The sequence below is a fragment of the Vanacampus margaritifer genome, chromosome 14 (assembly GCF_051991255.1).
Source record: "Vanacampus margaritifer isolate UIUO_Vmar chromosome 14, RoL_Vmar_1.0, whole genome shotgun sequence".
In the NCBI taxonomy this organism is placed as follows: Eukaryota; Metazoa; Chordata; class Actinopteri; order Syngnathiformes; family Syngnathidae; genus Vanacampus; species Vanacampus margaritifer.
This window is the reverse complement of record NC_135445.1, coordinates 19,130,592-19,265,987: the sequence shown is the minus strand read 5'-3', so window position 1 is coordinate 19,265,987 and position 135,396 is coordinate 19,130,592. Positions and strand designations below refer to the sequence as shown.

Sequence of the window (135,396 nt, the reverse complement as noted above, 5' to 3'; positions counted from 1 at the left end):
ATTAAGCAGTAATTGCCCACAAGTCTGACTAAAAATAGAGAGTCTAAAATAAATAATTTCATTTTTTCAACAAAATGTCAAGAAAAGACTACTAAAACATCTGAAGTTTATTTGGGGTTAATCAGAGGCACTTTTTTAAATGGTGGCAAGTGTGTGCTGACTGTTTTAACATTAGTTTGAATGTGATTGGTTCATTCTGAATACAGCCACATGCCCACTTATAAAAGTGAATGCACACTTGTGCCACCACAGCTGTTTATTTCTGCTTGCCCCTTTGAAAAGATTTATTTTAATTGAGCTCTTTTAGGTAACATTAACAGTAGGTAGGATGTTTTTTTTTTCCTTATCGTCTACTTTTCATTCCTAGAAAAAAAATAACATTGCATATACAGTGATTATAAAAAAAGTCTACACACCCCTGTTGAAATGCTAGGGTTTTATGATATAAAAAAATGAGACCAAACCAAACTTTTCCCACTGTTAAGCACGATGGAGGATCCATAATGTGGTGCTACTTTGAAAAATTGAGGTAATGATGAAGTCAGAGAATTAAAGTTAAAAGTGAAAGTACCACTTGATTGTCACACCCATCTAAGTAGCAGTAAAGTGTGAGAATTTGAGAACACTAAATTCACTAAATTATCTGGCAGATGCAAGATTCCAGATAGATCAGTTATGCATATGATATATTAAACAGAATCTTGTTTTTTCACTCCCTCAATCAGATTATCCAGAAGCCCTCGCATGATATGAAGCAGCAGTTGGCCAACTACTCCAAAAGGGTTGCAGGCTCTGTCACTGAGTTGATCCAGGCTGCAGAGGCCATGAAAGGTATTGTTCACACCACATTATTTGATTCCTTGATATGTTTGTTCGTGCTTTTAAGTATGACCTTTTTTGTGCTTTTGTGTGAAGGAGTTTGATATACTCTTGACTAAACTATATAATCTTTTAGTGGCTATGTAATGTATTCTAAACAAACAAAGCAGCTGTTGTAGAAGATTGTCTCAAGAGAAGTAGCCCGGTTACCTTTGATTAGCAGCTAATGCTAATAAGCCTCGCAGTGCAACTGCTGACTCCGTAGCAAGAGGGGACGATATAGCTGGTGATTCTCCGGAAAAGAAGAACAATGGCAACTGAGTCTTCCTGGAATGTCTGACTTCCTGTTGGTCTTGCTGCACGGTGGGGGTCGGGCAGTAAGTCCTGTCTCTTTCAGAACGGCTCCGTGTTCGAAGGGGGAAAAGCACTTGGACCTTTAGTGTCACGTTTTGAGTTAAAACTGGCTCAATCTAATTGGCGCTATTCTGGCTCGACTCAGCATACGAAGACGTACCAGCTTACATTACACCGCTGATTCTCCAGGAATCATTCAGGTGTTAAAATGTTGATGATAAATTTTGATGCCTAGTTCACCGTGCAGAAGAAGCCACCGAAAACAAATGCAACAAATAATTCAACAAACAAAAAGGAGGGATACACCCTGAACTGGTCACCAAATAATATATCAAAGGAGGTTGCACTTCAAATAAAATGGTAAAACACCTCCACATACACAGAATCCAGTTGATAAAGTGTATAGTATATGTTTAGTTAGACTGCTCAGATTAGATATTCAGTGCATTTTCCTTGCGTGCCCCTCAAATGCTACGTTTGTGTGTGTCTATTGAAAAACAACACTGTTAGCCCATTAATCAGTGTTCAGTACCTGCTGCTTTATTGTTTATTTTATTCATTTTCTTGAAGTTCTCAGAAATAAAACTCTCCTGAGAAAAAGTAAAATTCATAGTTTATCCTGGTTAAAAACTGACCTTTGACAAATTCAATACAAAGTTCATGAAATTAAAAACAAAGAGAAGTTCATCCAAAAAATAACTGGTTAGCTACTTCATTTTTGGTTTTCCGAAAAGAACTGAGAGTCATTAGGAACTGGAACCGAATCCGAATTGGAACCGGAATCGTCCAAATTTGAACGATGCCCAACCCTAGTCATTAGATAGATACAGTCAAATGGATGTTTAAAGGGCCTGGAAATGTCTGTTTGGATGACGTACATGCTGTTGATGAAGCCTCAGGGCAAACATTTTGAGTCCCTCTATTTTTGTGGTGGACTTATTCGACTTAGTCCCCCACACTCCCCAGGAATCCTCTTTGTTTTGTGTGTGTGTTTGTTTTGTTATATATATATGACTAAGTCCGTGCTATATATTACAATGTGTAATAAAATGTGTCTCGGGGAGGTGGTGGAAGCTAGTACCATGTCTTCCAAAGTGCTGGAAACATTCTTAGTGTGTTGTAGGCACCGAATGGGTGGATCCTGAGGATCCTACTGTCATCGCTGAGAATGAGCTGCTTGGAGCAGCAGCAGCCATTGAAGCAGCTGCAAAGAAACTGGAGCAGCTGAGACCCAGGACCAAACCCAAGGTTCTTTTTAAATACAGTATTTTTTTTTTTTATATACAGCATTTTATTATACAGTATATAAACCCCATCTCTCCATGGCATGAGAGATTGTATATCTCTCATCTTGTTATTCTTGACCCCTGTCCTTGGATGTTAACTTCCCCAAATGAGGGCACCTTTTTGTTTGAACAAGTGCTTCACAGCTCATCACAGCCGTCGCACATTATGTGTTTATTGACTGTCGCTTTCCCTCTCCTTAAACAGGAAGCAGATGAGAGCTTGAACTTTGAGGAGCAAATTCTAGAGGCTGCCAAGTCTATTGCCGCTGCCACCAGTGCTCTGGTCAAAGCTGCTTCAGCAGCACAGAGGGAGCTGGTGGCCCAAGGAAAGGTATGGCTCACCCAACATCTGTACCTTTACACAAACCACAATGACAATATTCTAATATTCCCTAAAATAAATATGCATATATTCATTTAAATATGTTTTATCTTGATAATAACTTTGATGAGTTAATTATCCATTGCCCAGCAAAATATATGTAAACCTAACAGAATGAGCCATTTCCATATTTCCAGGTGGGCACCATTCCAGCCAATGCAGTGGATGACGGACAGTGGTCTCAGGGTCTGATTTCTGCTGTGAGTCCTCTGCGTCCAGCTTTTAATTCCGTATCAGAAAATCTGATAGCCAACTATAACATGTCAATGCCTTTGACTCCTTAGGCTCGAATGGTAGCCGCAGCTACCAACAACCTTTGTGAGGCTGCCAACTCGGCAGTTCAGGGACACGCAAGTGAGGAGAAGCTCATATCTTCCGCCAAGCAGGTGGCAGCATCCACTGCTCAGCTTCTGGTGGCCTGCAAGGTCAAGGCTGACCAAGACTCCCAGACCATGAAGAGGCTTCAGGTTAGCCCTGCATGCCACTGTCTACTATTGTAGGGGTAGGGAACAGTGTCAGGTTCAGTCAACCTAGAACATTAAATAAACAACAGACAAGGAAGGAAGACAAGAGACTTAGATTATTTTTGCTCGCGAGGAGAACGGACAGAGATGTGCACAGTTACAATCTCCTACCGCTCTGAAGCACCAGCCCAGCCCTCTCTTTTTATTTCATTTAGGGCAGTCCCTGGTTACACAATCGTTGTTGCTTTAAAGCAGGGTTCACCAATTCCGGTCCTCAAGGTCTGGAGTCCTGGATGTTTTAGATGTTTCCGCCCACTAGCACACCTGATTCATATAATCAGCCCATCAGCATGCCTGATAACGATCCTGATCTTTAGTATCAGGTGTGTTGGTAGGCGGAAACATCTAAAACCTGCAGGACTCCGGACCTCGAGGACCGGAATTGGTGAACCCTGCTCTAAAGGTTGGGGGAATACACAGCAGTAACCATCACGGATATGAGTCATTGTGCCGATAATAATACAAACGTATCTTTCTTCGGCGCTGAAGGTTTCAACAGTCAAAGTTCAACAGTTCATCCGCAAAGTGTTTCAGCCGCTATCTTGTGATAAGGGCACAGTTCCTGAGTCATGCTTTGCAATACTATAAGAGTAAATATGGGATAACTTATGTACATTTATTCTAACAAACAGCACAACAAAATGGAGCTGGTGGAGAGAGTAAAAGTTGGCCGGATCTTGAACGTCCATTTTAGGGACCGTCTACAAATGACATATTCCAGGGTGATTTATGTAAATGTAAAATCGAGTCCCACATACGTTACCCTGGAATATGTCATTTGTAAATGGTCCTTAACTTTTACTCACTATGGGGTATCTGAATGCGTCCTCATCATCAGCCACAGTTTCATCTTCACTTTCGGCTGGACACAAATCTTTGACGAGTCCCCCGTAGCTGCACTGCTTTTAAAGAAGTGGTTCATTGCTGTAGGGCATAATTCCTCATTTTCTGTCCGCTGTGGGATCCAATAATTCCTTGTGAATATCTTTTGTAGTCATTCAAAGCCCTGCGATTTTATTTGTGTTCACAGTGTGCGTTGCGTCACGATAACCACGTGACTGTACCTAATGCAAAAACATCTCTAAAAAGTACTATAAAATCATAATCGCTCAACATAAATTGACAATTTTTTTTCAGGAAAAAGTTGAAATTAACCATGTCACAGAATAGCTGGTTAGATTTCATAGGGGTGTCAGGCGATTACAATTTTTTATCGGAATTTAATCGCATGACTTCAATAGTTAACTCACGATTAATCACAATTTTATATCTGTTTTAATTGTACAATAAAATCTACATTCTCTTGTTAACATAAAAGTGGAAAAAATGTTAAACTAAAAGAAATATGGTTGCATCTTTTAGTCATTGATACAGTAATTTAGTTAATAATTCATAAAATTGAGTTAAAAAATAATTTAGATTTACTGTACTGTAAAAAAACGAGTGTGATATTGATTTGTGTTGAGGTCATTTTTTCTACCACTAGGTGGCATAATTGCATTTGTAAGATGTTGGTGACATCTCAGCGCATTTTTCTCTTCATATTAAGAGCTATCTAATCTTTAACATGAAGTAACTTGCGAAATTCTGCACAGTTTTAAAATTGTAAAATACAACTTGACCCCAGTCTCCACAAATATATGCATTATTAAATTTACTACTGCTAAATTTTGACGTGGACGTGTCTGCTGCGTTGCAACTGGAATTCCCTCAGGCTTTCAAAGTAAGGGGTGGCCATTAATCGCGCATTTAAAAAAAAATGAGTGGTATTAAAGGAACTTTAAATTAACTCAAAATTCACACTGATTTTGACACCCCTAGATTTTAAAGAACAGTGTATTGCTTGAAGGCAAATAAAATCTGACATTGAGAAAGTCCTCCTTGGCACTGGTTGGCGCTATACAGTGGCAGTATATCATCTGAAGCAGAAACAAAGTTCTTTGTTCACATTTTTTTGTCCTTGTGTAAAATTTAATTTTATATATCCAAAGTATTAGATGTATTGGTGAGTGTGGTTCTCGGTTTGAAAAAAAAACCTGGTATCGAATGTCCCGAGTTTAAAGCATACACTGACACACATCCCCCAAATTTTCAACCCCTACAGTATACCCTTTTTTCTGATGGTGTAGTAAATAAACAGCGCCATACACATAACTTGAATCGCACAGACACACACACACACAAAGTACTACAGACTCCAACAGTGTATTTGTGTGCCTTTAAATAGCATGACAATAAATGCTAGCTCCCTCTCTTTGTAGCTCCCGTTCCTCTTTGGTTCACAGAGTCCCCGCTGTGCAGAGCAGCTGCTGGCCGCTGCAGCAAGTGGTCGTCTATCCCTCTGTAGAGGAGGTTACTAAAATAATAATAATAATAAAGCACAATGACATGCACATTCCCTTTTTTGGGAGCTACATGTTTGAATTCACACACACACACACACACACACACACACACACACACACACACACAAAAAGATACAGAACATTAAATATGTGAAGCACCGAGCAAATGAGGTTTACGCTTAATGTTGCACGTGAATTTCAGGAAGCACAGTTCAAAGCACTATTTGTTGGAAAATGTTGTTTGTGAGTCAATCATAGTTCCATTTAAGTGGTTCCAGCTTAATTAGTATCATTGTTTTCCTTTTCACCTAACTGGAATCAAAGCACTTGTAAATCAAGGTCCCAATGAATTGTCAAACTGAAAGTGTTTGCTATCTCCCGTCATAGCAAACTCCTGTATTTATTTCTGACTGTATCTTAGCTGAGAGCACATCAGCTCGTGTTCTGTGATCCAATCAGCAATGGCTTATCCCCTCCTCTTCTGGGCCTGCAGCTGCCACCACAGTAATTCCCATACATTTATGTCCAGAGAGCGCTTGGAAACAATCCACCAGTCAACCAATGGCATGCCGAGCTGGAAACATTAGCCCTGACCTGTGGTTACACTGTTAGCATCTTGTCCCTCCTTTCTGCAATGATGCTTTTTAAAGCTCATCTCCCCATCTTTTAAAGAAAGACTGTCATGTGAAATGTTTGACATAAAACTACTATTTTTTTTCTTTGTATATATTAGGGATGCTAGGCGGTTACATTTTTTTAATCGTAATTGATCCCATGACTTCAATAGTTAACTCACCAGTACAACTGCTTACAGTTCATGTCAGGGTTTGATCAACAGAAACATTCTAACCCAAAATAAACTAGTCGAATGATTGTGGAATATGTCTTCTACTGCTAGCTTTGCGTCTGCTCCCGACCACAGAGCTGCAAAAAGAGAAAACTCCCCTTCCTTCCTCAACCAATGAGAGAAACGTTTGGCTTTGAATGGAGTACACCAGTCCACACTTTTTCCTTTTACAGTAATTTCCAAGGACCCAAAAAAGCACACCATTGTTATGATTTTGGGGTTTAAGGTTTGGTTGCTCCCTTTTCCCTTTAAGGAGTTGCTGCACATAAGAGACCAAGTTGTGTTTCTGTTGCTCCTAATATGTTCACTAATTTCCCTGAAAATATGTCATCAGCAAAACACATTCATGGCCTTGCATCAAAGTTTGCAACTAGAAATAGGATTTGATACCTGAATGCGCATTTTCTCAAGTGCTGCATGTGTTTCTGTAGGCTGCTGGGAATGCTGTGAAGCGAGCTTCGGATAACCTGGTGAAGGCAGCACAGAAAGCCGCGTTTGATGCTCAGGACGACCAAGCAGTGGTGGTCAAGAGCAAAATGGTGGGAGGTATCGCTCAGGTGAGTCCAAATGGAGACCTCAAGCTGATAATCTCATAATGAATGTATGAACAAATGATGGTCTGCCACAGGAATGTTAGGTTAAGAGAGAGAGGAACATTTGACCAGATACATCAAATAGGCACACATTTAGTAACTTCTCATGCACTTCAAACGAACTGTCAACGGTTCTTGTGATGATAAAAAAAAAAAAAGGCTGTTTGTGTACTTTTAAGATTCATGTTCTAGTGTCGACTTAGGTAAAAAAATTTTCAGGGCTAATAGTGTCTCTAAGAAAACTACGTGGATAGAATTCTGTTTCTTTCTTGTTATGTTTTGGACCAAAATAAACGACTTTCAAGTTACAGAACAAATGTTAGCTTTTCACTATCAAACTTGGCACCAACAGAAAATAAAAAGTGGCTCATTTTGACATCTCTGCAATGAAAACAGTTAATATGCTTATACTGGGTCAAATTTACCCAACAAAGATTTCTTTTTATTTATTTATATATATATATATATATATATATATATATATATATATATATATATATATATATATATATATATATATATATAAAACTTCACATCAACAGACTACGTTTGATGTGTGTGAGATGAAATTGGTTAATAATAATAATGATAATAAGCTATAAACAATGTTTATTGGGTTGGTTTAGGTATACAACATTACAAGTCAAATTGACTAATTTTAAGAGTGAAAAAGTATAAATAGTATGAAATGTCTCATTGACAGACAATTAAAATGTTTCACTTTGACTTATTTTCAATTTGATGTTAATTATTGGAATGCTTTCGGAACAACAAACATAGCCCAGGTCAAATTGACCCAAATTGACCCATTTAAAGTTGAAGATACAAATGAGTACTTTTTTGCTATGAAAGTTCTCATCAATTAAAATGGTTCACTTTGACATATCTTGAGTAAAAATGATTGCTAATTGTTTATTGGAATGTTTTTGGAACAACAAACATAGCCCAGGTCAAATGGACCCATTTAAAAGTTGAAGATAAAAATTAGTACTTTTTTGACATATCTTCAGTCAAGATGGTTATTAATGTTTATCCGAATGTTTTTGGAACATTAAACATAGTTTAAACATGGGTTAAATTGACCCATTTTAAAGTTAATGGACTACAAATAGTAACATTTCATGATGAAACCTGTTTAAAATGGTTCATTTAAAACATTTGCAATGAAAGCGGTAAATAGTTTTTATTGGGATGTGCTTTTATCATTAAATGCCTGGGTCATATTGACCCGGGAGCATTATTGTTGTTCCTGAGAAAACCCAACAGGAGGGTTACATTTGGTGAACATCTAACGTGCGCCATATTTGTCCTGAAATACACAATTTTATTGCCCAAGTAGGATTAAGTGCTGGCCAGTCCATCACTTCTTTCGCAAGGCTTTGATCATGATCACGTTGGAATGTTCATCTTGAGTAAGTCACACAACCTATTGCCGTTGATAGCATCCAACATTTGCTTTGCAGATCATCGCCGCGCAAGAGGAAATGCTTCGCAAAGAAAGGGAGCTGGATGAGGCCAGGAAGAGGCTGGCCATGATCAGGCAGCAGCAGTACAAGTTTCTACCCTCAGAGCTGCGGGAAGATGGTCAGGAACAGTGAGTCAGTGGTGCAATGCTCAAGATCCTTCACCCAGCTACACGCAGAGGAGGAAACATCCACTCTCATTCTACAGCAATTACGGTAGTCGAAATTTGTCCCTGTAATTAAGTCATTGTCAAAGTGAAATGTGCTATAATACCAGTGTTTAACTTTGATACAAAAAAAGATGTATATGCCTTAAATCCTTACAAGGTATCTGTGCTTTTTTGATATGTACTGTTTGATTATTTACTTTTCAAAATATTGGGCTCACTTTATCTTTCTTTTTATTATTATTATTATTATTATAATTGTATGGTCTGCGTTTTGGACATGCAATGTGCCTTCATATAAAGTCCTGCCAAGAGTCTACCTTCATAACCAAGTTTAGAATTTATCCAGTTGAAGGTAAGCAACAATCTACGCTTTATACAAAAATCTCTATGCAAATGTTATGTGAAAAAAGCATTGTGGAAATGTCATGAGCACATGACAATATTTGCAATATTAGTTAATAGTTTTGAAATAGAAACAGTGACATTGCAATGGAAGAGTGGAAAAAATATATTTTTTACAGATTTATTAGTTATTTGACTTTCATTTGTATTTTACAACATAGTTTTTTAAATGAAACAATGACAGTGTTTAGTCTTGGATTGTAGTAGAAACAGTTGAAAAATCAGGAGGCCTTATATTTAACATTGTATTAACTGTATTTGGATGTGAAATGATTAATTGAACCTTTGCCAAAGTATTGTGTCTGCTGCATGACTAATAACAGTCCACTGTCACAATATAGTTTACGGATGTCTGTCTATGCATTATTTTGAAGTTACCTACAGTAATTCTTCCCCCTTAACTAAGATCCTAATGTTAAATTACTGTATCATTATTTTTTAAAGTGCCTTTCTATTGAACGTGTCAAGTAATTCAACACGGTGCCTGTCATTTATCCTACAATGCACTTATTCACTTCTGTGACTTAACAGAGCATCATTTAAACTCACCATTTAAATATTTTGCCACAGCTACAGTAGAATTTCTACTGAAAAATCCGTCATTTTAAAAAGACATTATTTCACTTATGGTATGAATATGATGCTGGTGTAAAACAGCACCATGCGGCAGTGTACTGTAAGAGCTATCTATGTATATGCAATAAAGCCAGTTTTCATTGGAACTCTCCATTTACTTATCACACAGATTCTTTACTGCTACATCCTTTATGTACATTCTCTGGTATGCACTCGATATAGTCAGTGAATATCAAAAGTACACACACGTCTGTTTGAATCAGATTTTTGTCCCCCAAAAATGACACCAATTTTTTCCACACAGTAATGTTTACTCTGAAAAATTGTATATTTGGTCGCAGTCTAAACAGAATAAACTTAATACTCAGAAAATAATAAAATATTCACACACAAAAAAACACTCAAAAGTTGAAGCACAATCACAGAACTTTGAGGTTGGGAGACAGACAATCTAACCACTGAGCCATGCCACTCCTGCTCTGTGTTAATATATCGCAGGTGTCAGCTGGAATCCTCGTACCTCGATTTTTGGATTCCTTTTGGACACACCAGTAATATGTTAACCATTTAACTACTATTGTAACTATTAATATGTTAATATGGACATTGTTATGAGCAGGGCTGGACTGGCACAAAAAAATCGGCCCTGACATTTGACTTCTGCATACCGGCCCGGTCTGGCCCGGCCCAGCCCAGCCCGACTCCTGCCTAACATGTTCTGCCACTGATGTTTATTGATGATGTTTCAGTTTGCGATCTATTTTCGAACTACATTACCGGACTAGTTGCTCTAAATTGTGGCTCAATCTCTTGGGGTAAAATGTAGGAAAATAACAATTAAAAAGCACTGCATCACCCCCAAAAAAAGGCCGGCCCACCGGGCATGTGAACTGTATGCCAGATGGTCAGTCCAGCCCTGGTTATGGGTCAGTATTCAGTCTATTCCAAAGTTTCACTCCACATACAGATGTGCAAAAACTTCATTGTTATCCGTGAATACTTTGTCTTTGAATTATGTATTCCCCAGAATATAGCCACACTCTCTTTCTGAAAACATATTTTGAATATTACCCGGTAGTAGATTGTGTTTTGCTTTATAAATTAGTTGCATGGTTTTATAGTCTACAAGATCAAATGATTTTAACCTTTGTATGGTAAAGATATCCGACATAACAAATAGAGGCTGTAATGAATTCTGTGTTTTTAAATACAGTAACACAAGCGACTAATAAATAATGTTCGGTAAAAAAATTAAGAAAGTCATCATAAGCTTTATCAACATCTATGTACTATATTCCAATCCTGATTCAGCAAATTATTGCCTCCACTTTTCAAAATATTGGGCTCATTTTATCTTTCTTTTCTTTTTTTTAAATTATTATTCTAATTGTATGGTCTGCGTTTTGGACATGCAATGTGCCTTCATATAAAGTCCTGCCAAGAGTTTACCTTCATAACCAAATTTAGAATTTATCCAGTTGAAGGTAAGCAACAATCTACGCTTTATACAAAAATCTCTATGCAAATGTTACGTGAAAAAAGCATTGTGGAAATGCCATGAGCACATGACAATATTTGCAATATTAGTTAATAGTTTTGAAATAGAAACAGTGACATTGCAATGGAAGAGTGGAAAAATATATTTTTTTTACAGATTTATTAGTTATTTGACTTTCATTTGTATTTTACAACATAGTTTTTGAAAAAATTAAATTGATGCTAGCTAGCTAGCTCCCTAGCAGGTAAACGACCACCATGGGCGCTAGCTAGCTAGCACCTGGGGCTAAAGCCAAACTGGCAGGGTTTTTACTTTCTGGACCTGGATTTGCCTCTTCTGATAATGATTATAGTCACCACAGATGAACACAGTTTTGTTATTTGTTTGTTTACTTATTGCTTTATAGGAAATCCCCTTGAGATGCCTCGTCTGATTTTTGAGGGGGGTCCTTCCAACTCATACAGACATACACATAACAGTAATATAAAAAATAAGGAAAATATTATTGGTCCGCAACATAAGACAACATTTTTGCAAATACATTTATTCCAAACACATTCACACCCAATCACTTTCACTTACTGCCTCACTAAACCTAGCCTCCCAGCCTCCACCATACATCTGTACATACTGTATAAAAGTATATAATTTAACAATTGCAGGTACAAGAAGCACTGTGAATACATTATGTCGGCCGTGGCTCAGGGTGTAGAGACGGTCGTTCAGTAACCAGAAGGTCGGCTGTTCGATCCCTGCTCTCCCCAAGTCATGTGTCGTTGTTTCCTTGGGCAAGGCACTACACGCACATTGCCTCCAGTGCTGATCACACTGGTGTATGGAAGGTGAGAATGTTTGGTGGTGTCGGAGGGGCCGTAGGCGCACACTGGCAGCTACGCTTCCGTCAGCCTGCCCCTAGGCAACTGTGGGTACTTAAAGTAGCTTTCCGCCACCACATTGTGAATGTGTGAGCGCACGAATAATGTATCCATTCCATTGTAAAGCGTCTTTGAGTGTCTAGAAAAGAGCTATATGAATCCGCTGCAAAAAAATATTAAAAAATTATGACATCAATAAATAGGGATTATGTCTAAGTCAAATGAGTCCAATAGAATATATAAATAAATAAAACGAGAACACGATGTTTGACAATAAATAAATAGAGATGAATTCAAATTATGTAAAATGGTTAGTGATCTAAGGTTATTCCAGTCTGTTGGAACTTTATACCATAAGGAACGCCGACCAATTTCTTTCTTAAGTCTTGGTGTAAAGAAAAATAAATGATCAGTATGCCTTAAATTATATTGTGAACTTAAAGGAATTAAGAATTGCTTCAAATATGGAAGAAAATTTAAATAAGTACATTTTAAAGTAAATAAATAAAATTTCCGTCTGGCCTCGTGAGCTCATTTTTGACGGTCTTAACATGAACGAAAACCCATAAAACTTTTCACACATATCAGGCCTGGCAAAATCATCAATATTTTAATTGTCAGATTTGTCAAAAATGGCTCACTGATGCCCCCTACAAATATTCAACAAAGCAGCCCCGGTTGTAGGTTTCACTTAGATCTATGAATAGTTGGAGGCATATGGACCAGCCCAAGACCTACAAAAAAGTATATTGGAGCCATGTGTTAAACTCAAGAGAAAGTCTGCCATTTTGGATTTACTTTCAAATTTGGCCCCTGTTTTGGTCTTAAAAATTATAGAGGTCACATCTTAAAGAACACCTCTCACAGATTGTATCCGATTGAGTTGGATCTGTGGGTGTTTCAGATGTTCTGGATAAAAAATAAAAGCAAAACTTTTTATTTCGCTGCATGCTGTTGCTTTGGCTACGCACTGTTTGCCAAGAAAAACTACACTGATATGGGTGATCTTAAACATGCGTGAAAACTCGTGAAATTATGAATACACATCAAGATTGGTACGAAGCAAAAAAAGACGTAACTTTATTGTGCCATTTAAAAAAATACTAATCATATTCCAATGTGTCATTATCCCTGCCAGGGCCACTTTGATGATTCATAGTTGCTCGCAGCTCTAGTTATGAATGAAACACAATGACATCCACGCACATGTCCGCAAGGCTCAGAGTCTGACTGCCTGTGCCCAATCAAACTAAATTTGCGTTTTATAGACCACGTGGTCCAAGCAGGTGTAACATTAGCCCGATTAGGTGTCCAATGTGCCCAAGCATGGTATAGATTATTTTCTCCTCTGAAAATGGACGCCAAAGAGAGCAGCACAAAAATGTTTGTTGAAATATTCACAGTGTTCAGTCTTTCACTTTAAGGGCACCTAAGCAGTTGAGCGGGCAAACTTGCCAATCCAAACCACACCTCTACCGAATTGTGAAGGAGACTTATGACCAATATTTTTAACTGCAGCTGTCCTAGAGCCCGTCGCATTCTGGTCTGCAGGCCAAGTCCTTTCACACTGAGCTGTATTGCCATTTTAAGGTTCGCTTTCACCCGTGTACTGTTTCATTCAGATGTATCCCAGAGCTGAGCTATTACTATGACCCAAAGTATATATGTATTTAAGGTATTATATATAGTGTATATAAGGTAAGTATATTTAAATATAAGAATAAAATGCCATAAATGGGGCAACTTGAACTTGCCTTGATATTTGCTAGCTAGCTCTGTCTGACTAGCATATGCAAATTCATTCAGTCTCTTTACTGTCTGTAAGATAATGATTTTTTTTTTTATGTTGGTGCTTACGCGTGAAATGAAATGATAATAATTTAAAAATATATATATACCGTGACCCCAGGCAGACCAGACAGGATCCAGCGTCACGCGCATAGAATGGACATCTGTCACTGCCTAAATATGGGCAAGGTCCACAGGCGGCCCTACAGTGGAAAAAGTGTGGGGGGCTCAGTCAGTTGCTTTTCCATCTTCAAGATTTCCACCTCGCGGACTCTCACGTCCTCCCTTGTTCCCATCACACCGCTCTGAGTCTGTTTCTATTTGACTAACCGTACAAGACAACCGGAGGAAACATGGAGGCCATCAAGAAGAAAATGCAGATGCTGAAGCTGGACAAGGAGAATGCCATCGACCGAGCAGAACAGGCGGAGGGGGACAAGAAAGGAGCAGAGGACAAATGCAAACAGGTGATGCTGCTCGCTGAAGACCTTTTATGAAAGTCACATACATTTCACATCTTTTTTTTTGCCTTTCCAGCTGAGTACTGTTTTCATTTCTGTTTTTAATGGCAGAGGTGTCAAATTCAGGTCCAGAAAATAAAAACCCTTCCACTGTTTGGCTTTAGTCACAGGTTAGGGTTAGGGTTAGGCTTCTACTCTCTTCGACTCAGGCGCTCCCGTTGAGTTAATTTACCTTCCAGTTGATTAGAAGCACCTGTGGCTAAAGCTGAACTGTGGCTGGGGTTTTACTTCCTGGACCTGGATTTGACACCTCTGTTCAACGGGCAATTTTAGAAACAATACATTTTGTGCAGTCAAAGATAGGAAACAAAGTCACCAGGTGATGAGTGAAGTTGATGTTCACGGAGACTAGCATCCGCCATAGGATGTGATATAAAACAAGCGATAGGCTGTATATAGGTATGTATTGTTTGGATACTGAAATCAAGCTTATCGAGGTCTTTAAATGTATTAATTGTTTCCACTTAAATCCCTTGATACTCAGTAAATGTGTTTCTTCTCAAATCACATAATGTCAATGTATAGCTAAACAATTAAGTTCATTGTTGTTTTGAATGCCAATGCTGCCAGCCTGTATTGGTGTGCTTATGGTGATAATAATCAGTATTAAGCTGTTATGTTACACAGCCAGCAGCTTTCATTACGTATATTAAATTGACTGGAATTTTCACACAGCACATTTGTCCACTTCGGTTGTGGATGATGTGAATGAGCTCTTTGGCTGCCATGTGTAGCTCCACAAGACAGAGTGCATAGTGAGCCACAAATAGACATCAACAATTCATCTGTGCAACATTTCACATAGCAATTGTCCTCAGAGGATCCCAGCTCTTAGCAATCACAATAGCCATACAATCCTTTCTCGATGAGGGCATGCCTATTTATGTCCGTCCATCCATTTCATGGCTTATCCCGCCCGACCGCGGTCATCAGTTGGCTGGAGCCGATCCTGTTTTACTTTGGGCGAGAGACAGGGTACAATCTGGACTGGTTGCCTTTCAGTCAGATAGCACTTTTTTAGTGTCTTCAAAATACTGTAATGAACTAATGCATGTTTTCGGAAGCCCGGGGAAAACATGCTAACTTTGCATACAAAGGCCTGAGTCAAACCGAAATGTTTGCTGCCTTCTATTTATGTCTCCATTTTATGGAAGAGGATTAGGGCCAGTGAAAAGGGGAAAAATAGGTTTCTGACTTTACTCTCAGAATTCTGACTTTCCCCCACAATTCATAGCTCTACGTTACAAAGTCAGATTTCTCACTTTAAACTCTGACTGTAAAGTGAGAACTCTGTGATTAAAGTCAAAATTCTGACTTTAAAGTTTAAAGTCATAATTCTGAGGGAGAAGTGAGAATCCTGCCAAGTGCTGATTTTTTCCTCTTCCGAACCATCTGAAGACTCTAAGCTTGTTTGAATTGTTGCTCTATGGCAATTGGGTATTTGTGATTGTGACTGAGAAGCCTTACATGGCTACAGTCTGGAAGAGACTAATGGAAAGCACATTTGTCCAGTGGACATGCCAGTGGGGCCATCTCACCCATTTACCATTGACTTCCAAGCTCTTGTTAATTGGTCTATGCTTAAGGCTTGTTGAAAAAAATTCATCAGAACTTTATAGTACTTAAAGCACAAGTGAAGTAAAAAATGTTCTTTGTCTAATGTCCCCTCTAGTCTCAACACAATATTGTGATTAATAGTGTTTGTGGAATAAGAATTAAGAAGACTAATCCACGGCTCACCTGTTTTGGTCACATGACGTTCACAAGACTTTGACATCAAATTCAGTTGACAGCAGGTGGCAGTGTTGCATAAAATGTCAAAACAGTTGCATTAGTCTTCTAAATTCTTACTTCACAAACACAATATTAAACGGGATACCATGTTAAAACTAGTGGGGGCACATCTTATTGCAGATAACATTTTTAACCTGACTTACGCTTTTAACCAATACAAAAATAAGATAACCACTGCTAATTTTAGGATATAAAGGTAATAATGCACTCAACATAGGGAATAAAAGTAAAAAGTTTTCTGAAAAATGAGTTAAGCAGAGGCAAGTAAAATGCAAGAAAAACAGTGTTACGTTCCAGACATGATATTGAAATAGCCCATTTAAATACTCGCTAGCCAGGTTTTTATAGCTTTTATAGCATTTCATTTAAAAAAATCTTTAAACATGCTTCTGAATTACAACTACATTTAAACACATGATATATTGAGAGAGCACGAGCAATGGATAACAAAAATATTGTACAAATCGACAATTTTGAACATCCGGGCACTTCTAATGCAACACAATGCAAATGCTTCCTTTATACAGTAAAAACAAATGGATTTTATTGCTGTTGTCTGTGACAAACAAAAAACAGGCAGATTGTTAGTCGTCAAATGACATTTCATCACATTTTGAAATCAAAATAATCCTCACAAATCCAATTACAATGTTTTTCAATGAGCGGAGAGCTTCCTTTCACCGAGTTGACCGCTATTTTGACTGTGACGTAAGCTCGGAATTGTCAATAGTATCAGTGTAGTGATTCGTAGATGTGTTTACAGTAAAGAAGACAAAGCATTTTCTCCAAACTAACAAATTTATCACAATGTATATCAATAATCATGCCTTAAGATGTATAATATGAAAATTAAACTACAGCTGTCGCTTGCTGTAGACTTAAAAAGCATGTTTGAAGCGGATGTGACCTTTCAATAAACTTCAGCAAAAGTAGACCGAACTGAAAGGAAAGCAATTTCTAATTTTGTTCTTGGCCAAACTAAATAGTGTGCTGCCATCTAGCGGTTGACATTAGAATTACAGGAGACAGAAAAATAAAGGTAGAAACTTAACTAAAGAAATTCCGAAAAATAGCTAACTGCAAATCTGGAACCTGCGATTGAGGATTGTTTTGTACTACAGATAACTGAAAAATCGACTTCTGTAGAGTATGTGTACTTTGTTACTTCCCCTCCATTGGTGACCAATATATAAATAATAACTTAGTCAAATCATGCATCAAGTCATACAGTCAGTCCATCTAGACTGCTGAAGCATTAAAACAGTTGAAAATATCTTGAAGTACTTTATTACTATCCCAGAATATACATTGTTCTCATACTCCACGACTTGTGTGTTGTGTTTTGTAGCTGGAGGAGGAGCTGCTAGGTCTGCAGAAGAAGCTGAAAGGAGTGGAAGATGAACTCGACAAATACTCAGAATCATTGAAGGACGCCCAGGAGAAGTTAGAACAGGCCGAGAAAAAGGCAGCAGATGTAAGTAGTGATGGAGAGGAAAACCCACTTGATGCACCCAACTACCCATAATTTAATACCAGACCTCATCATGCATTGCTAATAATCATAGCTGTTCGATTTGACCTTCAAGAGTACTCTATTAAAAAGCTTGTGCCAAATCACCATCATCAGTTTCAGTGTAAAGTTGTTAACCCATACCAGTCCCTCAGATAACAGCTGCAGCTCAACTGTTATTAAAACTGTCAGTATCAGGTTCTGCTGACATATCGAAATTTGCCACCAACTTTATCGATTCTAGCATAAGTTAATTTGGTGCCACAATGCCTTGCTGAATACTTCTGATAACCGTACATTGTCATACACGAAGGGTATAAGCTACACAGCAGTACAAGTAAAAAAAAAACATCCACATAGGGGACTCTATTATAAAATCCTAAAAGTTTGACTGTTAATTTGTGCAGAACCTAACATCCGTAAGGAGAATGCCAAAGGGTCAAATCCAGTAAAAAAATTAATAAAAATAAACCAACAGATACTGACTAATACTAATACTAATAATTTGCTGACTTGGTAGCTAATTCTATTTTGTATGTGCATAATTGTGGTGTGAATTCTGGCAGTGAAACATGTCCTCAAACAAGAAATCTCTCCTACTTAACTAAATTGCCCAATAATGTGATTGCTGTTAGTTGACAACTAACGAATTGTCACTAGTTATTCAAAGTTGACTTCACAGGACAACAGCTCCACTAACTTTCTCCTAATTGGTACTTTTCTACTCTTTCTTCTAGGGCTGGGTTATTATAAAAATGTAATCGTGATTTCGATTTTGACTTCTCATGATCATAAAATCAGCATAACTATTAATGTGCCAAACGGTGCGGTAGGTTTGAAAGTTCCTGTGTTGTGAGAGCACCCTGAATGCATCGTGTTACTTGTGCAGCAAGCATGAGACACTCCAGTGGGAGTTTACTTTGAAACTAAACACACAACAAAAACAATTGCGCACATTGTATACTTAAATACAAGACATACTTCATTTGAGAGACATCAACGCAAGATCTAATGTTAGATGTGAGTGAATGTAAAATACCATTAAATTGCTAACAGAAAATAAGCATTGAGTTGCAGCAGTAATATTTCCTCTGTATTCCTTCAAATAACAAATATTCACACACAAACGCTGTAGTAACATAATACAGACAGTTAACATAAAAATACTCAAAGGTACATATTCTTCAGAATCTGTGAAAAACAAGTTACATTAAGAAAACGCGATCACATCTTTCTTCTTTTACCCTTTTTTCTGATCTTAATGTAAGCCTACCTAAGTGTATTCTACATGTTTGCACTGCTCCACGCTGCCTGTTAGAGGCCAAGGCCAAGGTACACAGTGCACACAGCACTGTCATGATCTATTTTTATTGCTATTATTTTTATATATTATTATTTTACTTTGGTACTAATTTATTTTGTGATTGTGCTTTCAAGTTGTAGTTAAAGTGGAGTTTTGGTATTCCAATAAATACTAAGTTTTGAAATCGATGGATAATCTTGTTTATTGGTAACCTGATTTTAATCATTAATCAAAAACAATTGTGATTATTATTATTTCCATAGTTGCACTGTTTTTATTTTATAAAGTAATTTAATGTTTTTTTGCATCATCCAACCCCCTTTTTGCATGTGTGTTGTTAATCTGTTTTGTTTAGTACTGTTTTTAGCTTTTTGGCGGACTGTATCAAGGCTTGTTGTTGAGTGCGTGGGCAGAATTGACACGTCAAATATGGCGGACGCGCAGACATATCGCGGCCTCTGGCCAACTCAAGGCCTTTATTCTAGAGTCCCAACGTGACGCCGTTGCCACGGTAACAAACAACACCCTGACAACGCCAAATCGACTCCAAGTGCTATGGCGACTTTCATGTCGATAGACGCGGTGAGAAGAAAAATTCAAATGCTGCAACAAGTCGCTTTTGAGGCGGAGGACCGAGCCGAACTTCTGCTCCGAGAGGCGGACCTTGAGAGACAGGCGAGAGAGGCGGTAATCACCGAAAACGGATACATGTGGTATTTTTGTGAATTGTTCTCACATCTCATGAAATATAACCTATAAAGTAGATACATCATGCTAATCAAAAATATAAGCATCGTTACGTTAAAATCGCACGTAACTAAAGTTTGGCTAAATTATACCGGAAGGGAACAAGATATCTTTTACAATAGACAATAGATAACGTACAGTATACATAGATCCCGCCCGCAGCTGTTTCAACCGATTCTTCGATACGTGAACACGTTTTCCATATCTGATGTAGGAGACCTGCCTGTAAAGTTGTGTAAACTCATGGAAGACATTGGCGTAAACTTCATTAATTGCCGTTTTACAAAGTTAATGCCTCTTTTTTTTATCCACACACAAATGCTGAACTGCATTATATTTTTCAAAAAGATATGCACCAAAAACAACACATGTCACTTTTAATTTGATTATTATACATTTTAATATCATAGGCCTATATTTTTTCAATATTTATCACTACACTACTAGCATCACGTCTATTGGTAGCTGTAAACACTCATGCAAGCATTGGAAAAATGCATAAATAGTTTCCAAAATAGACTAATATATTTGTGAAATGACATACAATGTATATCATTATTCATGTGATGAGAATAAATATAGGACATAGGTAAGCACCAAATCAACATATGCAAATTCCTGTTTTCATGAGTGTTTCAACAAAACAATGTATGCGAAACTGTTACTGTAATGAACATATTGAAACATAATTTTTTATTATTACATTTTTATGCACATACAGTGCAGGACTTCATCGCATTGGCTATAAAGTCAGCAAATTATAATTCTGATGATTCTGGTGATCTCCGAAAACAATCTAAAGTAAGTGTTGGGCCTCGTTCCCATGGGAACTGGATTTGAGTACATTTCCATATGCATGTAGTAAAATTAAGGCATTTTCACAGATCACTCCACTTTCCCATATCCAATATGGTGATAACGTTGAGCACTGATTTGTACAAATAACATTGCAATATGTCTAGTAAATTAATTAATTTGAAAATATTTTTTCCAAGTAAAATATTGTTAAATATTTCTATTTGTGTGGTGTGTCTTGACAGGCTGAAGCTGAGGTGGCATCTCTAAACAGGCGTATCCAGCTGGTGGAAGAGGAGTTGGACCGAGCGCAGGAAAGACTGGCTACTGCTCTGCAGAAGCTAGAGGAAGCTGAAAAAGCAGCTGACGAGAGTGAAAGGTGAAATGCGCTCATCCACCAACATTTCTAACACTTCTTGACCCCCCCCCCCCCCCCCAAAAAAAACCTAAATACATTACAACAAATAAATTGTCTTTATCTGCTGCACATCAAGTTTCTTGCTTAGAAATTTTGTGTTAACTGAACACACTATGGGAAATAAATCCTCCACAAAGAGTGGATGGAAACTAATGGTAATCATCTCATGATTGCAAATTTAAATAGGAAAGATCAACCTACTTGTAAAGCAATTAGTCTAGTAAACACTTTTGTAAGGTAATCTTTCTCTCTCCCTCTCTATCACTATCTCATTTTAATTAAATCAATGATTGATTTTGAATGAATTTTCTGATATTACACAGTTACACAAAAAATCCATATTGTTGTTGTCATTGACATTTAGAGGAATGAAGGTCATAGAGAACCGGGCAAGTAAGGACGAGGAGAAAATGGAGATCCAGGAGATGCAGCTAAAAGAGGCCAAACACATCGCTGAAGAAGCTGATCGCAAATATGAAGAGGTGAGAGATTCACCACATCTTCTCCCCACTGGCATACTTGCAAATTTTTCATAAGCACTATTTCTACATTCAGAGTTGTGTGCTCACTTAAGAAAATGGCATACAAATTAATGATGTGAAGTTAGTCACTGCAGGACTTAAATTTTTAAACCGGCAACCGTGATGATTTTAATATTTGTTTTTAGTTTGGAATGATGTTGTGATTCACCATGTGTACTGTACATGTCTGCAGGTTGCTCGTAAACTTGTGATTCTTGAGGGCGATCTGGAGCGTTCCGAAGAGCGTGCTGAAGTAGCCGAGGCGTAAGTCAATACTTTACAAGGAAAATTCAACACTGACATGCCAACCACCATTCATGTTGTTATAGTGAATATCGTGATTACTACAATGAGTACACACCGGGACTATTGAACGCGAGTGACAATTTTAAGCTCCAACTAAATATTCTTGCTATGTTAGAACATATGGAAAAGTAGTAAACTGAAAGGGCTCTATTTTCGTAGGCAGTGGGCGCAAATGGCGGCTGATGCTGTTTTTTGCAGAAGCGCGAGGCTCGCTGAATTTCTTGCCCAATTTGGCGGACTGGTCTGCACCTAGCTGGGTGTGAGGGAGTGTCCTTGGAGATGCAATGTTATTAGCCACAATGATTGGAGACGACTTGAGCCGTGCCGGATTTATGGTGTTCACGAAAATAGGGCCCTAAGTGTGTAAAACCTATAATTTTTAGTTATTCATGAAAAGTATTAAATTGCATGGTCATTTGTATCATTACCTAAACTGATTATTCACACAATCATTTCATCAGTATCACTGCATGCGCCTTCCTAGTGCTGCAGCCTTTTATAGATATGAATTGACATATTGCAGGGAATAACACACACATTAATGACGTGGAGACATAAATGTTGATTTGTGCTTCCTTATGTATTTCTATGTAATGCATGCCTCAATACACCACCACCCCCTGTATGGGATGTTGTGCTCCCCCTCACTTTCCACTAAATCACTCGGCTATGGACTAACCCCTGCAGGCGAGTGAGGGAGCTGGAGGAAAAGTTTGGGTTAATGGACCAGAATTTGAAATCCATGATGTGCGGAGAGGAAGAGGTATTTATTGTGCTACACCTCTGCCATTGGTTCATTCTGACTTGTTGCCCTCTGCTACTAAAAGCTGCCATCTCAACACTTGGCTTTCATTTCTCCATCTAACCCGCATACATGATCACATCTGAAATTTTTCTTAATCTTTGAAACCTCATTGTTTTATAGTAAATTTCCTTCTCAAGTAGGTCAGACAAAATTATAAGCATGTTATTGAGCGGTCTTTGTTCTCCTTTACTGTCCTACTTTTCCAATTACTCTTTTTCTCTCCTCTTGTTTTCCTCTTATCAACATTGCTCAGTAAATCAGGTGACCTTGAGGAAGAATTGAAAAATGTCACCAACAACTTGAAGTCATTGGAGGCTCAGTCTGAAAAGGTACAGAAGATTCTTAGGGTGCATTCATTTATGAAATACTACTACAGTATTGGGATTGAAGATTTTGAAAAATAACCTAATTGTAATTTTTTTCCTCAATACTGAGATTGCAATTTAATATTTTTAGAGATTATTTTTTCAGGGTCCTCTTCCCATGCATTTTTTTTAAATCAAACACAAACAAAAAATAATTGATGTTACAATAAATAATATTGGAATTCTAAACAGCAAATTTCCACCTATGTGTGACAATACATGTGTAGGGTTTGGGGGTCGGGTTGCTCATGTTAAGAATTAAATAGCTGTTACATACGGTCTTCTCCACAAGTATTGGAACAGTGAGGTGAGGTTGGTTCTTTTATTTTAGTTGTATACTGAAAACATCTGCATTTGACAAGATATTAGCCAAGGTCATAAATGTACATAAAGTTCAAATAGTAATGGTAACATTAACCTCAATGTACATTAATGTCCTACAATTACTAACCCTTAATATTGAGGCACTTACTTACCAATACTATATTTTGTGAATCGGGTCAATTTGTGTCTGAATTCAAACGTGTTACGTTCCCCTTCATCTAGCCATTAGCATGGGTCTTAAACGTAGGTGGCCAAAACATGCCTATCGGTAATTAATTAATGTGTTAATTATAAAATTAATTTGCACTAATAAACTAACCACCAGAAGGTAATGGAACTGTGCAAATGGAATACAACCTAGCCTTTTAATATCATGACAAGACGACAATATTGTGGTGGCTTTGATATTGTGACATTGCCATTATTGTTACAACTAGGGATGTCAGGCGATTATTTTTATTTTTTTATTGTAATTAATCACATGACTTCAATAGTTAACTCACGATTAATCACACATTTTATGTCTGTTCTAAATGTACAATAAAATGTGTAATAAAATGTTTTTAATACTCTTGTTAACATAAAAGTGGAAAATATGTTAAACTAATTGAAATATGGCTGCATCTTTTAGTCATTGATGCAGTAATTTCATAATAATTCATAATATTTAGTTAAAATTAAAAAGATTTATCATACTGTAAAAAACGAGTGTGATATTGATTTGTGTTGAGGTTATATTTCTGCCACTAGATGGCATAATTGCATTTGTAAGATGCTGGTGACAGCTCAGTCCATTTTTCTTTTCATATTCAGAGCCATCTAATCTTTAACATGAAGGAACTTCTGCACATTTTTAAAAATGGTAAAATAAAACTTGACCCCAGTTTCCACAAACATATGAATTATTATTAAATTTATTACTGCTAAATTTGGATGTGTCTTGACGTGCGACTGGAATTCCCCCAGTACAGGCTTTCCAAGTAAGGGGCGGTCATTAATCGCACGTTAAAAAGATTAGTGACGTTAAAATAACTTTAAATTAACGCACAATTTTTGACACCCTAAGTTACAAACCCTACTGGATTCAAACAAAAGGTGCAATCTTCTACGTTGTTTGTCAGATCCATATATAACCTGGAAATAAAAACTGTATTGACCTCTTGTCTCATAGTCATCTTTTGATATATAAAATCCAAAGGTCTAGGAGCAACAATCAAGGAATTGACCTCATTGTTTCAATACTTTTGGAGTGTAAGTCAACATTCAAATTTAGAAAAAAGGAGATAAAGTAGGCTTGTCAGAGAATTGATGAACTACTTTTGTCAAGGTCTCATACATTCTTTTGATTGCAATCCTTAATAATGAGAATTATTTTTTTGTGTTTTTAGTACTCACAGAAGGAGGACAAATATGAAGAAGAAATAAAACTTCTTACTGACAAACTTAAAGAGGTAAGATTGTTGTTTAATGCTTGTGTGATTCTGTTTCTGCTAACTACTATTCATTTGAATAAATGAAAAGTGTAAATGTATATCAGACATGAGAAACATAAGTATTGGTGTGTGTTTCAGGCTGAGACCCGAGCAGAGTTTGCCGAGCGATCTGTGGCCAAGCTGGAGAAGACCATTGATGATCTGGAAGGTATTCAGTCATTAATTGTCCCATTAATGCAGCCACTAGTAACAACTATCCTACACAGAATAACTTGACACCAACAAAAAAAAAGCAGAAAAAATCCCCTACAGCCTGATATTCATGTGGAGGATTGAACATTTAACAGCGCTGTATAGGCTATTTGTAATTTAATAAGCAGAGGGTGGCAAATCCAAGTCCAGAAAGGAAAAACCCTGCCACAGTTTGGCTTTAGCCCCAGGTGCTAGCTGGCTAGCTCCCATGGTGTTCATTTACCTGCTATGAAGCTATAGCTATAGCTAGAAAATAATCTTTTTCTTCACGTGTTCGTTTTCTTTCAGGTAGTGAGAATGTTGATTATCTGAAAACAGGCTGGAGATCGGTGAACAGTTCCTTCAAAGGTTTTATTTTTACAGAATATTCCGGACATAAGCAAGTTTACAGACAAATGTCTGCCTTCTTCTCGCAAGTGTCTCGATTACAGACACTTACAACGTTTTTCTACTATCTTGAAGGGTGGTTCCAAACAGCCCACTTGGAGTTTACCGGACATGAGATAAGACTTTAAACACATCATTGATTACATTGTTGTGGAAATAGATGAGGTCTCAGTCATGACGATAAGACTTTAAAAACATCATTGATTACATTGTTGTGGAACTAGATGAGATCCCAGTCACGACGATAAGACTTTAAAAACATCATTGATTACAGACACTTCAACCACAGACAATGGCCCATTGTTGTGGAAATAGATTAGGTCCCAGTCATGATGATAAGACTTTAAAAACATCATTGATTACAGACACTTGGCAGAAATTGCGACATCACTCACAAAGACACATTCACAGATAAAAGTTCTACTGAGGAAATAAAAAATTAAAACAGTTATGACTAAATCTGGGCAGAAGACCCTCTTCAGTAGCATCAAGGGTTAAAGCCAAATGTGGCAGGGTTTTTACTTTCAGGTGCTAGCTCCCTAGCTAGCTCCCATTGTGCTTGTTTGCCTGCGAGGGAGCTAGGTAGCTAGCATCAGGGGCTAAAGCCAAACTGTGGGAGGGTTTTTTACTTTCTGGACCTGGATTTGCCACCTCTGCTAATAAGACTTATCTAGTCTGGCAACAGGTTTGATAAACGTCGAGAAACACAACAATTTGCACTAACTCCACAGTTTTATATTCTGCAATGGCAGATTGTCCATCCATATTAACACTGCATGATGCGCTCAGTGCATATGAATGCATTCTAAAAAGATTTTGTATTATATCTCCCGAAAACTCCTTTGGTTATGAATCCAATTTTGCTAAACTTCTCTGTATCCTGTCTGGCATTGTGTGTGTTTCTGCGTGTGTCCTCCTGCAGATGAAGTGTATGCTCAGAAGCTGAAGGGCAAGGCTCTCAGTGAGGAGCTGGACCTAGCCCTCAATGATATGACTACACTGTAGACGCTGTCAATTCTTCTCCTTCTGTTTCAACTCTTCTCTGCCTGCTTGCTGCTGTTTTACTGCATTCTTTTGTGGTATTATAAGCTGGAAATAAACCAATCTTGAAATGTAATGTTCACCCATCGTTGCACTGCTGGGTCAGGCCCTACAGAGCACCGGTCTTTTGAAAGTAGGTTACAGTTCACCCAGTCAGTGCAAAGTTGTTGTTTTTTGCTGACGTCACACTACTCCCACTCATTTCCTCTGTTGAAATTGCAAAGCACTGGCAATCCTGCATTGTAATAAATGTATTTAAACTATCTTCATTCTCTGTGTCCCTCCCATCTTTTTTCTTTTCCTTTCCTTGCTATATTACAAAGCTCCCTGTCTGCATTTCTTTCATCAAATATCTTGAAAATGACTATGAAGTTTCGTAAACTAAACAGTAAATGCTTTTTCAAAAAGTTTCCTCTTTTCTGTTTTTCTTCCTATAAAACTTTGTTTCACATCTCGCAATACACTTTCCTTCTATATACAGTGGGGTAAAAAAGTATTTAGTCAGGCATTAATTGCGCAAGTTCTCCAACTTAAAAAGGTGACAGAGGCCTGTCATTTCCATCATAGGTATACCTAAACTATGAGACAAAATGAAATTGATTTATTTGCAAATCGTGTTGGAAAATAAGTATTTGGTTAATAACAAAATTTCATCTCAATACTTTGTTATATACAGGACCCTTTTTAAAAATTTGAATATCATGGAAAAGTTCATTTTTTTCTTCCATAATTCCATTAAAAAAGTCAAACTCATAGATTATAGATTCAGGGCCCACAATTCAAGTGATTTCAAGTATTCATTTGTTTATTTTTTACACAATTTGAGCTTCCAGATAATAAAACCCACAAAAACAAGATTTCAAAAAATTTGAATACTCTTAAGAAATCAGCCTAAATTTTGCAGGGCATGATTTTTTTTTTTTAAAACTGTGTGTCACCTACTAAACTCAAAGCATCTACTGTACACAGGCTACCCCATGTGTCATTACATGGATTCAGTTTGGTTCAATTATCTTCGTTGGCTTAAATATGGGGAAGACTGCAGCCTTGACAACTGGCCAGAAGAACATCATTGATACCATCCACAGGCTGGGTAAGCCACAAAAGTTCATAGCCATGGAGGCTGGTTGTTCACAGACTGCTGTGTCCAAGCATATAAATGAAAAGTCTAGTTGAAGGGCAAGGAGAAGATGCACCACCAAAAGTGATGACCGTGGGCTTCAGCGGATTATCAAACAGCAGATACAAGAATCTGGCAGTGATACAGAAAGTGGAAGGAGGCAGGAGTCACGGCACAACTGTCTGGTTCCTTGGGTCAAGCCACTTCTTAGCCTGAGCCATTGTCGGAAGTGTCTCAACTGGGCCAAGGAGAAGAAGGACTGGACTGTTGAGCAGTGGTCCAAGGCCTCTTTTGCGATGCCTTTCATTTGGGAATCAAGGCAGTTTGGAGGAAGATGGGTGAAGAACCGGGTGAGATCTTGCGTGGAGCCCAAGATCGAGGGAGATTATCAGTGGTCTTTGTATGGCTTCCATTTTCTGATGATTGTTCCATTAATTGATTTCTTCACACCAAGATGTTTAACTATTGCAGATTCAGTCTTCCCTACCTGGTGCAGGTCTATCATTTTGTTTCTGGTGTCCTTTGACAGCTCTCTGGATTTGCCCATAGTGTTGTTCAGAGTGTGACTGTTTGAGGTTGTGGATGGTTGTCTTTTATACTGATAATGAGTTCAAATAAGTGTCATCAATATAGGTAAAGAGTTAAGGACAGGGGAGCCTCTTACAGAAGAAGTTACAGGTCCGAGAGCCAGACATCTTGCTTGTTAATAGGTGACCAAATACTTATTATCCGCCATGATTTGCAAATAAATTCCTTAAAAATCAGACAATGTGATTTTCTGGATTTTTTCCCCCTCATTTTGTCTCTCATAGTTGAGGTATACCTATGATGAATATTACAGGCCTCTCTCATCTTTCTAAGTAGGAGAACTTGCACAATTGGGGCCTGACTAAATACTTTTTTAGCCCAATGTAACATGATTTTTGTTGATGTGCATGCATGACAAAACTTTTTTTTTCCAAAGAGCAGCTTTAATATGTTGTGAAGACTGATTATAAAATTATTGTTTGTAACAAAACAATCCGTGTCAAAAATCGGTAAAAAATTTGACAAGTTATGAATAATTTATTAGAGCCAAACACAGTTACCTCAATATAATGTAAGTGAATGGAAGTGGTCACCTCCGCCTCAAGATGTTAGCTACTGGCTATGTCTGCACATCCTCAACCAGTCAAGGCTTCCTCTAGTGCAGTGGTTCTCAACCCCGGCCCTCAAGTACCCCTATGTAGCCTGTTTTCCATTTCTCCCTCACGTGAGTATCGTTATCAGACTTCATGTGGAGCTTGTTGATCAGCTGATACCTGTGTTGACTGAGGGAGACAAGGAAAACAGGCTGGATAGGGGTACTCAAGGACTAGGGTTGAGAACCACTGTATTAGACTGTTGAACGTCAGCATGTGTGTGTGATACTGATAAAACATGAATTTTGGCGAAATAAAAATGAATAACTAAGTCTATTGTGTGAGGACATGTGCCATTACCTGCCTGCACCAATTCATGTGTGTTGCATTGCTTGAGACACACACAGAGCTATGTCTAAAAGTGACATAAACCTAAGGTGGTTAAACAGAAGGCAGCCGCAAGACGTGCACTGCTGGAACGAAAGCCTGGAGCGGAACCTGTGCAGGTTTAGAAGGTGACCACAGAATGTGTGCTGCCTCTCAAAAAAAAGAAAGAAAGAATGTGTGCTGCAGAACAGGGTCAGAATGTGGGCGCAGGACTTGTGCCATAGAGAGTGACACATGCCATTCCACTACCACAGAAAAAATCCTATTCCGTCCCAATCCCGGACCATAGTAAAAAAACTTAACGTGTTAATACGTTTTTTAATTATTTGTTCTTCACTCCCAAAAATGTACATTTTTAATTTTTTTTTATTTTTATGCAAGGGCAAACAGAAGGCTTTGATGCAGCTTCTGACATGAAGAGGTGGCTTAAAGCAATGGTAGTTACTACAAAAAAACTGCTGGCAGCAAAGTATAAGAGATCAGGGCCATGTTGCAACAAGCTGTTTTTGACAGTGTTTTCAACAGGAATGTGAATAATGATGAAATTTAGCTATATTTGAATGCTAATTGCTGCAAAACGGAAATAGATACAAATATACTTTTTTTCCGATGAAAGAATAGACTAATCTTTCTTTTGGTAGTTCCCATGTTTTTATAGCAATCCAACACAACAATCGGCCTTGCAAAATCAGTCAAAATCCAGTAAAACAGCCGGGAGCGAAGGGGATTGCTTCAGTGAAAATGGCAGCGAGTGAATGAGTTCAATAAAAATCACATGGGTCCGAGGTTATAACTGAGCCACTGCATTTAACAAACAGGTTGCAGTCTGTTTCATGTTTAAACAGCAATGAAATAAAATATTAAGGCTTAATATTCCATTAATATAACATTCTTCCATGCTTAATGTGTGAATCCTAACCCTTAGTAAGTTGTTTTGTTGAATATTCCCATGAAAAATTTATGTTTAAAAATCGATTCGGCCGCATATCGAATCGATTCGAGAATTGCGTGCTGTAATATCGCGATATATTGCCGAATTGATTTTTTCTAACACCCCTTTTATATGGTAACTTGACGATTTAGCTCTAGAATTAATGTGTGTTTTGAAACTCGTGTCTTTTTAACTTGCAGAAAAACTGGCCCATGCCAAAGAGGAAAATCTGGACATGCATCAGGTGTTGGACCAAACCCTTCTGGAGCTCAACAATCTATAACATTTTCCCGGCCACATCTCCCAGTACATACTCTTGACAATGGAATCTCACTAACATCAATGTGCATCCAAAGATTGTCAAGATGCAGATCGAAAACAATTTAAGAGGTCATGAAATGTTGATCCCCAAAAAAGGATGTATTGTGTGTTCAAGAAAATGTAACATTTCCTCACTATTAAATGTTGATTTTAAAGAAATTTACATTTTACCTGTACTTTGACTTGTGCATATTATTACTCACAGGTACGACCTCGACAATCATATCTGTGGGACACAACAATAGCATTATTTTATTTAAAAAAAAATTATGAAAGACTTTTATTGACAGAACAAAACAATGTCTAACACTATATTCAAAGCAACTATCCAAAATAACAATTTTAATTATTATTTTTTTGTGTGTGTTTAAAAAAAAATAAAAATAAAATCTTCATTAGTTTTTAATTTTCGTCATCCTCCCAGAGTTCCCAAAGGCTTTTGATGTGGGCTGTCCTGGTCCTCAGCAACATCACATGGACATTGGGGACATTGCTTCTGGATTGGCAAACCGGTGTGGTAGTTCCCCTTTTTAAAGAAGGGGGACTGGAGGGTGTTTCTGTCACGAGTGGGTAGTGTTTATTGGACCCCAAAAGAAAAGAGCAGACCCAGCCAGGGCGAAAGTCACTCAATTTTAATGATCCGACTAAAAACGGACCCAGCAGAGCGAGAGGCAGGTACCAGTTCCCGTTCCGGCGGCGCACGTCCTGCCGCTGCAGCCCATGGCCTCTTCGCCTGTGCCCTCTTCAAGCCCCCGACCTCTTCGTCTGTGCCCTCTTCTAGGCCCCACTGCCATGTTTGACTTTTGTTTGGGACGTCTGGGATCCGTCCCTTGAGGGAGGGGTACTGTCATGTTTGGGTTCTGTTTTTGGTTGTGTGTCTCCCTTGGTCTTGTTGAGTGTAATCCTGTCATTCCTCGTGTCAACCAATCAGTGCCCTCAGCCACTTGTCTTGCCCAGGTGTGTCTTGTTGTGTCGGGTTATTCTGTCATGATTGGGTTGTGTTTGTTGGACCCCAAAAGAAAAGAGCAGACCCAGCCAGGGCGAAAGTCACTCAATTTTAATGAACCAACAAAAAAACGCACAGCACGTGGACAAAAGGTTGCTCAACAAAAGGCGACGACGACGACAAAAAGGTGTACGTCGTGGGCAAAAACAAGAAAACACAAAATCACGCTGGAGGGCGGATAAAACAGAGAAGTGTAGCATACAAAGTTGATTAAAGAAAAAAAAATCAGATTCTTTATTCTTATTTTTCCTCTCCTCACTTTTTTGTGCTCATTCAACTCCCGCACACTACATCCAGTTTACACCGTTCCATTCAACAATATTAACAATCTCCCATTCATTTTCAATGGGACAGACGTTCAACTCTCAGTAGAACGACGCACTTCCATATCACTCGTCATTCACATTGATACTGCTGTGGTGGGCACAGTTGGTAAAGTGCATTGTTAAGTAACCCGTAACCAAGGGGTTGTGGGTTTGAATACCAACAACAACTACACAGCAAAATCAAAAGTGTTAAATTGTCAGTGTTATAGGTGATAATACAAATTTAGAGTCAATTCAACTCTTGTTAAGTTTAATTTAACTCCAACATGACATTTCCTCAGTGTTGATTCAGAGAGTCAATTGTCAGATGTTCCAATACCTTCTAGAATGTTCATTTCACTCAAAAAAAAGTGTTAGCGGCCAGTGCTTTTCCCAGAAGTCCACTGGTGCATGTTTGAGGCGGGAACTCAGCATCTTTCTGGCGGCATTTCACATTACTGAATTGTTTGCCAGTTGCCATCGGAAGAATATCATTTTCTCATTCTCCTGTGCTTCAACTTGAGGTGAGCAGCAGACATCGATAGAACTGTGATTACATCCCCCACAAGTAACTAATGAAGACATTTAACATTTTCAATTTGATGTTTTACTGTTTTTGAATTTACTTATAGGCATATCAATGTGATATAATCATGAGTGTTTAAAAGAATACAGTGGGATGGTGATTTTGTGAACTTTATTTGATCTTCGTACCCTCAAATGCTGTTGGAGGGGCAATGTGCATGATGTTGTCAGAGTCTCTTGTCACTTAGGGACTGAAGGTCTGGGGTCAGATTTTGATTACTTCTGTTCCCCCAATCAAGAAGGGGAACTGTATAAAGATGTCTGTTTACCATCAACCTTACACCTTTGTTCAATCTAGGAGATGACATGTCTGCCCTTTGTTCAATCAAGAGCCGGGAGGAGGAACCTTTTATCTTTTTTGTATAAATGTGTCGATGTTCTGTAAATTGTCACTCACTTGGGATCATCACGTTGCATTCTGATGTGATGTCCTGACTGTGTCTTTAGAGGCCTCTAAATAAATTCTTGCAAGAAAACTTCTTCATCAGATCCTGAATACAATTATTTGGACACGCAAAGATTACACTTAATATAGTAATCAAAATATTCCTTCACTAACTCTTAATTTATACGTGTATTTAATGCAAAACTACTAACGTTTGCACCCAGCATTATTTATTACTGTTGGCAGTTGATGTTAATGACGATTAGCAAGTGTTAGCTTAGCAGCGCTCTCCTGTCTCCAAGTCGGGACTTTTGTTTTGGGAAGTTACAGCCGGTTCGTTCTGCCTCGTTTTTTTGTAAATGTAAAATTAAGCTACTCGTTGTCTCGTTAAGTTTTTTTGACGTTATTACATATGGAAAATGTGTTTCGGTCGTGAATTGAACGAACCATTGCATGTTTGTGGTGTTTTGGTTGATATTCAGAGCAGCTGTAGTGTGCAGTTTATGTAGCCTAAAAGTTTGCTAGCGTGACAACAAGCAAATGTATTGCTGGTCGTCAACTGCTGTTTTTGAGGCTTCATCTTTTCACAAAAGCGGCAAAGGTTCGTGTTCGCGCACGGCCCGAATGTTGGTTTTTCATCGGTCGGGGTTTGGTTGAATAATGTTGGAAGATGTTCGGCAGGTGGGGCGGGAGGTGGTCAACGTTTGACAATATACGCAGCCGCTCAGTCAAATACGGGTTTTTTAGTGTATTTCTTTCTTTTGCAGTACATCATGCTGGTGAAGGTGAAGTTTGGTGAAAGCCAGAAATATGTTAAAGTCGCCCAGGCAGAAAATGGATACGAGGACTTCAGTATATTTCTACTAAAAGGTGAGGATAACGTTTTGAACACAGTTCTGTTTTAGAAAACTGATCAATTCTATAAGCAAACTGAGTTTTAGTTACAGTTTACAATGTTGGCCCATCCACCAAGTTCTATTTATCTTGGCTTTAGTGAAGTAATGTTGATTTATCCAAATAAAAATGTTCTTTATACAAAAAAACATTTATTTGGCAAAAACACTGCTGGCAGACACTGCTGTGTTCCGAATGATTTTGTTAAAATAACGTTTTTTAATATATTAAGAGATACAGAATTATTATTTTTTCCAAAATCTCTTATTCTCTCAGTCATAGAAAAGTTAGGGCTTCCCCTGCACTCAGAGCTACACTTGACAGATGATTCAGGGACAGAAGTGGATGCAGATGTGTTTGAGGAGCTTTTGCAAGCAGGGAACCTAACAATCAATGTGTGCAAAGAAAAATCTAAAGGTAAGGTTTGGTCTTGCCTGGGAAAATGTTGATGATAGAATACTGCATATACTGGAGAGGACTAAAAGAAGGGTTAATTTTTTTTTTTAGGCCAGCCTTCTCTCATTATATGTTTTGTTTTCAAGCCCGCAAAAAAGTTTAATATAATTGCTCTTAAATCATATTTATTTTTTAACTTTTTATTTATGTTTTCTTTATTATCCCGAAGCTGTCCTTCATCAGGATCTTTCTCATCATCCATGGTGTCTGATTCACCGGATGTAATGGTGACGGAAACGAGCGACACAGGACCAAAAAGAGCCCACTGTGTTCAGGATTCAGCTAAAGAGGTTGATGACTTTCTTTGTGTTTCAATTCATTGAGTTTGACTGGTTTCAATATTCACAAATACACACAAAAGAGATCACTTTTTTTTAAACAGTGACTTGTCTGTGTAGCTAACTATCAAATGTATGTATGTATGTATGTATGTATTCCAAATCAGTCAAGCACATACTTAAGGGCCAACCATTGTGTTATCAGATTTGTTACTCATCTGTCTAATTTAATTTCAGACTTGACTATGATTCTGATTTTATTGTATCTTCTAGATGGTTAGAGATGTTCTACATACCAAGGCTGGGGGAGGAAAGATCTTGCAGGAATATGAGAGACGGAAAACATTGGTAGATGGTACACGGCGACAGATGGTGAACTTACTAGTGGCCAGCATGATTGAGGTTAAGGTAAGCATTCAAGTTCTCCTTTCTGCTTTTTGGGGTAATACACAGACTCTGAAGGGATGTACTAAATGTCCTTTCTATAAACAGTTAATGAGTGTGTGCCTATACAGTAAACTAGTCAAACAGTTTTTTGGAAGGGCAAATTTGTTAAACAAAACACACAAGTAAATCTCTTAATTACTTAAAAAAACAAAACGTTATCTGACTCATTTTCTTTCTCAAACGATTAATTGGTCTTTATCTTTATTTTAAGTATCCTAAAATATTGATTATAAAAATCACCTTTAGAAATTTACTGAAGTGATAATAACTCCTATTTTTTCTACAGTAAAAGGTAAAAATATCTTACATTTTTCCCTCACTTTTCTTAGTTTTAATTTCAAACAAAAACAGAAGGTGCAGAGAGTTCCCAGGATCAGCAGCATCTCTTAGAAATATTTCCCTGAAGTAACACAGTTTTAAATTGATCTATTATCAGTCCTCTGATTTAATAAAAAAAAAAAGTTGAATGAAAATATTCTTCAAAATGCTGAATTATTGGCACTGGTAATTGGCCCGGCCTATATCGTTCTCTAACCAACATAAGCTGATGGGTTTGAAAAATGTACCAAATTAAAAAAAAATTAAGCAAATTATTTAACAGCTCATAAAATATATTTTCTGTTTTTTTTTAAGGAGGATCCCACCAGCCTATGTACGAACAAAGTATGTACTTGGCATCATCACTTTATTTCCCAACCTCAAAGATCCATTCTCAAAAAATGGATATGTAAGTTTTCTAATTACAATTATGTAATTTTTTTGGTTAATCATCTCCTTATCATCAGTTTGTCTTCTGTGCGGCTATTTCATGTTTCTCATGTTGGATTTTCACAGGAACACTACTATGATGCGCAGAGTGGATCTGGCTATTTGGCCTGGAGAATAAAGACTGTCCAGCGCAATACTGCCCAGTCCCAGAGATGCTCAACCAGCACTTTCGGTCCAAGTGGTTCAAGTGCCAAGAGGGAATTGGTCCTGATTGATGAGCAACTGAATGGAGATGAATGTTCTGAAGCAATCTCTTTACTGAAGCATTCAACTGATGTATCTGTCATCAAAGAGAAGATGAGGGCAACATTTCAATACCGCCAGACACTGGTTCATGACCAGCAAGACTCTTCAACACTTTTGGCTGTTTTTCCCCGATTCCTGGACATACCTGGCCTGGTGAGGATGAAATGTTTGGTTGAAGAATTTTGAAGTGAACAAGATATATTCAGTGGAACATGCATTAACTATTATAATTACTGTAGTAGTAACTTTTCTCTGGGTTGGCTCAAATTGGGTGTTTGTAGATTGACCAGGACTTCACCATGATGTTTGGAGCAGAGATTTCTGGCAGTTTGCTGGCAAAATGGTCCACATACTTCAAGCCTAGGGTCCTGGCAAATTGCAAGAACCTGGTTTCCAATGAGCATGTTGATGAACTCTTGGCTGCACAGGATAGACCGGATGAATCTAGTAAGTGTGGCTCATTCTGTCTTTTGAAACATGTATTTTCTTTATACAATTAGTATTTATTTAATGAAATTTTAAGATGAAAGTATTTGAAACTGTCTTATTTGTCAACTTTGACACTAGGTTGGGACAGTGATCTGTCAAGCATTCTGCTGTTGGTTCACCTCCTTCCCCCAACTTCAAAAGGTCACAAGAAGAGCGCTAAAATCAGTTCCTTCCAAGCGATCAGCCATGTAGTGAGATATCTGAGGGTAAGCAGTCATTCGATGGACTTTAATTTTAGCTGTATTAAAATGTGGGTAAATTTACTTTTAGTACTTCAACTGACTACTTAAAACAGATACATCAAACCATGTATTCCACCATTTTAAACCACAAGGAAGAAACCTTGTTCTTTAAAAAAAAAAAAATTGATATACACTTACAAAATGAAACTTTTTTTTTCTTTTTTTCTTTTTCCAGGAGAGCTCAGTATTGTTCATTTGATTTGACATCATTGCTCTCCTTTTTTAAAAAAAAACAAATAAATTAAAAAAATTTAATAAATGTTTTTTTTTTGTTTTTGTTTTTTAATATATATACATATACACACACATATATATATATATTTTTTTTTTTTTATTTTTTTTTTGCATGTGGGTCAGTATGTGCGTGTGTGTGTGCATGCGTGCGAGTGTGTGTGTGTGTATTCATCAGTTCACCTAAAGCCCATTAAAAAAAATCCCATACTAATAATATAATATAATAATAAATTGCCAAATGCAGAAACACTAATGTAAGTTATCACGATGTAGTGGCTCTCGCTAACAGACAGAATTAAGTAACCAGAATTAGGTTAAAAAATTCTATATACGTAGACCATGTTTCTATAAATTTTGATATTTGGTTTTTATTTGAGGCAGATTTTTTTTCCATTAAAATGTGATTTATGAGGAGGTTAGACCATTGGTCGATATTCAGAGTTTGTTTATTTTTCCAGTTAACAAGAATTGTTTTTTTAGCGATAGTAAGGGCTACAAGTGTAGATTGAAATTGTTTATGTGGTAAGTCAGTTGTTGTTAGGTCACCTAGCAAACACAAGTTTGGAGATAAAGGTATCCTACAGTCCAAAATAGCGGAAAGTTTTTCTAAGACTTTAGTCTAGAAATACATAACCGGAGTACATAACCATAAAGCATGAACATAAGTGTCTGTAGTGTTTTGTAAGCATTGGAGACAAATGTCGGAGTCTGAGAGTCCCATTTTCTTCATCATATATTGAGTAATGTATGTTCTGTGAATAATTTTATATTGGATAAGTTGTAAATTTGTGTGTTTTGTCATTTTAAATGCGTTTTCACAAACTTGAATCCAAAAGTCAGGTTCCGGTGCTATAGACAAGTCTGTCTCCCATTTCGAGATGGGTAAAGACATTTTATCAGTATATGAAAGTAACTTATATATTTTTGAAAGTTTTTTTGTTGTTGTCGGAGAAAGCTTGTTAATATCTTTAGCTAAAACAGGCGGTTGGAGCGTACCCTGAAGTGTTGGAATTTTTTTCTTTATCATATTTTTAACTTGTAGATAATGTAAAAAATTTCCGTTTTTTATATTGTATTTTTGGAGCAAGGATGTATATGATATAAACATATTATCTGAGAAGAGATGGTGGAGATTTGTAATTCCTTTCTGCTCCCACGCAGCTAAATGAAACGGTTGGTTGTTAAGTTGAAAGTCGGGGTTATGCCATAGGGGAGAGAGTCCACGGGGCTCCACTTGGGCTTTTGTCAATTCTAGTGCCTTCCACCAGGCAGTCACGGTGGCGGAAATCATTGGGTTTTTAAAACAATTATGACGCTTAATCGATGTTGTAATAAAGAGTAAATCTCGAAGTCTGAGGTTATTACAATCCTTCTGTTCTAGTTCCAACCAACAGTTAGTGTCTCTGTTGGGTTGTGCCCATAGAACGATATATTGTAGCTGGTTAGCTATATAGTAGTACATAAAATTTGGTGCCTCTAGACCACCTTTGGATTTACTTTTCTGAAGAGTAGATAGACTAATCTTTGCTTTTTTTTTTATTCCAGTAAAATTTTGTTACGGCTGAGTCCAACAACTGGAACCATTTAGCCGTAGGTTTAAATGTAATCATTGAGAAAAAATAGTTTATTTTGGGTAAAACATTCATTTTAATGGTGGCTATTCGTCCTATTAGAGAAATAGGAAGATTATTCCAGCGCTCCAAGTCACTATAAATGTTATCCAGAAGTGGAGAAAAGTTTAAATGAATTAAATCAGTTAATTTAGGTGAGATTTTTATGACTAAGTATTTTAAATTACCTATAGGAAATGAGTAGTGTGGGTCCTGGCTTGCAGGGTTCCATGAATTTTCTGTAATAGGTAGAAGTGTTGATTTTGTCCAGTTAATAGAATAATCTGATAACTGTGAGAATTTAGTTATTAAATTAAATACTTCCCCTAGCGAAGTAGCCGGCTTTTCTAAATAAAGTAAGATGTCATCGGCATATAGATTAATTTTATGTTCTGTTACCCCAGAGTGAATTCCTTGAATCCTTCTTTCCTGGCGTATGGCTAATGCAAGTGGCTCAATAAATATTGCAAATAATAAAGGGGATAGTGGGCATCCCTGTCTTGTGCCTCTCTGTAAAGTAAAGCTCTGAGATATAATCCCATTAGTAGTAACTGTAGCTTTTGGAGAATCATATAATACTGATACCCAGTGGATAAATGATTTCCCAAAGCCAAATTTATTTAAAACAGCAAAGAGGAAGGACCAGTTAACTTTGTCGAAAGCTTTTTCTGCATCCAATGATATAATAACTGCCTTTTTATCATGCTGCTGTGACATGCTAATAAGGTTAAAGAGTCTCCTAATATTATTAGTAGAGTGCCGATCTTTAATAAAGCCTGTTTGGTCGCTATGAATAATTGTCGAGATTACTGTTTCTAGTCTAGATGTGAAAGCCTTAGTGATAATTTTAATATCAGTGTTAATTAGTGAAATCGGACGGTAACTTGATGGAAGGGTGGGGTCTTTTTCTGGCTTTAATAAAAGTTTAATTGCTGCTGTATTCATGTGTGGGCGTATGTAACCCTTAGTTTTAATTTCTGTTACTACTCTTAAGAATAGTGGAGCAAGCATTAACCAGAAGTGCTTAAAAAATATAGCCGGATAACCATCCGGGCCAGGTGCTTTGCCATTAGGCATACTATCTAGAGCACTGTACAACTCGTTTATAGTAAGTGGCGCATCTAACATGTCTTTATATTCAGTAGTTAACTGAGGTATATTTAAGCTACTGAGGAATGCCTCAATATGCTCAGGGTTAGGCTTGTTAGTTTCTAAGTATAGGTTAAGATAATAGTTATAAAAAATGTAATTAATTTCTTCTGGTGATTGTGTGCATTCACCAGTTGTCCCTTTAATAGCCGTTATAAGAGACTTTTCCCGATTGCGTTGAAGTTGGTTTGCAAGAAATTTACCTGATTTGTTATTATATTCAAAGTTGTTATATCTCAATTGTTGTAATATAAATTCTGTCTTTTTAGTTAGCATATCGTCTAACTGTATTTTTGTATTTTGTAAGTCAGTCCATATTTGGTTATTTGGGTTTATTGCATACTCATCCGTCAGTTGTTTAATTTTATCTTCCAAGTCTTTTTCTGATTTTTGATCCTGTTTCTTTTTATAAGATGAATATGATATAATTTTACCTCTAATTACTGCTTTCCCAGAGAAGAGATGGCGATAGGTCTGGAGAGTCATTTATTTCCAAAAAGTCTGCCCATTCTTTTCTTATAATTTTGTCAAACTCTGCGTCGTTTAGCAGTGAGATGTTAAACCGCCATGTCGGTGGTGGTTTAAAGGTATAATCAACTTGTAGGGAAAGGGAGACTGGTGCATGGTCGCTAATAATAATAGGATGTATTTTTGTAACAGTTTTATCAGCAATAGAGTTATTTGTAAGAAAATAATCAATTCTTGAAAAAGACCGGTGCACAGCGGAAAAGAAGGTAAATTCCTTCTTATTTGGGTTTTTAAGTCTCCAGCTGTCGACGAGGCCAAAGTCATCCATCTATTCCCCTATTACTTTAGTAGATTGTAATCGTCTACATGTTGTATTATTAGAACGGTCAATTAATGGATTTAAGACTGTGTTAAAGTCTCCTCCAATAATAATAGTAGAGTTCGCTGCTAAATCAAACAGCTGAGAGAAAAATTCATGGAAAAAGGCCGGATCATCATTATTAGGGGCATATAAATTACCAAGTGTATATATTTTATTAAATATAGTCACCTGAATAATAATGTATCGGCCCTCTGGGTCTGTTATTGTATTATTTAAAGTAAAGAGTAAATTCTTATGTATGAGTATACAGACTCCTCTTTGTCTACTGTTATAAGGGGCAGAGTACGCTTGGCTAAAATTCTTATCAATAAGTAATTTTTCTTCAGATTTTTGTAGGTGGGTTTCTTGTAGGAGGCAAATATCTGCTTTTAATTTTAAGAGATGGTCTAAAGTTTTTCTTCTTTTTGCTTCTGAGCGAGCGCCACAAACATTCCAGGAAACCAGAACTAATTTATGCATACAAACAATATAGACTCAGTCCTGTGTATATATCTGCATAGGCCATTTGTCAATATTAGTATGTTATAGGATAGAATCAAAGTGGTTAGGTGGTTTATGTAATTTGTGTAAAATATGAGGTAACGAGTAAGTAAATATAACAGTAAAAAAACAGGTAGGGAGGTAAAAGTAAAGGAAGTTAACGGGGGATTAAACATAAAAATACACTAATAACTGGTAACCTAAGCGAGATTTTTTGTTTAAATATACTTTAGATATAGTTATGTATTTAATAATATATTTATAATATCGCCTAAACATAATGAGTATTCATATTTAAGGTTTTATAACCACATATACAGTATATGTATACATCTAATGATCAAACAAAGTTTAGTTCCACCAATGCCATTTAGAACAGCCAGGGAGTGGAGTTGGGGTTCCGGAATAGTTGGCCATCGATGTATAGTTTATCGACGACCATCGCAGTCCGTTTACCCTCCTGCCTATTTTGTTTCATTATAGGAAACAGTACCTTTTTCGCCGCTCATTAATCTCTCTCTGGAATTGGTCGTTCATTCCAAATGAGGTCCCTTTAAGCTCCCGTCCTTTACTTTTAACAAATTCTTTCTGTTTAAAATGCTCAAACTTGGCGATAATAGGACGGGGTCTGTTGCCCCTAGGGGCTCCAAGCCGATGTACCCGGTGAAAAGAGATGTTATTTACCGACTCCTGAGGAATTTTTAACGACGTCGTCATAAATTTTTTTATCTCAACCTCTGGATTGTCAGAGGTATTCTCGGATATTCCTGATAATATTAAATTCTCCCGCATGCTACGGGATTGAATATCCAGAACAGTTTATTTTAGCGTTTTATTTTCCTTTTTAACGGTTTCTAACTCGGCTGAAACAGTCACGAGTGTAGAGTGTAACTCGGCATTGTCTCGTTGGAGATCACTTACTTGTTGGCTGAAGAATTCCATACTTACTTTTAATTCTTTGACGTCCTCGCTGATTAGGGAGAGGACCTCAAATTTTTTATTTATGGACTCCAGCATACTGACCGAAACCTCCGTAGTGGCTAGGTTCTCCGTGTCCGTCGCTGAATCATTTTTCCTCTTTTTCGAAGGTTTTCTCGACAGTTTCTCGACGGAAGGATTCTCCATCGCGCAGCTGTAAAAATATGCGTTGATGAAGCGTTCGAGGTCCTCCACGTTGGGTGGTATTCCAAATCTGTCGGATGAAAAAGAGAGGGGAAAAAAAAGAAAGGCAAGATATATGATGGTTAAATTTGGATTAGTTTAGTATAATAGAGCTAATTCTATCTTAGCAGCAGGGCGCCGCCATGTTGGGGTTTCCCGGTCTCGCTGTAGGTCTCGCGATAGTCACAGCATCTCGCGCATGCGTCCAAGCTTCCCGCATGCGTCCAAGCTTCCTTGGAAACTAGAAACTAAAATATATATAAAAATGAAACTAAAATATTTTCTCATCTGTGTTGCAGATTGGAGCCAGTGTGCAGACATTCCTTGAGAGATCTGAACCAGGACAGCCCTTCCTTCTGTGTGTTGGGGAGCAGAAGAACAACATCCAACAGTTCTGTGTCATTGTTGACCACAAGGCCATCCCCTGCAAGGCTCAGACGTCCCTGGCAGCGTTCGATGAGCTCTTCAAGGCTCACTTTATCTTCAGTATCAACTACCATTAATCCCTCAAAAGCTTTTACACGTTCATCCAGACAACAGTTTTCAGCATTGACCTGGGAGCTGCAAAGGAAAATCCTAGAGTCAAAGACCTGAGAGCGAGACTTTTTCACACCGATATTTAAGGTGATACACTTCCTATGTTCACTTGTTTCATCTGTAAAGTACACCACAAAAGTTCTGCATTGCTTTGTCAGCATTTGAGATTCCACCATGGTCTATACACAGGAAAAAATCGACGTTTGAAATGTGGAGAGCAAGGATGTTGTTCATCGTTTTGCACTTATTCAGGATTCAAGAAACATCTGGCTAATTTTCACAAAGACAATGTTTCAATAGAGCTCAATGACAAAGTGGACACATGGAAAGAAAATGGGCCTTCACCATCTCAGACAGTTTGTCCAGACAATCCACTTTAACGCATATTGTGTCAAGGAAAGGGCAGGTTCCTTTTTTTGTGCTGCATTGATAAGCTGATTTATTACAAACCCCATGACAAACTGTGTTCTAATGATATGGATGAAAAATCATATATTGTACCACATTGTCATATTATAACCTGTGCTTGAGGATTGGTTGGCCAATGGGATGTGTTAATGTTAAGTCAATGCATTGTTATGTGGTGGAGTTGTTATTAAATATTGTATTTAAATACAAATGTGTGTGTGTTTTTAATAGAATGTATGAGAGCATGTGGGAAACAATTGGGAGTTTAAAATGACACTGCAGTAATTTTTTGACTCTCTACATGAGTTAAATATTTAGCAACTCGTTTTGGTGTTAAAAAATACACTAAATAGTGTAATACTTTAACACTATACACTAGTGTAGTGTAAAATCAACACTGATCAGTTGTTGACCCGTGTTAAATTTTAACTACCATCAGAGTTGTTTTAACTCGCACTTAACACTTTTGAAAGTGATGTTTTAACCATGTGTAGAGTGGACCAATATAAGCACTTTTGAAGTGTTAAATTTAACTCTATAGGAGTTGAATTAGCACTTCTGATTTTGCTGTGTATATATTGCTATATGTGTCCATTTACAACAAGACACTAAATGATATGTATATACTACTAAATATCATAACACGAAATGCAATGCTTACTCACATAAATGTGGACTAAACTCACTAAATCTGCATTCATCTTCCGCAACAGCTTTGTATTATTCCACTTTATTTTTTATTTTTTTTTAAAGAAAAGCAAATTAGTTAGCTTTTAAAGGACATGCTTACAGCATGGGAGACCAAGGTTTGATTCCCAGTCGGAGCAAGTTCAGTTTCATATAATAATCATTGTGCAATTATTTAAAGGGTAACTCAACAGGAAATCAGACTCTTGCTCCACCCCTCATTAAGATTTGAAATCACCACTCCAAGGTGGTGTTGCCAGGAGGACCGTTAGGTCGGAAATGGGAAAAGGGTTGGGCGTGGTCTGGCTGTGATTGACAACAGCAACTAATCACCAAAAAGGCATTTAAGGAGGTGTGTACGAGACTGAGCAGGTGGCTGGCGGGGGCGACTACGGGTAATGAGAGGACAAACAGCCAAATTGTGTTTATCCCAGTGTTAAACCTTAACATGGCACCAAACACTCAGTTTTTGCCTCAAATTCAAGCTTTCAACAAACATGCACTTAAGATGTCACAAATAATGACCAGGACATGTAGACAGCATTAGACGACACCAATTTATACAGTTCATTAGCAAAAAAAAAAAAAATTGATTTCCTGTCGAGTTACCCTTTAACTTCCATTCAGGAAGGCATAGGCAAACTAGGCGGTCGCCTAGGGCGCCATCTAGTGGAGGGGTGCCAAATTGCAGGGCAAAAAAAAAAGATAACAATATTTTCCCCCCTCAGGTTTTCTCAAATAAAATATGTAATATGACTCTGCTATTATTTTTGTTTTTGCATTTTTGTATTGCAGAATTGCGTTGTTTTATTGTGCTATTATAATATAGTTGATACTTTTATTTTGAAGGATAAAGGAAAAGGTCTTATAAACCGACGTCTTCGCCCTACAACTCCCCTCCAATTTTAATGCACCACACAACTGTGGGGGGCGCCATCGGTTGGGGTAGACCGCAGTATAGAGCAGTGCTGCGGTCCCATGTCCGTGTCACCCCTCCCTATTTATTTTTTTAATGCATCACATACACTCACTGACATGCCTGGGAGGCAGGTGGATCGGAGCGGGCCTGCAGTGCCCCGTCCTGCTGCGTTGGGGTGGGGGGCGCTCCTGCTCTTGGGTTTGCTCTCCGGCCGGTGGCCCCTGTGGGGCCCGGGGGTCGTCCTTTGGCGCTGCCGCGGCCTGGGGGGCCCTGAGGTGTTGTGCTTGCTCTGTCCTGGCAGGGGTCGACTGCTCCCCTTTTTGGTGGAGATTTTCATGCATGCCAGATCCACCACACCAGCATCTATCGAAACTCAGGCACAATCTGCTTCTTCCTCAGGTCATTGAATCGGTAGAGGCTGGTGTCTGTGGATCTCACTCTGCTTCGTCTGTCCTTCCTTCCTTTCCTCAGTCTCTCCTTTGGTCTCTTGAGGTCTCCCTGATTTGTTGGAATTTAGATGTCTCTGGGGTTGGTGAAGGACTCTGGTTGGTGGCCTGGTGAGTGGTGTCTGGTCGGTGCTGGATTTCACTTTCCTTTCTTTTCTTTGGTCCTTCCTCGGGTCTCCTGACGGCCTCACGACTCTGGCTGGAAGTGTTCGGTTTAGGTGAACGGTATGGGATTTTTTAATAGGTTTTAGGTGAACTAATGAATACACACACGCTCGTACGCACGCACGCACGCACACACGCACATAGTCACCCACATACAAAAAAAAAAGAGAGAGAACAATGATGATGACATGTCAAATCGGTAAAATTACCGAATGAACAATACTGAGCTCTCCAGAAAGAAAGAAAAAAAAAAAGTAGCGCCGTCTTCCAAGTGCAGAGAAGACGTGTGCGCGCCACAGGAAATCAGAGAAAACTTAAATTTAAACGAATTCAGTGAACGATTCTTTAGCACCTGGCTGAGAAGGGAACGAGGTTTGTATTGGAGCAATGTTTCATTGTTTAACTAATGTTGCTATATTTTATGTTTATTGTGTAATTTACTGCATAGTAAAACGTTACCGTTTTCGTCCACTGGAATGTGCTAATGCTCCTTGGTAAATATTTAGCGATGCTATTGCTCAAGATTCTGTTTTATTGACTAAGAATCTGAATTTCTGTATGGTTTATTTTTGTTTTAAGGTACTTATAAAGGCAATAGACAAGGTTAAAATGTTTATTTATAATATAAATTGTACTCAAGAGATTGTCAAGGCTATAAAAGGTAATAATTTAAACCAATTCATTTATAGTATATGGGAAGCTGACCAAATGTGTCCTCTTTTGGGACGACAGACCATTTTCTTACGTCTTGTTGGGGCATTCGGCATTGTGTCTAATAGGAGGTGAAGTACACTGTGTAACTGCGACTGGTACCACAATTTCAAGGCCGGGGCAAGTGTCCTCTTTTTTGGAAAATGTGAATATGGTCAACCAACTATATGACTTCAATACGATAAAAGGATACACAAAAAATACCGTTTGAGTTATTAATGGCAATTTTTGTTTATTTGGATTGTAGCTCTGACAGTGTGCTCGCACAAAGGAAGGTTTAATAAAAGTTGTGAACCATCAGTTGGAGAGACCACCTTTATTTCAACCGAGGATCCTACAAAATGTTATAGAGCATATATATTTCATTTATTTTACATTATTACATTACATTATTTATATACGTATGTTGTATTATACCGTATATATATTTTATATAATACTTATTTTTTTATGACTTCTAGTCCAAATAAATATGAGATCATGACCTGGCACCCTGAATCTGACCTGCTGCTGCTGTTTACAGCGAAAAGTAAGGGGAGGGGTCACGCATCATCTCAGAGTGTTAGCGCTATTGATTGATGGATGGCTCGCTTATGTTGTTGTTTATGCTTCAAAAACCTTTACAATGAAAAAGTCCAAGCCCTCAGGTACTGCAATAAGAAAGCGGCGAAAGGAAGAGGAGGAAAAACGGGCCCAGGTGAATCAATCAGAATTGTAAAAAACAACAACATCAAAATAGCGTTAATTTTCGTCAATTTTTCGAAGTTTCCCGTCAATTGTTAGCAAAATGGGCGTCCATCATTGACCTCATTATTTTTATTACTTGTTATATTATCTTACACAAATATATTGTACATAGTTTGAAAACATAATGTAGTTAATAATGTCAGCACAAATTGCACCAAACAGTTGTATTGCACTGTACTTATGCTATGTATTTGTATTACTTGTAGTTGTCTGGGGGGGGGGGGGGGGGGGGGCTACAATCTAAACTTTCGCCTAGGCCACCAAATCATCTAGGGCCTGCATCCATAATATTTAATATCATTACACATTATCACGTTTTTCCTCCAATATTATTCCATACCTTCAATGACAAAAGTCACTCATTCAGCATTGTATTCAGCAAATTCAACAGCTTTGAGCACTGCATTAAATGCAATACCATGCAATGTCACTATTTGTTAAGATCAACCCCACAATATTCCAGAGCAGTGGCTAAAACATTTGACCATTAAATAGGAGAGCAAGGTTTGAATTCCTGTTGCAGCAGATTTTATTCAAAGCTCAATTTCATATAATATTTCACATTAATTTTTATTTTTTCCAATATTCTATATTTCAGTATAACAAAGCATTCCACAACATTCCACATGCATTCAGCTTTCGGCATTCACGCGCAATTTCTCCAGAAATTGCACGTCTAGTTTGATTTGCACTACGACTGGCAGGTAGCCAGTTCAGGGTGTACACCTCTTGCCCTAAATCCGCTAGGTCTGGCTATGCATCAGCTCACCCGTAACCCTGGTGGAGATAAATAAAAGCGGCTGAAAATTAGTGGATGGATAGTAAAAAACACAATTCTACACATAAAAATTATAAATTTATTAATTATAAAGAATATCACAAAATAACTCTCAGAATTAATTAGTGAAATAAACCCACCCATAATCTACGGTGGGACAGATAAAACATTGTAAATTTGTGGTGTCTCGCCTCTATGAATGCCAAGTTACGACACTTTGTTGTGAGGGAATGTAATGTCATGGCTGATAAATCACACTGGATTGTTATGTTGCCATTTCCTTCGTGGGAACACGAGGAGGAGATTTACTGGAAAACGTTCGATGGAAAGCAATGTGAGTATAATCTCAAACAGGCGATTGGACAAATGTAATTGACAGACAGTGGTTGCGACGAATCACAAAGCACAGCTGCCGGGATTCGAACAGATCCATACACTATCAGAGACACGTCGAGCAAATGTAGTTTGTCCATCCATATTTTGTGAGATCTGATAGCGCAGCACCGCGAGCTGTTACGACACAGGTTCCTTGACGGGAAATGGGTGGTCCTAACACGGGCAGTAGCGCAGACTTTAACCCGAAGATGGAACATACGCAGCTTGTTTTGATAGCTTTTCTACTCAAATTATGTTAATGATATATTTATTAATATTGTACATGGACTAATGCTGACACAATTTAGGTGAGTACTGTAATAACACTTTCTTGTCAGTCCGAGAAAACAATATGGCGCTGGCGAGGCGGTGGGCTGAGGTGAACACAAAAAAATAACACTTTCTTTCTTCTTCTTCTTTTTTTTTTTAATGTCTCTGTCAGTGTATTCGCATTATTATATAAATAAGAAACCACTTAATACTAATTATGAGGAAAATGTGTTGGCATGATTACGACAAGATGCACATCAGCTGTATGTAGTCGTAGTAAAACGATATTTGTGGTAAGGTTGGAAAACGTCGAAAATATTTTGGACATTAAATGTCTGTCAATTATTTTTCTTTTGACAGCCCATTATGGCCATGGTGTCGACGAGAAAGGTCCAGCTGTTTGTGCTGGCATATTTGGCTTCTGCTTTGTCCTCAGCAGGTCTGTACGGTTCAAGTTTTTATTGTGCTGTTTTTTTTTTAAACTGTGGGGTTGATTTTTCCCTCCTTCAAAAATAAATTTTCCTATTTGAATATTATAATAATATAAATATTATGAAAATGTTTCAGTTCAATAAAGATAAACAGCATATATGAAAGGCATTATTCAAACGTTGGATTAATTGACCGTTTTAACACACCATTAATAAAAAAAATAAAAAAAAACATTTTTAGTGTGCAACATTAAAAAAACAACAACTTTACATTTGAACTTTGAACGGCTGCTTACAAACTTTTTTTTTTGTTTTTGTTTGTTTATTGAACTTATAAACCAGTAACAGAAATATTGTAATTCAAAATATTTATTTATTTATTTATTTATTTAAAAAGGACATGTTCAAAAGGGAGAAGGAAGAAGTAAAAAAACCCAACTAAGTATCTAGTCTTACCCCTTATAGGAAAAACAACATATAAACTTGCACATATAAACAACTGCACTTATACGTACGTAGATATGCCAACAGCATTGTGCATATTTTTGGCACCACCAACAAAAAGAGCCGGGGTATGCCATGTTAAATGAGAGAGACATGGTCACCCCTACACTGAAAACCCACTAATGGTACACTTAAGGATAGGGAGGAATCGAGGATTAGAGGACAGTATTTATAGCCTATAAAATCTAGCCCAGGAAAGTTGATTTTATGGTGCTAAATTAAAAAAAAAAGTGTCTATTGTATAATAGACAGATTGTATGTATGTTATCACAAAAGTGATAGATACTGTAGTTGTGTGGAATTGTGGATAGAGGTGACTGCTTTTGCAATGTATAAAAAGGCACCAAGTCCTTAACAATATTTAGCGTCTTCCTCCTTTCTTTGTCATACGTACAACAATGTGAAATAATTCCACTCATTTTTTCAGGCGTTTTCCTTATGTGCTATTTGCTTAATTTTTATCTAGAGGTGTAAAATATATTCATTTATTGATCGTCAAATTAATTAACAACTATTTTGAGAATGGATTAATCGTTTAGAACAACTGTTCAACTTAGTATTCAAATACTCAAAATCCTATGATCCCAGTCTCTCAATCGTGGATATTTTTCTGATTTCTGTAGTCCTTCATGAAAACCGATTATCTTTTGAAAGATCGATTATCTTTTGATTTCAAGCAAAATAAGACATTTGTAAACATCTGCTTTTATTTTGGAAAACAATGATAATTTTTTGCCTATTATCTGACATGTTTACGGACCAAACCAATAACTGAATCATAATGAATTTATGGATTTTTTATTATTATAGTCAATTAATGTATTACAAAAAATAGTCGTTACTTCACAGCAAAACGGTCAGTGTTAAATTTCCAGTGTTCGATCAAATATGCAGTAAGCATTGTTATTTTAACATTGTTAAGATAAAAAAGTTACACTGTCAGAGTACATTTCATTGAGTATTGGGGTGGATGTTGGGTGTAACCTGAGTAGCACTACCTTGAGTGTTAAATTGACCACACCCTAATTTCTGGTGAAGGAGAAATTTTCCAACTTTCCAGCGCGCTGTCAACATTTCAATAGCGATACATCCAGTTGTTGTTTTTGGGTCGGCGTGGATCAGTGATAGAGTGGTTGTCTCGCAACCCTGACAACGGGGGTTTGATCCCAGGCCAGTGTGATTATGTCAACAGTCATCATCAGTATCCTTGAGCAAGATAATGAATCCTCAGTTGCTCCTAATGCCGTCTCAACAGTAGTCAAAATGTAAAGCACTTTGAGGTCCTTGTACGGAGGAAAAACGCCCTATAAATGTCAATGAAGTACCATTTACCAGAGTAAAGTGTAGTTAGAGTTAATTTTTTAGCACTGACAATACAGTAGTGCAATACACTCATAAGTGTTAAAACACCAGAGTTAAGTCTAGTTTGGCAGAATGTTTAACACTGATACTCGTGTAGAGTACTTTCAACACTACTCAGTGTTTACCAGTGTAGATTTTTAACACTATACAGTGTTGGAGTGTCACTGGTTAAGTGTAAAAAAAGTAACACTTGAAAAGTTTAAGATTTACACTCATCAATGTGGACACATATAAACACCTTTCTAGTGTTATATTTAACACTCTTAGTGTTAATTAACACTGGTGATGTTGCTGTGTTGTAGTCATAGAATAATAACCTGCAACTGACATGTAGTTAAGCCTTAAGTAGCCTCAGACGTGTACAATATATCAAATAAGTAGCCCTTTGCATTAATCAGTACCCAATAAGTAGCTCCCAGTTTCAAAATCATTGGTTAGTGCATCCCTCCCTCTCATTTGATGTTGCCTAATTGTCGTTTATTTGGTTTTGTTGAAACAATACCAAGTAAATAAAAATGTTTGTTGAATAAACAGTAATGGGTAAAAAAGATTTTGCAATATGTTTTTATGCAAAATCCATTTTTCGTATCCAAATAATCGATGGAATAGCCACTAATAATATTTGGTAGTGACAGCTCTAGTTCGATCCATCGATGCATCCATCCATCCACCAGTCACGGATGTGCTAGAGCCACCTGACTTTGGGCGAGAGGCATGATACACCCTGAATTGGTCTCTATCCAATCGCAGGGTACCTGTAAAACAAATTCCATTCACTCTCACGTTTATATCTTCCAACCTTCAATTTAGGGTCTTCATTTAACCTACAATGCATGTTCTTGGAATGTGGGAGGAAACTGGAATGCAGGGAGGAAACCCATGCATGCACAAGGAGAAAATGCATTGAAGATGAAAAATAGCCTGCTGGCTAACCCTGGCAAATTTACTCAAATGTTTATTAATATGTTCTGTCCCTGATATTAATAAAAAAAAAGAAAGAAAGAACATGCAAACTCAGCACAGGAAGACCAGAACCCAGATATGAATCCACGAACTCTGAACTGTGAGGCGGATGTGGTAATGAGTTCGCCACAATGTGGCGCTATTGTTTCAGCAGTCTTTAAACAAACTTTGCAGCAAACGTTTGTTGCTCTTTGATTGATTCTACAAACCCAAACCAATTCTAAGAATATCGAAACGGTGCCTCTTTAGCAGAGGTAGGTAGAGTAGCCAAAATTGTACTTTTACACAGCAAAATCACCATTGTTAGATTAACAATGAGTGTTAAATCTAACACTAGAAAAGTGTTTGTGTCCACACTAATACGTGCAAATTTGACACTTTTCAAAGTCTTACTTCTTTCACACCTAACCAGTGTTAATTCAACACTGTATAGTGTTAAGAATCTACACTGAGTATTATTGAAAGTACTGCATTTGATGTCATCAGTTTTAAATATTGGTAATACAGTGGCACTCCCATGACTCAATGTAACGTTGCTAGAGTGTGCGTGCATGTCTCTGCTCTTCTCCATTCCGTTCCCAATTAGCCAAATGCGTAATCAAATACTACAAACTGAACAAAATGATTCACACTCCACTTATTTTTAAGGGAAGTTTAAAAAATGCGTCACAACCTGTGTCTGTTGCTCTGTCAGTCGTCTGAGCTTTTTCTATGTATAACTGTAGTTTCCTACTGTGTGCCTGTCCACTGAACACACCTTGAGTTCACTGCAGGAATGATTGCTGCTTTGTCTTCTGCTTCGCCGTGAAAAACATTTGCTTTTGTTACAAAATGTTTCTAAAACAGAAAATTAAAAACCACACGTGTTCTACATGTGTTTATTGAAAACATGCGTAGGCAATGCCAATGCTGTCGTGTGGCTTACACTCTGCTTGCGCGCTTCCGTGGAGTCTTAATTAGCGCGTCATACTTCTCAACGAGGAGTGGACGGCCAGCGAGGGCTACACTTAATAAGCTTTAATAAGTTTAATTAGCGCTTCATGCTTCTCAACGAGGAATGCACATCCAGCGAGCGCTTCAGTGCGTGAAGCCATCTTCCTGCGGCCTCTCGCACACACGCTGAAAGAGGCGTGTCGCTTACTTAAGGCATTTCCCACATATCGGTAGGTAGACAGGCAGCCATGCGTTTATGTGTACCTGCCTTTAAAACAGAGTTGGCGGTTCTCGTATTTATTTTTTAGAGTACCGGTACTAAAAAAAAAAAGATACCGAGCCGTTTTTTACGCCAAAACATAGAGGTATGTTACTGGTACCGGTATCCTGTGCAACACTAATACATAGTATTCACATGACGTCACCGACCCAGCACGCCTTTTGTGGGGCAAACAGCCAGCAAGACAACGCAACCAAATGCTGAGGAGTGCTCGTGTTGCTTACTACAAGTTACTTTGATTCATTCATTTGTTCATTCATTCCGGAATTTCACGAACCGCTTTACAGTAACGCACTCGTGTGCCGTTCATGGGTGAAAAATTGGGCGAACAAAGACGTGAAATGAAACTTTTAGATACTATTCACGTGCCATTCTTTGCCCCACATTGTGTGTCGGTCCATGGAATGTCGAATGGGAACGACAAAGAACTGTCCGGAATTACAAAGATACATCGAAAGGATTGCCAACCGACAAAATCTACTAAAGTGTGTTCTGACCATTTTGATTAAGGTAAATGTCATTGTAAGACTGTAAAAATGCTTTTACCATCGTGATATATGTGAGCCATTAGCTGTGGCTACCTCTGGCAAAAAATACATTTGTGGTCAAGATGTTCCATTTTGAGATCTCTCCAAATACCATCCTTAAGGTCTCTTATTTTCCTTTCCCAGCAGCCCAAAAGTTGAAATTGTTTTTAAAGTGTACGAAAATAAGTGATGAATCAACAATGTTGTTTTTGTTGTTACATGCTAGCGCAGCTAGTGCGTTCGGGGAACTAGCTACTTGGTTTAAAAATAACCTGAGATTCTTCACCTCAAATTCACAATTGATAAATGCACATAGCAACCAATAAAATCTGAAAGTAGATAAGATGCAAGAATGCCCATGTTTTGAGAGCCATTCTACCTTAGAGCATACGTTTTTCCAAGTCGTCCGGTTTGGACAGTATCGGCAAATGTTTGTAATCCAATCGATTCCACTAACCAAGCGTTTCAAGTGTACCTCTGCAAAGAGGGTTGAACTAAATCGTCTGAATACGTCTTGCTTACACAAGTAACGTTAGAGGAAGCTGAGGGTGACATTCGCCAATAACAAAAGAACATTCGGTGTAAACTCAATAGAAGCAAAGCTGACTTCACTGGAAAATTGCCACAACATGAGGGGCGGGCTCGCGATCTCGTGACGTCAGTGAATACTATGTATAGTACTAGTGTCAGTGTTAGACATTTAACTTAAACTACACTTTACTCCAGTAAATGGTACTTCATTTATATAGTGTTTTTCCTCCTTACAAGGCCCTCAAAGCACTTAACATTTCGACTGCTGATGACACGGCATCATCAGGAGCAACTGGGGGTTGAGTATCTTGCTCAAGGATACGTTGACATTTGTCACACTGGCCTGGGATTGAACCCACGCTCTCAGGGTCGGGAGTCAACCACTTGATCACTGAGTCATGCAACAACAATAACTCGATGTATCGCTATTGAAATGTTGACAGTGCGCTGGATAATTAGAAAGTTTCTAAGGGTGTGGTCAATTTAACACTCAATGTAGTGCTATTGGGCAGCACGGTGGCTGACTGGTTAGCACGTCCGCCTCTCAGTGCAGAGGACGTGAGATCGAGTCCGGGCTTCGGCCTACCTGGGTGGAGTTTGCATGTTCTCCCCGTGCTTGCGTGGGTTTTCACCGGGTACTCCGGTTTCCTCCCACATTCCAAAGACATGCATGGCAGGTTAATTGAACACTCCAAATTGTCCCTAGGTGTGATTGTGAGTATGGTTGTTGGTCTCTGTGTGCCCTGCGATTGGCTGGCAACCAGTTCAGGGTGTACCCCGCCTACTGCCCGAAGCCAGCTGGGATAGGCTCCAGCACCCCCGCGACCCTTGTGAGGAAAAGCGGCCAAGAAAATGGATGGATGGATGGATGTAGTGCTATTCAGGTTACACTAACAACACACAAGGACATTTACTCTGACAGTGTAAATTTTTATCCTAACAGTGTTAAAATAACACTGCTTACTGGATATTTGATCGAACACTGGAAATTTAATACTGACCGACTTGCTGTGTACTAAAGAACAATATGACTTAAGAGTCAGAGTAAATAAGAGTAAATAAATGCTCGGTAAAAAAAATCCCATAACTACTCAAGTACTGACTAACTGGTGAGTAACATGAGATTGATGGATTTTCAGGCCATCCATCCATGATGAACATCAAATAGAAAAACAACGGTAGAATTAGAATATGCACTAAGTTTAAATATTGCCCAACAGTATCACTAACTAAAAAACATCCATCCATAAAATAAATTAAATGTTTATAAGATAACACATTAAGGAAAACTGGGACGTTTAAGCAGGACAGAATAAGGCTACGTTCACACTGCAGGGTGTGATGCCCAATTTGGATTTTTTTGTTAAATCCGATCTTTTTATGGACTGTTCACATTACACAAACAAATGTCACTTCAATGTGAATGCAACGCGCCCGTGATGTGACTCGCATGCGCAAAGAGCACACGTCGAATGATGTGCACCCAAAACAAACGCCGTCACGTTGCAGAGTTTACGGAAATAAATATGGCCCCGACTCAACGCAACGTTTTCCCTCCAGCCAAGCTGCCGAGGCAAGCGGCCTTTATTAGTGCCATATGCAAATTAAGCTGTGCCAACGCGCGCTACTGATAGGTGGGCTGGTGGAGTCCTTTCGCGGACGTGTCAGGACTTGTATTCATGTGTCTTGCCTGCATGAATTAGGCAAATTAAGCTGTGCGAACGCCCGCTCCCGATTGGTGGACTGTTTTCATGCTCGCTCATGTTTGGCTGCTGTCCTTGGCTTGTTTACAATCAGAGCAGAAACCCGTCAAACTAATTTTTTCCATCTAATAAGAGTAGCGAGGTTTGAACTTCCAACCTCGCTACTCTGGCGTCCAACTTGGAAGAGGTAGAAATATTTTGGGGAAATGAGGGGAGACTCCTCGATCTCTTCCTTTCATTAAAGATGACGTTGCGTCATTGACGTGTGTGATGAACTGTCTGTAGGGCTGAATTTTTACTGTCGCCACAAATGTCAACTTTATGCTTCATGTTTCAAGTGTGATTAAATTAAAGACAAATGAAAATTTAACACTGTTGCTAAAAACACTTTTTCACGTAGGGGCAAGATAGGTATGTTGTTGGCAGCTTTCTGCTGACTGTCAAAAATAATGGCTCAAAATCACCATTTCAGTTTGTGTTTCAGAAGCTGGAAGCCATTTGGTGGTGATACCGCAGTCTCCAGTGCTCCAGATTGGGACTAACTTCACAGCTACATGTGTGATCATAAACACAACGGAAGCCACAGCAGATGACCTCTACTGGAGTTTTCCCCAGACAGTTATCCCAAGCAATCAGTATACTAAAATCAATGAGTCGGCACTAAGCGTCACTATCCCTGTCAACAATGAAGAGTCAGAGTGGTTATATTGCCACTGCAAGAAAAAGTCCCACTATGTTTTCGTCAACCAGGGCAAATTTGTTCATGGGATCCATCTAAGTAAAACTTGTAAGTAAAACATTTTAATTGTTATGACATTCACCTACAGTATAGTAACTTTACCTGTGCTAATCTCAAACAGTTGCAATACTAGTGTACTTTGCTGACGATAACCTCATTGCAGAGGCATAATGATGACTCCCTGTGGCCACTGGATCAAACTGGTTGTCTTTAGAAATAGGTATTGGCCTCTGATTTAAGTTCTTCAAAGGACTATGGAAAAAAAGTGATGAATTGTTTTAAATAAACAAACACTATACTGAATTGGACGATCTCTCTGAATGTTATGAATTTCTGTTATAATGCCAGTTGCCTTGAGCAGAATAATGCCGCTGGAAGTTGCAATGATGTAACTCATCTTACTACAGCTGTATGTTCTTTCTTGGACCACAAACAAGTTAAGACTTCTTCAATAGCACTTTTGCTGTTTGAGCCAAGTAGTTCACTCAATTTAGGTTTCCTCATTTTCAGTTACCGATTTCAACCAAGAATTTTCATGTTGGTCCATCCCAAATTAATATTCTTCTCTCCTCAGTAAAAGTGAGTTAAATTTGTGGAAGAATCCTTTTTTAAAAAATGTTTTTATTGGAGAATGCAATTACTGGAGAAAATGTGTGTAAAGGCTGAGAGGCTCAATGAAAAACTGTCAAATGATTTGAAATGATATTGATTGAATAACATGGAATGATATACAAATGACCTGGAATTAGCTTGAACATGTTGAAGTTGGAAATTATTGGATCAGTTAATTGTGGAAACTGAAGGTGAATATGTAGAAGTTTGAGTTGGGGTAAGATGAACAGTTTAAATTTGGAACAGTTTAAAAAGGTTAAAAAAAAAAAAGATCCACTTTAGGAGAGAAAAACAGACAAATAGTAGTTTTTGAAAAAATAAATGTGGTGGCGATAAACTGAACAGCATAAAGTTGGAACAGTTCTGAGATTTTGATTTTAAAGTTTTAAAACTCCTGAACCAATATACATTTAAGCATTTTAAAATTTGAAAAGAACCCCCTAGGATCAAGCTAGATAAAAGTGTACATACAGTATTTCTTGTTCCCTCAATATTGGTCATAAAATTCAACCACTTCTCAGACTTTTAGGGATTATTACGAATGCCGGCATGCTGTATATCAGAATCACTGTGTCCCATTTTTTTGTTTCATAGTTACAGAATGTCTGAATTCCTCAAACTGAAATACAGTCCTTTACCTTTGACTTGTGTTGTTTTTCTATGCTAATTTTAGATCCTCCAGAGAAACCCAAGAATCTGACCTGTATAGCAATTCAGGAGAAAAATTATATCTCAAAAAACTTCATGTGCTCATGGGATCCAGCAGAACACAACGCCAAGAAAATGCCAACATTATATACATTGCATGTTGAAGTCATCCAGTGAGTATAATTCATCCCATATCCTGAGTCCTTGTCAAATGACTTTGTCTGAAATGTCTTCTAAATTTCCCACACCACAAAGTGCAGTGTTGTTAAGTACCCTGCTGAAATTGAATGATTAAGAAAATCGTCAATTAATTGAGGCTTCTAATTGTATTGGCTAAATGTGCTGAAACCACACCCGTGAGAAAGAGAAAAGATGCACGCAGCACTAGATTAGGCAGGGAATGCCCTCATTTGCTGGTCGCTCCACCTAGAGTGTGTACATTTCATGAAGTTGTGTAAGTGACATGTATAAGCAACACTAAGGAATTTTTCAACCTTCATAAAATATTTTTATAATTCTTCAGATGAAACATTGAATTACAACTAGTTCAATTTGAACGTCTACGCACGATTACTGCTGTCATGGCAGGAGCTGTAAAACAACTGAAGAAATAAAACGTTTTGTCTGAGGAGACAAAAGAAAAAGGAAGGCTACCCGAATATAAGGACAGCCACGGATCAGCATTGACCCGTCTTTCACTCACTGGCATGAGCTTAAAGACGGCGCTATGGTCCTCATGGGAAATGTGATCTTCCTTCAAGCAAAATACTGCCACATTTGTCCATATGGCACCGCCATAATCAGCCAAAACTAAAAAAATGTTTTAAAAAGTTTTGCTTTAGGTCAATGGGCAGATCTGTGCAGGTAATAAAAAGTTCATAGCTGCACTTTTTTTTTACATAAGCACACAGGAGAGTATTCCCCATAGTGTCAATCAGTTCAGTGCTTTAGAGGTGCAGTCCACGTGTTTTCATATCATTGTTTAATGAAACATTGAAAAGTTGAAGTGATAAAGCCACCGATTTGTTTCCATTATTGTTGTACAGCAATCTGATTTATGACTTTTACCCTGCACATTTGGTAGAATTTTGTGACGTAGTGAACACTTAAAAGTCAGAGTAACAACTCTAACTGAAGTAGATTATAAAAAAAAACTTTCATATTAAATCAATGGTTCGTTTGCCTTTATTTTACCATAAGCCTATAAAACACGGTTAGCACTGGGTAATAAAACCTCTTAGCCAACATGGCTAAACAATATAAAAATCTCCTATCCATACTTGAGTGAAGATAGCAATGACTTTCGCTGCAGTCCGCACGGCACTGACTGACTGAGAAATTATAGCCCAAATAACACGTAACACTTCAGGTTGTTAGGCAGAGGTTGATGGCTGACCAAGCCCTAGAAATGGGCCAAGTTATTATCGGTAAGAAAGTGGCAATTGCGCAGACTCTCCACATGTGAAATGAGGGCGCTGAATATTGTGAGGCGATTCATGCTGTTCCTTGGTTGTCAAGCCGTCCTGTTTTAGCCCTGCCCAAAAATCCAGATTAAGAGGGTGAAAAATATATTTATACCTTAACTCAGCATTTCTGTAGTACAGTAATAGAGTTATGATTTGAGTTCCCAAGATATTTTGAACCATTAAAAACATTGACAACAGTTATGGGGTAGATGCCACGGACTTCCGACTTCTGGGTTTTACACATCAACGCCGTTTCCGGCCACTGCTGGCTGCGTTCCAACACTCGCACCCCCACCCCTGCGCCCCTCAACCGCGCGCTCTCGCTCATCGGTGGGAGGGCGACTCGGCTATCTGAAATGCTTCGGACACTGAGACAGACACTACACACTCGCAGCCTCGCAGCCTCGCACCGTCAACGGGAACACGCAACCGATGGGCACAAAGGCGGAAGCGCAAGTACTGGGACGCGGCCCACACGTTGCGAAACGGAAACAAAGTTGATGGGTGAAAACCCGGAAGTCCCACCTCCTCCGTGGCATATAGTCCATTGAGTTCTAAGGTTGTGACATTTTAAGTCTGGAACGTGTGTGTGTGTGTGTGTGTGTGTGTGTGTGTGTGTGTGTGTGTGTGTGTGTGTGTGTGTGTGTGTGTGTGTGTGTGTGTGTGTGTGTGCAATTTCAGCAACAATCAGGCCTACAATGTGTCAACAGAAGAAAATAGTGCTACAGTGACAATGGAATCGTTCCCGTTTCATATGGACCTGGAGATTTGGGTAGTGGCTCACAATAAACTGGGAACTGTAGAGTCCGAACATCTGAAAAAAGAAGCTAACTGGTTTGGTAAGACCTTGAATAATAATGGTTATTATTATGCTCTCCTTTAGCATTAGGGATGACTAATGTTTTGGAAAATGTTTTTGGGGACAATATTTTCAATATGATGAATTTGGATTTGACACCAGTCCTGAAACTTTTCTGACACTCCTCATACAGTGCAAAGTATTCAGAGCTTCTTGCGTTTTCCTGAGTTTAAGTTCAACAACTTATTATAACAATGTGAAAAGTGTTTTTATGTGACTTTATTGAAAATAACTTCAAAAAAATATATACATGTATGTAAGTATTCAGTCTTTGCCACAAAGCTCAAAATTCAGTTGAATCCTGTTTCTGATCATCTTTGCAATTTTCTAAGGCTTAATTAGGATTCCACGTGGGGTAAATTTTGTGGACATGCTTTAGAAAGACACACACCTGTTCATGTAAGGTCCCACAGTTGACCAAACCAAGCATGAAGTCAAAGGAATTGTCACGAGGCACAGCTATGGGCAAGGGTTAAGAACTGGACTATACCAATGGGCACAGTGGCCATCACATAATACTCTGTACCAAGGAAGATTTACAATCTGATCTCTAAGGGTGTCCAGCCCCAAATAAAAAATTATAAACATACAGTACCCTGCAATTAATTATGCTAGTAAAACAAACATACTACTTCATTTAATAATTTGGGTCACAACGAGAGAATTCTTAAGTATTACAGGAGAAAATGAATAGTGCTTGAAAACAGATTTTCCACCTTCATTTAGAGAACAATTATGGAAATATGTTTGCATCTTTTTGTCACAAAATAACCACTCAAACTTGAGTCAAACAAATAATATACCAGAGCACATTTGGACAGCTAGATGACAATGCACTATATTGCCATGCATTCAGTGAATTATTTTATTAGTGATGTGTGCATTATATACTGATGTAACAGTTAAGATATAAGGAAAATATTTGCAGTCTAATGAAGGTGCATCTCATATCATTTGCATCTCAGGCTTAGAAGTCAATGTTAAGAATGACTGTCCATGATGACTACTGTTTTGTTGTTGTTGTTGCAGCTAAAACAAACCCTCCATCAGATGTTAAAGTCTTTTCAGAGGAAACATTTCCCATGTCCTTTCTCATAACATGGAAAGAGCCAATTCCTAAACAAATGATTGCATTAAAATACCAAATCAGGTATTGCCCAAATGGATCTCACAGTTGGTTTGGTGTAAGTGTGTTTTTATTTATAGAGTCAAGAATCATTGCAGGAGATAGGAGGTTTAGAGATTTACGTTATTTTCTTTTTTGTCATTTAGGTACCCATTGTTGATTTTGCCAAAGGCACACAGTCCTTTAGACTCCAAAACCTACAACCATACACAGTTTATACCACTCAAGTGCGATGTAAACATTCCAAAAAAGGATATGGGTATTGGAGCAACTGGAGTGCTAACGTTACCAAGAAAACAGCCGAATACAGTGAGTATCATGGGTGATTGTTTAGAATATAATATATAACGTGTTTACCCATTGCTTGTGGCAAAAAAAAATCATGTACAGGTAGAATTACTTAAGTCTTCATTTGCAAAGAAATTGATTGTGTCAATTAAAGAAGGCAAAACTTATTATTTCATACCAATGAAATCCTTATGTTAATCAAGAATTTTAACGAGGTCCAGTGATGGAAAATGTTATCTCATTTAAACACATATAACCTGTGTATTCAATATAACGGGTTTGTTTGAATGAGAGAAAAGACCTTCTCCTTTTGCAAAAGATACATTTCACTCAGTCTGTGTTCTTTACATCCTGTCTCCAAGCACATTTTTTGCTTTAACCCTGACATCCTGCTGCAACCTTTTGTTTTTTGTTCTCCTTTGGTATAGGACCAACAAGTAAACCGGATTTATGGAGCATTATTACAGAAGGTGAACACAGTAATGAGCGTCAAGTAAAGTTTATTTGTAAGGTAAGTACCATAATCTCATTTAACTAAAACCCATGGATGAAAGTGTTTAGAATTTCTTGCCGGAACTCCCTGACTGAAAGCTGTATTTTATTTAAAAAAACATTTTTTTGAGGTTGTGGTGTTGGTGTGTGTGTGTGTGGGGGGGGGGGGGGGGTTGTTAGTGCGTCCTCAAACCACCGACATGCCCCAAAAAAATCTTTTTTCAATCCAAATTCAATTAAAAAACACTTTCAATTCAATTCATACGAGCAGTAAAACATTTAATAAATGTTTGCGTATCACATTTAGAATATTTGTTCATGTCGAAATATTGGGGTCATTTTTTTCCATTTTAAATTATGCAAGTAATTAACTGATTAGAAAAAGAGGCGGATGAACATGTGCAGTGGATCAAAAAATGTTGACGACGTCCTCATAACATTAAATGTCAAAAGAATTAACACATAAACGGTGCTCCTCAAATTTGGCGGGACAAAAATGTTGATTAAAAAAATACTTTTTTATTAAGCGGGATTAATCAAAATTCCAAGATGTGATTAATCTGATTAAAAATTGTAATCGTTTGACAGATCTAATTTAAAATTAACATAATGTTGGAAGTATGTAAATGATCAGGGAAAATTAACATTTTAGATTCTGCTTGTGGCTAAAAGATTTGGGATTATGTATTTAAATAAATTATTACAAACCCAAACTGTGCTGAAATGCCCCCAAAGGATGTTTTTTATTTGACTGTACTTAACTACCAAATCAGTGGCTTCTCTGTGCAGTTATTGGGGTTCTCTCTTAATTTATTGTTGCATGCAATCTGTTACTTTGACAGAATCCTGTGCTTTCAAATGGAAGGATAACGAGCTTCAAGATACAGATTCAAACCCAAAAGGAAAACATGATGAATAGAAATATGTCGTGGGAAAGTATTCCTGTGAACGAGTCAGAGGCAGACAACTTCCCGAACCAGAAGTTCACTCTCTTAAAACAGATCACCCTGCTGGACAACATAAGTGCTCGAGTGCATGTCACTGCCATCAATTCTGTGGGGGAGTCTCCTCAGGCATCACTCGGCATCCCAGAGGAAGCGCTTGGTAGGTAATCCACACTAGATAATTTCAGCAAATCTCTGTTGCATTGAGGTGGAATAAATTAATAAGAAATAAATATTGTAATACAAATATATTGTACTCTGACAACTAAAGTGGTACTTTATATCCACCTTAGTATGTTTTTTTTTATCTGCTATGAGAATTATACTATATTTCATATCTATTTGCATTCATATTGTACAGTACATTGTAACGCCAAAAATACATTAACTCTAGGAAGACTTATTTTATGGTATACATTTCAGATCTCAACCCAATGGAGGGGCTTAAAGTGCACCCACAAGGGGACCATTTCTTACTAAAATGGAATCCCCCCAACAATACAGCTGTTACACAATATGTTGTGGAGTGGGTTAGTGCTAATAACACGGACTGGCAGAGGGAAAACAAAAACACCCAACAAACTACTATAAAAGGTATCTTGCTTCTTTTATTTCAATCAATGTGTAGTTTTTCAACATCTAAAATTGCTGGTTCATTCTTTTCATTAAAGGATGAGATGTGATGAGGTGAGATCAGATTAGATGAAATGAGGATTTAGACTGAGTAGTCTATGTATTTGTTCGAAAGAATACGGCACTTTGATGAATTTGTTACGACATTAAAAGAAACTTGTCAAAATTTCTGCTTAGTGTCACCATGTTCAATAATGAAATTATTGGTTCACTTTAACTCTCTTCCTACCCTTAGGCAACATAAGGAAGTATATTTGCTACAACATATCTGTGTATCCCATATACTCTGGATGGACAGGAAAACCAGCAAGAGTAGAAGCTTACCTTGTGCAGAAAGGTAAGGCTACATACTCATCATGTCTTAAAATGTTAAGATGTTCAGATGAGGTTTGCGTTTTTACTTGGGATGTGAGATGGCAATTTGTCAGCTAAATGATATTATAATATATTAGTATATGTGACCCGCTCCAACAAAAGCCACATGTTGGCAACATTAGTTTGGAGACAAATCATTCACCACTATGGAATGCAGTTTCACTGTTATGCCGACAATACCCATCTGTACATCTCCACCAAATCGATCACACCCGTAATCCTCTTCACCATAACCAACTGCCTTAATGCCATCAAAACCTGGATGGACAAAAACTTTCTAAAATTAAACAGCAACAAAACAGAGCTCCTCATTACCGGACCCAAATCTTTCCTTGCCTCCATCCAGAGCTTCTCCCTCCTCATCGATGGTAACAAGGTGACCTCGGTATGATAATTGACTCCACCCTCACATTCCATATCCATATTAATAACCATATCACTAAAATTTCCTTTTTCCACCTCAGCAACATTGCACGCCTCCGTCCCTCTCTCTCTAGAATTACTCATTCATTGTTTGATCACTTGCGGACTCAATTACTGCAATATAGAATCCTCTTTGGATTTCCTACCTAGCTTCTTCCAAAACTGCATTATGTTTATAACTCTGCTGGCCGCCTCCTCACTCACACCCAATCCAGGGAACACATTACCCCCATCCTCCAACAGCTCCACTTGCTCTGCATCTAGCACCGCCTCCAGTACAAAGTTCTGCTGTTGACCTACAAGTCCCTCCATAACATGGCCCTTTCCTTAACTTGCTACTCAGATATATTTTAAATGCTAAATAATTTAGGTTACATTTGCTTGACGATCTATTCTTTTTTAATTTCAGCTCCTTTGGTAGGCCCCTCTGTTCGACTGAATGGTAAACCAGGACGAAATGAAGCAGAGCTTGTGTGGAATGAAATTCCCCAACCTGACCAGCAAGGCTTCATCACGAACTACACCGTTTTCTATTCAAGTGGGACTGAACTCAGTATGTGTATGTGATGAATTCCTGAAGTAGACTTCATTTTTGCACTTTTAATTGTAATATTCCCCTCCAAAAGTATTGGAACTATACTTATTTTTTGCTTTAGACTGAAACCTTTTTGGTAGGAAGTCACAACAGTAAAATGAGACAAGAGCAAAGCTCAAAATAAGCGGATTCGTATTTTGGGCCTCAAATCAAACACATTGAAATGCAAAACTGCAAACTGGTGTTTATATGGCAAAACGCACAGCTGCCAAATGGTATGGAACTAATTGCATGCCAACTCATTACACCCATTAACACGCCATGATTGTTCTTGTTTCATATTTATTTTGATGTCAAACCCTGAAACCCGCATGTTCTCAGTCTTCCAATTCTTTAGAAGGGGAGTGTACATGTCCTTTTGTTGTATTAACAAATGCCCGCAAATGTGTTTTCCCTCATTAGTATCAATCACAGTACCAGGTAACGTCACTTCATATATGCTGACTTCACTGTCAGCCAACACCAAGTATGAGGCCTGGATCAGGGCATACACCATTGGAGGTTCAACTGACGGCATAAGCCACACATTTAGCACCCTGAAATATGGTGAGTGGGAGAGGTTTCAAATGTATCCATAATATAAATACTTATCAAAACTAAATATTCCACAACCAATTTTCATATTGATGCTGCTGCTCTGAGACAGTGATTCCCAACCAGAGTGCTGTGGTGAGATTGTCAGGGTGCTGCAGCAAATTATCCAAATAATCAAATGTATGCAATTTGTCAAAACTGTAGTATTTATTATAAGACAGTAAGCTCCAAACAAGCAATTTGATTGGACTGGAGTCATTCCATGAGTTATATTAAGCGGTACAACAACACTGGGACTTTTAACTTTACATATCACTACTCCTTACAGGTGTTCTGATCGTTAAGGCCATTAATTTGGCCTACATCAATGTTCAGTGATTACCTAAATAATACTGTGAATTGTTACAAACTTACTGTCACAAAGATGGACGTATTTCCAGAAATAACATTCATTTTATTTTTAAGTATGAATGCATGCTTGTCGTATAAGGACAAAGGCAAGGAGAGCCTGGAGACGTTACCGCAAACCTCTATGTGTCCTTGTGATTATTAAAAGACAAATTAACTGTACAAACTGTAGTACACTTAGCGAACATGCTAAAATTGCTAACGAGTGTACATTTGCCGTGTCAATTGGCTTTATTTTGTGTTTCTAGTAGAGCTGTCAAACGATTAAATTTTTAAATCAGATTAATCACATTTTAGAATTTTTATTATTCAACCCTTAACAAAAAGGGCTTTTTTATCAACATTTTTTCCCTGCCAAATTTGAAGCGCACCAGGTTATGTGTTAATTCTTTTGACATTTTATTTTATGAGGACTCTTCAACATTTTTTGATCCACTGCACATGTTCATCCTCCTCTTTTTCTAATCAGTTAATTACTTAGATGATTTAAAATGGAGAAAAAAATGACCCCAATATTTTGACATGAACAAATATTCTAAATGTGATACGCATACATTTATTAAATGCTTTACTTTAATGCATGTAATTATGTTTATTGCTCAAACACAACCTGTGCCGCCTTAAACATAGCCATCCGCTGTCACGCTAAAGGATAATCTATGGTTAAAATTAATAGTGCGATTAATCTGCGTTAATTCATGATTAATGCGATAATGTTTTGTGATTAATTAATCAGTTAACGCTTTAACTTTGACAGCATTAGTTTGTTGACTACTTTGTCTAGCCTTTGGTCCTTGCAGAGTGCCCACTGAATGACATATTACTAGCATGACGCAACTTGATGTAACGTGGATTAATTGTCCAACTCGCCATGAAAAAGGAACAAGTAGAGTAAATGATGTTTTGGCCAATTAGCATGTTGCCCTAAAGACTAACTATGCAGCTAGCGTCTCTGTTTGCGCAACGATTAGTTTTCGAGGAGCTAAATAATTGATTAAAAATAACAATTCATAAATTGTCACTTGTTAGTTACTGTTAACAGTGCTTGTAGAAATGTCGTAATGTATGGCTGTATTTATCTTCGGTCTATGATTGAATTGCAGCCATGATGTATATTTATATACATGTGTATATATATATATATATATATATATATATACATACATACATACAGTACAGCATCATGACCTCGAGTGTGATCTTGCTTAATTGATTATAAATATTGCATCTTTGTTCAGCTATCTATGCCAGCCATGTGTAACTAGTTACATGGGTACCTTGACTCAAAAGGTTGGGAAACACTGCTCTAAAAAACCTTTGTATGCAATGGTAGGGATGTAATGATAACGCAGTATTAAAATTGCCACAATATCATCGTTGTCATGTCACAGTATTCAAAGCAGCCCATCTGTTAAAAAGGTGAGTTTGTATTCCTTTTGTGCAGTTCTAGCTCCCTCTAGTGGTTAGTTTATAAGTGCAGTTTAGAAGGAACGTTTTGGCCACTGCGGCGGTTATCACTCCCATAAATCCTTCCTACCAGCAAATATTTTTCAATATCTCCATAAAAAAACAAAAACATTACTTTTGGCCCACTTCAGAATGTCCTGAAATCTTGTTTGTTTCCCACAGCACCAGGGGAGATCGAGATGGTTGTGGTTGGAGTTAGTATTGGCTTTCTCTTTGTGGTTCTCTTATCCATGTTGCTGTGCATCTACAAAAAGGACATGTAAGTAGAGAAGGATTCTTTGAGGCAATAAATGACTTACTTCTCTGTGTTAGTGCTGACATCTTACAAAGGAGATACTTTTTATCAAACCACATTTAGATACTACTGTTAAGGCTTTTCAATACTGTCTGATAACCAGACAGCTTCAAACCATTTTGCTAAGAATACTGTTCGTTGTAAACAACAGTGGTGACATTTCCTTTATTTATCTGAATTTGATACAACCTCACGAGTGAGCAAAATACTTTAAACAGATATTTTGAGGTAGATTAAATTGAAATGAGACTCAATATTGAGTTGATAAACGATTTAATGTTTGCTAGCTAAAATGTTGATCTCTCGTTTTGATGTCAAACACTAATGTTTTCAGTCTACATAAGTGGACGTTGGTGGGCTGTCGATAAAAAATGTTTACTGTGACTCACTGCTATGTGCCGCTTTGTGTCCCTTTCATGAAGGCAGCTAATTTATAGTCATGTGTTTTCTCTCACACAGGATCAAGAAGAACTTTTGGCCTTGGATCCCAAACCCCAGAAAGAGCACCATTGGGAACTGGTCCCCTGATTATCCTTTAAAAGTAAGGACTGTAATGAAAATAATCTGTATAATCCAGTGTCTGTTGCCATTGTAAAACATTTAAATTAACGTACGGCATTACCATTCAAAGTACCAAGGCAGCTGGGAAACTATTATTAAATGTGCACTCATCCTTCGATGTATCGTAGTTCACTTATTGCGGGTTCGGTGACTCATTGAGTTTTTAATTTTTTTGTTACTCAACTGCACATCTTCAGTAAAGTAAACATCATTCACTAATTGAAAGTAGCCTACCACTGCTACTTAACGTAACAATCGTTATAGATAGAGAGTGGATGTAAGTAGCTGCTGGTGCTCTTTTAATCGCTCTATTAAACAAACTGTAACAAAATCCAGTAATCAAAACAGATTCTTACAACATCTGCTGGTCATCTCAACTGACTGTACACCACTGAGGCTAGCTAGGAAATAGACCGCCAATAGTTTGTTACTGTAGTATGAATTGTGTGGATAGTGACCAAAAGTATTACATGCATCATACTGTACATTATTTAATGTTGATGAACTGTATGCATGAAACTTTCATGTATACAGTGTTCCCTCACTACTTTGTAGTTCAGTTATTGCAGATTGACTATATTGTGGATTTGCATTTGTGATTGATTTGGATATTTGTAACAGTTTATGGTTAAGGTAAGATTTAAAAAGAAAAACTTTAAATCTTACCTTTGACACCATGGCGATGTAATTTTTTATGAAATATTAGGTATTTTGCTGGCTATTTTTCTAATGCGGAAGTAAAATGCCCGGTTCAGTAAACCCCCGCCTCTCCCCGTGTGGATGCCGCGTGCCTCTCGTCCAAGCCGGCTGCTGCCAAGGAGCGCTGTGTGGCCACCCAAGACCGGCCAGCCATTGTAGTACAACCGGGTCTTCTTTACATATTGAAATTGGATGTATGTTCAATTCTTCAGTAAACATTTGAAACAAAATGGCTCCTTGCCGTAAGAAATCGTAGTGGAGGAGGGGAGAAGAGGAAAGAAAGAAAGAAAGCAAGCAAGCAACCCTGAATGGGTCGCGAACCGCAGGCCTGCTGCTTACTGGGTGGGGGCGCTAACCATTACACTATTCATTCAGTTAGGTTAGTTTACACAAGTGTCAGCCACGAAACCTTTCTGGGGTTTTAAGATGGCCAATTGTCATTGCACTTTGACTTTGCAAATGTGAAGGATAATTGATTGCTTTGAATTCATTTGGACAGCATGTTTACTGATAAAGGCTACTTTTGTCACTATCCCATGGAAGTCTCAGAGAAAGTGGGCGTGTGTTTAGTCCGCAGAGGCGGTGCGGGGGTGAGGCCGCACCTTATGACGTCAAAAAGTTCCAACTGCTTGTTTTCTTAGGTTGGGAGGGGCTGTTGCTTGGAGAGCAGAATGACCTAGAATTTCTCATAGAGGGGAAAATAGAGGAAAACACCACTTCAGTGACGTTTTTGGTGAGGAATTAGCATTTTAACATGGCTAAAAGCTCCAAAAAGTTGATTTTTCACGTTGCTGTCCCTTTAAACTTATTCAAGTGTATCTCACCGACCAACCAGACTCTTGCTACACCCCTCACTAATATTTGAAAACCACGCAACACTACGGCTTGCGAGGTTGGAGAGGGTTGGCCGTGGTCTGGCTGTGATTGACAGCAGCAGTGAAAACTACGATCTAAATCATTTCTAACAAACAAAAGATAACAAATCACTAACCTGAAAATTCGGTGGATTGCAGACACGGACTCATATATAAGTCTGTGGTGGCAGAACGACTTACTGAGTTTCAAGGAAGTGACGTGGGTAGACCTGAACAGCCAAATTATGTTTATCCCAGTGTTTAACCTGAAGATGGCAGAGACAAAAAAAAAAAACTGTGGACAGCATTAGTAGAGCCCCGTTTATGTATATTATCAGCAAAAAATAATTTGCTGATATTGATTTGTATATGAGTTGCTCTTTGAGTGTAACAAGTGTTTAGAAAGGTGGGAGACATGTTGGGGGTTTCATAATGGCTTAATAGTGGTGTAAATACCCTTGACCCCCCCACCCTCAATAAAATGACTTTTTTAAACTTTTTTTATTAAATACAAAATCAACCTTTACTTCGTGGAAATTATTGTGAGTTGCTTGGAATATATCCCCAGCAAAAAGTGAGGTAAAACCGTATATAAATAATAGGGGTGTCAGGATAATAAAAATTGTAATCGTAATTAATCGCATCATTTCAATAGTTAACTCACGATTAATCGCAAATTTGATTAAATGCACAATAAAATGTACAATAAAATATTTTTTTTTTCATACTCTTGTTAACATAAAAGTGAAAAAAAATTAACAAATAGAATGGCTGCATATTTTAGTCATTGATACAATAATTTCATAATAATTCATAAAATTGGGTTAAAGTTAAAAACGAGTGTGATATTGATTTGTGTTGAGGTCATTTTTCTGCCACCAGATGGCATAATTGCATTTTTAAGACGTTGGTGACAGCTCAGTGCATTTTTCTTTTCCTATGAAGAGCTATTTAATTTTTAACATGAAGTAACTTGTGAAATTCTGCACATTTTTAAAATAGTAAAATACAACTTGAACCCAGTCTCCACAAATATATGCATTATTATTACATTTATTACTGCTAAATTTTAACATGGATGTGTCTGCTGCGTTGTGACCGGAATTCGCCCAGTACAGGCTTTCCTAAATAAGGGGCGGTCATTAATCGCTCGTTTGAAAAAAAAAATAGAAGCGTTAAAGGAACTTTAAATTAAGTGAAAATGAACGCACTAATTTTGACACACCTAATAAATAATACCTAGATACTCATTACTTAGTGAACTTGGTCTATTGTGGGTGTTCCCTGGAACATGATGTGCATGATAGAGTTTACACAAGCTTGCACTACTGCTGTTTTAAAATTGCCTCTTCATGTTCCTCCACAGCCAGAGACTCCAAAGGAGAACTGTCTGTCTGGCATCAGCGTGCTTGATGTGGACATAAGTGATGGAAAGTCATTGTCTGAGGAAGACAAAGCAAGCCTGGCTCTCAAGAAGGACAAGTATCTGTCTGAGGAGCACAGCAGTGGCATCGGAGGCTCCTCTTGTATGTCGTCACCCCGTCAGAGTGTGTCTGACAGCGACGAGGGTGCTGACATCGCTGACACCACAGCCAGCACTGTTCAGTACTCCTCAGTGGTGGCATCTAATGGCTACAAAGGCCAGACCCCGAGTGCCCAACCTCAGCAGCTCATTTTTTCCCGCTCCGAGTCCACACAGCCTCTTCTGGACTGTGAGGAGAACCCAGACCTTTTGGTGCAAGAAGGCAGCAGAGCTTCCCAACCCTTCTCACGACTGCCTTGCGTCACACACACTGCATGGAACAAAGACAGTGCCAGCTTTTCTGAGGTGGAGACACAGGAGGTGCTCTTGCCACAGGACTCATGTCCCTCGGGAGAAGACAATGAGCAGAAAACACTTACAGACGGCCAAGCTCTCTCCAGCTACATGCCACAGCTTGGTGGCTACAGGCCACAGTAAGAACACTTAGAGGGCCAGCTTATGGTCTACGTGACAAACTGTGTGCCCGTGTTAATGTCGGCTATTCATTTCAAGTCTCTGGTGATCCCAAAGGATGCTACTAGTTCTGTTCTGTGTTTGCTCTCAACCAAGCAGGGCAAAACATTTCCAAAAGGAACACGTATACAGTATTCCAATTATGATTATGTAGTTCCCTATAATAGAGGTTTTGCAAATGGCCTCGCCTTTCTGTCTGCTGTTGCTCCCATTTACACAAGCACGTGAAATTGATTCAAAATTGTTTTTGCTTCCAAACAGGGCCAGATACTTTCCTGTAAGGGTGACTGACTTTATTTGTTACAATATGGTGACTGCATGCTCCCCCTTTTTTTAGTAGTATAAAATAATACTGTTTTCTTATTAGCACTTAAATGACTTGCTTTCAATGTCAAATTACATTTCCATGGCTTTGTATTATAGTGACTGAGTGCTCCACTTGCCTGCTTGCAGCGTGGTTCACTTCCCACTCACTCACGCTGTGAAAGTGAGTGTGAATGGCTGTCTGTTGTTACATGTGCCCTGTAATGGACTGGTGAACAGTCAGAGTGTATACAGTAGGTTCTGTAGACTGTATGACAAGTTTACCGGAAATACACTCTTCGGGTTGATTCCACATATTGCATTTCAAAATATCTCTTGAGCATGGCAGAGGTGTGTGTGTGCCATTTTGGATTGTGGCTGGAATTTAAACTAAGTATCTTTGAGATATTCCGTTAGATTCAGCTTCTGTTGTTTTTTGCAGTATTGATCATACTTTGTATCTGATTTGTGAACGATATGCTTAGCAAGTCACAAGCTCTCACACTAACATATTTCTTGTAGTCAGTGGTCATTAAATTGCATTTTTGAGTGTCTTTCACTATGAAAATAAAGATATATCACACTATTTTCAGCAGAGGTGGCAAAAGTGCTCATGCTATTGTAGAAGTAGATGTACTTTTATTTCAAATGTAGGTATTAAAAGTAAATCAGAAAAATTAATACACAAGTACAGATACCTGAAAAATCTACTAAAGTTCAGTAGCGATCTATATTTGTTATGTCCCAGCACTTATTTTCACTTTGATTTTTATGACTTTATTTGGAGGATTCTGAACATCTGATGCAAATAATTGCTGCCTTTCCACCCAGCGTTTGCTTTTTATTATTAGCATTATTTAAATCATGTGTTAAGCATGAGTCATGGATGTTTCTTACATGCTTTGCACCTGAATTGTGATAAGAGCATTAGTGATGCTCCGACTGGAATTCTTGATTTAAAATGCATTAAGGCATTGTAAGGCTTCAAAAATTACATGAAATATATATTTTTTATTGAATGTATTTGATAATTTTATTTACAAAAGGTATATTAATAATTCAGTAGGCCTACCTCTTGACCTAAGTTTTTTTTTCTCAACATGAAAAAGCTGTCCAGCCATTGGTTCAGAGCATTCAAGGGCCAATAGGATATCTTAGATCGGCATGCAGTAAACATGTCACATATCAGTGAATGTCGTGCATGAGCAAGACACAAGATGCTGCATCCAAAGTCCTATATTAGTGTCAGAATTAATGGTATCGGCATGTTACTTGTTAGTACTCACCGATACTGACACCACTGTTTTAATGCAGTATCAGGGCGTCTGCCAATACCAGTATCGGTATCCTAACAACACATATTTATACTAATAATTTTAATCGTATAGGATAACTTGTATTTAACATTCTGCTGTATTTTTGGTTGCCTAACATACTCTGCATTATTTTTTGAAGGAGAAAAAAAAGGAAGCCGAATGTCATTTTCCGTGGAAAACGCATTTTTAGCGTTTTTTTGTTTCTTGGGGGGTTGGGCGGGGGTATCCTAATGCTTTTCAATGCGCATCAGTTATACGTGACTTTCGCTATATCCTCTACATTATTATTATTATTATTGAGCCGCCATCATATATCTCAATTTGTATTTTATATTTTTATACTTTTTTAATAACAGCAGACGTGTGTATGATGTCAGATGCGAGCTCGAGCTCCATCTTTTCCACAGTGACTGTGTAAATCTTTACCAGCTAGCTAGAGGTATCCTCAGGACGGGAGGGGGGTGGAAGGGTTCATCGGGTTCATGTAGTAGATTGCACGCCTCCTCCCATTTCAGGTCGGCTGCTTCCCTCGCTCTCACTCACTCTCTGAATGAGCTTGCTGCAATTCATATAGATGATGCAAAAAGCTGTGGAGGGTTGCAGTGGCTAAATAATCGAGCTTGACCTTTATTCGGGACACACAGCAACACGATCAGCTGATGCCTTCCAACTAGCTGCCATCTTTAGGTCATCCGAGGCATCAGGCAAACTTGTCACCAAGCTCCACGCCAGATGTTGGAATGATGGCGCACGGGCATGGGGGAATCGTGTTGTCCTGAGCTGTCAAGAAGCGGAATCTAAATCATGCTGGCCGATGGATGTTGCAGAGGAATGGAGAGAGTCAGGGGTAAGATTGCATCAGACTCTTTGCCGAGAGCAACATATCCTCAGCAATACGTACAAACTGGTCCCCAGCAGCAGGGCAGCGACATCCAGGAGCTCGCCTCCAAACGCGTCGACATCCAGAAGAAACGCTTCTACCTGGACGTGAAGCAGAGCGTGCGCGGACGCTTCCTGAAAATCGCCGAGGTGTGGATCGGCAGAGGCCGCCACGATAACATCCGGAAAAGCAAACTGACGCTGTCCATGTCGATGGCGCCCGCGCTCCGCTACTGTCTGGGGGACTTCATCGACTATTACGCCCGGATCGGACTGCGGGGGAGCCTCGCACCGCCGCCTCCTCCGCCGCAGCTCGACGAGCACAGCAGCAACGAGCAGGGCCGCGCGCTCGACCCCCGCAGAAGAGCGCAGGAGCCCGCATCGTCTCCCACCGGCTCCGCGGCGTCGGACGATCACGCACACCGCGTCCTCAAAAGCGAATTCATCGAGAGGGACAACAGAAAGTACTTTCTGGACCTGAAGGAGAACCAGAGAGGGAGGTTCCTGCGCATACGACAGACTGTCAGCAAAGGGCACGGCACGATGGGCTACTACGGCCAGGGGATCGAACAGACCATCGTTCTGCCCGCGCAGGGTCTCATCGAGTTCAGGGACGCACTCTCGCAGCTCATCGAGGACTACGGCGACGACGAGTGCGACGAGCGCGGTCGAGCCGTAACCGGGAATCACGACGACAGCCCCGAGCTTCCAGAGGCCGCGTCCTTTCGCGTGGACAACAAGAGGTTTTATTTTGACGTCGGTTCCAACCGCTATGGCGTCTTTTTAAAAATCAGTGAAGTGCGTCAGCCTTACAGAAACACCATCACCGTCCCTTTAAAAGCCTGGGCGAGATTCGGGGAGAATTTCATCAGGTACGAGGAGGAGATGCGGCGAATTTTCAATTGTCACAAAGAGAAGAGCACAGACGCACGGCAGGACAGCGAGGAGCAGGAGGATTGAGCGACCTTGGCAGTAGGACGGAACCTAATAATCGGCCAATTGTGTACTGTGCTGTACTGTACTGTGGTATGTGTGTGTGCCCCCGAAAGTAGGTGGAATTTTAGCGCTGATATTTCAGAAATATCAAGCTACCAAGTCCAAAACAATACATCATCCTCCCTTCTAAATTGAATAGGCTACTACTCTGTAAATAATAAATCATATTTCGGTAAGAACCTATAAAATGGTGGAACAGTGGCAATGTGCAAAAGAAGTGCTCTGTACAGCAACAAACATCATTTTCTCCCTATAGCTCGTCTTACAAATGTGACGTACTTGCTAATGTTTAGCACAGTAAAACAAAGGGTATGAATGGTTGCAAGGAGGGCACTTTGCCACTGATGCGGGTTTTTTGAAAGAGAATATTCGTCATATATGGTGTGATATGGTTGTTGACACCTGCAGATTGTTATAGTTCATGACATGATTCATACTGCACAAGCATTCTCACAAGCAGAGGTAATTTATTATTTATTTCAATAACAGAGTGATACACATACAGTATATACTGTACATAATCTATATGTACACAAAGAGTACATTTATATACTATATGCACACATGTACTGTATATATACATATATATGTACACTAATGTGTGTATAAGTGTATTAGGGGCGTTAACTAAAAACAATCTGAATCGGAAAATCGTTTTTCATTTAAAAGACGCGAGTGCATCGAATTGAACCAAATCGAAGTAAATGCCACATGTAGTGACAGTTCATTCATATAATGTCATCAATAAAAGCATTATGGTATAACTTCTCAGACTGAGCCATACAGAATCGAATTGAAACACCACCAAATCAAATTGTTCGACTTTTGTGTACATGTCGAATTGTCTTTTGTTGAATAGATGTACGCCCCTAATGTTGTATGTATATATGTTTATATACAGCCTGGAGTCTATAAAATGTAGCAATTTTCACTCTAACTGCATACCTCGCCACCTTGGGGCTGGCAATCCCTCAGTCTAGACCTTAGGTGTCTATTGATGTTATTAAACTGTGGTGGAACACCAAAGGAGCCCCTCACTTTTGTCAACATTAAGGCAAGAGACACCTTACAAAGGAATACTAAGTGGTGCAGTACATTGACATTTATCCTGCAATCCAACACAAACACTTTGAGATTTAAACCACCCAAATATCTTTATTTGAATGATTTAAATCCCAGTAACCATAAAACTCTTGATCTAACTTGTATATTACCCAAATGCAGCTAATTATGTTAATAGCCTTGAGAAGGCTTTTCATAAAATAAATTTAATTTCCATATCATTAAAATACAGTAACATTAAAAACACTACCACCAATGAATTAATGATTACACTTTTAATTTTTCAAATGATTGACCACCCTTAGTTAAAATAAGTGAATGCTCGGGGTTTTGGTATTAAATTATTATAGATTAAAGAATTTAACAGCCCATTTTGTATCAGACAAATGATAAAGCTACTGGCAGCTCCTACAATGGCTGCAATTTGTCTGTTGTCTGTGCTGTTTTTTTTTTCTTAATGGATATGAAATCACTTTTTGATCTTATTGCTTTCTTCTCAGCTTTAATCAAAAGGTAGATGGGGTATAGAGTGCCTGAAGCGACCATCATCCCTTGTTGCATTCTATAGTACTCGGTCAATTGTGGTTCACATATAGAAATGTCCAATTAGCACGAACCTTTCATCTATGTTTTTTGTACAAAACATAGGAGGTTTTTTTTCTTCAAATTTTCTCCCTGATTTGCAAAGCCCACTATCAAAACAACAATAGAATTGGTCAATTTGTAACAGAGGTTACCCTTGTTGCCGTTGTTTTAAATGAATTTCAGACTTAAGTGTCAAGCTTAAATATTTCAATTTTCGACAATCGATTTACAAACAGGCGTCCGTAACAGGCTCTAGTGGTAGAGAGCTCATTACACTTAAAAATAATTTATTTAAATTGCTCATGCCAGTTTTTATACACGGAGGTTTTACCAGGCAGGCTGGTTGACCAAAGAGGTCTTGTTAAGCCTTTCTTTTCACCATAGCAAATCCAAATGTCACAGAAAGATGAAAATTCTCTGTGTCTGTGTTGCACCTTTTCTGATTTTATAACATGCTGCTCTATAAGAGAAGTACTTTTTGATAGGATGGTCTCATCCCCAGCCTATAGAAGCCACAAGGACAACAGTCCCTGAGAAATAGAAAATGATTACAAATGGACCAAATTATTAGAAGGCTTGCATGATGACATTTTATGTTTAGTTTTTTTCCCCTTTTTTCTGGCCAGTTGTGGTGCCTCAATGCTGGACCACCAACTAGTTTCAGAATCAACAATGCCTTTGAAACTACAAAGTATTTTGGATACTCAAAAGAGAAAGAATTACTGAATATTTTATTTCCCACATGCCCCCCATTACAACACTATAGAATGGTAATTCCTTCATTTCATATTTTCAACCAGATGAATGTTTAAAACAAATCAATTCAATTTTAAAATACTTGAAATCTGAACAAAACACATGGTGCTATAGATTTTTCATCTTTTTCCTCTGGTTTCTGTATTACGTTGCCCCATGGAGGATAGCTCAGGTCAATAGCGTGAACATGAGAGGAATACAAGCGAAGGTAAAACCAGACTCATTAAGCATCTGAATGCACACTGGTTAGATAAACAAAGTGAGAGAGTAGAAAGGGCTCAATATCCTGCTACCATGGGCGATCATACCTTCCATATGTCTTTATGTTTAGTCTATATATATATATAGTCCACTGAAAAGAGAGTTATAACCTCTCTTGTGTATAAGTGCTAGTGTTTTGTGTGTTTTTGTTTCTAAAAATCTTCTCTAGTGCTGCTTTTAATTAGAACTTGAATAGCAGTTAGCTGTACATAGCAGTTAGCTAGCTGTACCTTGAGCACTTATATGAGCAGCATAGAAAGACTAAAGACAGAGGGCCTATTTCTGACTTATTTATTATTGTGTTCAATTTCCATCTTAATATGAACTTGTACCCGTTATCAGCGGTATTCAATGAAATTCTTTAGTCTACTTAGCTGACCAAAGGTTGTAATAACGCAAAGCATATATTGAGACAAAACGATGCATGCATTAATTGATACCTCTAACTAACATGTAGAAAGTCAGATCATCATGCAGTCTTCTAGAAAGTTTTATGTACTGCACATAAATGTACCATTCTGTGGATTACCGGTAACTAATTTTCACACACAAAAATGCTGTGTTGTTTCTCACTTGCTAGCTAGCCGTCGATTTTGAGCAGCTGTACTGATAACCTGGTAACCAGCTGAACAATTTCTATATTTATTTATTTTTTTGTAGCTTTAGCTCATCTGCATGGGTACTTTTTACCCGTAATTGGGTCAAAATCTTTACCCAATATGCTGGATCAAATCATCAACCAAATGATGCTCAATATAAATAACCAATCATAACCCAGCACTGGGTTAGCCAATTCCCCTATTTTGAGTTACTTTTGACCCAGCAATTTTAAGAATGTGAGCAATTACACTCACTCAGCCAAGGTTGAAATGTTCACAAAAATATATGAACCAAAAAACAATTTATTTTTAATTCTAACCAGACATAGTCTTCTTCAGACCCTCTGTCATGTCTGTCATGCCAACTTCTGTTTTCTTGATGCTCTTAGCTTGCAGTTTAGTGAGGAGATGAAATAATATGATCAAGGTGGGCGAAGAAGAAAAAGTTAATTGTTCATCAAGGCTGGCGTCATTGGTGACAGTCAGTCCTTGTCATTGTGTAAGGTGTAAGCACAGTTTGATGGGTTGTTTGTTTGTTCGGCTGATTTTTAGAGTGTGAATAACAATTATATCTTGAATCGTTTTATTTTCATACAAGTCAAAGTATAGAAAGAATAACTTTAAGCACAATTTATTAGAAAAATACAGATTAACAAATTATTTGAAATTATTTCACAAATCGGTGAATATGGCGCAGGAGGCAAGTTTTAAATTGCTTTAGACATTACTGCTAAATATTCTGTCTTAATTCTCTAGTTACAAGAACATGAATTTCTTGTAAATTGCCTTGGAATCTGTCGCTGGAATTCCAAAAATGCTCTTAAAAAAGCTCTTTAAAAAAGCACTTTAAATAAAAGTTGCACTTTTTTGTTCAACTGCTTTGTAATCTGTTAACATAATGGGACTTTTTCCATGGACTATGATGAGCTGCTCTTTAACATAACTTTTTTTTAGATTGGAGTCCCCATTTTGTGTAAATCAATGCAAATAATAATCGTGTTAACTAAGAGTAGAATTAAATTTCGAAGAAACAGTCACGTTCGCTAATATTTATTCTTCAAAAAAAGTATGTTACCTAGATAGCTAGTCTAACTAGAAAAAGTGCAATTTCTGCAGAAATTGCGTGGGAATGCTGAAAGCTGAATGCTAATAAAAGCTGAATGAATGTTGAATGCTTAAGAAATGCTTATAAAGTAAATCGACGGATAAGTTATGTGAAAATGACAAATTATTAATTGTAGTTGGATGATAAATTTAAAAAAAGAAAGAAAAGAAAACTGCATTAACGCAAAGGAGCTTCAAGAAGGAATCGATCCCCGCAACCTCCTGGTTACTGGACAATGCACTTTACCAAATGCGCCACTGAGCGGTATCAGAGAGCTGGTAATGATGATTAGTTGTATGTATGGAAATGGGCGTGGAATGTGGTACTTAGAAAAAGAATCGGACGATATAAACCCAGGATGGCGTGAATTCTTGAAGCAAGTTGAAATTTGAACGGTGTAAATCGGAAGAATTATGTGGGAGTTAAAAGTATGGACAATAAAAATCCTATTAACATATGTGCCAATGTTTTCAGCATTCCCACAATTATGTTAGTGCATCCGTCCAAGGATGAGATATAACTAATTAAATGCAGAGAGTATGTACAGTATTGTCACTTGGCAAAATACTGCTGTTTATTTTTTGTCTTTGTCTTAAGAGGTAGATGACAGGGTTAAATCTTTGTTCATGCTTATAACAGACACATCTTGTTAGTGTTTGAAAGCACCACAGATGTGAATCGGTGTTGTCTACCTCATGACTTCAAAAGACAACATTACATTTTTACGGGCGTGAGTGTTGAATGGTCTCCTTAGCCGTCAACATATTTTTGTCTTTGGAGATTGCACTGCATGCGTTGCTTCCTGTGAAACATGAAAATCAACTCGGCTAATTCCAAAGCATGCCATAAGCAGATAGATTTAGTTTGGTTTCCTTTTACTATATGGTTCAAGACCAACCAAAAACTCAATAGAGCTTAAACTGTATAACAATCAAGTGTATTTGTTAAGATTGTGTTCAGCTACAACTTCAATGGCTGAGCACAAATAAATAACAAACGCACACAAAAAGAACAGAATACTAATAAATGTTACATACTGTATAGATATGCGTTTCTAAATATGTCTTGATATAATTGTTAGACATGAAACATCCCAAATAACACCTGCTTTGGTCTTCTGACCTACAGTGCTTGTCCAGTACCTTGGAAATTTTGTTAGTGGTTAAAAACAACTACTCATGTATTTAGGTGTGAAACTTTCATGAATTCAAAGAAAATTTGATTCTACATTAATGACTACGTTAAAGAAGTTGAAGGACACAAATTTGGTGTTTGTTTAAGGCGTGGGAGGTGATAGAAAATGGTACGCGTTTAAGATGGTTACAATATTTTTGGACATTGATGAAAAACGTCATAAAGGAAAATCTGGATTTATAACAAAGATTTTTCCATCCCCAACGCCTTAAAGTACCTTTTCAGCTGGGAACAATGAAGTCCACTGAGGAAAGTAGGTGAATTTGAAATTGAATTTGAGGTTGTAAAAAAAAGGTACAGAGGTAGGACTAGTGGTGACAAAGTGTAAATGTACTTGTGCTTGTCATGTGAATGTTTGCATACTGAAGAAGTGATGGTTTGCTGTTTCGTTTTGTCCTTTCCACAGTTTTGGAGCATGGAACTTAGAGATAAGTTGGGTATTTGTTTGAAAGAGAAATGACCTGAAAAACATGGAACATGTGTACATTTTAGGTAAATGTTACGTATATTGGTGTGTCCTGTAGTCCTTTAGAATATGACTTTAAAAAATAGAACAAGTTTTGTACTGTACTAGTTCATCCACTCTATGTAAAGTACTTTATCAGTAAACATTACTTGCCTTGTAATTTTGAAATAAAGCTATGTTTAGAAATGGTAACAGACAGCTAAGTTTTACAGTGTATGCATGCCATCGGTTGGGTCTCAGTATAAAAGAAAAACTATATGGGGGGAAAAAATGGTGCTATGTTATATTATACAGTATAAAGGTGCTTCTTTGGACCCAAGCTAAATGCATGCCAAGAGGAGCTATCAGACTAAGGGGAAAAAAAGAATAAGTTGATGTTTTACTGCTGTTCTCAAATAGTCTCAAATCCCAAACATTTGTAATATTTGAAAAGATCAGTTAGAAGTAAGTCTGTCAAACATAAGGTTAACTGTTGAAAACAATGAGAAGTCTGCATACAGTTGCATAGCCTTTGTGCCTGCAGCCTTAACAGACAATCTTGTAACTTTTTTTTTATTCACTATTTTTTTTAGATGGTTATGTGTTGAAATATGGTTTATGTAGCAAAAATATGGAACATGAAGTATCAAGTTTGTCTAATCATTGGTATTTGAGTTGGAGAAAACGCTGAATAATGCAGGAAACTAATGTGGAAAAAAATATGCATATTTTATTGCCAGACTTCTTTTTTTCCTTTAACAAAAGATGGTTATTAAACGTTTTCCAAACTTATCATGTGTTTGGACTGTTTCCTTTTCATACTTTATGTACATTACATTATGCACATTCAAACAAACTATTTCAAATTATTTCAATCAGCATCAACCTAACGGTGCAGCAATGCATGTATAGACAATATAACCCGGGGTACGCATGAGCGGTGCGCAAGTGCGGATATGTGGTAAAAACAGTCACATGCACACCAGATTCCATTGGCTTAATACCAGGGTTATTATAGTTTTGTAATTTTTATTATAGTTAAGTTTTTATTTCGTTATGAATTTTCATATATTTTTTGTTAGTTTTAATTCATTTTCAGGGCGGTTCTGTTAGTTATTATTAGTTTTAGTTATTTAAAAAAAATGGTCAGTTTTAGATTAGTCTTTAGATTAGTCTCAGTTCATTAGTAGTTTTCTTAAAAAAAAGAAAAAGAAAGAAAAAGTGTAGGCTATTACTTGTATGTAAGATTTAATCAACACCAATGGTAAAATGAATAAAGTAACACACTACCTACCGAGCATTACGTTCCGGCTAAGTTAAATGAAAAAGCAGGCGAGCCATTGGAGCCAAAATTCAAACTTTTTTTTTTTAATTAATATTTGTACAAATGACAACATTCTTATCATCAATGTCATAATGGGGTAGATGCCACAGACTTTTGACTTCTGGGTTTCACACATCACAGTGTCTTTTCCGGTCACTGATTGCAGCGTTCCAACACTCGCACGCCCACCCCTGCGCCCCACCTAACTGCATGCTCCCGCCGTCTCAACTCTCTGAAATGTTTCAGACAACTGAGACAGGCACACTATACACTCGCACGCATCGACGGGTACGCGCAACCGAGGGGCACAAAGGCGGAAGTGCAAGAACTGGGACTCGGCCCACAAATGGCAAACAGGAAATAGAAACAAAGCTGATGTGTGAAAACCAGGAAGTCGGAAGTCCCGCCTCCTCCGTGGCATATACCCAATACAACAAATGAACAAATGCTTAAAGTCAAACACACAAAATTGTCACAGGAGTGACGTCATTTGAAGAAGGTTTTCTATTGACTGCTGCTAGATGACGTCACTTCTGTGCGACACACTTTCACTGTCCTTCTCGTTAAATAAATAATAATAAATATACTTAAAATCATGTACAGTATTAATTTGTATTTGTCTAGCTGACTTGACTTCAGTGAAGCCAATCAATAGCAGACTTTCTACTACAGCGTGGATGCGGAATCCTGTGTGTCCCCCTCGCGATGTTGGCAATGTAGCGAGAGATTTGGTGCAAAAGTCACGTGACTGGACAGCAGCAGAAAAAACACTTGTGACTTCTAGTGGCGACTTCTTTAACTACAAGTTGCCATATCTACAGGTACAAATCACAACTTTTATAGATACAAATGTACACTTTTTTGTACAGGTACAAATCATGACTTTTACAGGTAAAACATTTTTGTTTACAGATACAATTTTTTTTTTTTTTACAGATAAAATGATTTTTTTTACAGATACATTTTTTTTACAGGTACACATTTTTTTACAGGTAAAAATCATGACTTTTACAGATACAAATTTATGCTTTTTTCTACAGCTACAATTTTTTTTTTTACAATTTACTTTTGCACCATATTTACCTCCATACTGTTTAACTGTGCTTTTTGCTTTTTGTGTGCAATCTGAGTTGGCTGCCTGCTGGCTGTTGCACTTCCCAACTCAACCAAGTAGTCTATTTGAACAGGAAATATGCAATTTTAGCAATTTTAATGGCAAAATCAGAGACATTATTGGATTCAAAACGAAAATTAGAAAACTAAAATGGATAAGAGTTTGATGTAATGATGATTCTCTTCACAAGCAGGTGTGGCTCCACCTACTCAGCCTCCCCTGTCAGTGCGTCACAGGCTGCAGTTTATAAACAAAGGGCCTACAATGAAATATTGTCTTATTCGCTCTAGTCTATTTTCAGTCTGTGTGTTCCTATACTTTTCTTTTGATGCATAATTGCAAATACTGTACAGTAATGCTATCATCTTATTATTTTCTGATTTATTTGCAAATGCCTGGAAATAAAAGCTGAAATGTTCATCTCTTGTCTCTTCAACTGTTTTGATATCACACTCAAATCTTTTCAGTGAAAGACATTTTTGTCAACTGTATTGTCGTTGCTTCCTGTACTTAGTGTACTTACTATGTCCTCTGCATGCACCATGGTGTTTACTTCAGCCTTAGATAAATCAGGAATTGTCTAGTGTGAGCCTATCCTGTGATTAAAAGTGGCTAACCGCGAAATGTATGTCAGTTGTTAAGGCTGCACTCAGGCCCGATCCTATTGTCACTGCCTGTTGAAAAAAAACTGTTGTTCTCCAAGTTAACATGTTTAACCAAATGAATCAAAATTGGAGCCACAGTGTCAAAATGGTCAGGTGCTATTTATTCCTTTAAACAATCATCAGTTTTTTTCCATTGGGATATGTGTTAGGGATGTTTTTTTTAATTATTATTCATAATTTAATTAGGTTAGGAAAAACAAGTGGATTTATCCCTGACCAAATTGGGGCGCTAAGCAAAATTTCATTGAAAGTTTGGGCACCCCCAGTAAAAATTTGTAATGTATTTACACTTCTTCCAAAATAATAGAAAACAAAATAATAGGGTCTGCAAACGTTTTGGGCACCATGACCCTTTTGGTAACTTATATGACAGCTTGTAAACGCTGTTTGTAGCCAGCCAGCAGTCTTTCAATTCTTGTTTGAGGTATCTTCGCCCATTTTCTCGGACAAAAGTCTTACAGTTCTTTGAGATTACTGGGTCGTCTGTTACGCACTACTCTTTTAAATAGGACAGGAGGACTATGAAAAAAAACGTTTATTTATTTATTTATTTCCACACACAAAAAAAACACACACAAACTCTTGCTGGGAGAATAACATTTGTGTTACAAACCAAAAAAGAAAAGAAAAGAGAAAACAAACAAAAGAAAAGAAACAACAAAGCATTTTCACATTTCTATAAGCCAACTATGTACAGTTTCACATATCGAAAACACAAATACTTTGAGACGTCTTCACAAACCTTCTGATAGTCCGTATTCAAGTCCTTCAAAATTGACAAAGAAGCAAAGTGGGACTGCAATTCAACTTTAAACAAAAAATGGATGGCTTTCTATTTTGCCATTTAAATTAATGAATATGGTACTTACCCATAATTATTATTATATTGCAAAGTCTTCTTCCTTCGATTGGTACATTAGTCAAACCATAAAGAAATTGGTCCACATTTAGTTTTGGTACTTTGTCCAATTTAATTTTCATCCATAATGTTACATTCTTCCAAGATTCCTTTGCTAAACTACAAGAGAAAAATAAATGATCAATTGTTTCCTCCTCTCGATCACAAAAACTGCATGGCTCCACCGCAAACTGCTTTTTCAACATAGCTGTCACTGGATAATAACCATGTAAAATTTTAAATGGCATTTCTTTCATTTTAGGAGAAATTGGCTATTTTAAAAAGTTCACATTATCCTTTGTACGTTTACTTTCCCTGTTACGAATTTTAATACTTCCATCAAAGTCATAAAATCTTTTCATTTTGAAATATTTACTGACACATTTGTTATTACACCTCTTATCTTTAAGGGAAATGTGCTTTAATTGAATGTTTGGCAGCACGATTTGTCTTTTAGAGTAAAGTATGTAATTTTTAATAATGTTTGTTAAGGCCACAGGAACCGCTTTACAAACTTTATTAATTTAATATATTCTCTTATGGAGTCTCTTATGTTAAATTTTCTCTTTAACCATTCCAAACTTAAAAATGTACCATCTTCATATAATATACCGATCACAAAGATAATATTTTTTTCATACCTTTCTTGAATAAACAGTCTTCCTATTGGATGTAATTACTCTGTTGTTCCATAAGGTGGAGCCATGTTGTGAAAAATTATGGTTAAACACCATCTTCCAAAAATATAATACCTGTTTATGATACTCAGAGAATTTCACTAGCAGTTTAGATATTTCAAAACCACATTTTAAAAGAAATTCAAAACCCCCTACTTTGACAAAATACTCTTTGAAATGTGAAACCACAAAGAATCTGGTTTGTCTAGATTAGAAACGCTTTAATCCAGGTAATTCTAGAAAGTCCAATCATCGATTCAAAATGTATTGTTTTTAAACCGCCTTTATCATACTCTTTTACAAGTTGCAATTTTTTAATATAGTGGGTTTTATTGCTGTACAATGATAAGAACCGACAGCCTGGTAGCTTCAATGCAATGTTAAACACAGAAGAAGAACAAGCAGAACAAGCAGAACAAGCAGAAGATTTGATTTTGATTTTGAAAAAATACATTCATTTGCCGCTCTTATTTACATTCTTTACCTAACACACAGCTCGGCAAGAGCAATTCAATAGAAGAAGAAGATTTTGATTTGATTTTGAAAAAATACATTTATTTGCCGCTCTTATTTACATTTTTTCCTAACTCACAGATCGGCAAGAGCAATTAAATAAATAGATTTAAAAAAAAAAGTTTTTACATCAAAACATCACTAAAACATAGCGCCTCCTCATTCACGTCGCACAGTGCCCCGTTAACAGTCAAGAAGAAGAAGAAGAAGAAGAAGAAGAAGAAGAAGAAGAAGAAGAAGAAGAAGAAGAAGAAGAAGAAGAAGAAGAAGAAGAAGAAGAAGAAGAAGAAGAAGAAGAAGAAGAAGAAGAAGAAGAAGAAGAAGAAGAAGAAGAAGAAGAAGAAGAAGAAGAAGAAGAAGAAGAAGGAGGAGGAGGAGGAGAGGAGAAGAAGAAGAAGAAATGTGTTTATGTTGTTTTTTTTTAGGGAAAGGGTGGAGGGGAAGGGGGGAAATCAAATGCAGTAGGTGGACGGAAGACGAAGGGGGACATAACCACAGCTCGTCCATTTATAATGTGGAAGCATATTTTTATTTCCTAAGATCGCATATGTACTCATTTACTATTGTATGTACTGCATTTACTCAAGGTTACCGCTTTTCAAGCGCAGCTACATGTGAAGATACCGGGGAAGGATTTCGTTGTAAACATTGGTAGGTATTTGTGTGTGTTTTTAAGCATGACATGCATCTAAATGTTTTGCTTTGAATAGTTATAGTTTAGCGTACCTGTGAGAAAAATACACCACAATCTTAATTTTGGACAGCATATTTACTGTTTATCATTGAGTAAAGGCTTGTTCCCCCGAAGGCGCGGCATGCTTTTTTTTTAGTATACTTATCAAGTTAAATATCAAAATTCTGTTTTCGTTTCGCAGATTTTACGACGTTCTGACACAGCTGAATGTAGCCAATGAACTTAAGACACCGGGAAAGATTTTTATCACTGTAAACCTTCGTGTGTCTTTTTGTATAATTGACTAGGTTTTGCATTGAATGATAATTTGGTGTGTTTTTACCCAATTGGAGCATTAGTATAATTGTAAATAAGTAAATCAACGAAAAATATATTTTTGTATTGTCACGTGATGACTGTCCTGCGTGCCTCCATAACTGGATGGGTTAGGCTTTTAAAAAAAAAGAAAAAGTTTACGAAGTAGATAATTTGCCGTGAGCAGCAACTCTCTATTTTGCCGTGAATCGCGCTAGAATTTAAAGTACAGATTGTGCGCCAGTGGGTGTGTACTCGTTACAGGCTTCCCCCCCTCCCTCAGCGTTTTAGTCCCCCAAAATAATAATTTTGAACTTTTGAACCCCCGTCAACGAACGACGACGAATATGACCGCTGGATGTTTTCGCCATCCGCACCCGCTCACTTCGACGACCATAATATATGATTTGGGCATGTAATCCGTTGTCCTCAAGAAGAAAGAAATGTTACAGAAAACTGCCTTTCCTGACTATACTGCACAAATATTGTTTTATTGTTCCTCTGTGATAGTTCATTGTATAATTCGTTCCAGTCAGTTGTTAACTTCTTTATGACACTTTCATGTCAGTCAGGTGATGGGAGTTGTCAGGACCTAAGTGAGTGTCTCACTGGGTATCATGGAGAACGACAGCAGGCCTCTGCTGAGCTCAGAGCAGGCTGGAGAGAGCTTCACGCACAGAGGCTCCACTGACTCACTGGACTCCAGAGCTAAAAGGTATGTTTCACTGAGCCACAATCCATCAATATCTTCTTATTACCGGCACGACACTTTCTCCTCTCTGACAGACTAATAACACAGTAGGTTTGGTTTGAATAGATGCACAAGCCTTCTCCATCTTTGATACATATAGCATACTGTAAATGACTTGCATGCAAGTTGCATACAATCTTGAATCTTCACACCAATAGCATTTTTGAAAACAAAACACTATCACATGGTCTCATATGACTGAAGGGCTTTATTATTTTAAAATGTTACTTGCACACAATGTAACACTGAGGTTGACACCCTAAGGTAATCTTGGGTCGTTACCAGCGTGTGTAAAATGATTGTATAATTTATGCAACCATAACTATTATACAGGTAACGCAATAAAATATTTTGCTACTTTAGACAACGATGTAGGGCCAGAGTCGGGACAAAAGTAGAGAAAGTTTTAAAACTTTTGACTTATCAGATATAACTTCTAACTACAAGTTAAGCAACATACATGCAGTCCTCCGTTCTGTTACAATTCCTCAGGGTAACATGATTCTGGTCAATGTATATTCAGTATTGGGTGATGTAGAAATCTTAAAGATAAATATTGATTTTCCAAAATTAATCAATGACTAATTTAATTGAATGTACATCCCTACTTACGGTACATGTACGGCGGAAAAGTCTAAATGTCCCTGTCTAAATGCCAGATTTTTTGTTTTTAAAAAAAGACACAGAGATAAATAATTTCAAAGCTTTTTCAACCATTAATGTGACGTATAACTTGCATGACTCAATTGAAAATAGAAATTAGACAGGGCAAGTCCTCACATTCCTTTGAAAAGGCTCAGCAGTTGTTTAAATCAGCGTTTTACTTGAATTTATTGCGTAACTTTGAGGAAGTAGTACTCGTCCAAAACAATAGCAGACAGACAAATGTATGCTGTCGTCAGCTGGATGCTGCATGTGGCAGGCACTGAGCCATTAAAAACGGAGCCTTTAAACTGAGTCAAGGACAAAACATAATTACGACATAATATTAAACTAGCAATGTTTCTAGACCAGGGATGGGCAAACTTGGTCCTCGGGGGCTGGAGTTCTGCATGTTTTGGATGTTTCCCTTCTGAGCTGATATATGATCAGCTCATCAGCAAGCTCTGCACAAGCCTGATAATGATCCTATTGATTGGAATCGGCTTGAATTGGAAGAGGGAAACTTCCAAAACCTGCAGGACGCCCTCAAGGACTGAGTTTGCCCACCCCTACTCTAGCCCGTGCTGCATAATGTACACCTCATTTTGGGCACCATCATTTCTGTAGTTAATGGGTAACTTAAAGGAAACATATTGTGTAAACTTGACTTTTTAATGCTTATATTACAAATCCAAGGCTGGTGTGCATGCCCATCAAGTGAGAAGTAATTAGAATAGAGTGCTGTCCGGTGAATTTGGTCATAACAGTTGGCTGATTTACATAATAACCAACCCAATGAGCAGCCACTTAATAGCACTTAGACCAGGGGTGTCCAAACCTTTTGCAAAGAGAACCTGATTTGGTGAGGTGAAAATGTGGTGGGGCCGACCATTCAGCTTTACCCTGATATTCTTTATTTTTTTAAGATGGAACACCAATAAATCTAAACACATTTTTGCAAACCAGACAGACTGCCTTTTATATTTGACTTTCATTTACATTTCAAAATTTTGGGTTCATTTGAAAATATGACATATCACTGGCAATGAAATGTTCACTGAACTTTTAGATTTAAAACCAGGGAAATAAGTAATAGTATTCACCAGTGAAAATCAGATTTCAAACATGAAACATCACAAGTGGCAATTAAATGTTCTCTGAAATGTTTTATTCAATAACAGGGAAATAAACAAAATATCATATTTCAGGCTTCCCCCCAGTGTTTCATAAGCCCGGCAGCCCACCAGGCTTTTCTTACAGAAGAGCTTTTTTTCCTTCTTTTTTTTGAAGCCCATTTTGCTTTGCTTCTAGACAAGAAAATAGTTCGCTTCTCTACACAACATGAATTTATGAAATAAAAACTGTTGATTATATTTAAAAAGAAAAGCAATTGTTCATTCACTATATTGTCATTTTTTTTATTGTTTAATAAAACCCTTGCTTTACATCCCTGAAATTAAACGGCTACAAAGACAAAATAAAAAATGACTCCACAAAATTAGAAATCCATTCCTCAATTGAAGTAATCGATTCTCAAAACTGCTCTGCAAAGAAAAGAAAAAAAATTCAGAGGTTTGTGCGCACTGACTTCCATGTCAACGAACGCCGAATAGTAATTATATACATATCATTGCCGTCATTTTAGAGGTAGGTCTACGGGCCAGACATGATTAATTTAATGACAGAGGCTGCGGGCTGGATAAAATTTGACCATGAGCCGCATTTGGCCCACGGACAAATAAATCTGCAAGTATGTATAATTAATGTATAATGTTCACTAATTATATGCTGATTTTTGCTATTATCTTAATCCTAAATGTATTCCAAAAATAAAAGTAACAAGGAGACCAGATAAAATACATAATTAAATATTCCTATAAGAATTGCTAACACAACACTATATACAGTACGTCATAATACTTTTTTGTCTTATATCTGTCTAGATCATCAATGAAATCCACATGTTATCCAGGCATTGATTCAGACAATTATGGGAAATGTTTACTCAGGTTAATCTTTGTGAGAAGAAAAACATCAGCAAAGTCAATAAAGGGCTCAGACAAAGAATGGACCCCAGACAACTCAAGTTACTGTTCATGACCGGTCATGTCTGACATTTCTTCTAGTGTTTGCTAAATACTGAATTGGGTATTCCTCTAAGTTTGTCTTCCAGGAAATTACTTGACATGCAAATTACTAATGTGCTTGTGCTACCTCATCAGTCACAACTGCATTACAAGTCTCTCTGGAATTTTAATCCATTTAGGAATTTCACACTGGCTGACTAACTTTTCAAAACACCTCCTCCCTCAAAATCACGTTAATGTGCCGATACAATATTGGCAATTGGAACAAAAAGATCCTTTATTGTTGTGTTCAGTATGATTGAAATATAATTTTAAAAAATCCAGCTTCTTTTTTATGGTCAACAATCAGACAAAACCCCTCAAATATAACGATTTGATCAAGTGGATTATTTATAGGGATGCACAATAATATTGGTGGCCGATAATTATCGGCAATTATTGACCAATTTGACGTCAAACAGATAAACCAGATAATAAAGAAATCAGCCGATAATTATCGGCAATTATCAACCAATTTGACGTTATGCAGATAAACCAGTTAATAAAGAAATCCGCCAATAATAATAGATTTGCCGCGTTGGTCCATCTGTTGTGGTTGTTGCTCAAGAGTGTGTCTCCCCAAAATGTTATCCTCACAGTTTTTTGTTGAATTTTTAAAACATGGCTGTTTTGGCAAACTCAAAATTAGTTAGTGGTTGTCTTTGAAGCAAAGATATCAATAAAATTCAGCTTCATGGTGCGTTACAAATGTTTCGACGCATTTGTACTTATAGTAGGACTCGAAAGTATATTGTATTCAAGTTAATTTTGCAAACAATTATCGGCTTACTTATCGATTATCGACATCAGCACAAATTATTGGTTTATCGGTATTGGTTGAAAATACCATTATCGTGCATCCCTAATTATTTATATGCCAAAATTAAAATAATTGTAATAAAATGAATCCCAGCTGAGGCTCAACAAGATAATTTTGTCATTAAGATCAATACTGTAGTGTACAGTAATTTCTGGACTACAAGGCGCACCTAACTATAAACCGCGCTAGCTAAATTTGGGGAATACTACACATATAAACTGCACCCGACTGTAACTTTCTATATGATTGGTTTATCGGTATTGGTTGAAAATACCATTATCGTGCATCCCTAATTATTTATATGCCAAAATTTAAATAATTGTAATAAAATGAATCCCAGCCGAGGCTCAACAAGATAATTTTGTCATAAGATCAATACTGTAGTGTACAGTAATTTCTGGACTACAAGGCGCACCTAACTATAAACCGCGTTAGCTAAATTTGGGGAATACTACACATATAAGATGCACCCGACTGTAAGCCGCAGGGGTTTTTAATGTTACAGCACCGGATTCCCGCTACTTTATTTTCCATAATGAGGGTGCAAATTGTCTGACTCTCGTTCTCTCTCCTACTGTATTTGGGCTCACTTGGTTTGGTTTGCTCTGCCTGACGCTCTTGCGTTTCCTTTATAGTGCACCCCCTTGTGATCTGATGGATAAGCCGCACCTTTGTATTAACCGCAGGGCTGTATGCAAGTGGAAAAAAGTAGCGGCTTGTAGTCCAGAAATGACTGTATATAATTTACTGAGAAAATGTCAAACAGGCTTTTTTAAGAAAACGTATGTGGATTTGCACAAAAATGGAATGCGTTTCACATTTTTCCTTGCCTACCCTCCCACGTTAAACTTGTTCAAGTCTGTTTTGTGTAATCCTGCTCACAAACAAACAAATATACAAACAAACAAATTATTTTTTTATGTTTGTCCATTACTTCCAGACCTTTCTACGTGGAGCCTAGGAACATAGTAGATGATGAACCGCAGGAGCGCGTGTCGGCCGAGGCTGCCATCCTCAACAGCAGAGTGCATTACTATAGTAAACTGACTGGTTCTTCGGACAGGCTGTTGGTAGGTCTCATCACTATGCAGTTACATATTTGAATATGAATCATCATAGATTACTCAAACTGCACACAAGAAACAGCTTAATCTCTTGAGTCCTTGGCAAACTTGAGACCACTATTCATATTTCACTACTGACCACTAGTCACTCTACTACTTACACACTGGCACTCAACTACTTATGTAGACCCTGTTTATCCCAATGTGTGAGTGGAAACATTTGTGAGCAAGCAGAAGTTATTTTGGTAAAAGTCATGCTAAGCAGTAGCGGTAGCTTCAGTGCTTGCTCAGGGCTTGTGAATTTAGACGATTTTTTTTACTTCGCCGCATGCTGTTGTTGTTTGCCAAGAAAGAGTGCGGTGATATGGGTAGTCTAAACAAACACGAAAACTCATGAAATTTTGAATAACGATGATATTCCATCAGGACTGGCACACAAAAAAGACAACGTTTTTTCTGCAATTAAAAAACAAATTCCAATTCTAACGTGCCAGTTAGCCCCAAAGTGCAATTACCTCAAAGTGGCCCGGGCTGCGAGGCCCCTTCATAGCTGCTCGCAGTACTAGTACTACCCCACACCACCTGCTGTCCTCTAGAGTCCGCCAAACCATGTGATCCCCCGGGCAGAGGAGATCTACATCTACAGCCCATTGGGGACAGCTTTCAAGGTGTCCGGCAAAGACCACTTGACAAAAAACCCAAGTATCATTACCATGTAAGAAGCCCTGTCAACATCTTTCATGAAATCAATCGTTTTTTTCCAAGCTGATGTCATTACTTAGGTTTGCATTTATTTTGGTCAACCTGCAGATTTGCAATATGGAACACAATGATGGGCACATCCATACTCAGTATACCTTGGGGTATCAAGCAGGTGACAAGTTCATTTGACATATTCTTTAAGTAGTCGTGTTAAAAATGTCGCATGAATAGAAAGACTGTTATTGTTTTCTCCTTTAGGCTGGTTTCACGCTTGGGATCCTCATCCTTATCTTCACAGGCTTACTTATGCTCTATTGTTGTTGCATTGTCCTCAAATCACCAAAAGCAATACGTGAGTATTACAGCTTTCTTCTACTTCAACAATACAGCTTAAATTGACTCTCTCAGTAATATATTTGCACAAAGATTTTGGAAATGTGAGAGCAGCAACACAAGTTTATTGCTTGTGGCCAGTTACATCATTCTCACAACTAGGCAAAAGCCTCTCGTTTCCTGCATTTCATTTCATACTTGGCAGTGATATACGCTATATTATGAAATTGCCTTGTGCAAGTTAATCATTTCAAAAACGGAGTGCCTGCACATCATAGAGAGTGTGTGGGTGTACATTATGGTTGGTGTGGTATTCTCAAGAAGCAGACTTGTACTTTTTCTATTGAAAGTAGCTTTTTTAAAAGCTGAACACACAGAGCCAACATGGCATCCATATATATCCATCCATCCATCTTCTTAACCGCTAGTCCTCACAAGGTTCGCGGGGGGTGCTGGAGCCTATCCCAGCTGGCTTCGGGCAGTAGGCGGGGTACACCCTGAACTGGTTGCCAGCCAATCGCAGGGCACACAGAGACAAACAACCAATCATACGCACAATCACACCTATGGACAATTGGGAGCGTTCAATTAACCTCCGCCATGCATGTCTTTAAATGTGGGCGGAAACCGGAGTACCCGGAGAAAACCCACGCAAGCACGGGGAGAACATGCAAACTCCACCCAGGATGGGCGAAGCCCGGATTCGATCTCACGTCCTCTGTACTGGGAGGCCGACGTGCTAACCCATATATATATATATATATATATATATATATATATATATATATATATATATATATATATATATCCTTTTCTTCTCGTATTTCTTCGTCCTTTTATTTACGTATCTTGTGTATGTACACCTTTTACATAGTGTCCGTGGTTGTGTTTAGATTCAGACACTACAGTCGGGTAAAACCAAGGCCTTCAAAACAATCTGAAAACCAATGGGTTTTCTAAAGAACATCTCTCATTGAGCGGCATAGGCTTGCGATTATGCGCGCATTTAGTAGGGCTGGGCAATAAATCTAATTAATTCGATTAATCGTCATTTTGAAAATCGAATTGTTGAAAATTTGCTAAATTGTGAAATCGAATTTTGTCTTTTGGATTATTATAGGCTGTTCTTGTTTTGTTACATCCAGGTGTTATTTTGAGTTGTAATTTTGCACACATTTACAATAGCTACCAACTACTTAATTGTGGCAATTAACTCATTCACTCCCAGCCATTTTCACTGATGCAATTCCCTTCGCTCCCGCCTGTTTTACTGGATTTTGACTGATTTTGCAAGGCCCACACAATATTGTGTTCTATTGCTATAAAACCATGATACCTAGCAAAAGAAAAATTAGAGTCTCTTCTTTCATCAGGAAAAAAAAGTAAATTTCTATCTGTTTCCATTTTGCAGCAATTAGCATTAAACTACTGTATAGCTAAGTTTCATCATTATTCACAAATCAGTTTAAAACAGTGGGGGAAAAAAGCTTGTTGCAAAAAAAGCTTGTTGCAACATGTCCCTGGTTGATCTCTTATACTCTGCTGCCACGTGCTGGCCGTTTTTGTAATAACTACCATTGGTTCAACCGTTTTGTGCAGTTGAGAGGCTGCATCAAAGCCTTCTGTATGCTCCAGCATTAAAAAAACAACATAAAAACGTATAAATGTGTCTTTGGGACACTTAAAACATTTAAAATAGAACATATTTGTATGTTTTGGGGAGCAAATGAGTTAAGCATAAACTATGAATGTTAAGTTTATGTTAAAACTGATTTCGATTTTTTTCAGTATACATTATTGTTGTCTGAACATTTTGCACAGTGATAATTTTTGAATAAATCAAACCTTAAAAATAAACATTTGTCGAGTTTATTGCATTGAAATCGATTAAAATCATAATCATCCTGATTCCTGAATGAAAAATCGAGATTGTATTTTTTGGCCATATTGCCCCGCTTTAGCATGTAGCGAGTGTTACTTTTTCGGCCGGCTTCGTTCACTGTTGCAAAACGTTGCAAGGCCGCTTGTCACACTCTCTCAAGCCCTCTTTATGCTCTCTGTTAGTTTTTTTTGTCGCAGAGAAATTTTTAACATGTTCAAAATTTGCACAAATATATATAATATAGATGACTTTTATTCACCAAATGAAAGATGCAGCCAATTAACAACTACTGTAAGTGTTGGCACCATAAAATATTTGTCACCCCTCTGTCCTTATGTTTTATGCAGCCTATGTGGACACATCCGACTGGGAATTTCCTGATGTTTGTCGGTACTACTTTGGCAAGTTTGGCCAGTGGTCCAGTTTAGTTTTCTCAATGGTGTCTCTTATTGGAGCCATGGTGGTTTATTGGGTCCTCATGTCCAACTTCCTCTACAACACCGGCCAGTTTATCTACAGTAAGACAACAATAGTATTATCAAACTAGAAAAGTGTTTTAGACCTGTCTCATCATGTAACTTTTAAATCTTTGTTACAACTTTGTTGCCTTCTACTTTCTTTTCTCTTCTCTTTTTTTTTAAAAAAAAAAATGTAATCTTCATTAAAACTAGTAGCCTGGAGAGTAATACAAACCGATGAGATAAGGCAGATGTATTAATTTTTTACTTCTTGTAGATTTTATAGTATTTTTATGATTTTGCTTTGACCTAAGTATTCCTTCTCCTGTTTGCAGACTTTGCGCATCATGTTAACATATCAGATTCAGAGTTTGGAACCAATGGCACAGATAGAGGTAAGTATTATCGCAATATATTATGTAGGTGTTCTTCTATTGATATTGATAAATACCAGATTTTAAGTTGCATGGGAGCCAAGCATACCTGAGCGCCTATAACAATGGTGTATTAACTGATATGCGTGTTTATTCATGGTCATAATTGATTTACCATTAATGTGACTTGCAATGTGTACAACTCGACTGAGTTGAAAAATATATATATATAAATAATCAAATTAAATAATTTTAGTTAGTTACAAAGTATGTTTACAGACATTTAAAAAGCTGCCATAAATGGTATAAAAACATGACTCAGGGTATTTAAATAGGCTATTCCTATATCATGGATTTCACTTATTGCAAGAGTGGTCTGGAACATTACCTGCCCCAATGGTGGTGGGGGCCGGAAATATAGTTAGTTACTGTAGTTCCGAAAGGTTTGTATGGTGCAAACACAGCACTGCTCGTCAGCAAACAAACTCTATGCGTACAGTTAGAGCTGGGCAACGAAACAAAATTTACTTGTGATTTTGGCTTTTCGCGATCATAAAAACATCACAATTAGTATGTTTAGTACGTCCAACGGTGAGGTGTGTCTGCATGCTACAGCTTATGAAAGCACCTCAGTGTCCTTGTAATTTGTTCCTAAATTATTTCCTAGTTGTTATTTTAGGTTGCTGTAAAAGTTGACTTTTGGCAGATTGAAAAATAAATAAATAAATAGAAGGTTTTGGGATCAATAAATAATTGTTTATAAATCGTGAGTTCAATATCAATAAAAATAATTGTGATTATTAATTTTTCCATAATCGCAAAGCTCTACATACAGAGAAACATAGTGACGACCTTATCAGGCTATAGGGCTTTTCTTAATCATCTGGAACTGGGCCCTTAGTTGAAGTGTAAGGAATTATGAACTGTTCCAAATACCAGTCAGTGTTGGCACACAACCTTCAATCTTCTGCCAGAAAGCAAAAAGATGTTAAAGAAAGCTTATTAGAACAGCCCAAAATTATTTGGCGTTAATCAGCAGCACTTAAAATTGATGGCTGGTATGTGCTGATTCCCATTTAACATGGATTTCAATGTAATTGGGTAATTCTGAACCCGAAAAAGTTTTGAAAACATTAATCTTGGTCTCGTGTTTTATATCACAAAAATCTGACATTCCAACAGGTTTGTGTAGACTTTTAATCTTCACTGTTTAGATATTTTTTCTTTTTCAATAATGCATAATTTTGTGTCGGCCACACGAAATCCCAATAAAATTTGTGGTTCAATGTGGTACAATGACAAAATGTGGAGAAATTCTAGAGATTTAAATGATTTATTTTGGTCTTTTTTTTTTATATACAAAAACCTGGTTTTCCAACAGGAGTATGTAGACTTAAAAAAAATCTATATCCACTGTGCCTTTTATAAGGAACAGCATTTTCACTCATTGATGACAACAATGTCTGTTAATCACCAAGCTTCAATGGATGTTGATAGATGGACATTGATTTCTAAAGTGCAGTTATGAACAAATCAATGGCTTGCTAATATTAAAGTCCAAAAATAAGTTGCTTTAAGTAAAAATGCCAATCACTATTGCCAGGTGTTGGATTCTTGCTGTGAATGATGCATTTACAGAGAGACATTCTTAAATATAGATTTTAGTTTTTAAACTTCGTGTTATGATTATAATACGTTACTCATTTGTCCACCAGTAATTTGTCCGTATCCAAACACCGACTCTGGAGGGAACCACACTATCAGCACGCTACATCATTACATCAGTACCAGTGGAAATGATACAACTGATGTCAACTCTTTTGAACACTGGTGGAGCAAAACCAATACTGTACCATTATTCCTTATTGTTCTACTGCTGCCACTACTTTGCTTCCGATCAGCCTCCTTCTTTGCAAGATTCACCTTCTTGGGTAAGTTGAAGAGTAAGATTTTGTTTCTTTTTGACGATCCATAAAAAAAAAAAAAATCCTAACAAGAAAAAAAAAAGTAAATAGGTGTCAATTTGACAGGCTTGCACGGCAGCCCACAATTTATCATTCAAACAGCCTGTTTACCTATTTTTTAAGGGACCGTAGAAAAGTTTAAACAAATGTATTGTTATGAATCATAAAAAAGAATGTCTGTTTAAATGTTTATTACTGCTTAAAATTTTCAAAAATAATGGTAAATTTGTAAATATCCTGTTATGCTGCAAGTCACGGATTTGACATTTGTTCAGGCAGCCAGCCAGTGACAGTGTAAATGTGACTAGTGTGAATGGTTGTTCATCTCTATATGTGCCCTGCCATTGACTGGTGACTGGCTTTGCTCGAAGTCATCTGGGATAGGCTCCAGCACCCAGCAACCCTGAACAGGAGGAGCACTGTTGAAAATGGAGAGATGTTGTGTTGCATCATACATACAGTACATTCACTGATGCTTTATCGTTCATTGTCCAGGCACCATATCAGTGGTCTACCTAATTGTTCTGGTCACAATTAAAGCTGTCCGTCTTGGCTTTCACCTTGAGTTCTACTGGTTTGACAGTACCGACTTCAATGTCCCAGGTAATCTAAATTATTTTTCTTCTTCTTTTTTTTTTCACGTTAAAACACTGCCAATAAGTTGGAACTGAAAAAAAGAAAAGTGAAACTGAAAACCAGAGAGTTGAAACTGAAAACCTGTGACACCCAAACAAAAAAAGTGTAAACTAAATCTGCAGATTGGCATTGAAAAATACATCATAATACAAAAAATATGAAAATAGTGTTTTTTTTTTTAATGTCTGTATTTAATTTTTCAATACAACCTTTCACAATGCCAATACTTGTTTTACAATGCCAACACTTGTTTCAATGTCAATGCAGGTTTTTCCACAATGACAATTTTTTTTTCAATACCAATTCTTATTGTCAGTGTTGTGGCTCCATAGGTACTAGCTAAAGCACATCGCTTGGAGGTTGTTCTAACGAGCATCATAAAACATGATCAGACATGTTTTGTTCAACATAGATGCTCTTTTTTAAATATTTGGCAGCTATTTAACATAATTTACACTCCTAGCCAGTCTGCCTCAGATTGTGTTATATCATCAGATGCAGAAAAGGACTTCGATAGGGTGGAATGGATTATGTTTAAGATTTTAAAGGCAGTTTGGATTTGGGGCTACACTCATTTCTCGGATTAAATTATTGTTTTCTAGACCTGTGGCCAGGATTTTAACTAATGTGCTTTCAGAACCCTTTACTGTATACCGCGGAACACGTCAAGGGGGTCTTCTAAGCCCTCTGCTTTTCGTTTTGGCCATCGAACCCTTTGCTGTAGCTATTAGATCAGTTTATTGTTTCCCCTATTCATGATTTGCTTTGTCTGGTGCGTCACTGCCTTTGGCAGTAGGGGCATTTAGAAACAACCCAGTCTCATTCCGTTTGGATACTCTCTCTAGGAAAGAGATTTGGTTTGGTTGACACTTGCCTTTTTAGCTCAGTGCCGTCAAATCATTGTTTTGTACCCTCAGCAATCGATCAAGCCTCTCATTTTTGGTCTAATCTGGGCCTTAAGTGTCTTAATGACCTTTTTGTGGATGACGTATCTGCCTCTTTCGCATAGCTAGTCCAAAGATTTAATATTCCTAAATCACACATATTTGCAATTTAGAAGTTATGGTAAGTGCGTCATAAGTTATCACATTTCGCCAATAAACCTCCTACAACAATTATGGATGATATTATGTATGTAAAATAGGAAACATTAATTAACGATAGATTAAAATTAAATACAAACATTTAAAAGAAAACTGCTATTCATATTAAAAATATATTGGTAGGCCTACATACAATTGCAAACAAGCAATCAACACGTGACTATAGCACTATAGTATTATACACACAGGGAAGTGAACTAAATATGTTGCTTATACTAATTTAAAAGGAAAAATGCACCTTATCAATACACTGAATAATAACATTCTATTTTTCTCTGTTAGTAGAAGCAGTTAAATGTGCAAATATGCATGAAATACTCTAATGGAGAAAGTCCTCATACCACCCAAAATGAGTTGGTAAATAAAAATAAATAAATATTGGTAGCACTAGCAACACGCTGATAATGCACTCTAAGCATAAATATAAACCTTGCAAACATACATATACTTTATAAATTGCACCTTAATGTGCATTTGAGAAGATTTAGAGGGATACTAACCTAGTCAACCAGTTTGATAATTGTGATTCACTCGAGGGAGTTCTTCACATTATCAATCTGGTACTTCACTAGGCAGACCCGTTCCGAAAAGGCGCGGTTTGCTGTACAATGCTTCGAGGTGATTGGACGCTGCGGCATCTTTGCATATTTGTATTGACCAATCAAGGCAACGGATAAAAATCTCATCTTCCGTCTCTTCTTAGGGGGTTGGGGGGGGGGCGCGAACATCTTTACCAGATAAAAATGCACGAAACTCCGCTCGTTGTTCAAATTCAACAAGGAAACGGTGAGTAATTCTGCGAGAATATGATTAATTGCAGCATCCTTTTGTCTGTTAGGTTTGTTTGTTTCCCCCCACTATGGGCGCTTATTGGTTTCGTCCTGCCTAAACAACGCCTGATTGGTCCGACCTAAAAGAGGTCGGCTACAAACATATCAGCTGGAGGGTTACAAGATGTATTCTCCGGAGTTTGTGAACTCACAAATACCGCGAGAATTCACCTTGCTGGCAAGGTTTAGAGATACAGTTCTCTTACAAAAACGTTTTGTCAGCCTTGCATGCCATTTACAGTACTTCCTGATAGTAGAATGGCCATAAGAGGGCAGCAGTGATTGGTATTGGTGACTGGAATCAGCAGACTTTGTGATTATTTCTTAACTTGAAATTAGGGCCTGATACCGATACTTCGTATCAGTAACTTGCCCATCCCTAATTATGACTTTAAAAAATATTTAGTTGGAGTAGGTTAGTGAAAGACTGCGGCACATTTTGACAAATTTGAGTTGTTGCCATCGTAGGTATGTAGGAAACCCATTTACATGTACACTGCTGGTATGTGGATGGGTATATAAAAAAAAAGTTTATTCCTACCTCCTTGACGGGCTTTAAAAAAAAATCTCTGTCCTGCCTGGTGAAACAATATAGGATGACTCAACATATTTACAGTATATCCCTTTGAAACACAATTTATCAAATTATAATCACAAACATAAAGGTATTTAAATTGAATTTTATGATAAAAGGACACTAAATGCCATATACAGTGATTATAAAAAGTATACACACCCAGGTTCAAATGCTAAAGGAGACCAAGATGAAATGTTCAGAACTTGAACAACATTATTTTTGACAGGGGTTGTGTATGTAGAGAGAGAGCTTGGGAGTCCACGTTGATGAATATTTATTTAAATTATTTCAATTAATATCTATCACGAGTGGCACATATATTTGTTTGAAAAAAATGCAGAAAAGTGAGTTTTGTAAAATCCTCTATATTGGCCTAAGCGTGTCAAAATGAATGTGTGGTGCAAGGTTATTATAGTTAACGAAAGCTAACAAAATAGCTAAAACAAACCTTTTTAATAAAAAACAGAAAATGCTTTCAAACAAACTAACTGAATCTACATCTTTCATTTATAAAATTAACTATTACTGTAGTGAAAATGTCCTTCGTTTTTGTCCATGTCAATATTATACATGAGCTTTCAGGGTTAATTTTCAATTTATTTAACACATAATATAATAAATGACACATTTCAGAGGTAATTATTTTGTAGATCTTTTGTTGAAATGTTACGAGAGAAGCGTATCGAATGAGGTGTCTTGATGAGTTTGTCTTACAATTTTAAAATGTTCTGTTGGTATTGCCTTTTTTAAAAAAAAAACTTTTTGGGTGGTTTAGAATTCCTGCTTGTGCCGATAACCCCACTATCATGTGTCCCGTTTATAATAACCATTTGTGCATTTGACTGGAGTAGCTGCAAGTAAGGGGGATGCATCATATCTGCATGTTTTTTCTTCCTCCAGAATTGCGACTGCTCTTCCCTCAGCTGACGGGGGTCCTCACGCTGGCTTTCTTCATTCACAATTGTATCATCACATTGATGAAGAACAACAAGCATCAGGAGAACAATGTGAGCCTTTGTCACTCACGTTTGTGTACTCAGTTTCACAGAATGTAAACATGCTTTGAACTACGTAAACTGATTCTTGTTCTGAGTGAATCAATTGTCAGTGAATCAATTGTCTAATTTGCATTCCTGGCAAAGGAAACGATCCACCTCCAAATAAAGTAGCTTTGTTCAGTGTTTACAACCTTTGTTTTCTTCTACATACCTCAGAAAACAAAATGTGACGGAATTTTGGCATTTTCAGGTACGGGACCTGTCTGTGGCTTATCTCCTGGTTGGGCTGACGTACCTCTATGTGGGGGTGTTGATCTTTGCCACTTTTCCATCACCTCCTCTCAGCAAAGACTGCATTGAACCAGTAAGACTGAAAAATGTTCTGTACACGCATGATTGCAGAGCAGTCCGTGCTTTCGGGAAACAAATTGTTTCTTTGTCACCTCCTATTCTTCAAAGCAGTACTTTAAAATCAACTGTACATGATACACATCCTTTTGCAGAGGAAGTTTTTAGTAAAACGATGTTTTTGCTGTCTCCTGTCCATCAGAACTTTTTGGACAATTTCTCCAGTGGTGATGTGATGGTGTTTGTGGCTCGGTCCTTCCTGTTGTTCCAAATGATTACAGTGTATCCTTTGCTGGGATACTTGGTGCGAGTCCAGATGATGAGCCAGTTGTTTGGGAATCATTACCCCAGGTAATGCACGTTTCGTTATGGTTCCAAATTGCAAGTTGATACACACCAGCATTGTCTTTTTGTTTATTTAGTCACACTTGCGAATAATGCAATTTTAAATCTGCAAAAGCTGCATTTACCTGGACAAGACAGCATTAATGTCATCTTAAGACCCATTCACAGTATAAAGTGACTAGACCAAGCAACACAAAAATCGGGTATTTTGTAGATATAACAATGAACGGCCGTGAAGCCACATTTTATGTAACTATATTAGTCTCCTCCTTAAATGCGCCAAAATAACAAGGCGCCACAGGGCAATTATAAAGTCCACTCACCAAAATGCTAAATTAAGAGCTGCTCGCCACATATTGTGCAAGCCTCATGCAGAGTCACCTGTCGCCGTAAGTCCATGCACCTTTCTTTTTCTTCTTGGTCATAGGCTCATAGGTGTTTTTTTTTATTTTTTTAATCATTTTGCTAACTTGTTGATTTAGCATCAGCGCTACGCAACAAAGATAATTAGCATCTTGTAATGGAGAGAATCCGGTCACATTTCAAAATAAAATATTTGTAAGCGTCGGCTAATCAATTAATCGGAAGTACAGTACGTTTTTTATTCTTTCAATTGCGGCCTGGTCCAAAGGGGCCCATGGCCCGGTGGTTGGGGACCACTGCTTTGGCTTTTTAACCACTGTCCAGCTACTCCCCGAATTCCATATTGGTCGAACTTATTGAGAAGGATTGAACGTTTGTTTCAAAAGCTTTTTTAGATAAACAAAAAAGACCAACAACATATTTTTTTTAGTCAATCAATTGCATTTGTAATTTCTTCAATTGCTTCGATTATTGCCATCATGGTAGTTCTTTGAGTTCTGAAACCGTACTGTGGTGGTTGTGGCTCAGGGTGTAGAGACGGTTGTCCAGTAACCAGAATGTTGGCTGTTTGAGCCCCGCTCTCCCCAAGTCATGTGTCGTCGTGTCATTGGGCAAGGCACTTCACACTAGTTGCTACATTGGGGGCGCGGGCTGTGTTGGGGTGGGGGGGCGCTCCTGGCTCCTGGGTTTGCTCTCCGGCCGGTGGCCCCTGCGGGGCCCGGGGGTTGTCCCTTGGCGCTGCCATGGCCTGGGGGGCCCTGAGGTGTTGTGCTTGCTCTGTCCTGGCCGGGGTCAACGGCTCCCCTCTTTAAGGTCTCCCTAATTTGTTGGAATTTAAATGTTTCTGGGGTTGGTGAAAGATTATGGTTGGTAACCCGGTGGGTAGTAGGTAATGTCTGGTCAGTGCTGGATTTCATTTTCCTTTCTTTTCTTTGATCCTTCCTCGGTTCTCCTGACAACCTCACGACTCTAGCTGGATTCTGAAGTATTCGGTTTAGGTGAACGGTATGGGATTTTTAATACGTTATAGGTGAACTAATGAGTACACACTCACACGCACGCACACATTTCATACAAAATAAAAATAAAAAAATAATAAAAAAAGAGAGAGAGCAATGATGATGACATGTCAAATCGGTAAAATTAACGAATGAACAATACTGAGCTCTTGAAAAAAAAAAAGTCTGACTTGCCGATACCGATTGTTTTTCATTACAAGCAACATATACCGTCAGTGTTCCAATCTTGTTTTATTGGAAAACATTGAAACAATATCGGTGAAATAATACAAATGCACTGCAAATGAAGTAGTTCTCTCAAATAAAAATGAAAATCCTATTAGTCATCTCAGCAGAACAGGACAGTGGCTGACTTTTTCAGATCTCTGAGGAGGGAGATGAGATTGGTGGAAAAGATGAGTTTATTTTATTTTATTTTCTGATAGGGCTCAGTATTCATTCGGTAATCTTACCGATTCAACATGTCATTATCATTGCTTTTTCTTTTTTTTGGTGTGTGCATGCGTGTGTGTCAGTGTGTACTCATTAATTCACCTAAAACCTATTAAAAATCCCATACCGTTCACCCAAACCGAATACTTGAGAATCCCGCTAGATTTGTGAAGTTGTCAGGAGACCCGAGGAAGGATCAAAGAAAAGTGTAATCCAGCGCCACCCAAACATCACCTACTACCCACCAGGTTACCAACCAGAATCTTTCACCAACAACCAACCGGAAACATCTAAATTCCAACCAATTAGGGAGACCTCAAGAGACCAAAGGAAAGACTGAGGAAAGGAAACAAGGATAGATGAAGCAGAGTGAGATCCACAGACATTAGCCTCCACCGATTCAACGACCAGAAGCAGATTGATGCTGGTGTGGTGGATCAGGCATGCATGAAAACCTTCACCAAAGAGGGGAGCCGTCGACCCCAGCCACGACAGAGCAAGTACAATCCCCCCCCGCCCCCAGGCCGCGGCAGCGCCAATGCACAACCGTCGGGCCCTGCAGGGGTCACCGGCTGGAGAGCAAACCCAGGAGCCCGGAGCGCCCCCCACCACAACACGGCCCGCACCCCAACGCAGCAGAATTGACTTATTATACAGCACTGTCTATATATTTTTTTCATTTATTCCCCAAAATTTTTGGTTTATACTATATATTTTTTCATTTATTATATATGTTTTAAGGCTAACACCTTACCACACACTTTATACATGCACTTATCTCCAATAGACGTTAACATTTTCTCACAAACTGTATCTCTTATTTAATTACAGTAGGCCTATACACTCTGTTCAAACCATTGTAGATTTTAAAATAATAAAATAGAATTAAACTAATATCCAAAACATTTATTTGAGAAACAAAAATATAATGGTGATCCATCCATTTTTTTTCCGGGCCGGTAATGATTTTCAAAAAAAAAAAAAAGAATACTTAAAAAACACACAACAACAAAACAGCTGTTAGAAATGACACTCTTAATTTTAATGATGAAGCTACGAGGCAGGAAACTTAAACCCATTTTTACTGCGGCGATGCCCCCGAAACTCCACTCGAGCGCTCAGGTGGCGGTCATACGGCGCGCTGAGCCGTCAACAGGCAAAAATACAAACAAACCAAAAAGCACGCTGTAAAAAAAAAAAAAAGCATGCTGTAAAAAATCTGCTAAAACAGCGTGGCTGTAAAAGATGAACCCGCAAGAAACAAGGGAACACTTATTACACTTGTTGGGAACACCTGTCAGAATACCCACTCAGAAGGTTTTTCCCACCACTGGCAGAACTTGACCTATTTCCCGCAGTAGGCGGTGGACATTGATTCCGAATGTTCGGAGGCGACCGACTGTGGCTGTAAGGTGGTCGGTGCCTGCCCTCGAACTCGGTGGTGGACACCAGCAGAGAGCGATACCGTAAAGCTGAAGGAGTTAGGCCTTTTTGAACTCTGGAGCCAGCTGCTGTGTAGCGGCTGGCGAAGCGGAACGCAGCCTGGTTGTCCCTGAGACCATAGTTAATGATATCTGGACGTCTTTGAGGAAATTCTGGTCCACCATCTGGAATCTCAGGAGGCGAAAGCAGTGCACCATCAACAATGTGTTTAGTGGGGCCGGGATGATGCGCTGCTGACTTTGAGTGTGGAGAATACTTTGAAGTTCTCCTCTCCTCAATTTCACCGACATGTCTTGCCATGAGAAAGCATAGTCTGGGATCTTTGAGGCGGGCTCTCCTATCTCTGGGATTGAGGACACAGACGTGGTTAAAAAAAACTCCACAGTGGCAACTGGGACAGTGTCTCTGTATTGAAAGACTGGGTGGTGTGTTTCAATTACCGGGGATCACACTTCTCACCCTGGGATTACACCGCATTGCGTCTCCGCTCTTTCGGCGCAGCCGATACGTTTCCATTCTATCAGCTTGTTCAAATTACACCGGCTGCGTGTGCGCTGCGGATCGACTGCGGACCAGCTGCAATATGCCGGAGGCCGCCGCACGGATAGACCTATTTTCTATTTTTGCCGAACGAAGCATCCGTCGGCATCCGTCAAATGGCAAACTAGCACAGAACACATTGAGCGGGACAGAAAGACAGACGCAGTTTCAAAATAAATAATTCCGGTTACTTTTCAGAATAAAATACTCACCAGATCCTATTTCGCAATCATGTCAGCAAAACGTTACAATGCTTAACTTAATTCACTGCAGCGAACATGAACGAAGAGAGATTTATAATGGAGGTGGATTATATATGACACGGCACATCCTTTTTGTTTGGACAACCTAAAAATGGATGCTGCAAGGAACATCATAGTAGAAGCTGTGGAAGTGAACGGTGAGTTCAATCAAAACAAGTCCACCTCTCTTTCTGCTTCTCTGTTGAGCAGGTAAGACTTTGTGTGTTTGTCGTCGTTTTTAATACCACATTATCACGTGCGATCAAGCAAGACACGGCGGGAAGTTGTCGGCGACGGAGCTGCCGGACCGTAGCTGTGCGCAGCCGGTGAGTTTTGTCTATAAAATTGACGCAGTCAAGACACAGCGGAGTGGAGACGCAAACTACACGCATGCGGTGTAATCCCGGGGTCAGCCTCCTAGGTAAGGTCTACCGCAGTGGTGGGAAAACTTGGTCTTCGAGGGCCGGAGTCCTGCAGGTTTTGAATGTTTTCCTGCTCCAACGCAGCTGATGAGCTTGCTGATGAGCTGATCATATATCAGCTGTGTTGGAGAAGGGAAACATCCAAAACCTGCAGGGTTCTTGCCCTCGAAGACCGAGCTTGCCCACCCCTGGTCTACCGTCTATTCAGGGGTGCTGGAGAAGTCAAATCTCAGATTCAGGAAGATATGTGTGGTTTTCGTCCTGTCCGTGTACCAGGCCACCCAAGTGGACCCTAGGCAGGGTTCTTAAGAGTGCATGGGAGTTTGCCCAAACCAGTCTACATGTGTTTTGTGGACTTGAAGAAGAAAGTGTTCGACTGTGTCCCTCGGGGAGTTCTGTGGAAGTTGCTTCTGGAGTATGGGGTACTGAACTCCCTTATACAGGCTGTTGGGTCCCTGTACTGGTGTCAGAGTTGCTGGCAGCAAGTCTGCTTTGTTTCCAATGAGAGTTGGAATCCGCCAAGGTTGCTCTTTTTCACCATTACCAATTCTGTTCCTAACATTTCCGGACATAATTTCTAGGTGCAGCCAAGGCATTGAGGGCGTCCAGTGTAGTGGCCTCTGTTTTGCATCTCCACAAATTTACACACATAATTGTAACACATCTTTGCTTAATATTTGTTCTTGTTTAGAATTTTTTATAGACACTTATTACCCCTCAAGTTATAGTCACTGTCTCTCAATTTTAAACAGCTTCTGAACATTGTTGCAAAGTAGGTTGTTATGTACCTTGTACATTATTTGAGTACTTTTAAACTCAACTAGATCATAAAATTATATTGTTTAATTTGATAAATAGTGAATTGGTTGGTTCTGTATATTTTTGATTGGTTAATAATTCTTATTGCTCTTTTTTTGTAATTTGAAAAGAGGGTTTTGTTTTGTAAGGATTTCCCCATATTTCCACATAATAGGTTAGATATGGTAATAATAATGAGAAATATAATGTATATAATGACTTCTTATTCAAAACATCCTTTGTTTTGTAAAGGATCCCTATAATTTTGGATTAACATTGTTTTTGTGGGACTTCCAGCTTAATATTTCATCGATAACTACACCAAGAAATTTATTTAGATTTGTCCTACAAATAAATAAATAAAGGAAAGAAATGCGTCAATAAAGTCTGTCATAAGAATTCACGATGCAGTCCACACAGCTGTGGTGATGTTCGATGAAGATCCATAAGCAACACGTTGGGAATAATAATAGATACTAATAATAATAACAATAATGAGGCGGCCTATTGATCACCTAATTTTTGCCTCTGCAGTTACAACTCAATTTCCCTATTGTGCATAAAGTAAAGACAACAATACTGGTGGAATTATTTATTTATGCTCACCTTTGTATCATACCAAATTATTATTATTATTGTATTTTTCTTTCTTTTCTTTTTTTTTTGCCACTGTGCGCCCTGCGGCCAATAATCGCCGCCAATAATCACGGCTTTCCGTGATTCAACCTCTGCATTGGGGGTTTTACAATGTACATCTTTGTATTTTTTTTTTAAATTATTATTCACACAAAAATTCAATGTAGCCTACATCATGGGGAAGTTAGCCTCTTGTCTTACCCTGTCCGTCATCCATTGTTTTGATTTGATGATCGCCGTCACGTGCTGCTTATGAATTTGCAAATCTATTAATGAGCAGATTTGCATTGCCTAACATGGGGGGAAATAGGCAGACTTAGGGCGGGGAATGGCGTTGAATCAGCTGCGCACACCTGTTGGGACGTGTTGCATTTATAAAGTGAAATTGTATGCAGGTGTGCGTATGTGTGTCTACCCATGGTTTTATAAATCTCCATTTTTTTGTGCATACGTGAAGTTTGGGTTTTGTTCGTAAGAACTTGTGTACGCAGGCCCTCATGTTCAGTTTTATAAATGAGGCCCCAGGTCCCTTTCCTACCCCAAGTATGAACTACAAGACTAGATGAACTTCATTAACCACCAGAGTGAAACGGGAGAGCGACAGGTGGATAGGTATCGCATCTGAAGTGATGCAGACTTTGTATCAGTCTGTCGTGGTGAAGAAGGAAGTGAATCGAAAGGCGAAGCTCTCAATTTACCAATATACGTGCCTACCCTCACCGATTGTCATGACCAAAAGAACAAGATCCCAGATACAAGTGGCCGAAATGGATTTCCTCCACAGGGTGTCCGTACTCTCCCTTGGAGATAGTGAGAAGTAATCCAAGACTGGATCTGAGTCGAGAGGTGCTGCTCCTCCACATTGAGAGGATAATGATGCATTCTGGATGCCTCCCTGGTGTGTTTTTCCAGGGAAGACCAAGGTCACCCTGGAGAGACATTCTACTGGAAGAGCTGGATGAAGTGGCTTGGCAAAGGGAAATCTGAGCTTCTCTGCTAAAAATGCGACCCGACCCTAGATAAGCGGGAATAAATGGGTGGATGGCTGGAGCGCAGCTTGTTTTCAGTTCGTAAAAAGCTAATATCCTATTCACAAATTAATTTTGCTGTGCATTAAAAAGCTCAGACTTAAAAAAAAAAAAAAATCTGACTTTTAAAAATGGCTTTTAGTCAACTTGGGCACTGTTAACCATTTGTCTAAAATGGTAAATGATGGGCAGTTATTTTGACTGTACTGAATCATGAGAATCAGTTCATTAAAAAAATCATTTACTGAATCATTGAGTTCATGATAAAAGATTTCTAAAAAAAAAATTCCTATCTTTTTAGCGTCTTCCATGTCCTCACCCTGAACATCTTGATTGTTGGAGCCGGTGTCCTGATGGCAAAGTTTTATCCCAACATTGGATCCATTATTCGGTATATTTTATGTCTTATTTCACCCCTTAACGTGCTTGTGTATGCAAAAAAATGTTCTCAGCAGTTTTTAGTGATTTGTGTACTTATGGCAACGTCTCTTGTTACAGGTTTTCTGGAGCAACATGCGGCTTGGCTTTAGTCTTTGTATTCCCCTCCCTAATCCACATGATCTCCTTGAGACGACAGGGCGCCCTCCGCTGGCCGTCAGCGGTCTTTCACAGTTTTCTTATCTTGTTGGGTATGACCAACCTGGTGGCTCAGTTCCTCATGTAAACTCACACCTTCCCTGGCAGGGTTAAAACATGTGATGGACGTTTAAAATCCCTAAATGAAATAAAGGACAATGAGTGTGTTATTGTCTATGGACACAGTGAGCTATTATCCAACTATTATTTGTGGTTATCAAAAAAATACATTTACGACATCCACCAGGAATCCAATTACATAATTATGTTATCTTCTGCTATGTTGTCTTCCAGCCAGTGGGATTGTGATGTGATAAAAGGTTACTTGGAGGTAACTTTAGATGTTTGATTATTCCTGCTCAGACTGGTCATGGGGATTTATCATGTACTGTTTTACTGTACTGTGCAATTGTTTGTCTCATTTAAGAAAATATGAGAATATTTACAGAAACTATGAGTAGTCAAGGTTGGTCACAGGGACTGGACTATAAGGGATGCTAATGCACACATATAATGTCACTTTCCATGGAGTGTATGGCTTTACAGTTGTATTTTACCAAAATCATTCCTTTTAACTTGGTGATTATACAAATTGTATGCTTTGTAGACGGCATGCTGTAACATACTGTAGTTTTAATTAAATTCTAATTATTCTAGTGTTCTACATTCTTTTTTTCAATGCATGAAGAGACAAAGGGAACGTGAATGAAAATAAATCTCAGTTTAAAAGAAATGTAGTGTTATCTTTCATTTTAAAAAACATCAAATGAGATGAAATCAAGTGTATTTCTCAAATATGTACAAAAACATTTGAGTACCAAACAACTTGTGGTGCTCATTTGAGTACCACACCAAAATTCTCATGTACGCCCATGACCATTTACCATTTGATTTGAATATAAATACCCTCAAATTAAAGTTGAACGTCTGTAGTTAAAAAACATCTCATTTCAAATCCAATGTGGTTATGTTAAGAGCCAACAATCAGAATTGTGTCCACGCCACATGAAGAAATGAAGATGATAAAAAGTATGCATGCTGAAATAGTTATCTTGTCGTCTTAAAGGGACCATCTGGTCGGGAGGGTCTTTATGTATTTTTTTGAGCAGGAAAATAATATTAGCTTGCATTTTCAATGTTATCAATTAGTTTAGGAGAAACCAGTAAGTAACTAATTTCAAAATGCCCCTTTCTAGTCTGCAATATAGCCACATCCCCCCTCCGTCTTCCCATGTCCTGGTGGGAGTCAACAGAGGAAGCGGAAACAATTTGTCTGTTCAAAATCATTGTACATACATTGCTAATCATGTCCAAAAACGACAATCAATCGGCACCAAAATGTATGTGAACATCTTGATTAGCCACTCCATGTCTCACGAAGGAGAGAATGAGGAAATGCTTACAGGCAGTTTCTTTCATGACAGATTTGCTTTCTTTTAAGATATGAACATGGTGGTGGGGGTGCTGGGGTGGGGGGTGTCTGGGGATTTGGGGACCTGGGGGCGGTTGGGGCTGGGTTGGAGTGGATGGCTGGGGTGGGGGGGGGGGGTCGTGGGGGGAGTGGGGGTTGTGGGCCGGTGGGGTGCCTGGTGGGCCTGCAGTGCCCCATCCTGTTGCGTTGGGTTGGGGGTGCGGGCCACGTTGGGGTGGGGGGCGCTCCTGCTCCTGGGTTTGCTCTCCGGCCGGTGGCCCCTGCGGGGCCCGGGGGTCGTCCTTTGGCGCTGCCGCGGCCTGGGGGGCCCTGAGGTTTTGCGCTTGCTCTGTCCTGGCCGGGGTCGACGGCTCCCCTCTTTGGTGGAGATTTTCATGCATGCCAGATCCACCACACCAGCATCTATCGAAACTCAGACACAATTTGTTTCTCCCTCAGGTCATTGATTCGGTGGAGGCGGGTGTCTGTGGATCTCACTCTGCTTCGTCTGTCCTTTCTACCTTTCCTCAGTTTCTCCTTTGGGCCCTTGAGGTCTCCCTGATTTGTTGGAATTTAGATGTCTCTGGGGTTGGTGAAGGACTCTGGTTAGTGGCCCGGTGGGTGGTGTCTGGATGGTGCTGGGCTTCGCTTTTCTTTCTTTTCTTTGGTCCCTCTTCGGGTCTCCTGGCGGCCCCACGACTCTGGCTGGATTTTGAAGTGTTCGGTTTAGGTGAACGGTATGGGAATTCTTTTTTTTTTTTTTTACACGCACGCACGCATGCACGCACGCACACACACATACACACAAAAAAAAAAAGGGAGAACAATGATGATGACATGTCAAATGATCAATACTGAGCTCTCCCCAAGAAAAAAAAAAAGATATGAACATAATGCGTTCAAACAGGCTTTTCGTAAGATGAATTGTTCGCAGGTTATTGTTTCAAAGTCCATCCAACCATTTTCTGGACCACATATCTTAGGGCAGGGATAGGGAACCCTGGTCCTCGTGAGCCACTGTCACACCTGTTTTCTATGTCTCCCTCCTCCAACACAGCTGCCTCAAATGATAAGCTAATCCGCAAGCTCTGTAGAAACCTGATAACGATCTTGTTCATGAATCAGGTGTGTTGGTGGAGTGAGACATGGAAAACAGGCAGGACAGTGGCTCTCGAGGACCAGGGTTCTCTACCACTGTCCGAGGGTCACGAGCGTGCAGGAACTTTTTAAATTTCGCCAAGCCAACCTCCAAGGATTGTCGCTAAGCTGCATATTCAAAATTGAGACACTCAGTACAACCACTTGCACTGCGATGCGGCCACTGGCCAGACAGAATTAGCGTTCGCTCCATTATGGCTGCATGAACGGCGGCTGTCTGCAATGAGCTGTTCCTCTGAGGCAGACGCGGACCACCTCGACTGCCTGAACAGCGGGGAATGTGCCACGGAGTTCAATATCTGGCCAGTAAGAAGATAATTTTGTACGCTAACCTTGTCTTGTTTTTAGATCCTGCGTCTTACCTAACAGACACCGTAGATGGATCCATATTAGTTAACCTTCTTTTCGACGTTGATGATGATTACAACATGAATTTTGGTTTTCACAATAGTTTTTCAAGCCCTGCACAGTTTTTGTCATGTCTTTCTTATGATAACCCCTTTAAGTCCAGCCCCGAATACTTCCCGTCCGACCTGTACTTGGGCACCCAGTCGGCCATCTATCGAGGACTTCCGCAGGTTGGCCGACGTGGGCGTTTAGGTAGAGGGTCCGGTTCAACGGGCCATGTCACTTTTTTCACTGGGTCATGTCTGTCCAGGTCTGACCCCACGCCACTTCGTTCCTCGCCTTGTCCCGTTTCTTCTAGTCTCGTTTCTGTAGTTGCTGTATCCTCTGTCCCTTGTGTCACTTGCGCTCCCTAACACCTATGGCGGCAGGCTGATGTGGCTTCCAATCCCATGCCTAAGCAGCTGCATGCACCCGATCCCGTACCTGTTCCTTGGCAGCTGCAGCCTCAAGCACCTGTTCCTTTTTCAGTAACTACGTTTACATGCAGTCAATATTCGGGTTAAGGTCAGAATTCCGGTTTCTGAAACAATCGAGGTAACACGCAGGGTTGGGAGGGTTACTTTTAAAATGTAATCCATTACAGTTACAAGTTACCTGCAATTTTTTTTTTGTTAGTAACATAATCCAAGAACCATAATATTAAAGTAATGTAACTGGATTACTTTTGGATTACTCCGATATTGAGTATGCTCATGAAGACATAATAAAAACAAATATCACCACAATATATATTCTATACAATGTGCCCCTGCTATTTGCAGGTAATAGGGACCCGGGCAGCCTACAAATTGCAAAAATCCTTGTGTAATTAAAAAGCATGTAGGCTATTGATTGATTGATTGAAGGCCATATGCTGTTTTTGAACTGTCACTGAAAGCAACCACATCTCATAGATAGTGAAGAGGAATAAAATATTTGTCCTCTTTGCGTGTTCCAAAACTTGAAGACAGATTTAATGTAAGAAAAATAGTGATACATTTTGAAGTCGTTTGGTTGGACGCGAAGTCCCAGATTTCGGATTTTACCACGGTATTTGAAGTATACACACATGTGGTGACGTAGCATTATTTATAAAATGCTGTCACGTTGGATTGTCCGCGATCGCTCGGAAGTCAGTTTGAGAAGCATTTTGTTTTTTACAATTTTGTTTTTACAAACGATAGATACGTAGATGATTGATTTAATGTCTATGTATATGTGTTTAAGTTGTTTAAGTTGAGAGGAAGTCAGTTTGAGAAGCATTTTGTTTTTACAATTTTGTTTTTACAAACGATAGGTACGTAGATAATTGATTTAAAGTCTATGTATATGTGTTTAAGTTGAGAGGAAGTCAGTTTAAAAAGCATTTTGTTTTTACAAACGTTAGATTCTTGGGTAATTAGAATTGATCCTTGAATAAAAGAAAGTCAGCGGATAGACACAGCAGAGAGTACGGCTGCTGTTATGTAATCGTGACAAGATATTTGCTCAACTTATGGAAGTCAGATTGACATAAAACGGATTTAATACGCCGCTTTAAGATCAATCGCTAGGTCTTTGAATAATTGGATATTAATATTCTTAGACAAGTCTGTTCAGCTGAAAGACAACAGAAATATGAATGCGCAGATGAGGATATATTATCAGAGATTGGTACGTAACGTTACGAGGGGTTTCTGCACAATTGAATCAAATAATTGTGAACAGACTATATTAGTCGATATACTGCTTCATAATTGACTTAAAGCAGTATTTATTATTTTAAGAGGAGCTCATGATATTTGTTTGTCTGTGTTCTATGTTTTGTCCTGCGATACAAAAATCTGACGTCACAATTATGTTAAAGGTACCACGATGAGATATGTTGTTGACTAATTCTGTTATAAGTGAGACGTCACTTCATTTATAAATGTTAATACGACTTAACTACAATATAATATAATATAATATAATAAGTTATAAAATACGAGAGTCAATAATTAATAGAAATTACGGACGCTCTTTTCGCGAAACAGAATTGTTTGACCCAAATGAGTTTCCGTTAAGCGAGAATATGATGACGCTATGAAAAAGTTGAAAGCGCATGCGCAGTTGCTATAGTAGTTTTGCCCAGTAAACACTCGTGAATTGAAGAACTAATAAAGGTGAATTCGGCCAGTGGAATAAATCTTTTGGCGCCGTTATAATCTACGGTAAATTAATTTTATTGATGGGGGACGTTGAGGCTTGCGCCGCCGGGCGTTCGGCGTAAAAATGAGATAGAACCGGTAGTTTCTTCGAGTGGAACAAAAGCGAGACATAATCGTGTGTTTTTGGATAAAATAATGAATAATGCTAGAATGCTAGCTTAAGGTACTTCTGTGAAGTTATAACTATTTATATAACTTTAATAAAATAATAATGTTTAAATACAAATTACGGATACGCTTTTATTTTGAAGGACTACATGATTTTACCTGATAGTACTTCCGCAAGACGGAACTAAAGCTTCCGGATTAGATATTACCGTTAAATAATGATATAGAATGTAATTAATATTGAACGACGGGACTTGAATTTATTCTGGAAAAGGTTAGTTTATTCTAATGAGATGTGTCATTTGTTCGGTGGTTTTGGGGGCGGCGGTTTGGCGGTGAATGTGCGTGAGCGCCGGCCGCTGAGTGGAGGAGTGTTGGAGCTGTGTGTATTTTATATAGAGGAAAGTCCCGGACGTAGCTTTAAGAAAAGTGTATTAAATAATGATTAATGCTGAAATGTTGCTTTGCAAATAAAACAGCTGTATAATACAAATTTACGTAATAAAATTAATGAAACCGTTTAATAAACGCTGAACGGGATAAATTAATTGGACGGTAATATTACTAATAACATCTCCAAACGATTAATGTTGATGATCTGGCATCACAGCACATGCGATAATATAGCGACATAATACAAATCGAACAAATAACAACGCATAAAATGGAGGAGAACAGATAAGATAGGATGTATTGAATGGTATTCAGAAGCCAGACAGAGTAAATTTGCAATAAAGGTGTGCATATTTTATAATTGCTATGACTCTAGCTGACCGCCAGATGTCACCCTTTTTCCAAATTAAAATTGATAACAGCCTTAAAACCTTTACAAATATAGAATATAATTGTTTCTATAAAAGACAAGTTGTTAAATGTGTCATTGTTGCCTTTGTATGTGCGTTAATTAAATTTGTTTTTGAAGTTTAATGAGAAAATATATATTTAACTTTTTTGGATTATTTTTAGATGAAATAGTTTAGTCTCTACTCTCCACATTTTTTTAAATAATAATAATAATAATAACTAAAAAACGAATAATTTGGATAGCAACTAATGTGGAATATTTTGTTATAAGATGATTGTTTTTCCCTTATAATTATTTTTGTGCGCGAGAACATTATTTAACCTTGAAATATCTTTTCAGAAGCGGCTATCACCCATTAGGAGGAGAAGACGACAAATTCCTTATCTCCTGTCCTGGGGATGAAGTAATGTCTTAATTATAATTTAAAAATGAGTTTTTTCCCATGTTTATAAATAGAAAAATCATTTTTAATCTCTCCTGAATATATTTAACCTTTGAATTCGACATTTGAAGTCCCATTTTAGAGTTTGGAGCAGGCCTTGCGAGTCCTGGAAGACTGCATTCTATGGTGGAGCCATCTGGGAGGATAACATTTTTGACATAATTTGAGGTGCTATGTAATTAAAAAATCATTTCTGCTTTGATGTTTGACCAAAGGCTGACTAGGCGGGCTGCGGCCTCCATTGAGAAATATTAATTGAAAACTACACACTGGTTAATTGACTCTGTATTATATCCGTAAATTTTTAGAGCAAAGCTATCCTTTCTTATCTTAAGTATTATTTATGAAGGTATGCAAAACATATTAAATTAAATATTGTAAACCATAACAAATATTGAAATATAATTAGCAATTATTTAATTATAAACTTTTATTGTTTTAATATTTATATATATATATATATATATATATATATATATATATATATATATTTTAAATTAAAAAAAAATTTTGGGGGAATTTTTTGAAATAAAGGAGGATTTTATTTTTGACTATTTACTGACATGTTATAACCTAATACTGTTGGGGCAGATTTTAATGTTTTCAGTCGAGTGAGGGTCACTTGTCGGGGTCATTATTTCAAAACAAGGTCAACTGGACCGATACAAGCGGGACACAGATGTCATTAAAACAAAACCCCCACCAACAAAGAAACCGCAAATGCTACCACCAGCAGAGGGACGTGGTGCGGCCATCCCCTGATCAGCACTCCACCTGCTGTGCCTGCCACCAACTGATGGACAGCGGAGGTTCCTGGCGCCACCTGCTGGAAAGTTTCCACAATGACTGCACCCTGAACTCACATGCAAAAGTCTTAAATGAAAAACTGCTCCAATGCACACAATGCACAAACTTCCTTAATGCATTCCTGCATCCCGAACTGTCCTGTGAAAAAACTGCTCCACTACGCTGGTGACTCAGCCCCCACCAACAATGTTTCCTTGAGTTAGTGATACCAGACCATATGATGTGATACTGACTGTTTACACTGCACAGATATAAGGTGATAACATTTACAGTAAAACATTTCATAAATATAACGAACTGATTGACAACACTCCATACACACAGATTTATTATATTTAAAACTTTTGATGTTTATTTTGATTTGATCTGATTTGTTCATCTCTGTCTATTTTAAAACAGTCAGCTTTTTGGACAAACATCAACAAAAGGGGGACTAGCAAGCTTAATGGTAAAATATTAAAATTAAGGGCAACTTTATGTATTAATAATAATTGATGGATTGGCTGAAAACAGATTCTTTGTAAAATTCATTGGCTTAAGCTACAATATTTTTATAGTACAAAATATAATACAGGTAAATTTCGTGTGGTTTCAGAAATTGAAAACAGCTAATGTGAATAAAGATAAGATAAAATTTATTTCAATCTTAATTATTATATTTTACGCTTGTTGAATTTAGTCTTTTAATATTTTCCAAATTTTCTTTTGAAATTTGAATAGTTGCTTGGGGCGCATTGTCGAATTTACTGGTTAAATGTAAAATTTTCCCCTCTTTTTAAACAAAAAAGCAAGCAAAATTGATTTACTGCTGTAGTTCTACTATTAGTCTGAAAAATTCTCTAAGTCGATTTTTTTCAGATGGGGGAATTATTGGTCGGTCTGGGTATATCGTCGCGAAGGACACAAACAGTCCATGTTGAATTAAATAAATATAAAATTAAAAGTTAGTCTTAATGTGATAATTATAGCTAGTCCGTGAGAATGAATGAAATTTACAGGACGACAATTAGGGATTTCCTTGACCATGGAGAAGGAGTAAGTTTTGGCAGAGACGGCGAAAATAAGGTGAATATGTTCCATTTCTATTTTTCCCTGGGGCCCTGGGGTTAGATGTTATTTTTTGATTTTATTTGTTGATGAAAGTTGCATTTATTTAATGGCTGGAAGCACATTCATCCCATATCTATAACAGTAAATATTATAATAAAACATTCCAATAATCATTACACTCTGTAAACAAAATTGGCCTCGTCAGATTTGAATTGGCTAAGATTTTCATTTTTGCATTTATAAATGTGCTTAGGTCATTAAAGTCAGCCAAAGGCTGGATTCTAATTGAATGTCACAACAAACAGAATTTTTTTCCCACAGGACAGGCCTACTGAACTCCACTAACATTTACTAACTCCAAACTAATAAAACTACCAGATGCTCTTTCAAAAAGAAGGGATGTGAATATGTATATTATTAGTGACTAAATGAAAATATTCTGCACCCAGATGAGGTGATGAAAAGGTCAATATGGTCCAGTCCACGGGGGACACCTGGTTCCACATCTTGCCTATCAGACCTGCCGGGGGTCCGCCCTCTACTCAACCCCCACCTTCAGGAGCGAGCCACCAGACGAGCCAACCGAGAAACCATTCAACTGTTTGGAGCCACCTGACGAGCTGAAGACATCACTCAATGGAGATTGAGTTTCGCTGAGGACATCCCTCACTGGAGATAGGAGGAACGTATCTCTTTTCCGGGGCGTTCCACAAAGAATGAGTCACACCTTGGGAAAACAAACCCCGGTGATCAACCCCTGCATCTCTGGCAGTGGATGTGGGTTCTAAAAGAGCTGAATGACTCTGTTTGAAAAAACAAACGCAAGAACAAAAATGGAACTGACAAACGTCAACAAAAACTTCCCTAGCCCAAATGACAACAAGTCTTCAATCGCGTCTCCAATTGCGTACATAATGACACTTTTTCTCACACTGACTGTCATGCCAATTTACTATTTCTGGGATCCCCCACCACAATTTTGAACATAATCACAACACATTGTCTTCATATATGATATGCTTATTTTACTGAAAAAATCTTTCAATGAATCACATTGTTTTGACATATGACTGACCTCCTCTCCTGCTAAAAAGAATGTTTTCATTTTTTCCTTCCTTATGTTGCACCTGCCATTGCGATGATGAAGATCCCGCTGGAATCTTTGTGTAAAGATGTTTAAATGTTTAGTTACTGGGCTTTATTTTAAATAAGCCCAAAGGGCGGACTGTTAGATATTATTAACATTTAAATTCTTTATTTTCATATATTAACCATTGTTATACATTATTAACATCTTAATTCTTTATATTAACCATGTTGAAAGGTTTTATAGACGTGTAAAGCAAGTAGTGTTGAACTCAGTATAATTTGACCTTAAGCTGGGACATATTATTTGGTCTAGAAGTTCCTTCTCTGTGGGAAAACACATTTGGTCCTTGAGAACAGAATCAGTTTCGAACACGCACCCCTGACTCTGTTTTCGCCATCGCTCATGGAAAAGTACCCAGAGAGTATGTTTTGTCTACAAATGAAAGAGAGGCGGTCTGTTTTAACTATAAGAAGCCATTTTACACGCGGAAGAGACACATTCGGCGCTCTGAATTCCACCTGTTAAGTGATGAATTGGAGTCTGTTACGATGTCCAGAGATCTCTGTTAGATTAAAATCATTTTTGCAAAGGTGTTTTTTCTTACATTAAATCTGTCTTCAAGTTTTGGAACACGCAAAGAGGACAAATATTTTATTCCTCTTCACTATCTATGAGATGTGGTTGCTTTCAGTGACAGTTCAAAAACAGCATATGGCCTTCAATCAATCAATCAACTCACATTTTGGTTGTAGGCTAGTGGGCTAGCTAGCAAGAAGCTACAGTGCGTAGCATTCCGCTGGACTCTCAGCTCAAACTTTCGCTCCGAGTAAGTTCCAGTAAATACCGGTCACTATCTCCTCCTCCTGTCCGTATAGCTTTTTCAAAGTGCACGCGTGTGGAGGACACGACTAGTCAGTTCCTTTGTTCCCACCTCCCCAACATGTAGCAACGGTCCCACTCGCGCGGGCATCCACGCGCTGTCTCTCGCTCTGTCCTCTTCTCTCTATTGCTCTGTCCTTCTCTCTCTCTCTCCCTCTTTCGCCCCCTCTCTCATCGTAGAAATTGCAACCTCAAAGTAATCCCCATTTTTAATAAATGTACCTGTAATCTGATTACATTTTTTTCCCTGTAACTGTAATGGAATAGTAAAATTTTTAACGGCGGTACATGTATTCCGTTACTCCCCAAGCCTGGTACCACGTTTACATGCGTGGCAGACAAAGTTACTCCCGTTTACATGCTCATTTGTGCTCGATTGGAATATCCCCTTCCGACCACGACGCGCGGACAATGTAATTATGTAAATAATGTTATTTCCACTTTTAACTTACTATACGTTCAATAAAAGACATATTTATGTCACTCACAAAGCTAAATAAAGCAGTCGGTTTCTTCCTCGCTCCAGAAGTGTGGTTCTTTGCGGCGAGCTTTATGTTTATTGACGGCTTGAGTATTTCCGGTGGGTTACACGCCAGTAACACGGACTTATATGCCTGTATTTACTGCATGTGTATATAGGCATAAACTGTGGCGTTTTTGCTGTAGAGACACAAAGTAATGTGAAAACGCAGCGGAGAAATCAATGTACTCAAGGTAGGCTCCGTTAGCGAGTAGGACGGCGCTGTGCATACAAGTCGTGACTACATAGACCAAGATTCATGCGGACAGCGAAAAACAATGCCCTGATCGATCGAGGTATTCCAAATGCGTATATATGCACAAGAATTCGAGTCATGAAAGGGGTACCCAGGGGTCTTATTTAGGTTTTTAAAAACCCGAATAAGACCATATTGGGGTTATTGCGCGTGTTTACTTGGCCTTTCAAAACCCGAATATCGCCAATATTCGAGTTTTAAAAGGGTAATTGCCTGCATGTAAACGTAGTCATTGGCGCACGGGCGCCCTCAAGCTCCTGGTCCTGTTTCGGCAGCACAAGCTCTGCTGCGGCCACCCTTGTCTCGTGATCCCACAACAGTGGCGTAAGCCCTGCTGCCGCCCTCAGATCTTCCTTCCACACAATCTGTGGCCACCCTGTGCTCCTGTTGCGCCGGCTCACGACCAGCGGCTGCCTTCTGCTTCTGTTTGGGTGGTGTACTACCTGCAGCTGCCTTCAGCTTCGGATCTGGCGGCACATGACCTGTGGTCTGACGGCCCCCGCCGGACCTGGCCAGCCTCGTCTGGCGCCCAGGACGCCCCCCGTACAGAGGTACAAATTGTGGTTTCGTCCTGTCTGGGCTTTCTGGGACGTCTTGGGGGTAAGGGTGGGTAGGTACTGTCATGTCTTTGGTTTATTTTTTGTTAGATTTTATTTTTTGTTTTGATTTTAAATTTAACTTAAAGCCTCCGCGATCACAATCTTATGCCCCTTCAACATTCAGCCACTTTCGGTGACGGCCGACATACTCTGAAGGCACTTTCGTCATGGAGGTTGTTATTGACTTCCGAGGACAGCCTGCCAAAAATCATAGTTTTTCGGGCCTCTACTTTGTTTAAGTGTCTCCAGCTCACATCGTTTTTTTTCATTTGTGCCTCATGCTTTACAATGTGATTATCTTATCATGCATCGTAATCATTCCCACCCGTAAGCCCTGTTTATACTAATTTGCATATTTATGCATGGGCGTGGAGAGGGAGGAGTCTGGGGTACTCCAACATTTCTGCATTGATTGAGATGTATGAAAGGAATGTGCTTGGATTCGTACGTACGCACAGATTCGTACATCTGGATTTTTTTGTGCATGCGACGTTTTCTGGAAATAGACATATGTCGTGTTTTAGTATGAAAGCCACGCAAGTTTTAGTACATGAGGCCCCTGATGACTAACATGAACATGTGTTAATTCACTAATATAACTCCATAGGCACGCCTGTGGGATTTAGTTGCTTGATGTGGGGCCACTTTCAGTGACACAGCCCTTATTATTACATTAACTCTCTGGACTGTCCTCTCATTTGCACTTTAAGGTCCTTAAATGTATTTAGGAACTATGTAGCCACTCCCAAATTGCACACCAGTAGCACTGCCTGGCTCACAAACCCTCTCCTTTGCTGTCCTGTCCTGTCTTTTCCTTTCCTGTCTTTCCTATCCTGTCTTGTACTGTCCTATTCAGATTAATCGCATTTTAGAATTTTGATTAATCACATAATTAAAAAGGCTTTTTATCAACATTTTTTGCCCGCCAGATTTGAAGAGCACCTGTTATGTGTTAATTATTTTTACATTTTATGTTATGAGGACTTATTCAACATTTGGTGATCCACTGCACACTCTCATCCTCCTCTTTTTCTAATCAGTTAATTACTTGCATGATTTAAAAAAAAAAATGACCCCAATAGTTTGACATAAATAAATGTCATACACAAACATTTATTAAATGCTTTACTTAATTGCATGTAGTAATGTTGCTCAAACACAACCTGTTATACCTTTAACATAACCATCCGCTGTCAAGCTAAAGGATCATCGGCGGTCAAAATTAATAGTCTGATTAATCTGCACTAATACATGATCAATGCAATAATTTTTTGTGATTAATCAATGAGTTAACGCTTTAACTTTGACAGCACTAATAACAATACACATAACCACAAGGCAGTACATCAAGCTACCGTATTGCACTGTGCCTGCAGAATAAAATTTAGACACTTGACAGAGCCACCATTCTGCACGGTCAAGAAAATGAACAGGACAGGTTAAAGGTGTTGGTTTGATGAAACCAAGAATAATATTATTATTATTTTGCATTTGGCAGTGAGGCTTTAATCAAAGGAGGCGCATTTGGAGCAGTCATGTGTTTAGTTTTTATAGCCACTGTTCTCATTATTGTATCAGTGTAATTGGCAAATCATATGCAATTAAAAATATATCAAATTAATTAGCAGATTAAAAAATATCATCGCTATTTTGATTTGCCTATGTGACAAGATACTTCCTCTTGAAAACAAAGCGGACGAAAATGCTGAGAGTACGATCAATATGGGTCCCTAATTCAAGGGCCTGACAGGAAGTCCTCTCCCACAGATACCATTACTGGTATTAATTCTGTCTGAGGATTGGAAAGGGTCGCAGCAGGGTCAGCGTTCCGTGTGGAGGTGACCTGACCTTTTTTCATCTTGTTTAAGACTTCAATCCCCCACAAGTCCTTGGATTGTTCTAGCAACCTATTACCTGGTGTGGTGGTAGGGAACAGGTACACAGTAAATTTTGAAGAATACATTTTTACGCTAATCAGTGTCTATTAGGTTTTACTTGAAGCAGAGTAAAATTTACACTTGGAAGAGACTAAAATATTCAGAGTAAATTTTACACCAAGTATTTTTTACAGTGTATGAGAGAATTGGCCTATCCCATGACAAAAACCTAGTAACGAACTCACGACTCTCAGCTTGGGAGACTGCCACTCTACCACCTGAGCAATTCCACTCCTACTCTTTGCTAGTATCCAAAAGGAGATCAAGGAGGACAGCACTCTTAAGGTACGAAGATTCCAGCCGAGGAGCGATATTCAAACACACAGTAGGAGTGGCATGGCTCATGGAGTAGATTGGTTGTCTCCCAACCTGAAGTGGCAGGTTTGTTCCTCAACTATAGAGTGACGTATTATTATTTTTTAATTAAAGGATCTTTATGCAGTTTGTCACTTTTTTACTTGCGACTGCCAACTCTGGCCCAAAGCGTAGCAGCAGCATCCCAAGTGTGGAAAGTTCATGCATGCAGTGTTGTACGCTAGCTAACACCACAGGCTGATGCTAGCACAACGCCACATGTCCCCTAATCCGCGGGGATGCGCATGACGTCACCCTCCACAACTCCACCCCTCCCCTCCCCCCAAAAACTGTAGAGTGCGTGGGTCTGCACACTCTACTATAAAGGGACGATAAAAGCTGAAAGATGTCAGAATAAAACAGTCAGGGCTCTTCATACTCATCTGGGAATTGGTGGAGCATGCATGATGTAGAAAAAGCTTTAACATGACCTTTTTAAATGGCACAATGCACCTTTAACTAGTCAAATTTAGTCAAAATTGCTCTTTGCAAAATTTACTTAGAATTTCTGAGTGAAAAATCTTTAACAGATTTTTTTTTAATGGGATTGGCAAATTTTCTCATACACAGCAAAAATATTTTGAGTAAAATTTACTCTGAATATTTTACTCTCTTACAAGTGTAAATTTTACTCTGTTTAGTGGGATCAAAGAGTGGGACCAAATAGACTCTGTTTAGAGTAAAATTTACTCTACAAAATTGATTGTGTACTTGGTGGTCTGATGGACCTCTAGAACACTTCAAGCGGCTCTTTGAATTATTTGTCCTTGTAGAAGGTGCATGTTTCAATCGGGCCGTTGATGAATTACTTCTTAAAATGTTATTCATGATATAATGGAATTAATGCACTGTCGTTGATCAAAGCACCTTCATCTTATTCATTATCATTATTGTCTGCGTTATTACTCAGTTACTTGAGAGGACTGGAACACACTGGCTCTATCCTCCTGGGATGGATCATATGTCTGCTTGCTTGGCTCCTTCCCCTAGACACAAAACACACCCTTTGGCTTCAGCATAATCAATGGGGAGTGCTGTTGGAGGAGGTGGCTCCAGCAGTTGGCCTGCCTGTGATTCGCTGACAAGGGCTCTTAATTGGATTAAGGAACTTGCTTCGCGTGATGCTTTGTGCCGGGATTGGGAGCCACGGACGCAGTGGCAAGACAGGAAGAGAAGGCGAGAGGGAGGAGGCTTGCCCCGCTTGCCACTTAGAAGAAAAAGGGGAGTAACCCATCTTTTTTTGCCCTTGTGTGCTGCTGCGGCTGCCGACAGCCAACCTCCCTCCCTCCCTCACTCCCTCCCACCTCCTCTCTAGCATTCTCTCTTCTTTCCCTTACTCATCTGTTTCTGTGGTTGCTCTGGAGAGGAAGGACACCTGCCGCTCCCTCATGATTCAGCCATTCTGCTGCCTGGAGCTTGACACACCGACAAGGCAGCATGTCCCGCCTGCCACTGCAGTGCCTGGCCGTCCTGTCCGACACACTTCAACTAACGCAGTTGCAGATGTCCCAACACAAAACCACCATCTCCTCCGTCCAAGTGCTCAGGTAAGTCATCCTTCACTATTCCGCCATCATTCCTCTCAGACTATACGCAACATCCCCCAAAAATATTTTTTGCTTTTTTTATCTGCAGCATATCTGAATATTCCACTTGTAGACACATGAGTGCATTTCTTTGAGAGTATGGAAGTCCTGTCTGTTGTGCATGGAAGGCCATCCTCATACACCCCAGACTGTTAACAAGGTCAGAAACAAGAACACTTTCCTCCGCAATCCTGGCTCCCCTCATGATGGACAACATACTTAAAGTGACTGGTGGCTGAGGCTGTCTAAGTTCATAGTGTTCAGAGATCCTGCATCCAGCAGTTTAAAAGATGACTGAGGGAGTGGAGGATTTCTCTGCAGGGCCAGTTCCCCCTCCTGGATTAGCCTCCCCCTCTGGCTCCGCTGTTGATACTGGACAAGTCCCAGAGGAGAAACCAGAGGAGGCAGCTGGAGAGAACGGGGAGGAGGTTGCAGAGGTAACTGCAGAGGGAGGAGATGATGATGATGAAGGTGGGGAGCATCCGGGAGCTTTAGGAGTTATGGCTTTGCCAGCTACCTGCTGTGTGTGCATAGAGATGGAACAGATTAACAATTGCCTGCACTCTGAGAAAATCTGCATTCTGCCCATCCTGGCCTGCTTGCTTAGTTTAGCTCTGTGCACAGCAGGACTCAAATGGGTCTTCGCCGATAAGATCTTTGAGTACGAACCCCCTACTCATTTAGATCCTAAACGCATAGGGCAGGACCCTATTATCATATCAGTGGACCCCACACTGGGACTAACTATGTCAATTCCTCGTTCGTCTCCGTCAACTGCCCCCCTGACCACCACTGCCGCCATAACCTCAGCGCATCCTGAGGTTTTCATGGAGGACAAGTCTACACGAGGTTCTTACGTGCCTCCACGAGGGACCCAATCTCAACCGTCTGCCACAGTTAAATCCACTGCTCAACTTCCCACCATCCCGAAGCAGACCCCCCTCTCTTTGACAACACAAGAAGTGAACGACATCTTCATCCCAACTATCTGTAAGTACTCACTTCCAACAAGAACTGAGCTATTAACTCTTTTCTTGTATTTATTTATTCATTTGTTTATTATTATTATTTTTTTTATTTGTATTTTATTTATTTGTATTTATTTTCTTTTTTCTTTTATTACCCCTCTATCTTTTCATTCCTTTGTTCCAGAACGACCCCCTCATATCATGACACAGGAATTTGCGATAGGCAAGGTGCACTAGCTCTTCATCTGCATCTTAAACTGTGATTTTGATCAAAATAAACAAAAAGGGTGTTCTGTTCCAAAGGAATTATCTGTTCTATCGACTACTGCAGCAAGTATAGGCTGTCGGGCCTTTGCCTCAGAGCAGACACGTTGTGACTTGCAGAGAGCATCATGGAGGCGCATGACTAAGCCTCGGAAATATTGCTCCCCTCTAGGTGTGTGCTAGTCAAACTGACTTCAACGTTCAAGTCATTATCATTGTTTCAAGTTGTACGCTTTGATTTTGGCACACAAGAATGGATGGAGCTGGTGCTACTTTGCACATCTGCACTTGGAGGCAGCATGCAATATTACCGTCATCTGAAAAAGTGAAAATCAATAATGCATGACACAAACTGAAACACCCGGCTGTGGGCACAGGGAGACTTCCTGTTCATTGCCAGTGCTTCTTTTCAAGGTCAGAGCTGGCTGGAGGCTAATTGATGTCCCCGTTAGCCCTTTGCCGCAGGGAGAAAAACACAACACGCTAATGCTGTCGGCAACATAATGAGTCAGTGGTAGTCACATATATGCAAGATTGATTACATCCTTCTTTGGGTGGCTAAAATGGTGGTGAGGGATGGAAGCTCAAGTGTTCAAATTGGACTCCACTAAATGACTTATGTCCTAATAACTTTATGAGATACAAAATTATAGCTCAAATTGTATCAAAGAGAAGTTGCACTTATAGTAACCAAAATAAGATAAGTTTTAATGCTAACAATTAGCTTGATCCCCTTGGAGTTCTTGTCAAAACTATGGGAATTAAATAACCTCCAACCACCATAACAAATTGAGAACACCAACAACTGGTGAGCATTTAACAACAGCGGCAACGGGGCATGTTGGCCATTAGGAATTTAGGGAGTATCTCAAACGGCTGATCCATTCCAGGCCAAAATTGTCAATATAAATACAAAACAGGGTAATGTCTTAACATTGAGGCATGTATAAAAGTTTATCCAGTAGATTATCCATCCATCCATCCATCCATTCCACTTAAATTAACAAATTTGCACCCAAAAACGTATAAATAAGTTCTATTTTAAATGTTTAAAGTGTCCCAAAGACGTTTTTTATTTTTATGCTTGAGCACACAGAAGGCTTTAATGCAGCTTCTGAACTGAAGAGAACATTGAAGCGATGGTAGTTATTTAAAAAACAAAAAAACAGCCAGCAGGTGGCAGCAGAGTATAAGAGATCAACCATGGCCATGTTGCAACAAGCTTTCCCCACTGTTTTGAACAGATTTGTGAATAATGATGAAATTTAGCTTTATTCTAATGCTAATTGCTGAAAAACGGAAACTGATAGAAATATATATTTTTCCTGGTGAAAGAAGAGACTCTTTCTTTAAGTCCATGTTTTTATAGCAATAGAACACAATATTCTGTGGGCCTTCCAAAATCAGTCAAAATCCAGTAAAACAGCCGGGAGCGAAGGGGGTTGCATCAGTGAAAATGCCTACGAATGAATGAGTTGATTGTTGTGTAATGTTGAGTAGTTAGTCACTATTAAAAACTTCTAAAAACTTAATGAAATATATCATACTCACCAGAGATGCTGATTATTTTTATGCTCTTGCTTGTAAGCTAGCTGTAGCACTCAAATTTGCTGTTGCTGAAGGGCCAAATACATTATTTTCAGGGCTGAAACAAGCCAGCCAACAACACAGTTGAAGGCTAAGAGTGGATTATTATTATTATTTTTGTTATTGTATTTTTATTTGGGAACAATCAGAGCAAATCCACATTTCAACCATTAGAACATGTCATCTTTCGGATTTTTTTGGTTGAGTCCATTGGTTATCCTTTCCCTTTGGCTGAGGTGCCTTTCCTATCAAGAAAACTTTGGACCCTGGGTCAGATTCTGTTAATCTCCAGTGATGTTTACTGTTCTTGAGCTAGTCCAGTTTTGACCGTCGCCGTTCAAACACTGTCCCACAATACAACACTTCACCGTATTGGATCAAATAATGTACATAAACACTTTAACGAAACATTAGAGACTAGCACTCCTCATATGTGGATTGGTTTAAAACAAACAAACAAATAACAGCAATTGCTAATATGTATGATACTTGTTGTGAATGCCCTGGGCAGATTACATTGACATCGGAGCAATCTGAAGTCTGATTGGACAAAAATAAGTAATATACAAGGCTTTATGCACAGAAGTCAGAATTTTTTTTTTTACAATGTCGCATTTATATACAACAACAATGAATGTAAAATAAAACCATCAATACATATTGGTGGTGTGTAATGTAGACTCGCCTTTGCTCAGTTTTTACGTTCACCATTGAGCAATTAAAACCATTTTATGTAGTACACATCCATTTCAGCGCCTCAAACGTATTTAAATAATTAACATATTCATACTGAATTTTTCATTACTTGGGGTCACTTGGTGCTTCAGTAAATGAACACTTTTATGCTCTGTTGGGTTCAGATTAGGGGACCTGATGTGGCAACTACTCACATTCTGTATTTAAGTCGAAGTACTGATCATTTTTGTGTACCCCCCCCCCCCCCCAAAAAAAAAAACCCCACAATGACTTCATAAAAGTAGAAGTGCTTATTCAAATTATTTCACTTAAAGTGAAAAAATACAGTCTCTGAATTATACTTAATTATTAAAGTAAAAATTACAACATAAACAATTATCTTAAGTAACGTCATAGATAATGGAATATCTTGTGTTTCCCTGGTTCACATACACCATGTCACTACTTTGCATTTTTTCTGCTTTATTAATCCCCAAGATCTCAATCAATCAGTCAGTCAGTCAGTCAAGATCTCAACCGGTGATGGCTTTATATTTACAAATTTTTGTTACGTATTGTCATCATCAAGTAACAAGCCTATTTTGACAAAACAAGGAGTCAGAATTGTACGAATATGTTTTTTTAAATGTATGCAATAGAAATGAATCTACTTAAGTACAGTAACAAAGCAGTTTTATTTCATTACATTTCACCACTGCAGGGCACTCATTTACTCTCACTTGGCCATTGAAGAATAAATATGCCATCTGCTCCAAAAAGTTATGAATTGCTTGACATTACACAGTAAAGTGCCAGTCGCGTTTGAATGAATGTAAACAGAGCCCTATATGACTCCGGCTTCATCTTGTTACGTCTGTCAGCAGTCCCAACAAATCATAAATAAACATAAGAGAGAGATGTTCAGTTAGCACGTATACATACCACCATTTTGGGAAGATGATGCTGTATGTTTTAAATCGTAAAGAATTCCTTTCCTTCTCCATATCATCATCTGGTACATTCTTATCTATATTGGGAAACAAATGAATGTTTTCAACAGCCAAGCAGTAACTTGATGTGATCCATAAAGATCAGGATTTTCAGTTACTGTAAGGCAAGGCAAGGCACATTTCATACACAAGGCAACTCAATGTGCTTTACACAAGGAAAGACAACATCTATATGCATCAACAAACACGCAGTTAACAACATTCAGAAGCAAAGCAAAGAAAACAAAAGTAGCTAACAAAATTTACTAACAGAACGTACATTTACAATGTTAAAACATTTAGAGTAAAGTGGTTTTATGAGATAATTAAAAGAAAATCACTAATATGGTTTAAAAATGTTGAAAAGACCTTAATCAAAGGTATTGACCTTTTGCACGTGACGTCACAGCCCTACGGGACGCTGGAGGGCAAAGGAGCCACTTGCCTGTATTGTAATCATTGAATCTCGTACAGCGTAAAGTCCTTTATCGAATCGATTATCTTATAAAATGGTCACATATTGCAGTGCGGCCGGTTGTACAGACAGACAAAGGAGTAAGACAAATGTTGCTTTTTATCGCATACCTACTAATGAAGACAAAAGACATCGATTGATAGCAACAATCAACAGAAAGGACCAGCCCACAAAGTATTCACGGATTTGCAGCGATCGTTTTTTGCGAGGTTAGTAGATAAATGTTAGATAGATACATGTTCATACATTTTACTAGTAAACGTACACTCTAACAAAGATTGTAACAGAGGTGCCGAATTGCGTGTTTCAAATCACATTAACGAGCCAGATAGTTAGCGACCACTCCAACTGCACGAACACAGCTTAGTTTTAAAATGCACCTTCAAAACTATTAAGTGCATTTGACTGTTTAATAATGGGGATTTCATCTTTGTTTGTATGACTCCGGCTCCAGAGTTTTTCACTCTGGAGCCGGAGTCATATTCATGAAATTACTGCATAGCTTGCCACTACGATTTACATTTATTCCATGCTAGTAAACATAGTAACATAACATCATCACAGTTTTAATATAGAACGGACTGTGTAAAAATAAGTTAGTTAGCATGATAAACAAGTTTTACCTTTGCATTAGGAGGTATATTGTCCCCCGGTGTGAGCGTAGCATCTTGTCCCAGAGACTCAGCCAGCGACAAGCTTTTGAATCAGCCCCGGTGTAAGGAGAAGAGACGGCATTGACTACATAATGATATAGGTCGTGTGCTGTGAATTCCGGCAAAGTCGGCAATTTGATTAACTTGGTAAAAAGAGCATGCAACAGAAGGTAAGGGCTGTTTTCAAACTAGCGATCTCCAACTAAAGTAAATATCGCGCTCTATGAGTCCCGACTAAATGTGCCACTTCGACTGACAGGCGAACTTCGGTTGAAGTAGTAGATTCCATGGCTCTATGGGCAATAATAACTTTTAATTTTTAAAATAGCAGTCGCTAAGTCACTAAGTCGTTCCGGGTCACATCCACTTCCATTCAACAATAATTTCCTTCCGCCGTCCGTCATATGGCAGTCACGTGATCACGTGACGTCGGTGCAAATGGTCAATAGGGGGGAAAAAAGCGAGGTTTTTAACCTGGATTTAAAAGCTTGGGGCTTCACTCCTGTTGGCAGCTTATTCCATTTGTGTGCAGCATAACATCTAAATGCAGCTTCACCATGTTTACTTCGAGCTCTGGGTTCCGCTAGTTGACCCAAGTCTACAGATCTCAGATTCCTGCTGGGTTTGTAGACCAAACTAACGGCAGCAAGAGCTGCAAATAAGCAGCAAATCGCTGCAGTGAAGCCCCTATTTTGAAGGATTATTGCGTTTGCATTACAACATATATATTTTATTCTCCAATGCATTTGAACTCATTTGCTCCGAAAAACGTATAAACACGTTCTATTTTAAATATTGCCATGGTCCCCAAAAAGTGTATATGTGTGTGCATATATGTGTATATATATTTATGTGTATATATATATATATATATATATATATATACGTGTGTATATATATGTGTGTGTATATGTACAGTATATATGTATATGAATATATGTACATCTGTGTGTATATATAATATATATATATATATATATATATATATATAATGTGTGTGTGTGTGTGTTTATGCTGGAGCATACAGTAGGCTTTGATGCAGCCTCTGACCTGAAGAGGTCGCTTAAAGCAATGGTAGTTATTACAACAAAAAACGGCAGCAGAGTATAAGAGATCAGCCAGGGCCATGTTGCAAAAAGCTATTTTGCCCAGTGTTTTAAACAGGTTTGTGAATAATGATGAAACTTAGCTATATTCTAATGCTAATTGCTGCCTTGATGCAGCCTCTCAACTGCAAAGAATGGTCAAAGAAATTGTAGTTATTACACAAAAAGCCAGCAGGTAGCAGCAGAGTAAAAGAGATCAACCAGGGCCATGTTGGAAAAAAAAGCCAATTTACTCACAATTCTAAATAGATTTGTGAATAATGATGAAACTTAGTTATATTTTAATGCCAATTGCTGCTTTGATGCAGCCTCTCAACTGCAAAGAACGGTTGAAGAAATGGTAGTTATTACACAAAAAGAAAGCAGGTGGCAGCAGAGCAAAAGAGATCAACCAGGGCCATGTTGGAAAAAAAAGCCAATTTACTCACAGTTCTAAATAGATTTGTGAATAAAGATGAAACTTCGTTATATTCTAATGCCAATTGCTGCAAAACAGAAACGGATAGAAATGTAAATCTTTTTTCCCCTCTGAAAGAAGAGACTCTAATCTTTCTTTTGGTAGGTTCCATGTTTTTATAGCAATAGAACACAATATTCTGTGGGCCTTGCAAAATCAGTCAAAATCCAGTAAAACAGCCAGGAGCAAAGGGAGTTCCTTCACTGGAAATGGCTGGGAGTGATGAGTTAACGTGCATAAATTATACGTGAATTTTCACTATTCGCGGGCCGGCCTGGTTCCTATCCTGCGCGAATGGCGGGGGTGCAATGTATAATTTGAAATTATAATATCATCATTCACCACTAGATTGCAGACATGGCTTAGTTGCGCTTGCTGTGTCTTCTACTGGCCTATACTACAACGTGAATAGGCCTCATCATTTCTTGTGGATTTGGAATGACATGCAGGACTAACATAGTATCTAAATCAGGCCTCCTGGGCATTACTAACCTGAAATGTAGGTGTGCAAGGAGAACATTTAGGGGAGCACAGTTTGTGAGATAAATATTCACGCCACTCAGGTTCACTACTTTACTCATAAACAGCCTGAAGTGTGGAGCACAAGTTTGTCTGCAACAAAAACATATTCAAGAATTGTAATTTAAAAAAAAAGAAAAGAGGAAAAATGTACTTACACAGTCTCAATTTTAGGAGCAAAGTCTGGAGCCCTGCTAAAAATAACAATACAATTGTGAGTGAGTTGATTTTTTTGAAAAAAATAAATAAATGCATGAACTGTGTTCTTGCACTTACACACAATGTTGGTTTGCTGTTCAGCAGTTTTGTGCTGTTCTTCAATAGTAATTTTTATACACGAGTGCCATTTGCACTGGGGGTCGTGGGTGGTGGATCACAGTTTGTGATATTTTTGGATTGTTCAATGTTCAAGACAGGTTCATTGATAATGATTTGGTTTTTAAGTAAAATTTTAAGCAGCACAACCATATTAACTGAATACACCTCTGTTTCAAAATTCCTCAACATTGTTGTACAAGTCACAAAATCAAACCCTAATCATGGGTTAAAAATGATGCCCCTCGCGGCTCTTTGTGTGCATTAATGCATAGGCCTATGTATCAATTTGCACTAAGTCAAATATCCAAGCATAATAATAATGATCACTTTTTCACTGTGATTTGACATCATTTGTCATTTGAGTAGCTGTCAGGTGTGGTGGGAGTTCACAATTGTCCATTTGTCACCTCTTTGGAATCTGCTTCCTTCCCCTCTCTTTGTGTACCACAACCACCTTTGCAAGAATGAACTTGTCTTGGACATTTCTTAGGAAACTGTGAACGTTATTGTCTGTAATTCTAGCATAAACAGTGCCTTGGATTCACTTTGCTAACGTAAATCCCCGCGTGGCGAAACCAAGAGTCATGCAGGTGAATGAGGTCACATTGAAAAATTACTCCTTGTGGTATGATGAACATGACAGTTAGCATTTAACTGTCATATTTCAGGTTCAACATAAATGGATTTCATTGCTCTTAAAATAATCTGTTTTACTTTGTCTTAAAATGTCTTTGACATCTCGGGGCGTATTTAGTCATTTGGGAGTAATGTTTATAATCAACTCAAATGTGTGAATTTGAGAAAATTCAATTTTCTCAGCTAGATAACATCCTTCAAATCTTTCTTGAGGATTGGGCCTATTGGGGCTACGTATATATATATATATATGTAATTTTATTTTTTTTAGAGTAGGTGCGGTCGCAAATTTGAATTTTTTTCTTGCAAATGTTCTACTTTATAAAGTGGCAGATTTGCAAGAGAAAAACTCAGAAACTTACGAGAAATACACATAGCGTACAACTCAGATGTTTGCGTCAATACTTTTCATACTTTTCAATCGGGTTTTCACTAGGGTTGTAACGATAATGGCAATATCGTAATATCGTGATATTAAAACTGCCACAATATTGATGTTGTCATGTCATGATATTAAAAGCAGCACATCTGTTAAAAAAGTCAGGTTGATTTCCATTTGTGCAGTTCTAGAACCCTCTGGTGGCTAGTTTTTTAGTGCAGTTTAATTTTCACAAGGCATGTTTTAGCCCTTCTATGTTTAAAATCCACGCCAATGGTCATATAAAGGGGAACATAATATGCTTGTGAATCGAGTCAATATGTGGAGGAACTATTATTGGAGGAATATATATATGTATATATATATATATATATATATATATATATATATATTATATATATATATATTATATATATTATGTATTTATATATATATATTATATATATATATATTATGTATA

At 38.2% G+C, this 135,396-nt stretch overlaps 7 protein-coding genes and 1 long non-coding RNA gene across 29 annotated transcripts in view; all 8 read left to right on the top strand.

The window, feature by feature from the left end:
• Positions 1 to 9,914, top strand: part of tln1 (talin 1) — a 99,874-nt gene extending 89,960 nt beyond the window's left edge. For both annotated transcript variants that reach the window (XM_077542976.1, XM_077542975.1), the window contains 7 exons: positions 726 to 831; positions 2,297 to 2,421; positions 2,665 to 2,790; positions 2,979 to 3,041; positions 3,126 to 3,308; positions 6,989 to 7,114; positions 8,614 to 9,914. In XM_077542976.1, the coding sequence (XP_077399102.1) occupies positions 726 to 831; positions 2,297 to 2,421; positions 2,665 to 2,790; positions 2,979 to 3,041; positions 3,126 to 3,308; positions 6,989 to 7,114; positions 8,614 to 8,748 (864 nt within the window). In that variant the 3' untranslated portion in view covers positions 8,749 to 9,914. The remainder of the gene's footprint in view (positions 1 to 725; positions 832 to 2,296; positions 2,422 to 2,664; positions 2,791 to 2,978; positions 3,042 to 3,125; positions 3,309 to 6,988; positions 7,115 to 8,613) is intronic.
• A 4,235-nt stretch (positions 9,915 to 14,149) lies between these two features.
• tpm2 (tropomyosin 2 (beta)) lies at positions 14,150 to 30,494 on the top strand. 8 transcript variants are annotated; one of them, XM_077542989.1, is made up of 9 exons: positions 14,150 to 14,389; positions 17,586 to 17,711; positions 20,838 to 20,971; positions 21,375 to 21,492; positions 21,725 to 21,795; positions 22,896 to 22,971; positions 24,720 to 24,782; positions 24,903 to 24,972; positions 30,204 to 30,494. In XM_077542989.1, the coding sequence occupies exons 1-9, from the start codon at positions 14,276 to 14,278 to the stop codon at positions 30,284 to 30,286; spliced, it is 855 nt and encodes a 284-aa protein (XP_077399115.1). In that variant the 5' UTR covers positions 14,150 to 14,275; the 3' UTR covers positions 30,287 to 30,494. The 8 variants fall into 8 exon arrangements, with proteins under 8 accessions (XP_077399115.1, XP_077399118.1, XP_077399114.1 ...); XM_077542992.1 differs by lacking the exon at positions 22,896 to 22,971 and adding an exon at positions 22,525 to 22,600; XM_077542988.1 differs by lacking the exon at positions 30,204 to 30,494 and adding an exon at positions 26,326 to 26,713.
• Positions 30,495 to 33,343: 2,849 nt separating this feature from the next.
• LOC144034188 (uncharacterized) lies at positions 33,344 to 42,874 on the top strand. Of its 3 annotated transcripts, XM_077542768.1 has the most exons (9): positions 33,361 to 33,475; positions 33,776 to 33,916; positions 34,125 to 34,245; positions 34,507 to 34,641; positions 35,314 to 35,407; positions 35,515 to 35,847; positions 35,976 to 36,141; positions 36,262 to 36,389; positions 42,209 to 42,874. In XM_077542768.1, the coding sequence occupies exons 6-9, from the start codon at positions 35,746 to 35,748 to the stop codon at positions 42,410 to 42,412; spliced, it is 600 nt and encodes a 199-aa protein (XP_077398894.1). In that variant the 5' UTR covers positions 33,361 to 33,475; positions 33,776 to 33,916; positions 34,125 to 34,245; positions 34,507 to 34,641; positions 35,314 to 35,407; positions 35,515 to 35,745; the 3' UTR covers positions 42,413 to 42,874. The 3 variants fall into 3 exon arrangements, with proteins under 3 accessions (XP_077398896.1, XP_077398894.1, XP_077398895.1); XM_077542770.1 differs by lacking the exon at positions 33,776 to 33,916 and having other exon boundaries at positions 33,344 to 33,475; XM_077542769.1 differs by lacking the exon at positions 33,361 to 33,475 and having other exon boundaries at positions 33,680 to 33,916.
• A 4,945-nt stretch (positions 42,875 to 47,819) lies between these two features.
• il6st (interleukin 6 cytokine family signal transduce) lies at positions 47,820 to 72,089 on the top strand. 5 transcript variants are annotated; one of them, XM_077585398.1, is made up of 16 exons: positions 47,820 to 47,990; positions 48,313 to 48,391; positions 55,659 to 55,973; positions 57,211 to 57,358; positions 59,333 to 59,490; positions 60,540 to 60,694; positions 60,783 to 60,945; positions 61,353 to 61,435; positions 62,259 to 62,520; positions 62,784 to 62,954; positions 63,229 to 63,330; positions 64,201 to 64,344; positions 64,789 to 64,932; positions 66,958 to 67,054; positions 67,550 to 67,631; positions 70,571 to 72,089. In XM_077585398.1, the coding sequence occupies exons 2-16, from the start codon at positions 48,319 to 48,321 to the stop codon at positions 71,162 to 71,164; spliced, it is 2,691 nt and encodes an 896-aa protein (XP_077441524.1). In that variant the 5' UTR covers positions 47,820 to 47,990; positions 48,313 to 48,318; the 3' UTR covers positions 71,165 to 72,089. The 5 variants fall into 5 exon arrangements, with proteins under 5 accessions (XP_077441524.1, XP_077441526.1, XP_077441527.1 ...); XM_077585400.1 differs by having other exon boundaries at positions 47,821 to 47,990; positions 55,674 to 55,973; positions 64,201 to 64,350; XM_077585401.1 differs by having other exon boundaries at positions 47,821 to 47,990; positions 55,671 to 55,973.
• Positions 72,090 to 73,293: 1,204 nt separating this feature from the next.
• Positions 73,294 to 81,493, top strand: purg (purine-rich element binding protein G). The gene has a single exon (XM_077585402.1). It carries the CDS (start codon positions 73,624 to 73,626, stop codon positions 74,656 to 74,658), a length of 1,035 nt encoding a protein of 344 aa, XP_077441528.1. The 5' UTR covers positions 73,294 to 73,623; the 3' UTR covers positions 74,659 to 81,493.
• Positions 81,494 to 86,302: 4,809 nt separating this feature from the next.
• slc38a9 (solute carrier family 38 member 9) lies at positions 86,303 to 111,065 on the top strand. The gene is made up of 15 exons (XM_077542831.1): positions 86,303 to 86,543; positions 87,449 to 87,595; positions 92,160 to 92,289; positions 92,880 to 92,998; positions 93,094 to 93,157; positions 93,244 to 93,337; positions 95,548 to 95,718; positions 95,994 to 96,053; positions 97,748 to 97,963; positions 98,492 to 98,599; positions 102,043 to 102,149; positions 102,391 to 102,504; positions 102,691 to 102,839; positions 110,058 to 110,147; positions 110,255 to 111,065. Exons 2-15 carry the CDS (start codon positions 87,498 to 87,500, stop codon positions 110,418 to 110,420), a joined length of 1,686 nt encoding a protein of 561 aa, XP_077398957.1. The 5' UTR covers positions 86,303 to 86,543; positions 87,449 to 87,497; the 3' UTR covers positions 110,421 to 111,065.
• Positions 111,066 to 114,394: 3,329 nt separating this feature from the next.
• On the top strand, positions 114,395 to 120,372 carry LOC144034048 (uncharacterized). Of its 6 annotated transcripts, none has more exons than XR_013288141.1 (2): positions 114,395 to 114,420; positions 116,730 to 120,372. It is a non-coding gene; the product is annotated as an uncharacterized LOC144034048 (long non-coding RNA). The 6 variants fall into 6 exon arrangements; XR_013288140.1 differs by lacking the exon at positions 114,395 to 114,420 and adding an exon at positions 114,429 to 114,585; XR_013288142.1 differs by lacking the exon at positions 114,395 to 114,420 and adding an exon at positions 114,602 to 114,941.
• Positions 120,373 to 125,564: 5,192 nt separating this feature from the next.
• nrg1 (neuregulin 1) overlaps positions 125,565 to 135,396 on the top strand; it is a 56,488-nt gene continuing 46,656 nt past the window's right edge. For 2 of the 3 annotated variants that reach the window (XM_077585414.1, XM_077585411.1), the window contains exons 1-2: positions 125,565 to 125,871; positions 125,960 to 126,900. In XM_077585414.1, the coding sequence (XP_077441540.1) occupies positions 126,201 to 126,900 (700 nt within the window). In that variant the 5' untranslated portion in view covers positions 125,565 to 125,871; positions 125,960 to 126,200. The remainder of the gene's footprint in view (positions 125,872 to 125,959; positions 126,901 to 135,396) is intronic. The other variant, XM_077585413.1, reaches the window with a different exon arrangement.

Excerpts from the sequence above, each read along its gene's own strand:
- il6st (XM_077585397.1), top strand. The coding sequence starts at position 48,319 with ATGGCCATGGTGTCGACGAGAAAGGTCCAGCTGTTTGTGCTGGCATAT. Across the intron at positions 60,695-60,782 it reads GATCTCACAGTTGGTTTGGT|GTACCCATTGTTGATTTTGC; the intron begins GTAAGTGTGTTT and ends TTTGTCATTTAG. Across the intron at positions 63,331-64,200 it reads AGCTTACCTTGTGCAGAAAG|CTCCTTTGGTAGGCCCCTCT; the intron begins GTAAGGCTACAT and ends TTTTAATTTCAG.
- tpm2 (XM_077542989.1), top strand. The coding sequence starts at position 14,276 with ATGGAGGCCATCAAGAAGAAAATGCAGATGCTGAAGCTGGACAAGGAG. Across the intron at positions 21,796-22,895 it reads CGTGCTGAAGTAGCCGAGGC|TAAATCAGGTGACCTTGAGG; the intron begins GTAAGTCAATAC and ends AACATTGCTCAG. Across the intron at positions 24,973-30,203 it reads GACCATTGATGATCTGGAAG|AAAAACTGGCCCATGCCAAA; the intron begins GTATTCAGTCAT and ends TTTAACTTGCAG.
- LOC144034188 (XM_077542770.1), top strand. The coding sequence starts at position 35,746 with ATGAGGGCAACATTTCAATACCGCCAGACACTGGTTCATGACCAGCAA. Across the intron at positions 35,848-35,975 it reads TCCTGGACATACCTGGCCTG|ATTGACCAGGACTTCACCAT; the intron begins GTGAGGATGAAA and ends GGGTGTTTGTAG. Across the intron at positions 36,390-42,208 it reads ATGTAGTGAGATATCTGAGG|ATTGGAGCCAGTGTGCAGAC; the intron begins GTAAGCAGTCAT and ends TCTGTGTTGCAG.
- purg (XM_077585402.1), top strand. The coding sequence starts at position 73,624 with ATGCTGGCCGATGGATGTTGCAGAGGAATGGAGAGAGTCAGGGGTAAG.
- slc38a9 (XM_077542831.1), top strand. The coding sequence starts at position 87,498 with ATGGAGAACGACAGCAGGCCTCTGCTGAGCTCAGAGCAGGCTGGAGAG. Across the intron at positions 87,596-92,159 it reads CTGGACTCCAGAGCTAAAAG|ACCTTTCTACGTGGAGCCTA; the intron begins GTATGTTTCACT and ends CATTACTTCCAG. Across the intron at positions 92,999-93,093 it reads AACCCAAGTATCATTACCAT|ATTTGCAATATGGAACACAA; the intron begins GTAAGAAGCCCT and ends GTCAACCTGCAG.